The following is a 144,179-nucleotide window of genomic DNA, read 5'->3' on the forward strand; positions in this document are numbered from 1 at the left end:
ATGTGAGATAAGATGGGCAGAGTGCAAATAGGCTGAATTTCTGATTAGAACCAATTCGGCACAATAGGGCTGGGGGACTACAATAAGAACTTGCACAATCCAGATTCTGGAACACTATGCTTTATTGAGAAAACAGGAAAGCAGGGATAAAAACACTAACTCTCCCTACTGAGCATATCTCCACTAACTGCATAGTAACTACTTATCAGTTGTTGGGGGATAAGTGCACTATCTACATATTAACTACTTAAACACGAACTACTCCAAATATATACTAACCTCATCAGGTGTGAGCCCCCACAAGCTCAGCTCTGTGTGTTGGGACTCATCTCCAGGACTTTCTTCGTCACAGCATTGTTTCCTTCATCTTTTGCAGTCTCATCCACATTGTTGCTGGATGGATCTGGCCACTGCTCTCTGGCTCATGGCTCCTTTTTTGGAGAAAGCACAGAACCAAGAGCAGGACCAAGGCTGCAGCAGTGGCCCAGAGTGGCCATTGCTGCAAGGCAGCCCAGAGCATGACCCCCCAGGAGCTGCCACTCTGCTCCAGGTCCCACAGCAGCCGAATCCTCTGCCACTCCTGGTACTTGCACACACTTCCATGCAGATATGTCTCCCTCTCCAGCCTTTTCCCCACCACCTGTGTGTACTGGATAGGGCAGTGCACAAGCCAGACCAGGATGATGATGGCCGCCATGGCCTACAGGGCAAGGGACACAAGGGGTGAGGGATGAGGATGAGGCTCTGAGGGATATAGGTGGAGGGGAAGTGGCGATAGGAGCCTCAGGGAAGTGGGGGCAGCAAGGAGAGAGAGCCAGGCAGCTGGCAGGCACCAAAGCCTGGCCACTGCCACTGCCACAGCCACAGCAGCAGCCATCCTGAGCTGTGCCCAAGAAGCTCCTGCCAGGGACTGGGCTCTGGGTGCAAGAGGGGAAGCACTCTCTCGATGCCTGAGTTTGTGCTCTGGCTCCCATCCAGCACAGCCTCCAGCCTGGCACAAGGGACATCACAGACAGGCCAGCCCTACCGTTACTGCCACCCCAGCTCAGCCCCTCACAATGGCCTGGAGCACCACAGCCCTGACAGCCACAAATGCAGGCCCACCACTCCAGACTGGGCACCCAGGGCCTTCCTTTCAAAGCAGGATGAAGCCCCTATGTCAAAAAAAACCTTGTCAAAAATAAAACTGTACAATGTGACCCAGGGATGCTTTGCTCCTTGACATCTCCTGCCGTGAGACAGGATTGTTTCCCTTGGTGCTGATATCTGTGCTTGTGAGGGTGCTCTTGGACCTTTGATACAAGGGCCCTAAGTTTGATGCAAGGCCCCAAGTTTGATACAAGGGCCCCAAGTTTGATAGAGGGCCCCAAGGTTTGATAGAAAGGCCCCAAGTTTGATAGAAGGCCCCAAGTTTGCTACAGGGGCCCTAAGTTTGATAGAAGGCCCCAAGTTTGATAGAAGGCCCTAAGTTTGATAGAAGGCCCCAAGTTTGATAGAAGGCCCAAAGTTTGATACAAGGCCCCAGGTTTTGTACAAGCCTCAGGAGGCCACTGGCAGAGGCAGAGACATCTTTGCCACCTCTCTGGGACACTGCAGCACCAGAAGTGCTGCGATGCAAGAGGAATCCACTGACAGGGAGCTCACAGACACTGGTGGCACCTGGATATCTTTGAACAGGGAAAGGGTGGCACCACCAAGAGCTGATGTGATGGGGCACAATGCTGCAGGAGGGAATTGGAGCTGCAGAAGGGTGAGGCAGGCGTAAGGAGCCGCGGACACCACACAAGCCGTCGAGTGCCATCTGCTGCTGTCTGGAGATGATGTGAGCTCTGTGAAGGGCACGACACTTAGGGGTCTACCTAATATGGAAGAAAAAGCAGGAATGAGCTCAGTGGTGCTGCATCTGCTCTCCCAAGCTAAGGACGAGGAGGGAAGGGGTCTGGCAATTGTATAGATCCACCAGCTGGCTCAGCACAGTCTCAGCACAGACATCAGCCCTGCCCCAGCTCTGCACAAGAATATCTTTCCCAGTGATATTTTTCTTGCCACCAGAGCTTAATAATGTTTTGAGGTTTTTGGAGACAGGTGTCTGCTGCCCTTTCTCTCCTCACTGCAGAGCTGTGTGGTGACATTTCTTGCTGCTGCCTGGCTGGCTGGTTGTCTTGGCCCTCCCTGACACCTTGCAGGGCCTTTGGCAGTGCAGAGTGCAGAGCATGGCTGGCAAATGGCTTGCAGGAGCAAAAGGGGATCTAAAGCTCCCCACATAAGTGGATTATGCCATTTTGGTCCCCATGGACCAAACCCAGATCCATACAGAGTGATTCTGAAGCTGTTTCAACAGCATTACCTACTTGCACAATCCTTCTTTGCCTCCTCTGGATGGATGGAGCTGCTGCACCTGGATGTGACCTATGGGCCACCAAAGGAACCTCAATGGAAAAAGGATGTTCGACACACAGGTGCCTTCCCTCCTCCAGCAGCCCACAGCTCCCCAAATCATGCCTTGAATCATGGTAGGGTTTTGCCAGAAGACAGAGGGAGACCTTCAGTAGCAACCAAGCAGAGAAAATCCTCTCACCCATGCCTGACTCAAGGAAATGCAACTCTTTACCTTGGCTTCCTTCCTGCTTGACCTTCCCCTAAATGCAAAGTGAGGTCCAGCTCTGGTGTCCATGCCTTGACTAGAGGCATGGTGAGCTCTACCCACAGGGCTGAGGCTGCTGGATTACTTTACTCTCAGGCAATGCTTGAGCTGCAATTTTTGAACAAGTGCTGCAGCGATTTTTTCATTACAGCATTGTGTGAGTTGGCCCCTCCTGTCATTCCCTTAAGAAAGACTGACTCAGGAGGAGAGCAGGTTCATTTGTCAGTGGTGTAACAGCTGCAGTTAAACACAGTTCTCATTCCCACTGTGCAGCTGACCAGCTTGTTCACAGGCCTGACCTGACCACCCAGCCACGATGCCATTGCCTGAACTGTGCAGTGAAAACTGTGATTTCTGAAATGTGGATGCATCACAGAAATTATGAGACAGTTTCTGGATGGAAAAAAATTATGAGACAGTTTCTTTGATTTTTTTATGCCAGAACCCACCTTGTGCACTGCAAACGCTTTTCTTCCTCATTGAGAGAGAAAGCAAACAGGAAAATTGCTTTTTTTCCCCACCTAGATGGGTCTTTGGATGTTGTGAGCTACATCATGGTGTAATTTCCCTGACCCCACCAGCAGCAGGACAGGCCTGGGCAGAATCCCTCCCCAGTGCTGGGGATGGGGGATACCAGAGGAGCAGTGCTGGGGCTGGGTATGGGGGCAGGGGTGGAGGGACCAGCACCTGCTGCCTCTGCCAGCAGCACCTGCTCACGTGTGAGTCAACTGCACGGTGGGAGGCTCTTGAGAGAACATAAGAAGGAAAGCAGATATTTAAGAAATTAGTCACAAACATAATGGCTCAATCAAGAGCTTGTTGGAGGCGTTTGGGTTCCATTTCACCAGAGGCTGCTCCAGCCACCTGGGCCAAGATGTGGGGATGAGGGGTCTTGTTCAACAGCGTGGCTGGTTCTTGACATTCCTGCATCTCTCCACACCTCATCCTGTGCCAGCACTGGGGAAAATCCCTCCTGACACATACCTGCCTGTATAGCGTGTCTGTGAGCCAGCCTAGGAAACTGATCCAGCTGGAAAATAACACAGGGAAGGAGAAAAAAACCCCACATTTTCCCCACAACCAACTCTGATCTCTGACATTGTCCTCACCAGACCCCAGTATCCTTCCAGAAGCATGGCCAAGAGGATGGAGCAAGAGGGAGGGAGGGAGGGAGGGAGGGAGGGAGGAGTGAGAAGGGATTTTTTGGGTGAAACTCAGCATGGCCAGAGATAATGAGCTCAGAGAGGCAGGTTGTCACACAACCCTGTACCAAGCTGATACCTGGATCACCATGCTCATCCATGTGGGCATCACCTTGAGGCCACCAAAGGCTCCAAAAGGGACAACACAGGGGTGGCCTTCCCTCCCTTGTACTGCCTGATGCTCCTTTAGCTGTTGCTGTTTGTCATAACAGCAGGTTATATTTGTATTTATAATGACAACCTGGGTACCTTGGCAAACCCAGGGAGCAGAAGGATGAAATGCTGAAAAGCATTTGATGTTCATACTATTCATATTTGGCAACTTCAGTGCAAAATGAACATTAAAGGTAAACCAAGTGCATGTACTGAACAGGGAAGGAAGGATTATTGCATGAACAAAGAAAATTCAGAGGGAATCATGTGACCATAAGAATTCAGAAGCTGAAAGGAGTTGTATTAATAGCTGTCTACTTCATTTCAAGTTCTGTCTGGAATATATTCTAGTAATAGATAGGAACAGAGGCACACTGCTATTAGTTAATTTAGTCAAAACATTTCTGCCGAGACATTTTGGCTATAAGAAGCTGGAAATTTTACTATAAAAAGTGCTTCTATATTCTATAAGAGAAACTAGGTTTTCCTGAGGAAAGCCAAAATGCTTCACTGCAGTTAAAACTTCATTTTGTCAAAAAATATCTCAGTGGGAAAAGGGCAGGAAGAGATAAGGAGAGGATTTTCTTAGTCTGCTCTAGCCATTAACCACTTTGAGGCTTGATATCTTGATTTCATGACCTCTAATAAAAAGTTAAGCTACAGGACGAGTCCCTGCATGGTGAAATTATTTTTTTCTGAGTCTACAAAAGGCTTCAGAAGATGTCTGGCACGATGCAAGAAGTTCTGATAAGAGATACTGTCAATAAATTCCCAGCTGCATTAGGATGTAAACATAAAAGACAAGTATTACCAAAAAATAAAATAAAATAAGAGCATTTATGTTAAGAGCATTATGTTAAGAGCATTCAGAATAAAAAAAATGAAAAAGAAGTTGGTGTAAACAAAGCTAGAGGTTTGAATTAGGTCCCTAGTTTGGTTAGTCCAGCTACTTTGATCTGGCTCAGGCACTGAAAGCAGAATCTGGCTTTTTCAGTGTACACTTAACATTTGATTATCAGGTCTATGAAAATGTGCTATCAAACTTAAATTGTTACTTCTCATGTCTTGCCTGAATGCAAACCCTTTGCACAAAGAAGTAAGACTCTGTGGCTACATTTTCCTTACAGTAAAACAAACGGGAACAAGGAGGGGATAAAAGCCACCAGCAAAACCCACTCCTTCTGTTTAAAATTATAGATGTAAGCAAAGAGCCCAGGGAGCAGCCCATATTAGGCAAAGTGCACTCTTTTCTTGTAAAAAGTTTGAAGAATTGAATGTCTGCTCTCCCCACTTAGGACCGTCAGTGTGCGCTTGTGTACTGGGAATGAAAACAAGAGGAGATGTGAGGATACGGCAGCGAGAGCAGGGGCTGTCAGCTCCCAGCTGTGGGCACTGAGAGGAGGATGGGCTGATGAGACCTGCACAGAAGGAAATCATGAGGCCACCTGGGCTCCAGAATGATCCCCGTGGCCAAACTGGGGTCAGCATCACTGCTGCATTCGCTCTGCCACCAAGGGGGACCTTGTGGCCAGGGCAGCTGCAGGGAGAGCCCCATCCCCCAAGCGGCTTGTGCAGCTTGCCCAGCTCTGTGCTGCTGGTGTCAGCGATGGGCCATGCTCAGCCCCATGCCTGATGATGCTTTGCTTGGAAGCACCATCAGACAGACCCAAGACAGAGCACTCTGCCTGTGATGACCAAATCAAAGCTTGTTTTAGCTCTGAGAGCCTCACTGAACAGCACAGCGCTGGGTAACCTAGTGAGGACATGGTGAGTAATCCACCCTGTCTGGAACACCGTGTAATGCTACACCTGGCTCAGGATCCCAGGTAAGGCTTCTGCCAGCTCTGCAGCTGAAAATGTGCCTTCTGGTATCTGGTCTCTATCAAGCTTCAGGGATCAGATTGGTTTATGAACCTGCTTATATTAAGAGCAAACAATTTATCACTGCAGATTTTCCATGGAGTTGCCTCACTGTTCCTCTGGTTCCACAGCTACCTGCCCCCAAGAGCTCAAACCTCAACCCTTCTGGGAGCTGTGCAGCATGGGGTGACTCTGTGGGTGCCTCTCCCTCCTTCTGCCCTCAAGGCACAACTCAGATCTGGCATTTTAAACCTTACTTTTTAATTTTTCTGTCATGCAAGGTGCTTTTGATCACAAACATCACATAAAGAGTTCTGGTGTATAAATGAGTGAGAATGGTGCACTCTCTATGCTTTACACAATTTCTTTCTTTACCTGCCATGGCTTTTGGGTTGGTTACACCATGATCAATAAGGTGTGTTTTGTTCCAGATAGACTCCACATACCATACCATGTGTTTAAAATTGCTGCATCAACAAATCAAAGTAAACAACCTTCTCTCCCCTGTGAGATGATGAAAAACATAAATTATGTAGTCTTTAAACAAATGGTAAAGAGTTTCCTTATTAGGCTTCAGGGTCCTGTGTGTGTATATGCCCATTGTAAAATCCTTGTCATTCCTGGGTCTGTAGGTCTGTATAATGTTCCTCACAGGTTCAATTGAGTGGTCAGCATACCAGGCTTGGACTGGGGGATTTGACATTGACACACACATACACACATCCATGTACACACACACACACACACACACATATATATATATATATATATATAAATTACAATGCAAAAGTTAAAATCTCTGCTGTTTCTTTAACAAAAAATTTCTTGATGGTGAAAGCTTGTCTTGCTTTCAGGACAATTTTTTCTTCCATTTCTCTTCTGGAGCATTTTCTCAATTTTTTGGTTTGCATAAAACTATCTCTTACATTCAGCAGTTTGCTTTACCAGGTAAGAAGAACAGATCATCCCTGGCTGGTTACACAATGCTCTCCTCCCCATCCATGTGAGATCTAGTCCACCTCCATGTCCCATGACCCAGCCACATCCTCACCCACTGCCCTTCCCAGCCTGCCACCTTCTCCTGGCCACAGCCACCAAAGCACCTGGAAACCAGGAAGGACCTTGGCTGAAAAGTGAAAAAGGACACTGAAAACACTGACTAAAATTGAATCAGCAGCTTTGCTCAGTCTCATCATGGCCAGCTGGGCTCTGGCAGACATCTGGGTGAGGTTTCCAGGGACAGTGGATGGGAAGAGCCCTGAGGTGCTGTGCTCACTGCCCCAGGCTGGCCATGGCTGTGACCATCACCTACCTGAGAACACCTTCAGGTTACAGCACCAGCCATTCCCTTCATAAATAATTTTGCTTAAACAAATAGCACCAAGTTAATTTTACTTGTTACGGGAATTATCTTGAATAAGGCAAATACTGAGGTTATCACAGAGATATGTCTTATCTAAGGCAAATGGCAATTTTTAGGGGGGTCATCACTGTTGACTTATTAAACATGTTCCTGATGGGATGTCTGCCATGTACTTATCCTTAGAAATGGCTCACTTTTTCTGAGTAGCCTTTGAGAACTAGAGCATGTCCTGGTCTCTTGCCCAACTTCTATTTCCCATGCAATTACCTGTTATCTCAAAGCAAATGTGCAACAGAGGAGGAGAACCAACAAGAACTCTCCAAACTGAGGTGCTAGACCACAGCTGAGCCTCCAAGTGTTACAGCAACACAAATAAGAAGTCTGTGTAGCCAAATGGACTGGATATCTCACCATCCTGGCCATTCTCCATCTCCTTTCTACAGAAGCTTTCAGCCCACCATTCTGCCATCTCATTTGAGATGTACCTGACATTAGACATAGAAAATCTTTCAAGTTATTTTAACTGAGTCAATGAACAGCCATCCCAGGATCAAACCAATGAACTGCAATCTGAGGATAATCTTTTTCTTTCCCTCTTACTTCTCATGGACTGTTAAGGAACAGTTCATATCTTTGCAACTATAAATAGGACTGGAAAACCAAGTACTGCACAGGTAAATCAGCAGCTTTAAGGATGTCTTTAACTACATCAACACCTCAATTTTCATGAGTCATTCAGACTTTGCAGTAGCTGAGCAGGTTGCCAGCATTGAGGAGCCCACCTGCACCTCCCTGAGAGACTTGGTGATATTACCTCTTTTGGAAAGCTGAAAAAATGAGAAACTGGGACATTAAGGTCAAAATTGCTACTTTCCAGTTGCTAAGAGTGCTCAGCCTGAGATTTTTCTGAATGTTCTATGTTTCATAGCATCAAGCAGACTTTGTGGTTGAACATAAAGACTTTGCACTGCCTCTGAGCATTCAGACATCAGAATATCTGAAGTATTAATGCAGAGCTTGGGCCCTTACATCCCTGCTGAAGCACAGCCAGATCAGTGGATATCTCCCACCTCTCCTCTCCCTTTCCACCTGAGATGCACCTGTACATGCCTCTTCAGCAGACCCACAAAGGGACAGGAGAGACAAGAGGGCAAAAAGAAAATGATCATTTCCATCCAGGGACTTCACCTTGGCTCCTCATGTGGAAGGCACTCTGGTGGTATAAAGTGTGGTGGCAATGCATCACAGTAAAAGAAATGAGTGTCTCACACTGTGCACAGAAAAAATAGAGGAATACACCAAAAAAATGCATGTGAATAGTTTGCCACAGCTTGTGCAGCTTGCATGAGGGAGGTGCAGGGAAGAGATGATTTCTCCAGCCTGGTGTAGGAACACCCTCCTCAGACCATCTGTTCTCCCTCATCTAACCCACCACCTGCTTTCTTCAGCAGTCACTGAAAGAGCCCCCCAGAGCCCTGTGTGCTCTCAGTGAGCCCCCAGCCCCTCCTGGACTGCAAAGACTGAGAGCTGGAGGGAAATGGCACACAGAACATGAAGAGTGTTCCACCTCCTCTTACAGCTGGATCCACCCTTGTGTCCAGGAGAAAACCAGCAGGAAATCACCTCTGTCACTGCCAGAGCAGGGTTTGCCCCTTGCCAAGCCCCCAGTTTGGCTGCCATCCCCAGGCTGTGGGAGAAACCAGGGAGTGCTTGGTACATGGACACCAAGGTGATCACCATGCCATAGGAGCAATGGCCATGTGGGAGACATCCCAGCTGCTGAATACAGCCTTGGCCAGATGGAACAGGGCTTGATGAAAACAAGTCTTTGAGTTTAGTTAAGGAGATTGATTTCAATTAAAAGTGTGTTTTCTGAAGTGATGAGTAATTTGAAGGTGATTTTGGCTCTGATGTCTCAGCACATACTGCAGTTGACTTCTTTAACTCCCTGCTCTTTAAGCACATCAAGGTAAGACTATCTGTAATTTTTTCCCTGATTTTGGCACTATCAGTCTTTCCTGGTGCCACATTATTTTTATCTGATTACTCCTAATCAGATGTCCCTACCCATGGCAGGGGGGGTGGAATGGGATGAACTTTAAGGTCCCTTCCAACCCAAAGTGTTCCTTTATTCTATGATTCTAATTTTACCTGTCCCCCTGGAGTATCAGCCTTCACATCCTCGCCCTTGGCTTTGAAGCAGAAAGGTTAATTATCTGGAAAAGTAAGAAAAACTTATTTACTGTGTAAAAACAAAGAAACAAAGCAGCTCATGCAAGGAAAGCTGGAGATAAGCATATAAAAATCTTAAATACCTGACATTTTACCTGAGTTGAGATTTTTCTGCCTCAGCTAATTCAATGCAGTTTAACATAACATTAGGGACCTGACTCCTGTTCCATTTATCTCACTGAAATAAAAAAAAAAAAGAATAAATCCATTCTATTCCAAGGAACAAAACCATTTTAAAAGGGCTGGAGGTCACCAGTAGGCGTATCAAATCCAGGCAAATTTACATGGTGTAGGAGTCCCCAGCTTTTGAGCCACAGTGTAGCTATTAAGTGAAGGATCAGGGGTTCATTATATTCATCTGGCACTCGGTACAAGGCAGCAGGTGACTGGGGAGCACGTTTCAAGCAATCACTGTGAGTCAGATTTAACTCGGCTTTCTTCAAGGGCTGCTCACCATCATCTCCCACAGAGACCTTTTCAGGCATCAGGGTCAGGGGAACATGCACCAAAACACTCCCTCTCCATGGATAGAGGGATGGGGGGAGATGGAGCAGGAGGTTGATGCCTGCATGCCCATATCCAGCAGGAACAGGCTGGGCTCTGCAGGAGGCAGCCCCTCCATGGACCAGCAGGGCTTCAAAGCCCCATTTCAGCATCTCCTACCCAGGGTGGGAACTGCTGCCCATCCCTGTCCTCCCAGGACTGCTCTTGCTGGAACAGCACCAAGAAGTAGATGCTGTTTACATCTCCACTTCCTCACTCTCAATCTCAGGAGGGTTATGGGGTATATTTTGCTTTCATGTGCTGTGTTCCTGAGGTGCATCCTACATTTCCTGCTCTTGCTTTTGCCTATGGATGCACTGCCTGTGTGGATACTGCCTTAGCTTTATCCCAGCTAAGCTTTTTTATCTGGACTCTACTGTTTATTGCTTAATACATCCCCATATAGCCATTTGGATGATGAACACAAGGAAGAAAAGAAGTAGAAGGGCACTTAAAGTAGATTTAAAACTTATTACAGTAACCAGCAATTCATGCCAGATACTATATAGCCAATGCACTGAAAAGGATTTCAAACCCTACCATAACCCCGAGATTTCAGGCTGATTTTTCTGTTATTCCTCTATTTATCATTAATAGCTCAAAAAAGTGCTTTTCAGCATAGAGGCCTGTACTAGTGCTACTTTTGCATATGGGTTTAAAGAGAGACCCCAAGTACAAGTGCACAGTTCTCCCGTGGAGATGTGAATTTGCAGGTCTGTGCTTCCAAGCAGGTCCCTGGCAGTGCAGGAGGCTGGGGGAAATGCTGTCATGAATGCTCAGGGAGGAGGAGCAGCACCCATGACCCAGCAGTCTGCCACAGAGAAGAGCTGCTAATGGCATTTCTTATCTCTTGGCAAAAGCTGCTGCTGATTCTAATTTCCATTTCCACCCATTCCAACCTCCTATTAGGCCATTTTGTCTCCTGCAGCAAAGCAGAATAACATATTTGTGATGCTGAAACACAGTCACCTCAGTAGCCAGCAAGGAAGCCCTGCAGTGCAACTTATTTAGAAAGTTATTGCCATTATTTTGAGATGTTCTGGTATTTTCTTTGCTTCTTCCTCACTCGTCCTTCTTCAGCCCTCTGTTTTTTTGCCACAAGGACTGCTGTCATAATTTCTAATTTCCACCACAGGCAGAAGCACCTGGAGTGACCAGCTCTATCTTGTGTGTGGCTCAGCCTGAGCTGACACCTGCACCATCAGGTCACCGTGCTTCCTGCACAGTCATGGGAGGACTTGGAAATAGTGAAATATTGCTGTGTCCAGTGTTCAGATCTGGGAACAGGGCTGACAGTCCCAAATCAGGCACAGTACCTCTCCAAAGTGCTTTCTGAACCAGCCCAGCTTGCAGACCCTGCCTTCCCAGGAGGTCCCCAGAGGGAAGCCAAGGGTTTGCATTGCTTATGCTGCAGACCCATGTCAGTGTTGTTTGGTGGTAAAGTCACATGTGCCAGCTCAGTGGATGTATGGAATGGTGAGAGCTTTAGGAAGAAGCCTTTGGGGTGATGGTGACTCCTTATGGTCACACTCTTGTCACTTCTCCAGCACTGGGTGAGCCCCAGCTGTGAATCTCTCCATGTACCAGGTTTTCTTTATCTCCCACAAGGTGTGTGCAAAAGACAGCTGTCCTGGTGTAGCAGCACTGCTCCTTGCTCTCCTTTGCTGGGACAGAAGGCTGGCAGGTGGGCTTGGCTGCAGAGCCAGGCTGGCAGCCCCTCACAGGGCACTGGAGTTCAGATGTCTGTTCCTTCAGCCTGCAGTGAAGGCAGAGCCTGTTTGCAAATCTGGATTTCAGCAGGGCCCAAAAAGTCACAAGTAAAGACATCCTGTGGTTTAAATAGGGCATGTCTGACTTAAATGTTCTCTCAGAAAGGAGTTTAGCTTTTCATCCTTCCTCCACGAGCCAGAAGGCAAGGACCAGTCCCCTCCATCTTCCCTCTATTGTGCAGCCCCCTCTGAAAGATCATCAGACCCTCAGGAATGTTTATTTACACTGGTTACGGGCACATCTTGAACTCCTCACAAAAATAAATTTGCTGTGAGTATTATAAGTTAGTTGGGGATTTATTTTCTTTGCAGCCCAAAGCCCCACCTCTCTGGTGTCTGTGTTGGTTTGAACATGACTGGAAGGCCTCATGTCAAACCTGGGCTTTGAATAGGATCCCACAAAGCATTTGCTTCCTTCAGACCCCAAATGTGATGGCGAGTGCCCAACAAGTGAGTCAGTGAGGTTCTGTGAATCTGTTTATCAGACAGCAACAATCATTTGTGGAAATGTCTTTGGTAGCAACAGAAGAGTCTATTTGATGGTAGCACTGACTAATGTAAATGAGGATTAATTAATGTTTTCCTGCAGTGATGTTGGCACTGATAGTGCCTTATTCATGTAATTTAATTTCTATTGACAGGCTGCTAATGGAAATGGATAGCAATGGTTGTCTCTTCCATCAGGCATGCTCTGCCACAAAAATAATTCTCCAAACTGGCAGTTGGACTCATTCATTGCTGAAAACGTGAGGCAGTAAAAGAGGATGAGTCAGGAATGGGAAACAAAGCAACTTATTGTCTCATTCACAGCAGTTGACTCCCAGGTATTTGAACCCAGATAAATTTGGGGGTTTGGGTCTGGTTTGGGCTTAGCTGCCTGTGAAGCCCAGCTTCAATTTAGCTCCAAAACAGGGACATGCAGCTTCACAGTGGGAAGGAGCATATCCCAAGGGGGCAGGTGGATGTGCCCACAGTCCCACAGCTCAGGACACAGCAGGGGAGAGGCTCAGCTCCTGATGTCTGCCAGCCCAGCACAGGGGCAGGGAGGAAGGGTCTAGCAGAGTTAATGTGCACCAAGCTGGGTCATTCCCTCCCCCTGGAGAAATCCAAAGCAGTCTCTGCTGTGAACAGGGCCCCAGAAAGCCACCAGTGTTATTCTAAGACAATAACCAGAAACAACTGCTGGTGTTAGGAGATGGTTTGAACTCAGCAAAGACTCAGGTTGAGAGACCTCTATGGATTGAGAAAAACAGTCTTCTGGTTTCCTTCCAGCCTTCAATTCCACAATGTCCTCAATTGCTCCCCTCAATGTCTGGAAGCGCAGTTGAAGAATTGCTGCTCATTAGAAATCATAGATATTGGAAAGCAGAAAGAAATACTCCAGTGGAAAAATATCTTCCCTCCTAGCTATGTACAAAATCTAATTGTTCTGGGTTAAACCATGACACATTTTTTTTTCAGTTTAATTTAATAATTTTGCATATTGCTTATGTGTTGAGTAAAGATATAACTTTCAAGTCTCCTTTGCCCATGGGATGAATTTCTAAGGGACTGCAATTTTCCCCTGTATTGAGGAAGCTCCACACAAGGATGACTGAAAGGTCTCCTGGGAAACTGGGAAATTACCATTCCAGCAGAGCCTGACACATGCCATCATCCCTCTCCTTGCAGATCTGAATGGCAGGGAACCATCTTTCAACACCTCTGCATCTTCAAGCCCCACCAAATGTCTGACACTGAAGAAATTTTAGCTGTTGAAGGTCTTCCCATGATCACCCTGAAATATTCATGACCACATTTTGTCATACTCTTGCTTATATCACAGTCAGAAGAAAAATACTCTGAAATGTGCAACGTGCCTGTTCATAATAAGTGGTAGGGCTGGAACAAGAGCAGCACAGAGCAGCCTGCCATGAGTAGCCTGGAAACAGCAGCACCTCTGTGAGAGGCAGCAGCAGCAGCCCCAGGAAGAGCCCCCATGGCCAGCAGCTGCCCCACAATTCTGCCTGTCCCCACATGCAAGGGCCTGCAGCTCTCCCTCTGATCTGATCACCCATTCACCTGCTCCCCATTAGCATTTGCTTAATCCTCATGCCTTCCCTGCACTCCATCCTTGTCCCTTCAAAGCAGAGCCATAACCTCTCCCCTCCGGGCATGCTGCTGCTGCTCTCCCATTCTCTGTCCAAACTGGAGGCTTTAGTTTGATGCTTCTGCTGTGGTCTCATTGCAGAGGGAGTGAGGAGAGTCTGGCACCTTGGAAAATGAGGTCTGTGCCAGCTAAAGTCGAGCATCCAGGGAATACTGAAGCTGTGGGGGGCTGTGATGCCCAAGTGAATCACAATGGTACCCTCTACATCAAAGTCTGGGTGTGGGTGAGATCAGCAGGGCTCAGAGCTGTGGCCTGGCTGGTGGCAGCAAAGCTGCAGTGGCTCAGCCCGCACGAACCTTCCCAATGGCCTGGTAGCTGAACCCATTGCTGCAGTCTAATTTATTCCCCACTGCCTTCTGGGCTCTCTCCTTGCTGCTTTGGACAGGGAGGAGGCAGCTGTGGGGATCAGACTCCCTGGCTGCCACTGTGGCACACTCAGATGAGGAGCCAAACTCACTGAGGGTCCCCAGGAGGCCATCCACACCAGGCTGGGATGGTGTTCCCCATCCCTTCTCCCACTGATGCCAAAACAAAGATAACTGTGCCAGGAGGTGGGGAGAGGAAACAACTCCCCAGCCCCATGCTCAAGGCACCTTTAAGGAAAGCCCTCTGCATTTAGAATTGAACAGATGTGGCAAGATTTGGGGAAACAGAGACAAGAGCACAGGGCTTTCTGCCTGCCATTAAACAAGACCAGGGCTGTATGGAAGTATAGTGACCCTCATTAGACAAATTCACATGGTTAGGGAAAACAGGCAAGTTTAGAGCTCTAACATCTCTTCTTTGTGTTTGGAAAAGAAGGAGCAGTTCCAGTCTAGGTATATCTGAGCACAACTTATGGAGTTTAATTTTGTTAATTACCCAAGGTAAGTGAAAAAAAGGGTTAGCACCTGCACAGTAGTGAGGACTGTTTACAAGGTGATAAGGTTAGGGGGGAAAAAAAGGCAAAAATTACTGCCTAAGGAAGGGAGAAAGGTTAGTTCAAGGTATGACCTGAGGAAAAGTGTTAATAACAGCATGCAGAATCCTCAGCCTTTTGCAGCCAGCAGAGCTGTGGGGGCTGGCTCCCAGGCTCACCTTTGTCTCAGAGGTATTTCTCCCCTCTGCCCTCCCTTCCTACAAGCCCCTGCCTGCACAAAGTCCTGAGCGTGCCAGCTGTGACCGGACACCTCTTGTGCTCCCTAAGGGGCAGAGGGGATGGTGTTTGGACCTGTCCCTCTTCTGAAGTGCTCTAATTAGGTGACTGCAGAAAGTGACTTCAGTCCACCTCCTGCTCCCTCCCTGCCTGGGGCAGGGACCCAAGCAGCAGTCCTGGCCCCTTTTGGAGGGAATGCCAAATGAGGAGGGCACACTAGGACTTCTCTTTCCTCTTCCATCATCTTACAGCCATGCACTGCAGCTGCTGCCTGGACTGGGGTCCTCACTGCCAGCCACATCCCAGACCTCAGGGGTGCTCTGGCAGCAGGCAGGGGCAAGCAGCAATTCTATCCAGATTGGAGGCATGCAGGGGGTGTGGAAGAGTGGTCAATGCATTCATGTGCTGGATAGAAACTCCAGTTGTGTGCCATGGGATGCTGGGTGCTCAGTGTGCAATGCTCCCAGTCCATGCTCTGGCCATGCCTGCCAGAGCTTGTGCTCCTTCTCCACGGATTTGGTTGTGCTGAGAATTCATCAGTTGATTTTACAGGGCTGCCTGAAGGTTTTGTGACAGGGGGACACCACAGCTTGGAGACCTTGTGCTGAGGCTGAGCATCAGCCTGCTCCTGCCTGAGCAATGGTGGGTGCCTAGCAGCACCCCTGTGAAGGTGCTGAAAGCCATCACCCCAACAGAGACACTGCTATGGAGGCTGGACAGCTGTGGGGTGGGAGAAGAGGTTCAGCTGTGGTGCTTCCTTTTATTTGTACCCCTTGCTGAAGAGCTGACAGCAGCTCTGCAGCAGGTGATGCCCCACTGGAAGCACAGGGTTGCCCAGAGGCTGGCAGATGCCACACTGCTGGAACTGAAACAGCTGCACGGACAATGGGATATGTTTTCTAAAAGTCACTTTTGCACTCTTAGGTGGTTCTAACATTTTGGGTATTGACAACCATCTTAAAAACCACTCCCACACATTTGATCCCTGAGAGGCTGAGCACTGAGCCTCTATCTGCAAGCTTCAGGATTTTCTGCTGGGGTACCAATAATTTATTCCCCTGTGCATTTGCTGCTTGGTAAGCCCATGAGCTGACCCCTGTGAATGATCATTTAGCTCATCTGTCAAGGGCATGTGACTCAGGACTCTCTTTTTGCTGGATCCATGGAGAGCACGTAGCAGTGTCTGACAAGCCTGCTTGCTGATCTTCTGATAATAATACCGTGTCACCCTGCATCTTCAACACTCCCATCCCACACAAGCTTCCCGTATCTGTTTCACTTACAGAACACAGTAATTATGTGTGCCACACGTGAAGTTACGATGGCAGCCCAGCATTGTTCAGCTGGCAGTGTTTCAGCTCTGGTTGTAGTCGACTCTTGCTGCCCAAGAGGTAAACAAACAGCCTATTTAATGAGTACCAAATTCTGTCAATGCTGGTAGTTGCTATGGTGAGAATTCCGAGCGCGACGCTGCAGCCCTTGGTCACTCCAGGCAGAAAAACATGGGCGTTTCGGATCACAACACTCTGTTTACCAAGGTAGGTCTGACATGCACAGAAGGGCAGGGGCGGAGGCTGCTGGGACTGGGAGCCTGCTAAGGAAACTGCCAGAAACAAATACTCATGGATGGGAAGATTTAGGAATAATCAGAAAACCAGCTCAGGTCAGCAGCGCCGGATTCAGCGCTGGCTCAGAGCTGCTCAGTTGTCGTTGCATTGGTATTTTTCAGGGCAATCCGGAGCATGCAGGGATCCAGAGCACAAAATCCCTGGCCACAGCAGTCAGCAAAGGCACCAACCAGCAGCTGCAGATGGAGAAATATCTGTGCTTTCAGCCCTCGGGGAAGGCTGTGCAGAAGAGATGAGAAGGCTGATAGCACTTTGCTTGATCTGCCTGCTGCATCCTCGCTGCTCCAGGAAGATTGCAGGCTCTGGGGCTGTCAAGCCGTCAACTTTCACTTGGTTTGACAACAAACTCACTTCACATACATGGTTACACTTAAAGAAAATAAGAGGAAGAAAAAAAGAAAGCTGTTGGAGCAAGCAATGCCCACAGATGCTTCCTAGAAGTAGAACGTTATTTTGCGATCTGGCACCAACATTTTAGCAGCCTATAAAAGGTAAAGTTGGTACTACAGCCAGCCATTTGTACTGTACAAATAAGAGCTGTGAATATATTCTGGAAGTAATGTCAAAGAGGACCAGATGGGAAATGAGCAGCATTCATTCTAATTTAACAAAGACAGCTAACCCAGAATATGCATTAACATGTAGCATTTTTCATCTGCCTCCATTCAGAACAGATTCTCAGTAACATTTCCAAGGAAAGGAAATTGAAGGAATACTGACTCCTTGGTGAATTACTGCTCTCTCATAATTGGAGAAGTTTGGCATCCAAAGCTAGGTGTAATATGTTTTCCCTGGAAATGTATGCAAAGACACAATACACCCACAACCCCCTGCATTCGGGCGTGCAGCCAGCTCTGTGTTTTGGTCCATGCTGGATGGATCCAGGGTTTCAGAGGCCTTGGGCACATTGCTGGCCTGCAGAGAGAGGTTTCACAGGGCAGGGCAGTGAGGGGAGGCTGTGCCAGGTGTGCAGAGGGTCTGATACCACAGCTGGAGAGTCTCTCTCCAGCCCCAGGTCATTTTGCACATTTCAGTGACAGCAGGTCTGATTCCTCGTTTCTTTGCATAAGGCCAACATGGCTTGTGGGTGACATATGCTTTAGACACATGCTTTGAGGGCTGAACCCAAATTCGAAGGCTAACAAATCCTAGATGTAGATCTAAAAAATGCAAGCTCATTTTTGACTCTTCCAGGATGCACTGAGTAGGGTGAGCCTGTTTGAGGGAAGGGATCCCAGGATACAATATGTTGAAGCATTCCTTCATGTGTTTAGGAGAACCTCTGATCCTATTTTTAAACAAAGCACTATTTCCATTCCCTCTTTTTTTCTTCCTTAAATATTTAGAAGGGATTAACCACAGAAAACAAGCCACATCCTGAACTTCTTTTTTCCAGCATAAATTCAATCTTTTTATTCAAAATTCTTCAGTGCTGGAACCTCTCTCAAATTCCAAGTTCATTTGTGTAACATTTCTCTTTTTGAAGTCCAGAATTGCCACAGTTTCCTCAAGCCCCCCATCCTGACACATCACAATGCCAAAGTTTTATGCCATTCCACTCAGTGGAGCTCTGCATTTAAAACGTGCCATTAATTTACAATGAACAAACAGGTATCAGCTCTGTTCCACAGCACTCTTCCCTTGCCAGGGAGAAATGCATAGACACAACCCATGCTGGCTCCTGGAGCTTTCTGCTGCTCAGCAGTTTTTTCTCAATATTTTTGGCATCCCCTGGGCTACATTTTGCCCCGTGAGCAGCCTGTGCTGATCCAGTCCTGGGGAGCCCTGCTGCAGAGCCTCTCTTTTAATAAAAGCAAGCAGAATGGAAGCCTGAAAACCAGTTGAGGTCAGACCAGATCCTGACCACCAAGTTCCTGTCTGACCTTGAAAACCTGATAGAAATGCACAGCTCTGGCTGCAAGTTGACACTGTACACAAAATGCTTTTTGTATGGCTGCTGTGCCTGGTTTAATGCATCCCTTCAGTCCCTCAGCTTTCTGTATGCAGAATCCCATTTTAGAGAGACTACATGTAACTCCTGGCCAGTGATCTGCATCTGCACAAATCCTCTTCCTAGCTCTCTCAGCAATACTTACAGTTTGCCCATTTGGTATGCAAAGAAGCCACTTTCAGAAGCAGAATAGGATGTCCAGCTTCCCAGGCTAAGGTTTGGTCCTCAATCCCAGGGAGAGTTGTGCTGCTTTGCTTGCTAGCAGAGCCTGTGCACCACAGACAGACCAAACCCAGCAGCAGCAGTGCCTGGCTAAGGTGTGCAGCCAGCACCACATCATCCCCACAGAATCACCCCAATCTCTGCCCCTGCAGCCCCTGGAATGGGGTCACTGCACTGCCATGTGTGTGCTGTGCAGTTTGCTGGGAACAACACAGCGGAGGCTGCTGGAAGTGGTGGCAGCCTGTTTGACTCCCTGCTTCATCACTGTTTGTGTGCTGGGCAGGTGCAAACCTGGTTGTGGGTGAGGGAAGTGAGGCACAGGCTGTGAGGCTCACCTGTTCATGGCTCTGAGAGTTTTATAAAGCAGCTCTGAACACTATGAGACTGCTGCTGTGTGAGTATTCCAGGCATCATCACCACCAGGAGCCAATACTGCTGGAAACAAAATCTTAACCTGCAGTGCAGTGCACCAAATCCTCTACAGCTCACAAGCTTTCTTTCCTGTGCTTTCACCCTCTGCAAAGCTAAGGTGCAGGTTGTTCCCTGTTCATTAGGGCTGGAGTAATGACTTACAATGGCTCCTGAAATCCCTGGCTAGGGCAAGGGAAGCCACATGAATTTTATAAGCAAGAAAGACAAATAATCTTTCTCCCTTCCTCTAAAATCCTCCCTCCTCTCCCGGAACAAACACACCTTTTAAAAGGCTTTTAAATAATCTCGTGTTCCTTAACAAAATTACAGCAGCAGTTTCCTCCTTTAATAGCACTCTTCTTCTCAGTAATCTTGTTTTAGCTACAATTTTTGATGGTGAGTGCTAGTAGATGAATCATCTCTCACCCCTCTTGGTTATTTTGCCTGGCTTCAGGAAGAAGGAATTCTGTTTTGGAAGGAATTCTGTTTTGGAGCAAAGTTTCCTGTTCAGAAGAGGAAGCTCCATTTATGTGTGCTTTTAACTAGGAGTGATAAAAAATTTTATTTGAATGGTTAATTGGGGCATAAATAGATGAATTGTGAATGGCAATCTGAGCCATCCCAGTGGATTAATTGAGCTGTCTTCTGCAAGCTTGAGGTCTGCTCCGGCACATCACCTTCTTATGGAAAGTGCTGGAAGGCACTGGCTGAAGGGAACAGAGACTGACTGAGTTCCCAGTGTTAATGCAGACAGGGGCACAAAGTATTTTAGTTAAAGAGCTGTGATAAGGACAATCACTTCTCTGACAATCTGTCATAAGAGAAGTCCTAAAAAGAAAACTTTTATAAAGTTTATTTTGCAAAACATAAATGGCTGGAGGTGTCAGTGAGAGAAACAGAGGATTGCACAAACATGTAATCAGATCAAATTGCACATTGAAGAGCAATTCAAATAAATTCATTAATAACTGGAAAAAATGATAAGAATGTTGTAGTTATTGTCCTTTTTTTCCCTCTTTCTTTAAATCAGCGTCACTGTGTAAGTGCACTAACAGATCCTTGCACTGGATGAGCTTTTCTTGTGCCTCTCTGCTGCTGAGGCTGGACTGGCAGGATGCTCACACTGGGACATCCCCAGGTCATGTTCAGCAGTGCCAGGTACAGATCTGCATTTCCTTAGGTCTGACTGCTCTGGCACAAATTGTCTTACAGCTGTCTCTACATGACAGAGGATGCGAACAAAAAGTAATTCCTCCTCCTCCGATGCTGGGTAGGTTTTCCAGGTCACCAGAAATAATGAACATTATCAGCTTCTGGGAAAGAGCCTAATATCAGTGAGGAGTGCATGAACCTTGCTCTGCTGACAGTGAGTAGGATACTCTCAAAGAAAATGGAATCATAATTTTAACTACTTTTAATTCCCTCATCTACTGTACTCTCCATTTTACCCACATTTTGGTTTAACAAGGTGTGAGCTGGTCAAACCCAGCCATATGACTAATGTGGAGAAAGGACTACCTCTGTATGAAGAGAAAATTACCATTATATCTAGGTAAATACACCACAATACATTGCACCATAGCAATTTATTGCATAGACAGATGTCTGATTTCCTCCCTACTCACTGAATATGTTGTTTCCACAGACACAAACATTTTATTGCATTTTCCTGAATTCTGCCGCCTCTTAGCAGAAAAACAGCATCTTCTGGTCAGTGAGAGTTTCTGCTCTGACCAGTGGTCCAGACACAGGAGAGGGATGTCAGACCTCCCTGGTCCCACAGCAGGTCAAAGATGCCAGTGGCTTAGTCTAAATCTAGATTAGGTTTCAATTAGATGAACTGTTATCTGTATCTTGGGTAATTTCCTATGATTTTTCCACAGCAATCAGAGATCTGATGTGTTGGCAGTTGTCTAGACTCAGCATATCCAGAGTGGTTTTCTTAACACCAGTCAGGCTAATTCATGGATTAAAGGAGGAAGGGAAAATTCCTTCCATGAATAAAGCACTCGCTATTTTGGTCACGAGTGGCATCAGCTACTTATAACTCTATTCCTGGAAATGAATGCATGGCTGTGCAGGTGGTTTTGGCTTGCTTGAACCTGGATGGATGTTCCAAGAAAAAGAGCTGGTGATCAGAGCTAGCATGGAATGCAAGACAGGAAGAGCCTCTCTGTGCTCTGACCTGCTGGATTAATGAAACCAGGATCCACAAAGACTGATTGCAGAAGGGAGCAGGTAAATACAAGCATCAAGTACTTGGGCAGAGCGACTATAAATGAGGGGAAATACCATTACTCATTAGAATATCATTGGAGGGCTGCTGAAGAGGATAAGGGATCATCTGATGGAATCATACAAACAGCATAAGGCATAAATAAAAAGAGATTAAAATCTTGATACATAATCAAAATGAGAACTAAGTTTGACCGAAGAGAGGAACCACTTATATCATGCAAGAGGAATGCAGCTTGGGTGAAAATGACCATGAAACAACATAGTTCACAAGCCTTAGGAAAGGAAAAAAGGAAAACAGCAAAATAAATACAATGGACTTCCAGAAACCATATTTCAAAAACCTCACAGTACTGATAATAAGTCTCAGAGAAAAGAGAATTCAGGAAAGTTTGCAGAACCTTAAAGGAACAATGGTAAGGGCATCAATTCAAACAATCCCAGCAGAGCAGGGAAAACAGCTTTTGTAAGAAACAAACTATTTTCTTAAAACATGACCACTTCATTGACCTGTAAAGAAAGAAATGGTTTATTCAGAAAATGGAAGAGAGATTCACTGGCATGGGAATGTAAATGTATAAGCTGAAAATGTAGGGACCAAACAAGAAAAATCAAGATCTAAAAAGAAATACAACCGACAGGTTCGAGAGCACATCAAGAAAACATAAAATACATTATCAGGGACAAAAAGGCCTTCTATCAGAAGAAATATCCAACAGGAAAGTAAAGCACCTGCCTTCTTCACCACAGCTTTCAGTAAAAAAACCACTTGTACCCAAATGGTTTGCACAGATGGTGCCATGGATGACAGGAGAACATCTCAGTCTAGAAGAAAGAAAGAATAAGCAAAGAATACTTGCCTTGATTACATCTAATGTGCTTAGACTGCTTGTTAAAGCAATCTCACGGCTGTTAACAGCTCTCTGGGATCCCACAGAGCACCAACAAGGTGTCAGAATACTGCAGAAGTGAGACATAACTCCTTTTGGAAAAGGGAGGAGCTTAAGAATATGGCCCAAGCCAACCCCATGGGAATTTCCAGAGAAAACTGGAATAAAGAAATGCTGTTGAAACATCTGGAAAATAACAAGGAATTGAGTAATTGCTAACACAAGTTCATTAGACTACCTAGATATTTTTCCTAAAGCTCCAAGACTAAAAGATGCTCAATAGATGGCAAAACCAAACTGAAGTCAACAACACTGTGCTGTTGCAAGGAAAAAAAAAAAAAGAAAGAAAAATTTATTTAAGCAAGCATCATGTGGCATTTACAACCAGGAGTGATTTCTGCCTGGTGTGTGATGTGTTCCTCTCATCTCATCCAGTGCTGCAAAGGTCTCACTGGAATGCTGTGTCCAGTCTGGGGCACTGGATTTTAAGTTAATTGAGGAAACAGGACAGAGAGACTACAATGGGACCATACAAATGATGAAAGGACTAGAAAATATGGTCAACAATCATGTAAGACCCCGAAAAATTTTTATTTCAATTCTAGAAAAAAAACATCAGAGAGAGGCACAACATTACTCTTCAAATACATAAATGGTAGCAGCAGAGAGGAAGGGAATTTGCTGAGCTCCATATCCATTGCAAAAAGATCAAGAAGTGGGATCAAAAGGTAGTAATGAAGCAGCATGCATTTTCTGATGGTTAACCATTAGAACAGGCTATTACAGCTAAGAAATTTCTATCTGAGGATGTCTTTTAATCACTTATTATGCAAGAAGCAGGCACTGGGTTTTCCTTCCTTGGAAATGGCATAAACTAGACAGTCTCTGGATATCCCTTCTGACCTTCTTCTCTGTCATTCATGCACCAGGAAAGCCATGGGCAGGTGTTTCTTTGAGGGTGACTGCAGTGACCCTGAGGAGCAGAGGCTGGGTGTGGGCAGCAGACACAGCCCAGTTCAGCCAGTTTTGAAAAGGCTTCTCTGAGGGTCTGTTTTCTGAAAACCCACAATGAAGATAAAACCACTAGGAGAGCAAGAACTTCACTTTTAAGAGAGTGGATTGTTTCATAGAAGTCAGCTGAGCTGGTTTTCTAATTTTTTTTTTCCCCAAGTGACCAGTTCACACCTCCACCCTCACCCCAGGTGTTCCCACTTTAAGCAAGGCTCAGACACAGGTGGTGGTAAGTTGGAAGTAACTCTCAAAGGCTGTGTTCAGTGGTTCTCCTCCACTTTATCAATGCTGGTGGCCTTTAGTACCCAGAGTTGCACAAAATGTGTCCAACTGTCTTCTTGGGCCAGACCCAGCATATGCTTCTCTGGCAGAAAACCAGGCCCCAAAAGCAGAAACCTCACCAGGCTGCAAAGTTAAAACGATAGGAAACCACCTCTTTTCTGCTCTACAGCCCACAGAGACCAGTGCCAGATCAGAGCTGGGCAACCACTGAAATAGCAAAGGGTGCTGCCAAGATCTCAGCTCCTTTCCTGGCACAACTTCCATCAGGAATAACTTTACTTTCCTAGTCGTAGTCAGGAAGGAAGACAAATAAAAGCACTACCTTCTGCCTTCTCCACCTGGTCTTGTCTTGGGCTGTACAGGCAGCTCAATCCTAACTAAGAGAAGCCACTCCCAGGGTTTATACTGGATAATATTTTAAATCAACATCTTTGCAGTTTAGATCTGGTTTGCTTCCATGAAGAGCAAGCACATGCATGTACACCCTTATTAATGACATTACACAAGACATACAAACTCAACAGGAGTCTTCAGTCAAAGTCAAGGGACAAGACATGTCCTTGTCTGCCAAGCCCAGAGCAAAACTCAAAATACCTTGCTCCAGTCAAGTTACACAAAGAAGAGAAAAAGAAGATTCTTCTCTGCTAGTTACCATCTATCTCTGTTCCTCAGCAGTATTCTCCATCCATATCCTTAACCCTGACACACAAGGCTTCACATGGAAAAGGAAGGAGAGAAATTAATTCTTCACAGCTGGTTCTGTCCTGCAATGCCTTGCTCTCAAGGACAGGCAGCTGTAGCCTTTCTGGCCACAGAGGGAGGGTTAACTCCTACCCTGCCAATTTTCAAATGGATAGCATCCAAAGTGATCTTCTTGCCCTTAACTTTCCCAAGTGGAGACATTCTGGCCTGGGTAAGTGAGATGTATGTCCATGTCCATATGCATACAGATAAATGGCATTCCTGTACCTCTAGGGCACATGGATAAACCCTACCACTTCCTAGCTGCTGAGATCCTCCAGGGATATTGTATGCAAATTATTTAATGAGCATACTTCCAAAGGATTTGCATGCAGGCATAACTTTAGCACAAGTGCAGGTCTAGAGCACAAAAGCTAAAATCCTGGCCCAGAGGGCTGGGAAGGAGGAGGTGTGGGATGCTGGGACTCCACCCTGCTTGGGGCTGGCAGTGAGTGCATCCCTCCCCTGCCAGAGGGACCAATGTTCTCCAGTCCTGTCCCCTGTGCAGGATGAGTAACTGCTGGCTGTTAAAGTCAAACTTGAGTTTTCTCAGCCTTATTTTCACCCCTCTGTCATGCACAGCCCCTGGTTCCCACTTGCTACCATCATCAGGAGTTGCCAGAGAAAAGGAGCAAAGGAACAGCAATGGGAGGATATTTATTTTTTTTTTAATCTGGATCTTGGCAGCCCTTGTTTTGATGAGGAGGGAGCAAAAGAACAGCACCTCAAAGATCGTGCTCAACACAGGGAAATTTATATCAACTCCCCCTGAGCACTAGGCAGGTGCCTGCACGCATGGGACTGCATGGACAGCCCCGTGACCCAACACAAAGGCACAGGGACCCTTCTCTGGGGAAGGTGAGGGGACAAAGACCCCGCAGAGGGGAAGGAAAGGCCTTGGCCTCCCCCACTGGCAAAAGGATGGCTGCTGGCGCGGGGCGCAGCCAGATGCAGGATGGCCGAGGGAGGCGGCGGCTTGGGTGACAGCAGCCTGGGCTGCAGGTGTGTGTGTAAGAGGAGACACTTGCTTACACTTGGCAGCCCCGGGAGCATGCAGCTGATTGGGAATGAGTTATGGAGCCAGCCGCCTCCTGCAGGCTCGCTCTCAGTGGGGAAAGCCGGTCCTGGGAGCTGTCCTGCAGCAGGAGGAGCAGAGCAGCCCAGAGCCCGGGAAATGCTGGAGGAAAAGGGGCAAATCCTGCCACTGCACTCCTGCATGCACTCCTGGAGTTTGGTGGCCTGCTGGAAGCGACCAAGGCACCGAACTTCATCTCTCCAAAAGCCAGAAGGAGGCAGCCCTGGTGGGAAGGGAGGGACAGTTCCAGAGGCTGGAGTGCCCTCCTCCAGGGCTGGTCACACACTGGTCATTTGATGCACATTCTCCAAGGGATGTCTCCTCCTAACCATTCTCAGCATTCACCACCAGATCTGGCCACTAGGCTTTTTTAAAAGCTCGAAGTTCATTTGCTAAGAAATATTCTTGCTGCATTACCTGAAAACCATCACTATCTTTACATAACTGCAATGAAACCGCTTTCCATACCTGAAGGAGAATAGAGTGAAATTCCACAGCACTCAAAAAATAATAGCCACAGCAAGAGAACTAAGGAGTTCAGGCTGAAAACGGGGCTGCAGCACCAAGAAGAATAAAATGAAAATTTCCCCAAGCAGAGAGAATGGCCGGAAATAGCTGCACCTTCCCTCTCTGCTCCTGTGAAGTCAGGTTACAGTGAGAAAAGGAATTTTAAAATGGCACCAGAGTTTCTGAGTACTGTGGAATATTTACAAAGGCAAAACCAAAGCAAAAAAAAAGAGCACACAGTGTGCTCAAGGTAACAAAGAAATTCTGTGATACAGCAGGTAACCGAGCTTGGCTCTGTAGAGACTGAGCATATGCTGTAACTACTGGATCATCTTTCTTCTGTATTACATTTGCTTAGCTTGGTGATAAAAATATATGTCTTCCTCCACAGGCATATTGACCACATAGTGCTGAAGGTAGATTGTGAGGTTTTATGTTTGTTTATCATGATACATGCAAACAAAATACCTGTCTTGCAAAATATTTTGGCTGCCATCCACCACAAAATAATCTTTAGGCAGAAAGCTCATCTAAGAAACTCCTCCTTTTCAGCCACCAGAAAGAGTAATTAAAAAACTAAAAAGCATTTGCCCGTCCATTTGGAAGCCAGCGAGCAGCTCAGCTGGGCAAAGAACATGGCTTGGTGGAGTTTCTGATTAACAAAATGCAGCAACTTTAATAGGAGACTTCAACCCAGCATAACAATCCTCCCTCAGCTCTCCCCACTTTCCCCCGCCGCCTTCTAAAGGTGGTTATCCCAGAGGTTATCTTAACCAAAAAAATGCTTGAATGCAGTTATCTTGGGAGGCACAGTTTCAAAGAGAGGACACAAAATAATTAAAAGCAATATTCACCTCTCCACTTCAGAGAGCTCCTGTTTGAGCTCCAGAGGGATGAGGGGGAAAGTAAGGGATGCTTCCTAGAGAGCAAGTAAGGTGAACCAGGACAGCAGAGGGGTAGGCTCAGGTCAGTGGGGAAGATAGGAAACTGGAGCAGATTGTCGCCAAGTGGGAGACGTGGTGGGGAAGGAGAAGCAGGTCTGTAGGTGGGGAAGCAGGAAAGCAAGGGGAGTGGGGCAGACAAGAGGATTTTGGAGAGCGGCTAGCCAGCTGGCACACACATAGCAGCTGCTGCTGTGTCAGCCTAGGAGAGTAGCTGCAGCTGCACGCTGGCCATGAATAGCAGAGGAGCAGCGTGCCGGCTGGCTGCTGGAGGGATGGGGGCAGTGGGGCGCTGAAAAGGCAGGGGGAGGCTCTCTGAAAGCTTTTCTGCACGGGCAACTTGACAGCCCTTTGATTTCTGAGCTGTTTGTTCTCCAATTGTCCACTCCAGTGGATGATCAGAACGAAAGAGTTAAACGGGGAGAGGAACAGTAGGAAAACTTAGGTCCTAAATGCAGATCTGCAGGGCTTTGATACTGTATCCATAGCATGCAGTTGTTTGTATGTATAGCTTTCATAGTTGTCAGCGGGGATCAAAATCACAGGGTGCTTAAACTAAAGGAGAAATCTCCTCGCAGTTACCCTCATACTGCTTGAGCCACCACTGGAGGAGGACATGATCCAGCATTTGGCCATCTGTTCTGTGCGCCGCACATGTCACTCTGCAAGCCCTCCCGTGCGAGCTCCTGCGGGGCTGTGGGTTCACACACCCTTTGTGCCTCCCCACGAGGATGGGTGCGCACACCCCGTGCGCTGTGCCACAGCCATATGCGGTTCTACACAGCTGTGGGTGCGTGCACCCCACACGCTCCTCTGGGGCGGTGGGTGTCGCCAGCCCCAGTGTTCCTCTGGATCCACGGGTGGGTGTGTCCGCCGCACACACTCCTCCACAGCTGCGGCTGCACACACCGTGCGTGTTCTTTCACTGGCATGGATGATCCCATGCTCTGTTCTCCTCCATGGCTACATCTGCACATACCATGCACCTACATCCCTGGAGGCACAGCCAACCATTGCCGTCGTCCATGAGTGCACACTGCTCCTGCACAGCTGTAGGTGATCTCCCCTGAGCACCCCTGCACAGCTGTAGGTGATCTCCCCCGGGCACCCTTCTACAGCTGTAGGTGATCTCGACTTGAGCACTGCTTTAGAGCTGTCGGTGATCCCACCCTGAGCACTCCCGCACAGCTGTAGGCAATTCCCCCCCAGGCACTCCTGCACAGAAGTACCAATTACTGCGTTATTGGGGTACTCCCACCCCAAGCATTCCCTGACTGTATGTGCTCTTCCATGGCTTTCTACACACTCCCTGGGCAGTTCTACACGAACGTGGGCGCACACATCGCCTGCTCCCTCACAAGCAGAGGCATACCCACCCTACTCCTCCTCTACGCATCCCGTGGCTATTCCTCCAACACCGTGGGCTGCGTGTCCACCCCCCACCCGCGGGTGTCCCGCATCTCTCGTCCCCCTCCAGCACCTGGCGGACCCCGCTGCGGTCAGTGCAGGGCGGAGCGAGAGCCGCCCGCCGCCCTTTAAGAGCCGCGGCGGGAGCGGTGCTGGCCCCACCCGCCGGCCGCGGGGCCGGGCCGTCCCCCTCATTAATATGAAGGCGGCGGCCGCGGCGGCGAATGGGTAATGAAGCTGTCACTCCGGCACCTACTTGTTGGGTGTCCGCGGAGCCGAGGCGCACAGAGGGCGAGCGGAGCCCGCGGGAGGGGAGCGGCGGCGGAGCGCTCCGGGCGGCCCCGCCGGCAGCCCATGCCCTGCGCCCCCCGGCGCGCTGCGGGCGGCTCCCCCACCGCCCATGCCGCGAGCGGCCGCCGGTCCGTGGCCGGTGGGCTCGGCGGGCTCCTCTGAGGCGGCGGCGCGGAGCAGCAGCGGGAGCAGGAGGCATGCGGGGCGCCGGCTGGCCGAGCCGGGTCCCCCGCGCCGCCGCGCTCGGCCTGGCGCTGCTCCTCGCCTCCTGCGTGCAGGTAGGGACGGGGCGCGGGGGGCTGCGCTCCGGCCGCGGGGCGCCGCGGCTGCCTTCTCCCTGCTCCCTTTGCACCTTGCTCGTTTCTTATTTGTGTTTATGCCTATAGTGCTGTGTGCGTGTATGTATATATATGTACGCGTATGTATATTGCCGCGGCGGGGTTAAACCCGCAGCCGGCGAAAGTTGTCGTGGGGAGCCGGGGACCCGCAGCACCGCGCTGCTGGCGCTGCCCCCGGCCGCGGTAGTAACGAGGCTGTCTCCTCTTCGGTTTTTATTTTTAGGTGTCCCGGTCCACGGGCTATTTCGAGCTGCAGCTTAACTCGGTGCGGAATGTAAACGGCGAGTTGTTCAATGGGGAATGCTGCGATGGCATGAAAAGCCCCGAGAACCTGGACTGCTCTCGGGACGAGTGCGACACTTACGTGAAAGTCTGCCTCAAGGAATATCAGGCCAAGATCACCCCGGTCGGACCCTGCAACTATGGATTCGGATCTACCCCCGTTCTCGGTGGAAATATTTTCTATTTGAACAGCAACAAATACTCCCACCAAGGCAGAACTCCCGAGACGGGCAGGATTGTTATTCCCTTCCAGTTCGCGTGGCCGGTAGGTTTTTAATCGTGCTCTCGTTACCAGCCCTTTTTTGTGTGGCGTTCCCCCGCGTCCGCTCCCGTCGGTGCCGCTCCCGCTCCCCCGTTATTGAGCGGGGCCAGCTGCCGGGGCGCTGCCTTGGGCGCGGCCGCCGCTTCCCGGGGCTGCGGGGCACGGCCGGCGGCGCGGGGAGCGGGGGCGGCTGCGCGGCGGGAGCCACCGCGGGCGGTGGGCGCTGCGGGAGCTCCGGGCTGGCTGCGGGAAGAGCCGCGTCCTGTGGTGGCCGGGCCCAGAGAGGCTGGAGGCAGGAAAATCACAATAACGGGGAGAGCCCCCGCGTCCCCGCCCGCATCGGAGCCCGACGGCGCGGCCGCGGCGCGCTGGGCTCGGTGCGGGGCTGCGCCGGCAGGGGGCGCTGGCGGCGGGCGCAGCGCGCGGGGCGGGGGCGGGGCGCGCGCCGGGGGGTCCCAGCACCTGCGCGGGGCGGGGCCCCCGCACCTGGGCCGGGCCCGCGGCCCCGGCACCGCCCGGGCCGAGCCCGCCTCGAACCCCGACTCCGGCGCTGTGCCTGAGGGGCTCGGTGTGCCCGCCTGTGCGGGACCCCGCGGCCGCCCCCGCTCCGCCCTGCCTTCCGCTCCGCGGCCCGGGGCTTTCAGCGTGTCGCCCCCGCAGCAGCGCGCTGTCCCCTCAGGCCGCGCCGCCTCGTGCGCCGCACGCAGAACGATGCGGGCTGCAGGGGACCTGAGGCACCGAACAGTGTGGGCTGGAAGGGACCTTAGGGGGCCGGCCGGTGCGGGTCGGAAGGGACCTCCGGGACCGTCTCGTTCCAGCCCCGCTGCCGTGCGCAGGGACAGCTTCCGCTAGCCCGGGGTGCTCAAAGCCCCGTCCAGCCTGGCTTTGAACGCCTTTAGGGGATGGGGCATCAGGGGGCTGCAGGCAGTGCTGGTGTTGTCCTTGGAGCCTGCGTGCATCCTCCTGCTTTTGGGGGAGCTGGGTGCGGACAGCGCCCGGCGCTGGGAGCGGCCGCAGGGAGGGAGGCAGGGAAGGCTGGGCTCCCTGCCCGGCTGCAGGCAGGTAGGATCCTGCAGGGAGTTTCACAGCTGTTGCCCTCAGCCCGTCCAAGTGGGCCACGGGGTGGAAGCTGGCAAGTTGCGAGGCGCTGAGGAATGGGGATGGTGCAGTGCCCCGGCTCGGTGGGGAGATGCGTATCGGAAGCCTCGGTACCTGCGGGTTGCGTTTGGCACCCGGTGACTAACAGATGAAATGGCCCTTGCTGACCTCTCAGACTGTAGCTGGCGGGATCTCACTTACTTAAAGAATGCCTGCTAGGAATGGTTAGGGACAAAAACGCTTCATTTGCATTTCAAGCTAAAGGAAGCCAGTCTACATAAATCATTTCATTTTCTGTGCTACCAGGGACCCTCCAACCTCTGATGCTCATGCTCTGCAATTTTAGGACTGACTGAGTTTGCTGCAGTTAAATGTTCAAAAATAAAGAAGGTAGAACTGATAAATTTTTCCATGCAGAGGCATTTAAGTTCTGGTTGCCAGGTTGGGGTGTTTTGATGGCCTTTGTTGGTCCTGTGCCCTCTTGAACTTGGAAATGTTCCTGTTAATGGGTATAGTCTATACCATAAACCCAGGGCATTTAGAACTGTGTTCTTAAGTTATAAGATCAAAGAGAAAATTAGGATTCTTTCTCCTCTTTATTGGCCGTTTAATACAGACTTGATGAAATCGTAAACTCTTCAGCAGGCGATTTCAGTAACGTTAGCACCTCAAACTTTGTATGTTATCTGCACGAGGAAGTAAAGGTAATTTAACTCACGCTTTTATTTTGCCAGTTTCTAGTATTGCTACTTGAAACACAAGGAGAGTTTGATAATTCTTGCACTGCAGGTCCCTAAGCCCAGCCTTCTTTGAATTTTTCTCTGTTGGAATAAGCACATTCTTACCTTGCAGCTGCCGGATATTGTCCTGTGCTCACCCAGTCCCAAGTAAGGCCTGTTTGACCTGCCTCTTGCAGGTGAATTAACTCAGTGTCCCCAGCCCACACTGCCCTGTCTGCTGCTGTTTCTTGTACTGTTGGCTCCAGCATTTAGAGGGAATTGAAATACTCAGGGTATTTCTTTTTTCCACCATTTTTTTCCCCTGCAGCTGTTGCAGAGTGGGCTGTAATTTACTTAAACAGTGCCACTGCAGTCTAGTGGGTGGTTAGCTGATTTTTGGACGGTTTACTGAATACTCTCCCAGCCCACCCTGGGTTCTAAAAATAAGCTGTGGAGTAGTTTTACTTACAACAGTCTGTGGATACACCTATGGAAAGAAGTCCCTCCTGTATGTTGTAGTTAGATCTTGAGCTCTGTGTTCAGTCTCTTGATGGGGAATACAGCATCTTTGTCATAAGCTGTGTAGGCTTTGCAAGGAGAGGCTTAATTGTAGTGCTGGTTTATCACGAGGGGGTTTTGAAGTAGATTGAGTTCCTGGGTTAGGTTTCAACTCCCTGGGGTAATTTCTAAATTACTCTCAAATAATATTCTTTCTCTATTCAAGTTTGCAACTGAGAAACAACAATATGGGCATAGTCTTTTCCTATGAATTTTATTTTTGCTGTACAACAGTAATTAAGTTACTGTTTCTTTAATATGATGGGAAGGAGCAAGAGTAAAGAGCATTGGAAATTGTGTCCTTCACTTATGAAACAAATTTGCTTTGGTGTTGGCAGTGAGAAAGAGGATTTATTTCAGGAGCTCTAGCTTGAATTTTTAAACTCCATGGTAAGGAAAACCAACATGAGTATTTGCAGAGTTTTTGGTGAACCTCACCTGAATGGTAACTCCCTCACTTAGAGTTATAATACTGTAATGCAGTATTGTATAAATTGCTCAGGGTGGGAGGGATTTTCTTAAAGTATGTGTGATACTACAGTGTCCCAAGCTAGCAGTAGCTGTAAAGCAAGTAATTTCTTGAAGAGTGATTTGTTTTGTTTTACTGTTTTTCCTTTTTAATTTCATGAGGTAAAATCTTTCAGTTTGGACAACTGTCTCTTCTATAAAGTTGCAGTACCAGAGTTCAGCGACTTCCAGTGTTTGAAACAGTGTCAGTTATCCAGCTTATTCCTATTTCCTGTCCTTTTTTTTTTTTTAATATCATTAGTCTGATCTCTGATTTGCAAGAGGGAGCTTGGGATACTGCCAGAAAGTTCTTAAAATTGCTACCTTGGGATACATCATCCACAGAAATCTGGCAGTGGGAGAGGATGAGGAACAGCTAGAACAATACAGCTGTCTTCTTCACCCACCTACCTCACATTTTTTTCTTTGCCTCCTGCTGTAAAACTTGAAGCTTAATGCTTGTTTGTGATTGTTAACAAACAAATGATGCAATTAAAATTTATGTGTGACTTTAAAACAAAGAAGACAGAAGAATTCAAGTAGCTTTGAAGTTGATTCTGATCAGTTACAGTTTAGGCATGTTAGTCTTGAGTATTTTTTTTTTCCCCTAGTACAAAGCTGTTTGTTCAGACACTGAAGCTTCACAAATACCTGACACATTAATATTTATCAGTAGCCATTGGCAGAATTTTAGATTTGGGGTTAATTGAAGGTTGCTTCTGAAGATGATGTTTTAAAGTTGGTTGTTCTGTGGGATGGGTTATGTGGAACCATTTCTTGTACTCCTTTGCAAGATGCCATGAAATGGAGTTGTGTGTGGTTTCTCCCTCCACCCTTTTCTTTCCCTCAGGGAATTCAGAGTTTTTCCTGTACCGTAAATGTTGGTATGGCATCCATGACTTCAGTTAATTAGTCATATAGAGGAATTGTTCTGACTAGTTGAGGATGCTGAAATCATGTGTTGCAGTATGCATCATTGGCTCCTCTCAGCCCCTCTGTTTTTGAGATCCTGCTGTGACTGACAGCACACCCATGGGCACTGTATACTCTGAGCTCCCCAGGTCCACTTCAGTGTTCAGGGTCTTGGAGATAAGCAGAAACAAGCATTTTCACCTCTCCTTTTCCTTGGTGCTTAGCTAGGACTCTGTAACCAATCTGAAGGAGAGATGGTAGAGGTTCAGGCAGCAAATTGCTTGGATAAAGGGTGCCTTCCCTGCTAGGATTAGGCAACTAATTGATTTTTTTAATTTTTTAGGCACTTAGTGTTTCTTCCTATTTAGAGTGTGACAGTAGCACCACTCTGTAACCTTCTGAAGTAATGTTAACTCTCAGGTAGATAAAAAATTGTCAATTTTAAAGTCCAGGCTGTGAGTTTCATCTGTGTGCAGTCCATGTGTAGATCTTATCCAAATACCTGGAGGGATTCAGTCTTGATCTAAAACATACACAGGAGTGTGAACTATCAAATATGTAAAGCTGTTGAGAGGATAGCTTGGCTGCAGCAGTAAATGTTAAATTTCTTAGAAAGCAACCTGCCCCTTCCCCTGCCAAAACCTGAGCAGGAATACTTGACCTTGCAGCTTTTATTGCTTAATGGGTACAGCATTCTGCCTGGCACTTTCTCATGTTGTCTGGTTAACTGTAGGACTCTGCATCAAGCTCTCCCAGTGTTTTTAATTTGAGAGATGAAGGTGGTTAAGACATCTAGCCTTCAAGCTCATTATCTGGGATCCTTGGTGCCTCTAGGGAACCAGATAGCCTGGCTGTAGGAAATGCTATTGTCTATTTTTGTTTGGCTGGTAGACCCACAGTTGGTCTACCTCCTGTCTCAACACAGCCATCAGTGCTCTCTGATCAGGATCTTGAGGCTTTGTAATGAAAATATCCTGGATTAGATTACTCTCTGCTCCCTGATAGAGTAAACATGCATCCTGTCATCTTGGATGACAACCCATCGGGACAGATATGCTTAAATTAGGCAGGTTAAAGTTAGGCCATTTAGCACTGGAAAAACTTGTGCATAGCTGTACCAGAGGAACAGTAGGTATGTTTTTTCTTGTGAAAAAGATTACAATCAGGAGAGACACACTGCAAGCTTTACCTGTAATTAGTTGTTCTTTGCTCCATTAAGACTCCTTCTTTAGGAAACTGCTTGCAAAAGCACAGTTCCAAGCAAGACCTGAGGGCAGGGAGTAAGAAGTGAGAGCAAGTGTGAAATGTGAAAGCAAAGCAAGCAAATGTGAAATTCACCTGGTTGTGATGGGCTGTGATGTACATGCATCACACCTGGTTAGCTCAGGAAATCAGGATGGAAAAAATAATCTAGTTGGTAGCTGTATATTCATGAGCTATGTAAATGTTTAATGTCTTTTTTACCAGTAGCCTTTTTTCCCCAGGTGGAAGGCTTTGCTTTGACTTTCCCTCCCCAAACTTGGTGCATGCTTCCTACCTCTGCCTGGTGGGCTTGTCAGCAGACTCTGGGCCTCCTGTGGAACTGCCACACCAAAATATTTCATATTTTGCCAAAACACCTGCAGTCCTTGTGCTCATAAAGCCTTCCCTGGTTGTTGCAAATCATGAGCAAATACACTGTGAATCAGAAAACATGGATCCATGTTTCCTCACTTTTGGGGAGGTAGATCATGGAATTTATATGCTTTCACCTGCTCAGTACTGCATTTGCCTTGAAGCCTTTTTGATCAGAAACAAAAGGTTGAGGAAATGGTTTATTATAAAAATGATATCCCTGTGGTCTCAAGTGACACAAATGCAAAAGGTAGTTTTCAGGTTTTGTTTTGCTCTTTCTTAAAAGAAGATAATGAGATGATGTTTTAGAGAGTGACTTCAGCAATGCTGGGAAGTGACAACTCTGGTTGATTTCAATAGCAGCTGCAGGTGTCACCTCTAAAAAAGAACCAAGGCCTTAATGGTGACCACTTCAGAACCACTCTTTGAAAAAGGGATTTATTATTGGCATGCTGTGTGTGCCAGCAACTATTTGCAGCTTGCCCAGAATAGAAGGTCTAAAGACTTAAGTTTCATGTAACTATAGGAAATCTGTCTTCTAATTTTAAGCAGAAGTGCTCTTTGCACTCTTAATCTTTCATGCATTCATGTCACTAAATCTAGAATTTCTTATGTCTTTGAAATAAATATGCCTCAAAGGACAGTGTTCTGCTAACTATTTAAACTTTATACCTTGAAATTCTGGGGGTTTTTTGAATGTCACAGAGATGGTCAGATAGTAAAGAACACTTCTATTTATACTCCTTGAAAGTTTCCTTAAATAAACATGTGCTTATTTATTGGAAACACTGAGGCTGAAGTCAAAACTTGCAGACGGAGTCCCTCACCTCGCAGCCACTGACAGTGTGCTTGTACACCTCTTGTCAGCTTTCTAATCTTTATTCCAGAAGGTGCTTCAGGCAGCCTATCTGTGAAATGCTACACTCCTAGCCACACAGCTGGTGTGGGCATTAAATCTTTGACTGAAAATGGAATAGGTATTAAAGTAGTCAGGATTACTCTTACACGAGAGGATGTGAGGTAGAAGCAGAGCATGTTTGATTCACTGCAGTGCAGTACAGGCTTTGTGTCTGGGCTGTTTGAAGATGTTCCAAATGCTGTTTTCTCAATTTAAAAAAATCTGCATAGGAAAGGTTTGCTAGAGACATGACCAGTTGTAGCTTTATCCTTTAAACAGTTGGGTTTATCTTGAACGTAGTTGGGGTGAAATTATAATTGGTTTATGTTACATCAGACCTGTGATATTTGGCCTAATTAGACTGTGTTCCCCCTGTATTTTAGGTGTTTTGAGTGATCCTGTGAGGCTCAAGTGTGAGTGTAGATGTTGAGAGGCTCTGTGTGGCAGAAGCTGCCCTCAGTGTTTGAGGCCACTGCTTGTATTTCTTTTGCAAATGCAGCTTGCTTTGGGAACTATTGCAGGTTTGCTGTTTTTCAGTACAAAAGCTGCAAAAAATTAAGCTTTTGTCAAACAATTAATACTGTGGAACAACTATGTTTTCTGAATTTAGAAAATGCCAGAAATGGTCTCGTGAATTTTTAGTATATTTGTTAATATGTATTTCTGTCACAAAGCTTTATTTGTATGAAGGGGGATTTGAGACAGATGTGTAAGGTAAATAATTTTGTTTTTTAACTTTGAAAATTACTTTTGTCCCCTGTGGCCAGCTCTGTTGCGTAATGTCTTTGAGTCATTTCATGTAGGTGAGATGAGTGGAATTCATCTTTTTTTGTATAGTCTGACTCCTTTGCTTGTTTTTCCTCTAGGTGTTGCTTTGTGTTGGCTCTGAAATACATGCTATGGGTGTACTTTAAAAACTACCCTAAGTTCATAAAGCAGCTATGATCACATTGGATACTTAGTCATCTGCAGAAGCTTTAGGTTACTGTGTGCCAGAAAGCTTCCCTCCCTGCTCTTCTGAAAACAGGCCCAATGTTTTGTCAACTCTCTGTGGGCCCTGCTTGTTGCCTGCTCTCTATCGGAGCTGCTCAACCTGTAGAGGAGACATCATCAGAAAGTGACCCTGCCTTTTCTCCCAGCACACCCATTTGCTCTCCCTTGTTCCTCTGCAGTCCTAGCTCAGTAATTCTCTCATCTGGACGGAGCTTGAGAGCATGGGAAGGAGAGAGGCTGCTTCAAGGAGTTAGGAATAAGGATATACTGCCAGTGCTTCTCACTCCTTGATGCTTATTCATTTGCTTACCTGAAGGAGAGTTGCTGCTGTTCCTTGGCAGTAATTCCACCATTCCCTCCCTCTCCTGCACTGTGCTAAACCTCTGATGGGCTTTTTGCTAGAAATCTGCTCTGGCTCTGGTCAGTGGGTGTCTAAAACGGGTCAATCTCCGGTCAGAGGTGACTGCTGGAGGCATTGCTGTGCCCATTCAGTGCTTTGGAGCTGTTCACAGGAGCAGGAGGTGTAGCCTGACCTCCCCACCCTGGCCCTGCTCCCAGGGCTGGGGAATGAACCAGTGTGGGTTGGTGAGAGCATCTCTGCCTGTTCGTGTTAGACACCACTGACCTCCTGCCCCTGGTGGGGCCCCCTGGGAGCTGCTCCTTCCCCTCTGTGCACCTGAGCAGACCTGTTGGGAGGGACACAACTGGGGACAGTGCTGTGATGGCTCTGGTGTAGATCACCTCGAGTCAGGGAGGGGTGCCCATCCCTGATGTAACCAGTCTTTGGTGCCTTTGCTTGCTGTACAGGAAAAAATAGTCTGTATAAATGATTGAGTGCTGTCTTCAGCAGTCTGTCATGTGCCCATTGGTACTGCAGACAAGCAGCAATGCTAGACTAGGACTGAACAGATGAGTTTATTTTTTGATTACTCCAATGCTTTTGCTTTTTTTTTTAATTTTTTTCCTGGTCTGATGGCCAGACTCTGCTTGAAGGTTAATTTTAGAAGTCCAGTGTATATGCAACATAGTAGACACATTTCAGTATCACCAAAGACTTAAATACTGTTTAGCTCTGAGAGAAATGCTTGCTATTTACCTGAAATGTCACTACCACTGTTTTTAATATTAACCAGTTTTCCTGTTATTATATTTGGGGAATGATTTACAGTAATAAAGTGTTGTTTAAGAGTTGAACTATACCTTACGCTCATTTGTTAAACCATTCCTAAGGGTTTTCTTCATAGTTGTAGCTAGCATTTAATTTGTATATAAAGGAGAAAAATGAAATATTTATTATGACTGTTTCAGATGCTAAATAAAGTGTAAAAAACATATTTAACATGAGGATCTTCTGATAACAACAACTCTGAATCATGTAGTAAGCCTGGATTTTATCTGTGGTTGCAATGACTGTTAGCTTCTCAGTATAAAGCTACATTAGATGGAAGGGACAAGGCATTTCAAGGCTAAATGACAATCTTAGTCTTACTTGATTAGAGCTTGCAGAGGTTGCTAAGAAACAGCCTAATAGTCCTTGAGTCACCAATTATATGCCCCTAGGACAGATGCACAGGTGCTCATTCTCTGAAGTTGGTTTTTTTTTTTTTTTTTGGTTGGGTTTAAATTTTTAAATCTGAGATAAGGCTGGAGTATTAGTACACAAACTGCAATCTGTTTACATCCTGCTTTGGACTTGAAAGTCCTGATTATATATATCTTGCTCCCAGCAGGATGTGCTCTGGTGGGCTTTGTTTAGTATGTTACAATTTGATTATTATTGTTATAGTGCTTCTTCTAGTTCCACATAGTCCACTGTGTCTCTAGTCTCTCCAGTACTTTCTAGTACTGTGAACATATCATCTTAAATAACTTTAAGCATATAATGTTCAAACTGGATAAATTTTACATTTTCAGACTCTTAGTGAATCTTAATACTGGTGCAGTATCCTATGGTAGGTAGAAAAATATTCTTACCCCTTCATGCAACTTGGAGAGAATTATTGTATGAGCTAACAGTTAACTAAAGCATCAAATAGGGTTCTTTCCTTTTTTTCTTGCTTTTTTTTCTTTTTCCTGAATATGTATGATGCTGTTTATAGCATTGCAAAGTTCAACAGTCTACTTTGCAGAGACAGAATCTACACTTTTAATGTAATAGGTCCTGGATTCCAGCTGGAGAACTTAAGATCTAATTAGGGAACTTGTTCATACTTGGAAGACTTGATTGACATATGCTTTAAGCAGTAAGTTGAGAAATATTTAAATAGCTTAATTATTGATCTTCAGTTAATTTACTGGAGTAGAAGCTTTTTAGAGTGTGCAATTTTTGATACTATTTAGTGTTCTTCCTACTGACTGAGGACAATTTTAACAGCACTTGTCTGGTAACCTGTGCTACTGCTTAGTAGTTTTAGCTGCTGTTCCTTTCTTCTTTTTTTTTTTTTTTAATAGTGGTGATTTTGACAGTTCTGACTCTCTTATGGTACAATGTCATGATTTTCCTTGTATCACAGCATGGAATTTTTACTGTAACTGGGCACATGTAATCAGCAAAGTCTAAAAGTCAGACCATGCTTACTTAGACTGTTAAGGGCAGGTATATCCATGTGCTGCCCCTCAGTGTGACTGGTTTTTGTGCACCACAATGACCTGATAGCACCCCTGTGTTGGTTATAAACTGTTGTTGAAATCATATGTTTATATATAGGCCCAGAATATTTTAGTGTTGTGTTTGGCTGTTGGGTACCTTTGTAGAACAGTATTTTTCCATGATTCATCCACACATATTGGTGCTTTCTCCTGTCAGAAAGTGAGGAAGGGAAGGAAGTGGGGAAAATGAAGTGTTTGGACTTGCACAGACGTGTAAGGTGTTGGCTGTCAGATATTTAGTGCTCCTGCAGTGCCTTCTGATGTTTGCTGTTCAGCTGTGATAACTTCAGGGTTGTGGGGAAATGACCAAGCTATAAACCACAAATCTCTTGTTCTGGAAGAGGTGAAGGTAAAGTGGTTGCCCAAACCCAGCTGGTGGCAATTCTTCAGAGGTTAATTTCTAGAATTCAGATTCCCTTTATCTAAGACTGTGTGTCCTGGACTTGGACTGAGGGCTGTCAGAATGTTAATTGTCACAGGCTCAGGCAGAAGTACAAACTATTGTGTATCACCAGAGCTTCTCAAGCTGCTCGTATCTACTCCCAGATCACTGCAAATGTAAGGTAAACAAAATAAGCTTTGGCTGGAAAGATAGTCTTGGCTTGTGGCAGCTTGCTACCAGTGATAATTTGTTTGTCCCTAAGCCATTAGGATGGATTTTAAAGATTTGGTACTCAGTGAATCTTCAGCTTGCCAAGGAATGTGGAGAAAGTTGAAACAGCAGGGAGTCAGTGGCAAATGAAGTGCTGAAACTGTAAAGTAGTCACTGGGACATATTTTTGATTTATGGCTCCAGCTTTGGACTTAAAAAATTACTGTGACTTTTTTTAATGTTGGCCTACTTTCCATGGCTTTGTTGTGTTCTCTATTGATACTCATGCTTATGAGGAAAGCTATAACATTGTTACCCACCAGAGGAGCAACTGGGGGTCAGCAATGAAATAAATTTGAAGACTTGCTGACATAATCTCCCTTTCATAGCTTCTAGATCCATGTTAGTGGGAGAAGGGGAAAAAATAGACAAGTGTTCTGAATTTACATGCTTAGAGTAAATTTGTAGGGCCTGTGCTTATTTTCAAAGGCTGCTTCATGTACTTTTCTATCATTGTTACAAAGTTTTCCTTCCAAAGGTGTTCCCATTTGTGGTTTTTGTCTGATTTATAATAGCATAAAGCTATATCAGATCCCCTCCAGTTTACATGAATCTGGAAGAGATGATTGGATATTGAAGTTCTGATGCTGCTTTGTTGGGATTAATCATGTCTTGGTTGTTGTATATTCAAATAGCTTGGAATGATGGGCTACATATGCTATTTTATGCTGTGTTTCTTTGCTGCTGTAAGCAATTAATTTTTAATAATAATTAAATCCAGTATAGTGGTTGGTGCTGCAAATGTGATAAAGATTTACTGTAGCCACAAAGGACTGTTCAGAAGATTCAGTCCTGCTGCTGAGATATTATTGAAGCATTTGTTTCAGGGATGTGTTTATGAACTTAGTTTTTTTCACAGCTAACCTCTGGCTCTACCTTGTATATTTAACTGTGTGCATAATCCCTGTTTAATCCTTCATTCAAGTTCCTTGTGTGTGTTGATCTACATGAAAGAACTTGCACCCATTCTTGGAATGGTGACTCTTATTTTTCTGCTCAACTTATTCTTGTAAATTTACAGAGAACTAAAATAAGGTGTTTTATTTCTGATTGCTTCCCTGGCAGCCTCTTTAGCATGTGCAGAAGTTGAAAACGTCTGAGCTGGTGTTTTGCTGGGGGCTGAAATGAAGGACAGCTTGGGTGTGTTGTCCCTTTCTTTTGCATTAATGACAATTCTGTTCCTAGCCATGAGCAGTTCTACACTGTTTGGTAAGCCTCTTGTGGAAATGTGAAGTTCAAATTGACTGAAGCTGTTGTGTGACTCAATGTAGCAATAAAACAGAGACAAACAGAACCACAATATTTGTGTTTCTTATTGTTGAGAAGGTTTGTGGTGATACCTGTGCTCAGAACCAAAGCCATGGGAGGAAGAGAATGGATTTTGTTTAGAGTTGCATGAGGGTTTGAGCCACCAGCTCACAGCCATCACTGTGGCCGGTGGAGTCTTTGTTTCATGTCCCCTTTCAGCTGTGGCTGCTGCTGCCCAAGGAGCTCTGGAGGTGACTCAGTTGGGTAGGACTGATGAGGGAATTGAGGAGGACTTAGAAAAACAGTGCCACAATCTCTGCTCCCTTGGGAACAGCGGTTGAGTGTGGGCCTCTCCTCTTCCAAAGGCAAGGCATCCAGAGCTCATTAGCTGGAATTGGTTTTGTGGGCATTTGCTTTTTCAAAAACGAAGGGAAAGATTGCAGTGCTATTAGCAGCTGACATTATTTAAAAGGGTTAAGATTAAAACATTACTCTGTCTTCCTGGGGTCTTTGCATACATAGAACTTGGGGGCATATCTGGTTTTTTTATATATTTGCTTACCTTCTTAGTATGCATATTTCCAATACAAAAGAGTGCATGCAGGTGTTCTGTGTTTAGAACAATAATTAAAGTATGTTATTACATAGTTAGTTTAATTCCCTCTTGACTTCAAGTTGAAATTATAATGATGCATGGCTTCAAGTGCCCAGAGGACACTAATATCCATGCCACATGGAGTGCAGAGGGGAGGGGAAGAGCAGTATTAATTACTAGTTCATCTTTGAATTCTAAATATTAGCATAAAACAAGTCTTGCACTAACCATTAATGGGTCTTCATGGTTGTTACATACACTTCAAAAGAGACAATCTAGCTATGCTTTCATTAATGCAACAAGAAAGTGTGTGTATAATGGGCTTAATTTATCTTGGACTTCTTCCAAAACTTTAGGAAAAGAGTAGGACGTGGATACTTGGTTAATATCAAGTTTGTCTGAAACAGTTCAAAGGTGGTAGCAAGGCTGAAAGCTTCCTCTTAAATCTAATAGAGTGATGTTCAGATGGTCCCCAAGTGTCTGCCTGGTACTGTTCTTGTACGTGTCTCTTTATCTAAAAGTCTTTTTTTCTTTGTTCCCTAATTTCATCAATACTTTCTTCTGTTCTTTGCTATTGGATTAACTGGGTGGATTTCTGGAAACTCCCAGTGCCAGCTCCAGCTGTGGTGGAAAGGACTGAAGCATAGTAGCTGTGAAGTCATGAAAGTATCTTAAGATGTAGCTGGATTATTTTCTGTAACATAATGATTGGGCAAAATGTGTGTTGATACTTAACCCTGTGATCCTCTATCTAAACCAGTGGATTCTGATTTTTTTTTTTTTTGGTCCACTAAAACTGGATACTAGCAAACATCTACTGGAATTGCCACTCTGGTGCTGCATGTAATTTCTGATTTAATTTCATTTCTAATCTCAAAAATCAACACCTTCTGTTCTCCCTGAATAGAATGGAAGGCTGTTATTTAAGGTTCAAATATGTTTTCAGGATTGATGCACATGGAGTTAATTTCATTTTCCTTTCTGCTGCTTTTGCTTTAGAACTCTCAAAAAGAGAAATGCAACTGGGGGATGTTAACTAGGCTCTCCTGTTTGAGAGGAAGAATACAAACTGTGGTATTTGTTTGACAGTTATCAAGTAGGCTACTAGGATGTTGTCTCTTCCTTTTATATGGTTGTAGTGTTCCATACCTAATCCTATTGCTCTTAAAATAGTGTTGGTGATTGGCTGGCTTCTCTCTAATTTCTTCTAAGGTGTAGAAGAATATCTTGCTGATGCTATTTTATATTCCAATAAACTTTTAAGAAACCTCACTGGGACAGGCACAGTAACACCCATATCAAAGGATACCCAAATATTTGTGAATTTTTAATCAGACTACACAAAGGTTTAGTGAACATAGATATCTTGGGTAAATTAGCAGAGGAGTGCTGTGCCTTTAGGAAGAATGACTAATGATTCTTCTATAACTGTTTTGTATTATGTGCTCATCATTAGCTCTTATCAACTACTTGAAACAAAGCTAAGTGATGAGCAGGGTGGTTTAAGACTGTTTTTAGGTGGATTTTACCTTGTGTACATGTTATTCTTCTCTATGGTGTTGATTTTTCTTTCCCAGTGGCAATGTCTAAACAGAGCATTGCTGCTGGGCCTGGGACAAGCTCTCCTTTTTTGAGGCTGTTTTCCACATGCCTAAAGCTTTTTATGGGATGCTAGACTTCTGCCCAGCAGATCTGAGGATCAGCTCCAAGATGCTTTTGCCATGTTTTTTGTTGGAGGTTGGAACAGAATTGGTGAGTTGGGCTTCCTTTCTTTACCTGGGAGAAAAGCAGTTTCACAGAGCTTTCAAAGGCTATTGAGTTTCTGTAAGTTTTTTCCAGGACTTGTTGGAGACCTGCAGGAGAAGGCCTTATGTGCTTACTAACAAAAACTTAAAAGGCATTTTTTTTACTTACTGGGGAGTGTGAAAAAGTTCAAATGAAAAACATTACCAGCAGTTGGTTACCATATAGGTTTGGCTCCAGAAGACCTGTGATGTCTTAATTCCTGCTTCTCTACTCCGGTTTACTTTGGTCTAAAATGTGTTTCCTTAGGTCACTAAAGATTCTAATCTCTGCTCAAATTCCAAATTTGTGTTGTCTGAGGCCTGGGCTGAGCCTGTAGCATCTCCCAGGCATAAAGATATTGAGGCCCACCCAAATGGCTAAATGATGTTTCTACTGTTTCCATTTATCAGGAGTACTTCAGGGGTCCAAGCAGAGTCTCTAGAAACATCTTTTGGAAATCTAGCTAATTAATCTGGTTTGCTCTGAAGAGACTGGTTCTTCCAGGGGTTTGTCTGGGATCTTGTGTAATGACAAGGATTCCATGTGTGATTTTAAGTTGTGTTTTATGGAGAGTAGTGTTGCATTTGGGGTGGTTCAATCAAGTAAGGGAAGTCCTGTAGCAAGTCTGTGAGTGTTTTTTACTTTTTATGCCCTTTCATCTTTTAAGTCCTAACAATTTTAACTGTTATTTCCAGACTGTCACAGATGCTCTTGCCTTCACAGCTTCTGTGCCAGTCATGCTAAACTAATCTTTGCCTTTCCTATTCTATTCTATTCTTCCCTTAATTCCATGGAGAATAAAGATGATGTTTTGTTCCTTAGGCTGGTTCCTGAGTGGCTGAGAGGCCCAGCTTTTAATGGGGGAAGTATTTCTTGCTTACTCTTCAGCTGGTATGGAATAACATGTGTGGCTGGTGTGACACTTGGCTCAGTGACACACGTAGACAGTGCAGAATCACTTTCTCAGTGGAGGAAGGTTAATTAGGAATAGCACTAGCCTTCATCTGTGCCACATGGAAGCCAGTAGGGGGTTGGTTTTGGCTAGTGTAAATAGAATTGCTAAAGTTTGGAGAGGAATTGTGAAATTATTTCAGTTATTTTTCTGTGTAAACCTTGGTTTACCAGTCTTCTCCAAAACAAATGGTGTAGTTTTTTTCTTATAGTTAAACCAGGATTTTTGTCACAAATGCCCTGATGAATTTTTGTGTGAAAAATTGCTATGAAATCATTAAGCTTTGTATTTCACTTGACACTTGTCAATCTTCTTCTAGTGCAGTAAGTGCTTGCTGTATTTGAGCATTTCTGTTGTCTTGCCTTGAATGACAGTATGTTCTGCTTTGTGTCACCTGACTTAATCACTATTAAAAGGCTGTCTGGATTACCTTTTCCTCAGGGGAAGTTTCAGAAGTCTACAGTCTTCTAAACCTTTATTCTAAATAATAAGATCTCTCAGTTAGTAGATTTAGCTCAGCTTGTCTTTTTTATCTGAACAGCATTTGTTGCATTCACTGCAACAGGTACCTGACTGAATAGCATGCATGGGTTGGTGATTTCTGCATTTGTTCTATTTCATGTGACATTTCAGTGTTGCAGAAAAGAGAATCTTGATTAGATTTTTCAATTATGTCTTCTTCTGTCATGGTTTTCAATCCAAGATAAAATTATAAATTTGATTTAGAATTGTGCTTTGTTTCTCCTGACTTCCTTTTCTTCCCCAAACACTGCTTGGTCAAAATTTTGATTATCCTGGGATGGATGGTAATGGCTCAGGCAGGTGTGCAAGATTCCACAGTGTCATTGTTTTATTAATTTTAACACTGTCTTGTTTTAATGTCAGCCATCAGAAAAAGTGAAATGCTTGCTTCAAAACCACACCTGTACTGGAACTGGAGTTCAGGAAATTTTAAAAATGTTCATAGGAGGCTAAGAGCAAGAATGTAGAAAACTGCTTGTCATTGTGCCTAGCTTTGTTTTCAACCTGAGAGTCCTCTAGAAACAGTTGTGGTTGGTCTCTCCAAAGTATTTGTGCCAGTTTGCCCTTGGACCCACAAAACTCTTAAAACCACTTTTCCCTTGGGCCACCTTTGTAGCGTTCAAGTTCTGCCTAAAATGCCATCTTCTCTGACTTCATCTCTTCTGGCCATGACTCCTGTTAGCTTCCCTTCTTACCTTTTAGTTCTTGCCAAGACCATGGAAATAGATTATCTACTCCTGTCCCATCCCCAGGGCCTGCTGAAGCATTTAGCCTTCTGCCACATAGTCCTGTTGTGTCTTTTCCAGGCTGAGGACTTTTGGCCAATTCTTTTATTTTTCTCATGGAAATAACTTGATTCTTTGATCCTTCTTCCATTTCTCTGGACCTTTGATTTCTACAGTCCTCCTCCTGGAAGATTTTTGTTTTTCTCTAACTTCTTTTCCTATCCAGGGTGCTCTTTTCAACAGACTTCTAAATATTAAGTAGTCAGGACATGGAAAAGAGTGGGAGGCAGATCTCTTTCTGTGATCAAAGAACTTGTGCTGAGTTTGTGAAGGGAACTCGCTTAGCTGGGAGAAGCTGCATGGCTTTGGTGGATTGAAGGAGTAGCTGGTTGTGGTTATCAAAAGATCTGTTTAGTGAAACCTTGCTTATCAGTGCACATTTGCACAGAAGAACAAGGTCACAGGTGTCATTAACCCAGGGTTGTGATGGGCTTTATGAAAATTAGTTTACATTCAACAAGGTTGGAAGTTAAATGAGATTTGCAGTGCTGTACTCCTACTACAGCAGAATTCAACAAAGAATTCTGAATGCTACCAGGGAAAGAGATAAGAATAAGAAGTTGTTTAAAGACCACCTGGAATGTCATTGTTCTAGTAACTAGAATAAAGTTACTGGTCATTCATCTAAGATGAAATTGATTATTTTTTCATTAGCATTAAACTTGCTTAATCAGTTGGGAAAAAAAAAATCTTTCCTCCTTGATGGATTGATTAGTTTTATGAGCCAATACTTTTGTTGAGACTTGTGTCACAGAGGAGGTGCCTAGAAATGGCATGGGCAGAAGGCATTTGCAGTAAAACAGAAGTGTTTCAAGAAAACTGACAACTTATAGCATCAATTGCTATTAAACATTGATATTCTTGTTTCTTGCTGGAAAATATCAAGAAAGGCAAGTTATAATGAGAGTTCTGAGTAGCTGAATTTTAACTGATTGTTTTGTTTTGTTCTGAAAGTATATGGAAAACAGATGATTTCTAAGTCAATCCTATGGTGTTTGCTGAAATTTAAGTGGCCACAGTTGGCAGCTCGGACTTCATAGTTGGAACTTAATCTCCCTGAACACAGCAGAGATGTGTACATGCTGGAATCAGGGGAAGGGGGATGGATAGGGTGGGGATGAACAGCAGACAGCTATAAAAAGCAGAGGCAAGCATTGCTGCTGTTCCCTTGGACTAGCATTACTGCTATGTGTGTAATGGTGAAAGGCACTGCTTTAAAATAGGGAGGGGCTCTTCCAGGAGCTGAGAGAAGTCAGCAGATGAGCTCTTCTTCAGATGAAATCCTCCCATGACTGCTGCCTGGTCACATCTCCTGCAGGTTTTTTCAATGAGAAGCTGATTACTTGTTTCTGGTGCTGTGAAAACTGTTCCTGGGGTGCCTGTTTCCTTTTTCCTCAGGGATGCTGCTGCCCTGGCTGCAGCAGCTGTCTGACAGGTGCTATCAGAGGTCAGGGCCAGTGCTGAACCAAATGTGCCATCTCTGATTTGCCATTTGTCACAAGGTTGACTTGGTTGAGATCTGCTTTGAGTTTCTGTCTAGGGTGCTAAATTACAAGAAAATTGTGGAGTCTTTATTCCCATGGTTTAGCTTCCCATATGCAGATGGATCTCCTGAGGGCTCTCACTTTGCTTTTATGTGGTCTGAGGTGACTGTATTAATGACCTGCCTTGAGGAGCTCCAGTCTGTCATGGCATTTTGGGCTTTTGTGAAAATGGTTCTGTTTCCTACAGGCAATAGTCAAAGCTAGTATTTAACTTGTGATGATTTTAAGAGCTCCACAGCCAAAATGTTTGCTGTTCCTTGATATATAAAGACCCCTTCACACTGGGAAACTCCTGCTGCATTCTGCCACTGCAGAAGGATCAGAGTATCTTCTGAAGATCTTACTACAAATGTGTTCTCTGGTAAGATATGTCAGGATCCTGGTGGTTTGATCACCCTGGAGAGAAGCACACTGCTCCTGTTTTGTAAAACACTAGGGACTGCCAAATAGGTGTCGTAATAGCCCTTTGAGTCCCTCCTTCAAGTTGTTTTATCTTTCAGATGCATGCAGCTGGTTGTTGATAGGATTACCTCCACCTAGTTGCTGGGTAATTTTCTTTACCTGAAGTGAGTCTCTACCTGGGTGTTAAATTTGATCTATTAACTCCAGGACTGACTCTTATTCACCTGTTGTTTTTATTTGTGCTCTTTTTGCAATGAAATTATCTTAATAGTCTAGATTTCCCTCTGCCACCCCCACATGCACACACACATACACACTCCTCCAGCTTAGGTTTTGCTTAGTTTGGTGGAGGAGTGGAATGAGTGTTCAGACTCATGTAGGAGGAGATATCAGCCTGTTGTCTGTTAACCATGGCAAAAAATAGCCCCTCTCACCCCTCCCTGGTTTTGCAGACTTCCTAAAGATTGTCAGGTGGGGCTAATTCACAAAGAGCTCCCCTCACACAACAGTAGGGCTCCAGAGTTTGTAAACATAATCTTGCTTTTGTGACTGGGCCAAGAGGAGTATAACTGAAGTAATTGCTCTCAAATAGAAAACTTGAACTTGCTCAACTGCTTTCTGCTATCTGCTGCTGATGTTTGCAGGACTCTAACCCAGCTTTCCATTCCTAATAAGATGGGGTTGTTTGGCCCTGGTTTCCAACGGGAAGATTTAGGACTCACTATGCTTACTCCTTAAATGAAAAATGAAGATGTAAAGGATGGTCAGCTTTCAGATTTTGGATGGTGACTGGTCTCTGAATTCAGCAGAGAAGCTTCTTGCATGCAAGTGGCTGAAATATCCTTCAAGTTTCAGAAAAAGCCTTCTACCCTGTCCCTGCCCCCAATCCCCATGTTCCCCCCTGAATGGGGATGGTTTACTCCTTCAGTAAAGGTCCCTATTATGGCTTTATAATGTCTGTTTCTAAAAGATAAACCTGCAGCCCTTAAACTTGTATTCACTGTGAGTCCTAGATCTTCTCAGAATCTTTCTTCATTTTTTTCCTTATTCACTTTCCACCTCTGGGTTATTCATGAGGAAGTTGTATGAACTTGCTGCAGAGTTCCTGGGGAAGGAAATGGAATATGCTTGCCTTGAAGTCAGCTTTTTCCATGGCAAGCAGACTGCCTGGGGGAGGGGGAGAGGTGCTGAAACAAAAAAAGAGGGGGGCAAGCCCCCAGACCTGTGCTTGTCTCACTTGGCTCAAAGTTTCTTATGAAAGCAAGTGTGAGAATTGACTGTGCTGGTCAAGACTTGGTGGACTTGGCTGTGAGAAATATTGGTGGTGGCTTGTTTCAGAAGTTACAAAAATTAACCTGCAGTAAAACTAGTGATATGCTATACAGTGTTTGGACATTTGAAAGGTTTGAGTACACGTTTCCTGTGCTTGATTGAGGTTTGAAAAGAAACAGTATTTACTGGAGATGACACCCTGCATTTGCTGTGTGACTGTAGAACAGGAAGATAAGGTGGGCTTGGGATTTGCTTAGGAGCAACACTTTTTTCTGCTTCATAGCTGATTCTTAAAACATATTTCTGTGTAGACAATACAATCAGTCCTTTTATTCATGTGAAGTTAATAACTTTTTGCCTGTTAGCATAAAAGTCACAATAGAATGTTATTGATGCAGAAAACTTCAAGTATTGATTTCAGCTCACGCTTCACCTTTGGCATTTTTCAGGCTGTGGGTTGGAGACTCTTAAGTTCTATACCTGACTGAAAATGCTGTCATCAGATTGATCATCTCTCTTGGGATGAAAATTCTGACATGACTGGTTTGCCAGAAAAAAACCCCTACCTTTTGAATGTTGATTTGAGATACCAAGGCGATAGTAACAGTTCATGAAAAGACAGTGCCAAACCAATATTACAGGTCTTGTTTCCCCCCTCCCCAGAAAGGAGGTCTCTGGGATAGTATGGGGAGTGTTTTGTTTAGTGTAAACAGAGGAATAATGCTTTGAAGTTGCTTGTGTCAACACCAATCCTGAGGAAAAAAAAACACAACTGAGGCAGCATCACCAGGATCAACAGACTTAATTTGTATCTTTCCAAGCTACTTGGCATATCTGTTTAGTTAACTCCTACGAAGTGCCTCTTGCATAAGCTGTGCTCTTCTGCAGAAGTGCACTGATGTTTTTCTGCCTTGTAGCCTTTAACATCTTCTGAGTTTTGATGTGATGAGCACAAATGATGATGTTGTGTGTTTAATTCTTTCAAAAAATCACCAGAGTCAGTAGATTCAAGTCTTGTTTCCAGTGCTGTATGTTCCATACCCCATCCCCTCCCCCTCAAATCTGTGCCATGGTCACTTTAACAATTTTTTCTAAATATTTTGCTAATACTGGTTGAAATGAACAACAGATAATACTTCACAAAGCTTTTTGTAGAGATCAGAGCAGACTGGAATATACATGTCCTGCTGTTCTATTAGCCTAAAGCAAGAGTTGTGTGCAAGTTAAAGCAGAAGGTATGGTGGTGTGTGTGTGTGTATTATGTGTCAGGCTTATGATTTTGGGACATTTTTAGGATACTTGTGTAGTGGTTTTTTTTGTTAGATTTGTGCATGGACTTGAGCATACTTACATCAACAGTCTCTGTGGAGAACATGTTCTTAAATAACTTTCAAGCGAGTCTGTTCATATTAAAGATACATCAAAAAGCCAAGACACTGCTGGATGATGTGAGGGGTTAAATATTTGCTGTATAGGTACTCCTTGGGTTCTGGACCAGAGCTAAATTAATGCAAGTTCAGTTGCTGATTTCTATAAGCACAATTTAAGAAAGATGTCAGGTGTCAATGTCTCTGCTATAGAGGAGTTACTTGCAGCTGGTGTCAGTGGATGTGGTGGTTAGTTTGTGTTAAGACTTTCTGTAGAAGAGTGCAGATGTGACTAATGTCAGCTGATGGTAGAGTTTTCATAAAATGAGTATGGCCAGTGTGAAGCTGAAAATATGCTTTAAAATTTATATGAATTAGTGTTATTAAACTTCAGTTCTTACTCTGGTTATTAGGTAAGGTTACACTCAGGGTGAGTATATGGATGTTAAAATTTCCACTAATAAATCATTTTGGTAGTAAAATTGAGCCATAACTGGGAAGCTCTCAGTGCCACATATTACGAACATATTTAGTAACACAGATGCTTTTTTGCAAGTTTTCAGCTGTCATTTTACAGTGAAGTGCAAAATTCAAAGACGTGTAAGCAGATCTAGTGCAAGACTTGGTACATGTGGTAGTGGGAAGACTGGGTTTTTTGAACAAGTGGGTTAAGGACCAGTTTTCTCTTTTGAGGTGCAGTAGTTATGTGATGATCCATTGCACTACCACAGGGAGGAATTCCTCTTTCAAGTTATTGGCCAGCTGGAGATGAGGAAGGGTGACAGGTTGGGTTGGTAACCTTGACTATCTTCTCTAGAGGTAAAATAGCCATAAAAATCAGTTTTACAGCTGCATTCTTGCTGTGTCTGTTTGGGGCTTTTAATGGGTAACTGTGTAACTCATCAGAGCAGAAGTTGCACAACTGAGAACTGTCCCAGCTGAAACTGACAGTCCAGTAAATACACATTTGTCTATCAATACTGTGTAATGTCATTTGATTAACATCTCTAATCTCCTGCAAGTGTGACTGCAAGCCTTCCTGAAAGGTTACACTCCAAATGCTTGCTCATGTGTGAACAGCCAAGTGCCAGCCTGGTCACCCATAAAAGTAGACACAGGGAAGTGAAAGGATTTAAAAGGCTTTGTCTTGTCTTTGCTGTGTAGGTTCTTTGAACTCATTACAGGTGGGCTGTGGCTCTTGACCTGAGGGAGGATGGTCAAAGCAGATGCTGGGGACCAGGCCTGTGGGACCTGGGGCTTGCAAAGCCACGAGGAGGCAGCATGAGCTGTGTGGGCTCCTCCACATTTTGGAGGAGCAGCTCTGCACCAGAGCCATAGCTGCTCATAATGTGCTATTAAGTTTTTATAAGATCGTAAAGCAGTATTTTCTGCTCCAGAGACTATGCCAACTTAGACATGAGGTTTGCCACCAGAGCTGTGGGATTTCTTATCTTAAGCATCTTAAAATGCTTATTCATCCTGATTCACACTATCCAGCGTGATCATGCTGGAACAGTGCTTTGCATGGAACTCTTTACCCATCAAAATTCTTTAGCATCCTGAGCACAGATACAAATCTGCTTTCAAATGGTATGATGGGAAAGCATAGATGACTGGTCTGTTTCCTAAGACAGCAAGTCCATCTTGCATTTTTTGCTGCCTTTTGTGGGCAGTCAGATGTAACAGCCAATTTGCAGTAGGAAAGACCAGCCCTTATATAAGTAAATGGACATCTGAAAGCACTTGAGCACTGGTCTATACTTCTAATACAAATCAATGGAACACAGGAAAACTAAGGGATATGTTAGAAGGTAAGTAGTTAAAAGTGGAAGATGTGGATAACTTTGGACTTTGCATTGATTTGCAGAATTTTGGATTAGTTAATAATTTTGATACAAAATAAGGAGATGTGCTGTTGCCAGAAGATGATGTTTGGGCAGTACTATATAGAAATTATTTTTTCAACAATTCAATCTATGGGTGTTTTTTTCAGGTAGCAGATAGGATTCTACTGTACTCTGAAAACACTACCTGCAACCCCTCTTCCTATCTGCTTCCCTAAGTGTTGAGACTGGGGAGTGCAGGGATTTGGAGGGTGAAGCTACTAAAATGCTCTGCTAATGTTTGTCTTTAAAATTGGGTGGAGTTGAGCTGTGCTATCATAACTCAGCAGCAGAACCCTTTGCTTTCTCAACTCATCTCTCAGTTGTTCATTTGCAAGGGCAGTACAAGCTCAAGTATGTCTCTGTCCAGTGTGGTCACTGCTGAGCTCCCTTTCCCCTTCCTTTCTTTAGTCTAATCTAAATAGTCACCACTAAACCTGTTTGTTTCAGTGATGTAAAATCATCTTCCCTAGTATATGTCTGAAGCTGAAAACACAGTAGAAAAACTTCTTTTCAAAGGCTGACTTGTGGTTTGTATGTTAATGTAACTGAGCAGTGGAAAATAAGCACTCAAGTGCTTTAGTTCTGAGTAGAATGATCTTTGCTGTAGTCATGGAAGACCTCAAACAGAGAGCCCTTCTGCTTGGGGTGCTGCACTGATCCTATTGTTGCTGCTGCTCTAAAATGGGGAGGTTTCAGTGTTATGATCAACTCTCCTTGGTGTAGAGTTGAGGGTTGTGTAAAGTACATAGGGAGCTATCTCAAAATAAAAACACACTTCTCTTGATGTAAAAGTAAACTAATCCTAATGACCCTGTGCAAGATGGCTGAATTCTTACATAATCCTCTTCCAAAGAGGGTCCTTGCAGTTTCTTGGCTGAATGTCCCCATACCCATGTGGGTTTATAGATCATTAGGCTGTGAACTGTGCACACACACCAGGGCTTGGTCTGTATGAAGATGTGTATAGGAGGATTTTAGGATAGTGGTGCAATAACTCTTTTCTGTTCTTGATGGTTTTTCCATGATTTTGAATATATGTAAGGCTCTCAATCTTACTTGTAGCACTTGGAAACTATCAAAGCTTAATGGTTTGACAGCTATTCTTGTTCAACTCAAAGCACTTAAAAATTACCTGTATGCATTACTTTTTTCTAATTAAGTTTAGTATTTGAATATTAACATCTGCCCTACATTTTTGATCATAAACCAAGAAAAATGCCTGAAGCCTTAGTTTAGTGAAGTAAAGGCTTCTTGTTTTTTCTACATCATTTAGGAACTGTCTGAAATCATGGGTTTTTTCTTTCCTCAGGGAAAAAGTACAATGCCAGGTGTGCTTACTGTAATAATTGTTTTTGCTGTGTCTTTTGTAGTTCTGTTTTTATGCTACCCTTTCATGAGAAAGAAGTCTAAATTTCTCATGGATGCAGGGTGAATTGTGTATTTCTTCTTTAGATATGTTTTTCTGTAAAAACAGATCTGGTACAGACTTATCTTTCATGTGCTTTCTAAAGGATGGCTCTCATTCCGTTTTAGGGGAGGTGGTTCAGTTGTTTAAGTCTTAAATATCCCAGCTGTTTCCCAAGGTTCAGAACCTCATTTCATTTAAACCTTTTAGGGCTGCTACTGAAAAGGGTTTCTGTGGCTAAGCCACAGTGGGAGGAGAGTAATAATAATTCAGTCCTCGATATGTGTGTGTGTGCATGGAGTGTTTTTGTTTTGCTGGTAGCATGGATTGTCCCACAATTTCCAATGCAGCTATATTTCATGCTTTTGAGAAGATGCTTTCAAGGGCTTTCACATGACAACAGAGAAGTGAAATTTGCTACTGGTTTCAGCTAGCTTTCTTGTAGCAGTAATATCTGCTTATTTCAAATCCGTTTGTCTGGTTATAAGTTTTTTATTACTGTCTAATTGGTGTCTTGTTTTTTTTCAGAGGTCGTTCACATTAATATTAGAAGCATGGGATTGGGATAATGATACAAAAGCTGGTGAGTATTTATGTAAAGCTTGAATTTGTACTTATTCTGTGCTGTATTTGTGCAGACTGGGGAGGGAGGAAATTGTATCCTGCTGCAATCAGCCATCCCTCCAGATCAGCTCTAGGCAAAGCTGTTGTCTGAGAAAAGGGCATGTACAAATCCAAAGAGTGAGTATTGGGTTAGGAACTGTGAAAAGTTATTGCTGTATAGGAAAAAGAATGGACAGTGTAACAAAAGGGTGTAATTACAATGACTTTTGATAATTAGCTCAAAAAAAATGTTTATAAATCATGCTAGGCTTTATTTTTTTAGAAAAAGGAAGATAATTTGTAGAGTTGCACTTCAAATTCTCCTCAGTCTGCTTGTGATCACGCTATGCAATAATTTCCATGATCATGTGAGCAATTAAGCATTCTTACTCCCCATAAGGAAAGTGTACTTCGTGTTTTTGTTGAAATTGTTCTAAATAATAGGAGGATCCATTCTCTGTTTCTCCTCAAGTACTGGAGCTTACCTTGCATTTTCAGTCTGTAAATGCTAATACTCAGTGTCAAGGCAGGGTTATGGATCTGAAGTGAGAGCAAGATTATTTTGTAAATATTTCAAAATCATATCAAGGTGCTGATTGCCATAATGCTGCTAAAGCAGGACTCCACCTTGAACCTACTCTTTGTAAATGGTTTACAAATATGTCCTAAAATAACCAATGCTTCTGGCTACAAGAGAAAAATGAACCTCAGGCTTGCATTTTGGTTATTGATGGACTCTTTCATTTCAGTTGGAATCAATGTAGGGGAAGGTAAGTGTTTGACCATTAAGATAGTGAAAAGGTTGCATATGTCCCAAATCATCATCAAATTCTGTATCAGTAATGATGAGTTTTAGTTTAACTAGTTCCTGAACCCTTCTGCTATTAGAGTTAACCTTGTCTTGTTTAACAGCTCCTTTAGCCTTTTTTCTATTGGCTGTGTTTTCTTTCCATCTCTGTTAATGTTGCTGCAGCCCTTCAGCTGAGTTTGTCCACAGCCTTCTTGAATGGCACTTCCTAAAGTGGGGTGTGGTATTCAAAGTGAGATCTCGTGTGCTGAGCAGAGTAAGCCCCAATCTTGAATAAGTTTAGATATCCTACACAGTAACAGATTGGAGGAATCCTCTTGAATGCTTTGCTTAAAATATACTATGTGATGTTAATTAATTTAAATGGTTTTCAGCTTTGGAATAGTTTATCTAGGTACAGCTAGTACAGCAAATATTAGAATATTCATGCCCTAGTTACAGAGGGCAAATCAACTCATGAGATTTTGTAGAAAGGACTGAACATGAAGAGAAAGCCTATCCTGTAAATCATCTGTATGCATTCAAGTGCTGGATTTCATTTTTTAATGAGCTTTGTAATAAGTAATAGTATTGTAACCATTCTGTTAATTTCTTAGAATTTTCTGAATCCTCCTGCAGATCTGTAGCTTTAAACCCCAGATTTCTTTTGAATACACTTGATAAGAAGGCAGTCATCTCAGGCTTGTGTTAGGTCTTTGTTATGCTTTTTAGTTTAACAAGCTCTAACAAATCTCTTTACTTGCATTCTTTTTTTTTCCCCTGAACTTGAGGCCAACAGGATATAGAGTATTTTCTGGAGGCCCAGTGTGCCATCTCCTTAAATTAACAGTTTCTATGAACTGTGGGAGAGTATATAAGTGTCAGATTACAGTTTAGCTCTATGAGAAACTGCTGATGGAAAGTGAACTTCCCTTTAATTTAGGCTGCCAGAGAGAGGTACTGCAAAGTTGTATTGCAGCTGAAAGCTTGAAGGCTTGTCAGGTGAATTTAGGAAGGCTTTCTTGGCCTGTAATTTGGCAGAAGACTAGCAAAGTGCTTGTCTTGGTTTAATGTTTCTCTAGTCAGTTTTCTGGTTCTGTTATAGAGATGTGTTGCTTTGCTGTGCTTCAATTTAGATTTGCATATAAGATTCCTGGGAAGAATTCCTTAATGCTGAAGGTTTTCTGGGTTTTTTTTTGAGGGATCTTGGCAGTAGGTTTTGCCTTGTGAATCTGTCGAGACTCAAAAGATGCTTCAATTCAAAGATGTATTTTTTCAAGCACCACTCAACTGCCAAACAGACACAGATCAGTAAAAATTCAGATGTTAGAGAAGAGGAAAGGGAATACAGCAGCTCCTCCAGAGAAAAGACCATATCTGGTCCTGGAGGGGTGAAGCGAATGTCTGTGGAAAGCTTAACTCCCTGTCAATCCTGAGTGCTGTGCTGATCTGGGGATCAGGTTACATGTATCTTCTGTTGCTACTGTAAGATAGATTAATCAAAGTAATTGCCAGAGTCTGTTTATAAACTGATTAATTAGTTCTAGAGTCGGGTTTTGCTTTCCTTTAATGGGGATGAGTAAGGCTGAAAGTTAAAAGTAGGGTCTGTGTTCCAGCTTGGACTCTAAAGTGGGTATTAAAAACCAAAACAACAGCAACAACAAAAACAAACAACAAAACCCAAACAAGACAACAAGCAAACAAAAAACCTCCTCTAAAACCTAGAAAGAGAGGCTTCCAGTGAACAATTTGAAGGTTCTAGAGCATTTGTCATTGTTCCCTCCCTGTGTCCAAGCATCCTTCATTCTTCTTGCACTCAGTGAAGGCAGGGGGACTCAGAGCTGACCTGTGAAGTTCCATCTCAAGAGCAAGTCTGCCACAGCAAATGTTTCCCCTGTACAAATTCCTAGAGGGTCTTTCACCCCCAATTCCTGAACTGCTGGTGTGTTTTTCTCCTCCTGTATGCAGCAGGGTTGGCTTGGGGGTAAGCTTGTGGCAGTGTAGTGTTACCACTTGTTTGCTTTGGGAGGGTGGAAGAGGGGGAGAGGAAACTGGCTTAGATACAAAGTCACTGCAGAGGGCCTGCTCACTGTCATCTGTCAGCAGTTCCACTTTCCAGGTAAGTCACTTGACCTGGCAGGCTTCAGCAGAGCTCTTGGCAATGCCCAACCCAGCCCTGCCTTGACAAACAAGCTGGCATCTTCATGTGGGAAGTAACTTTTTCCATTTGATTCTGTGTCTGCTGCAGGCATGCAGTGGTTGCTTTGGTCCTTCCCATTAATCTGTAGGAGACTCATCTGTCCATAGTGCTCCAAAGATATTGCTGAAGAGAATGTGCTTCCTGAGATGGGCACCTCCTGCTCCTTTGGGTGTGAAGTTCATGTGATGTCACTGTCTTGTTCCCTTACAAACAGCTACCAGCATCCCCTTTTGTACAGCCCTGTGGGGAATGTCTGACCTCTGCAAAGGTTGGGATGCTGATGGGCAGTGTTCAAATTTGTTAAATACTCTTCACACAAGGCTTTCTCTTCCAAAAATCAGATGGTCTGGGAACATTAATTAAAGAACTACCTTTTAGGCATCATCTCCTTTTATGCAAGCATCTGTCTCACTATCTCCTATTCTAGAGAGGCTTGTAGAAAACTTGTTAATCAAGGAAATTGCTTGGGGACTGTTTTTGTGTATGTAAGTTTGAGTAATGAATGATGCTTTTTTGACCAGTAACCAGAGAAATTCAGTTGTGCCTTTACTGAAGGCTAAAAGTAGTAAGTGTGAACCCCTAAGGTGAACTTCTATGGCAAAGTGAGATGCAGGCAGCAAACTTGTCTCATCAAAACAGTTAGGTGAGAGAGGCTGAATATCTTCAGACACGCTTTGGTATTGTGGGGGAGGAAGGAGAAACCTTGACAAACACGTTCCTCCCTGTGTTTACAGATCTCTCTGGAAGATGCACCTTCCTATCTAGGATCAGTGTTAAATTTGAAGTTAAACAGAACTCTCATACTTAGTCTGGTATTTAAGAATTTAGTATTAGAAATGAAATGGCTTGGAGCTGCTTCCCTCATGCCTTTTGTGGCTCAGGGTAAATGATTTGGCTTGCTTATTTAGGCTGTTAAACCCTACTTACACTGATACAAGCTTGAGGAAAAACCCTTAAGACTCTGAATATATTCCTTTTCAGAGGAGCTTGTGAAGATAAAGTTGGAGTGTTCAAAAAGATAAAAAGAGCACTCTTGGGTTATTTCCCCTGTTCTTGACCCCTGGTATTAAGAGGTCTGTTCTGCATAGGTATATTTGCAGTAGCTGTAATGCTTGTTCCAGTTAACTGGGTCTGATGAATCTCCATTAGCCTGAAGATGCCTGATAAGAATTTTATTATATGAGCCACTCCTTTAATCTCAGGACCTGTTCTTCAGTCCATCTGATGCACTTAGAGGAAACACTTTCACAGCAGTGGCTGCAGCAGCTGTTTATTAGGAGCCTATGTTGCTTTTATAGCAGGAAAGCAGCTCTGTAATATATATTTGCTATTTGTTTAATTTTCCTTGACCATCCAGTGATTCAGCATGTTTTCCTTTATAGTTTCTCCATAGTCAATGGAGGAAAACAAGATTATTAAAGGATGCTGAGATCTGCTCGTGGAAGTGGTGGTGTCACCATCCCTGGGGGTATTTGAAAGATGTGTAGATGTGGCAATGGGGAACATGGTTTAGTGATGGCCTTAGCAGTGCTGGGTTAATGGTTGGGCTTTGATGACCTTAAAGGTCTTTTCCAACCTAAAAAATTCTGTGATTCTAACTAATCATTAAACTTTCAGTGGTGACTGGTGTGATAAATATCCTGTTGGTCAAAAATAAAATGCAGGCAGCCTTTTCTATCTTGCACATGCTGCTGGATGACAGAGCAGCTTATGCACAGGAATGAGAGTTACACTGAGGTCTATCCCTCTTCTTTATCTTGGCCAGCCATAAGATGTTTCGTGCACTCTAGTCCAAGCAAGCATGACTTACAGGTTATGCATGGCAATACCACTTTTAATAATAAAGCAGAGAGATACTGTAAGATCTTAAAAACTGGAGTACCTTTCAATGCTTAGTTAAAAGGGATTCTTTTTAAGTTCAGTATTGTTTTCATTTCAAGAGGAAACACTTTTATAGAAGCCAGCTTGGAAAAAGATGCCAAGAGAGCAAGATACTTTGGAGAGCCTGATACTTCTGTAATTATTCTTTTCTCTTAATATTGCAGCAGCTGAAAACCCTTTGCTAAGAAATGCACAGGATTCCTCTAAACTGTCAATAATGTTCTGGTTGAGAAACAGTCACTCCTTGGGTTTTGTTTTCTAAACATATGAGGTTAATGAGCTCTAGAAAGGAACTGGGTGGTAAAATGGATTTGCTAAAGGTGGTAGCTTAGTATTGCTTGCTACCAGCTTGGCTTGTTCTATATTATTAATAATTTGAACTTCAGGCTTTATCTCACTATCATCTCAGCCTCCTGCTGTGTGCAAATTTTTGGTTATTCATTTCTTTTAACATGTACTTTACAGAATCTTTATTTAAAGAAAATGGGGGCTGAAGCTCTGAGCTGGTAATATTATAGCTATTTCATAAATGTGTATGAAATTAATATGTTCAAGTGAAGCTTCTGTACCTTTTTCTCATCCTTGAATAGCGTTGTAGTCAACTTGCAGTCACCCAAAAAAGCTGTACAGCAGGGTGGTAACAGATTTGAATGGTGAACTCATTAGAAAACTCCTGCCACTGGGGTTGCTCACTGTCTGCCCTTACCCTCCCCCTACTGAGCTTTGCTTATTCTCAGTATTTGCTGAAGCAATTTTGTAATTTCATTGTACTGGCTATAATTGTCTCACCTCCTGGTCTTGAAGCTTCTATACAAAGAATTACATGGATAAAGATGAAAAATGAATATTTACGTAAATGAAAATGCTTCGTGTTGGCAGTTTCTGTAGTGTTACAGCCTGGAATCCTCTTTTCCCCTGGGATGTGCAATTCTTTGTGCAGGATTGGCCTCAGTGAGTGGAGCCTGGCAGTAGCAGAGCTTCTGCTTTCCATGGGGACTAGGCAGGATGCTCACAGAGTGTGCTGCAACAGGGATCATAGTTATCAGGAGTTTCCCTGGGGTTGATGATAAGGAGGATACAGAGCTGGGAATGGCCCTTGACACTCCTGGGTTCACTTGTTTATTTCTTCTCAAAATGTCAAACACTAGCTGTCTAGTGTTCTATGGGATGGTTGTTAAAGGTGTTTTGCCTTTATTGTAGAGTGAATAATGAAATGGAAACAAGCTAGTTTATGTATATAATGCAAGCCTACAGGAGCATTCACTATTGCTCAGTGATTTTGCAGCAAATTGAATATATTGTGTTTTGCTTTATTTTTTAAGTGAAACTCGCAGCAGAGAACTTTATCTCAGCTATGAAATTATGCAGATCTTGCAATTTTATAAGAACAAAAAGGAGGCAAGAAGAGCCTCAGATCAAGATAAAGCTGCTAGTTGTCAGCATGTGGGTGTGGTATGTTTGGCTGCCTTGAAAAATAAGCTATTTCCTATGGATTATGTTCCAGGGTTTTTTAATATTTCCTTTGGGACACTTTTTTAAATTGGCCTTCCTGTAATGAACTTTGCAAGGCAAAGGAAAATTCAGTTATACAGTAGATCTTTATCATCTTAACGTTTTCTTTGCTTGGTTTTCCCTTAACCAGTTGAGTACTTCTGATTGGATTCCACATGTCATTGTGTGCTATCAAACTTAACCCCCTGTTGAATTTACCTTTCTTTCCAAAAAGGTGAAAACTTGTTAATAGAGCGAGTGGCACATGCTGGCATGATCAACCCAGAAGATCGATGGAAGACCCTGCAGATCAATGGTCCTGTTGCCCACTTTGAAGTGCAAATAAGGGTGAAATGTGATGAAAATTACTACAGTGCTCTGTGCAACAAGTTCTGTGGCCCTCGAGATGACTTTGTTGGTCACTACACTTGTGATCAAAATGGAAACAAAGCCTGCATGGAAGGTTGGATGGGAGAAGAATGCAAACAAGGTAGTATGTTTCCTTTGTCATGGATTAGCCCTGGTGTATGTAGAATAGATGTAAACTGCAGTAGGTATTTCTGTTGTGTCAGTGCTGTAGCGTATCAATTTTAGGACTTAAATGCTTTGTCCTTTCAGTACAAATCTTTAAATAAAACATCCTCAGTGTAAAAGTGGAGCACAGGATACAGTGTTGCTTCTGGTGTGTGCTGTGAACATACCTAAACAGATCTAGTATTCAGGAAAACATCCTTTTACTAATTGATTTTATTCAATGGTGGTATTCTTTCAAAGCAAAATGATGCATTACATCTGTTAATGTAAGATTTTATTGAAGTGATATCATCACTTACAGAGTAGACTTCAATCCTGTAAAATGCGCCCATAACACTGTTTCTGCAAATGAAACAGTTTTAAGTGTAAAGTGTGCAAAGCTGAAAGCTTTTTGATGGTTCTTAATGGGAACAGAAATTCAAGTGTAGTTGTGTCTTTTAATGTACCACTCAATCAAATATCTCAGCATTTTACCTCCAGTAATTAGTGCTAAAATTATTTAACATACTCTTCTTTCTGCTGAGGGCATTTTGATTTTGTGTTCTGTTCCTTTTCAGTAAAAAGCTTGTTAATGATGGGAAGGACTGTTTTTACAGCTTACTCAAGGTCATGTATCACTTAAAGTTTGGGATTTCCAGCATAATACTGGTCTTATACCAGGTTTTAAAAACAACTGCATTTCATAAAGGCTTGAGTGCTGACACTCCTGCTGCAAAGCTTTTTGGCTGTAGTGGTGCTGTATTCTGTGAAATAATTCTCTGGAAGGAGCAACTGTTGGAACATGGCAGAAGGCAATCTGCTTTGCACACATAACAGACAGGCTAAATGACAGGAGCCCTGCCTGAGGAGCTCCAGATTGCTGCTGCACTAATGGGTACCTGGCTGCCCAGACTGATGCCCAAATCTTTTTGTGTCTACAGCTGTGTGTAAACAAGGATGTAATTTGCTCCATGGGGGCTGCAGTGTACCTGGGGAATGCAAGTAAGTCTGCATGCTTGAGTATATTTTTTTGGGGTGGGGGAAGCACTGATGTCTCAAGTATCCTCATTGTATATTGCTACTTTCCAATAAGTCTACTTTAAAATGGAAAAATTCTGTACAAGAACATGGATGGAAATGGGTTTGAAGTAGATGTCATGTGTCTAAGAACTGCATATACTCTGAACTGTTTTGTGATGCTATGCTATTTTTTGCCTATATAGGACTAAACAGATTTGCTTCATGTAGTTCAAAATTGTGCCTTTATTGAATGAGAAAATCAATATTTTTTAATTATTTTCAAAATCTTTAGGTGTTTTAATCTCTATATATTTATTGCTCTCAGATGGAAAGGGAAAGCTGGCTCTTTGGACTGTTAGATGAGCAAATGCTCACAGTCCTCAAGCACTCAATATACATTTTGATCACCAAAAAATAAATGTTGCTTTTCCAAGAACAAAAGGGTTTTAGTAATAATAGAGATACAGTAACAACCCCAGCCTAAACTTTCTACCCCAGGTAAACTTTTTTGGTCCCTAAATGTGAGAGAACAGAGTGGAATGTTCCCTTAACTTTGTGATGCAGCTGAAGTAGACTGTGATAGCAAGGGCAGTTGATTGTTTTCCTGTAGAGGTTCAGGCATTCAATGTAGTAGGTCAAGGGGAAGTGGGTGTTATTTTTACTCTGTTGAAGAAATGGGACAGGTCCACTTGCAAGTTTGGGATCCTGTGTAAGTTGTTGAATTTATTTGTGGTCAGAGTGGTATGCACCATTGTAAGGGTGGATTCACATGGTGGTTCCTTATTGAGTTGTGTTGAACCTGCTTGATTGGAATGATGTGAAACTGAGCTGTGGCTGCCAGAACCCCTGAGAGCTGACAAATACCACTTTGTGACAAGCTGTGACAGTTTAAGGCCATTTGGCTTCATCTTTCTGTCTACTGTAGCCTCCACAGAAGTGGCAGAAATGGGATGCAGATAGATAGGGTTGAGCTGGGCTTGAGATGCCAGTTCATGAACTGTGGTAGGTGACATGCAGACAAGTCCCATCCTGCTGCAGAGCCTCATGTTTTTAATACTGGGGGATGGCAGATAACAAAGCAAACCTTAAATCCTTGCAGCACAGAGTGGTTTCTTACTGCCCTGAAACTTCCATCAGATGCTGCTGACTTCTTAGAAGGTTTGTTGTGTTGTAGCACTCTGGTCTGACTGAGAACTGTAAATTTCAAGTGCAACGCTTCAGTTTGTGTGTGGTTTCACTTTTCAAGCTATAAAAATTCCTTTAATTTTTTTTCAAGGAAAATGTTTAAATGATGGCTTCCCTTTTGTGTAAGAGTATTTATATATAAAGTTATTTGTCATTTTTCCATATCACTAAGTATCTTCCTTGTGATTTCAAGTATTGGGGGCTCCTACTGCTGTTGGGTATTTTTTGTTACAAGTAGAGTTGTTGTTGAGAGCTGGGCCAGTATCGTTTCTGCCTGAAGAAGAAACACTCCTTCCCTTGAGCCTTCCAAGAATGCATTTGTTCCCCTTGAGAGCCTATTTTAATGAATTTTGATTCATGTAAGGGTCTCTGGTGTCCTGTAGGTGTCAAAGTAGCATCCTAGGAGCCTGTGAATATTTGCTTTTTGAATGCAAGAAGTCTTTGACTAAATACGTAAAAGAAACAGATTTAAACAAATACAAAGCAGTACCTTTGGTTGAGGTTTTTTTTTTTTTGAATGGGGGTTGGTGTAGTTTCCTTTTTAACTTCCTTTTCTCTGTGATACCAGCTGTATGTGAGAAGGCAGAAGCTGGAGAGGAGGAGGGAAGTTTCAAGAAGGGAATATAAAACCTTTCAAGCTGAGAGGCTGGGTGCTGTTACCTTTCCAAGGGGGCTGTCAATAGGTGATCTCACATGGCAAAGCCTTTTCTTGCAGCCTGGAGCTGATGGGAAGAAGCATTTGGGGTTGTAAATGCAGGTGTTCCCTTGCAACCCACCCAGCTAAACTGAGCCCACAAAAATAACCCTGAAGCTACTGAAGAACTCTGTCCAGGTATCTCACTATTGTGATGGGTGATTCTCTCACCTGAAAGAAAGTACTGAGGGAAGGAATAGTGGATTATTGTGTGCAGTTTACCTCATTTCTTGATGCCTGTCTGCTCAACTCAGAGCTGTGATCAGCAAACTGAAGGACAACAGTGGCTTTTCTCTGTGTGGCCACTCTTTATAATATTGCAGAGAGTTCTTAGCTGTATCTTTAATTGTGATTTGGTAGCTGGAGTGTGTTCACACACAAGCTTTAGATTGTGTTTTTAAGTATTACTTTTTCATAGTTATTAGACTATATTGGAAGTGTTGCTTGTAACCAAAATGGATAATACTTTCTGTAGAAAAATGATGCTGGCCTAAAAATAAACAAGGCTTACAAACATGACCTTTATCTTCAGCAGTACAAAGGAAGCTGTTATTTAAAAGAAACTGCTATGTTTGGTGCTATTGAATTTTAATCTAGATTCCTTCATCCTGGTTTCTGGACAGCTGCCACTGTAATTTAACAGGTGAAAACAATGTCCTTTTTTAATTCAGAAAGAAAATGAAAATGTGAGAAAAAATATGGGTGTGAGGTAGTTGGGAACCAGCTGGTGCCAAAAGCTACTTAATTGCCAAAACTTGCAGTGCTGTTAGTAAATAGAAAAGCTGGAAAATGGCTTCCATCTTCAACTTGCATAAATGTGGAGGTAACTTAGAGGTTCCAAGGCTTCAACCAAGGTCTCAAGATCTGTCCTCCATCTTTTATGTTCCAGTGTAATTTAGAGTAATTCTTGGATTAAAAGTTACACTACAATCAGAAGTAGCTGAATGACCTGAGACTGTTAATAGAGGCTGTCACTTGTTCTGGGTGTGCATCATCTGTTGGTCAAATTCATGCACCCATATGCTTTGAGAAAGTTACAGTGTTGAGATGTTTTTCCATTTCTTCTGAGTTTCCATCAAAGGGAAAATAACTAAGGATTACCAGAAATCTCAAAATGACCTGATGTAGGAAATGCTTTTGTGGTGTGGCTGGGTCTAGGTGTTGTGTTTTTGTCATTGTAGAGGCAATTCAGCAAAAATAAAAGTTTCCTGAATAAAGATGAAAAAATACATCCTTGAGGAAATCAAAGGCAACTTAGCTGAATCTTGCAAGGATGGAAGAATGCCACCATCCTAAAGAGGAAAGAAGCCAGTCTTTACCCACAGTGCATAAAGAAAGACAATAAACTTTGGTCTGTAGTGGCAGGTTAAATTGTCTTTTTTTTTTTTTAATTGATTTCACCAGGCCAAAGAAGTAGGAGGGATTATCAAAGACACAACATTGCAGAGCCTTGATGCTGGTACTCTTTGTATGTTTTTGCATCATTTAAAGTACTTTGTTAAATCCCATTAAGCTGTCTGGAGGAGAATGAAGTTTGATCTAATGGCTCATATCTGGCTTGGGTTCAATGACCTCATGAAATTAGCAGAGTTGAATGTAAAGAAACCACCAGTGACAGTCTCTTTCCTTGATTAAAACTGCTGAGCTGGGTATGTTTGGTACCACTCATAAGCTGTCACTAGGCTTAACAGCTCAATCTTTCACTTTCTTGTTATCCAGAGTGGTATGGCTTTGGTTGAGGTCCAGATAGGCCTCATATCTGGCTTACATTGTCATAGCCCTGCCAGGATGTGGTATTTTCAGAAGTCTTTCTACTTTTGTCATTGCCTTTGAATGTTGGTTTCTCATCTGAAAACAAAACAAGAAGAATTGAATCCCTAACACTGCTCAGCTGTGTTCTGCAGCCATGGTAAGAGCTAGGTTTTGTCCTGGGAAATGCCAGTCTTACTTTCCACAACTGATACAAAAATTTGTTTAGAGTGAAATGAATTAGAAATGGGATCATTAATAGTACTCTAATGTGAATTCTGTGCAAGGTGGACAAAGCAAGTGTACTATTTTTAAAGAAATTTCTAAAATAAATTAAGGTTTGTGTGGTTTGAACTGACTTGTTCTAGTACTATATGTGACAGTTTTAGTTTTACGGTTTTGGTGATTTTATGTTTGTTTGGTTTTGTTTAAACATGTACCTTATCTTTGCCCCATGGAAAAAGTTTTCTCAAGCTTTCTGTCCAGTGCCATGCCTTTTGTAGTCCTTGTGTTCCCTTTCAGCAGTCCTGCAGTGCCTGCAAGGGCTGTGGGCATCTCCCAAGTGATTTTGCTCCCTTCATCTGTCACTTTACAAGCCAGACCCTGCTCAGCTGTTATCCAGTACTTTCTTTAGAGATGCAGAAAAGCTGGAGCTGCAAAATGAGCTACAACTACCTGGAGTATTGGTGGTGTAAAAAGTGTTCTAGTGAGTCTTTGTTAAATCTTGGACTTCTCAGAGGCTATCCAATATCACTGATGTCTCACTTGTGGTTTGTGATGGTTGGGTGGATAACATGTTTAACATCAATGCTGGGGAACTCTGTCTAAACTTTTTATTTAAAAAAAACCCAACAGCTGGATTCTTGTAAATTCATTCTTGGATATAAAGTGATCTTGTGAGGCTTTTCAAAACAGGTTGTTATTGAAAGACTGTAGAGGACTAGCAAAAGGTCCTATGGAATTGAAAGAAAGAAAGGAATAAAATTCCAACTTCTAAAAATTGGGAGAAAGTAAGAGGTGGGGATCTCTCACAGGTGTTCCAGAATGGAATTATTAGAAATCTCATAAGCTGCTCTGAGCAGTAAACTAGAAAAAAATTTTGTTTGGACAGTGTGCTTAGCTGCTTTGGCATCTGACCAGCTCAATTCCAGCAATGCTGGGCTGCCTATGTTCCCTAAAAAGTGTGAGGCTGCTGTTTGGCTCTGCAGGAATGCACTTGGTACCATGACTGGAACATCTCCTGTCTCCTCTTTAGTGTAAGAGATCCTATCACAGCTTCAGGTCTCCAAGGTCTTGTAAAAGTCTTACCATTGCTGTGTCTTTCCTCATGTTGAGTTCTCCTGCCTGCTGTTACAACCAGTGTTGCTTTTATTTATTTTTTTAATGTCCTAGTGGTGAGCCCTTAGGGAATGTTGGCAAGCCTTTCACAAGTAGACACCTTAAGTTAGACAAAGAATCTCATGTTTTGCTTCTTTATTGGTCAAGGAACTGAGGCTTGCTCTGCATGAGTGGGTTGGAGGGTATAGAACATATCCTAAAGGTGGATCTGCATCCAGGAGCTGTGAGTGGGTGTGCAGGAAGTAAAAACATGTAGTGCTTGAACTTGTGTCTACAGCAGTGTGGGGAGTGCAGCTGAACTAGAACAGTAGATCAAAGCAGTGCACAGAACTCAATATCACACTCCAAACACTTCAGGACATTAAATTTTAGACTCTCTAGTCTGTTCTTGTGGCCTGAATGCCTGTTTGCAGCTGGAACACATTGGGTGTGCTCCTGGCATACATTGTCTGATGTTACCTTAGTTTAACCTAAGAGGAATCCAATTCCTTTGTTCCAAAACAGCTCTGTGATGTGAACTAACACACCAGCAACAGGAATGATCAGGCAGTTCACGTAAAAAGCATGTTCCTGGTGTGAACTAATGCAAATACAGGCACACCCTTAGAGCCACTTATGTAAGTTAACTGAGCAATGTTTTGGCTAAAAACTTTTGAACCATCCCCTCTTTTAACTTGTTCTCAAAACTCTACAAAGTACTGGAGTGAGACTGTTAGCTTTCAATAACTTCCTTTATTAAAAGAGAAAAATGTTTTTAGGGAAAGGTTTATATCTTTTGGTGTGATAAGAAGGCTGGGGCTGAGAGGAAAAGATAACAAGCTTTCAGGTAATTAAATTATTTGAGCTCATTAATGAGTATGTTTTCCTTTGCTATTCACAAAATTATCTTGCCTATTTTGAAGGTAGGAAAGTGGGCAAAGTGTTTCTGTGACAAGTTTTAGTGAATGAGTACTGTACTGCTTATTAACATTGAATCCAGATGCTCAGAATTGTAGGATCTAACAGCTGGGCAATATTGCTGCCTGCTGTGCAACAAGTAATCTCCTAAAAGTTTAAACAGACTTTCTTATGGTTATTTTAAGTAAATAATTAATATAAAGCTATTGTTCTGGCCTATGCAACACCATCCTGTTCACGTCACTAGAAAATTTAGTGGTTTTCTATTTAAGAGGGCTATTTTCCCCCCACCCCTGAATGATGCATTTTGCTTCTGCTCTTAATGTCACTGTTTTTGCTTTGTTTTCCTGTATTGAGTGTTTTGGCCCCAGCTTTCACTTGAAACATGATTGAGAGAGGCTCCTTCCAAAAAGTCTGCTTATCAAAAGGTGTAAGAATACCTCACAATGATGTTGTCTTCTCTCTTTGTGTGATGAGCAATATATCAGTGAGGTGTAACCTGTGATATTTAAAGGCTTGAACCACAACCTCCCTAGGATTTTTTAAAATTTATTTTTAGGCCCCATATTCTTGCATTGACTTCAGGAATAGATTTCAGTTTGGTGGTTCAGGTGTATTTATGCATGAAGTGCTGACAAAGCTCTGTAAGTAGGTGTAGAACAGTAATAATTTAGGTATCCTCTCATTCTCATGAATTACGGAGCTTTTTTTTTAAGGTTAACCAGCATAGATTAATCGTTGGATGAGGTGTGCAATATGAAGTTTCTCAGTTGATCTTCCTGCACAGAAGGATCAGGACTCTCAAATAACCAGAACTGGGTGAACCAGGAGAATAAAGCATGTATGAAGATAATGCAGAAGAGCTGAGTTTAAGCTGACCACTGAGGGCATCCTGACTTTCTGCTGTGGTGGCAGAGGCATCCTCCTTTTGGATAAGGAGAAGTTAATCATTCAAGGTGCTGAGGAGCCATGGTTCACAGACCTTCAGGATCTGAGTACCTCTCTTCACCTTTCCACATCACTTCTATAATTGCCACTGTAGGATTTGACATAAATTTATGGAGTTTGGGCAACATTTCCAGGGTCATGTAGTCCCCTCTTTGCCCAAGGAGGTCTAGTTAGACCCATCTGGTTACTTCCATCTGGTTTGGAAATGTTCAGTTTCAACCTAACTCTTACTAAATAATTATAACCAACTTCCTCAGAGGAAAGCGAAGGCTACTGTCAGCTTTTTCCTTAATTATATCTCTTTCAGAAGAACACGAGGAAAGTATCTTTCTGTAGAAAAATCCTCTATTTGACTTGATAAGTTTTGGTTTTGAATGACCCAGGAAAAATAAAAACCCCTAATGTTCTGTTTCATGCTTTTTTACCCACTTTCCCACTCTCTGAGTACACATGTGCCTGTGAACTCTGTGTGTTCAAAGTCCTGACTTTGAACTGTGTGTAGTGATGAGTGCTTTTGTAGGATTCCCTGATGTTAAATTTACCTCTTTAAATGCACTGAAATTTACTGTAGAAAGTCCTGTATCCTGAGATTTAGCTGTTTGAAGCCCCACTGAGCTGAATTATTGTGGCTTTTTCTGCTTGACAATGACAGTAGTATTTTTTCTGCACAGTTGCAGTTTTTCTAATCTGACGATTGAAGGGTTGTCTAGAACTTTTGCTAATGTTAACTCTTGCCACCCCCACCTCCAGCCTTTTGTTTGAATTCTCATTTTCCTGTTGCCCCCAGACTCTCATCTAAGGAAAATGGAAGCTGTGAAGTGTGCCTGTAGAATTACCAAATCTCTTCTCCAAGTTGTTGGTTTCAAGATAACCAACAATTGTTCTTCTCTCCCAATTACACTCTGTTTTAGTTGTGACCCAAGGGGATGCTTTAGTCTGGGAGCAGATGCCTGTGCTTCAGCCTTCCATCAGGAAGTTACTAAACTGTAACAATCTATTTATGGTAGTTTCTTTGTACTCCTAATAACCCAGCAAGGGCTAAGATTAAGCCAGGTCTGATTTTTGTTTTGCGTGTGCTGGATTGTGAAGACAACTTTGAGCTGATGAAGTCAGCATCGGGGAAGGACAAAGGAAGTAGAATCTTGATTCCAATAAGAATTTTCTTTGTCTGTTGAACAATGAGAATCCTTATAGATTCTCTATATTTGGCTTTCTTATTTTGTCAGATGTGAAAAATTTAGAATTGCTATTTAGTTGATTCTTGACTGGGATGGGAGGGCAGGGAAGAAGTAACTTTAGCCCACTATTAGCTGCACTGACTGTTTCCTTTTGGTTTTTGCACAAGTGATTGGTACTTGAAAAGGAATTCTGGTTTGAATTTTTTGGGGTTTTTTCCTAAATGATGTTGAATTTGTGTTTGTACCATTTGGGCTTCTCATAGTAAATCATTAATAATTTTCATCTTTGTTTTTTTTTCTTGATATTTTTATCAGAAATGACACATCCGTACCCATAAATGACAGAGAACATACCCATTTCTGAGTTGGTTTACCTTTATTGATCCCATCTTGCTCTTGGGGTGGGCTGAGATCCATATCAGCATTATCTTTTCAGAAGGAAGTGGAATTAATGCTGCTCTAGCACCTGTTAATGTAGGATGCGACCAGACTTCCTGTTCAAGAGGAAATCCTAATTTACTCTTCCTTGTAAACTGAAGGCTGATCAGCTTACCACATAGTAACCTTTTGACTTGTAAACATTGTGTTCTTTTGGACTGCTTTTAGCCTCTAGAAATTATTTCCCTCAGGCATGGTGGTAACTTTAACGTTAAACTTTGACTGTGTTGAATATCATGAAAAAGCAGCAATTTTTTTTCTGCTGAACTAATTTTGATGTCACCAAGCATACCTACAAACTCAAGTAGGTGCTTAAGATGCCTTCAAGTTCTAGAAGGTGGCTGTATTTTTCTTTACACTCTTAAGCACCACTGCAGTGTCAAACAAAGAAACTTGTTATCCATGGGCTATGGAGAATAAATTGAGTTACTGTGATTATTTGCTTTGTGATGCAGACTTTCAGCTCTTGAAAATGCTTGTTGTATGTGGGTGGGGAGTTGGCTCTGGCTGGGATAGTCATGGTGAATCACTGGCAGTAGTGCCAGGTTTGGCATGGATGAAGATTTGGGTTGGGGCCAGTAAAGTAAGTTGCAGTGCTTTTTTTATTATTACCATCCTCTGAAAAGATTTTTCTGTCCTTGAGGAGGAAGGAAGAGATCAAATTTAGCAAGAGCAGTATTTGTTTCCTCTTGCTGCTGCTGCAGCCAAAGAAAGAGGCTTCTAAAACATGAGTGTTCTCCAGGCTTCTGCCAGCCCTGCTCAGAGGAGCAGTTGAGGCCTCTGGACTGGGTTCTCAGCTGAGGCTCTTCTTGGAGATCTTGGAGCTTTTCAGGGCAGGAGCAGGTACTGGGACAAGAGCTCAAAGTAGCTCTAGAACTTGTATGAAAAGAATGGTCTTGCAGAGATTCTGCATCTAGATTCCTTACTTCAAATGTAAACAGTAAGGGATTTAAATACTGTGCTGCCATCACAGCTTGATCTGTTCCTCTGGGGATTGATCCAGGTTACTGAAACAGTGGAAGGGGATTGATTCACAAGGAACCAAGACTCCTCATTTATACTTCTCTTCCTTTTCTTCTCTCACTGCCCCCCCCAAAGACTTAATTTATTTTCTGCTCTTTTATACTATTTAAATCATGTGGACAATAGAATGGTAGTGGCAAATCTAAAAAATGTAGTTTAATTTCTAATGCTTTTTTTTCCTCTAGGTAATAGGGCTGGACTGTTGTGCATGTGCCCAACTCTCATTCAGTGTGATCTCTTTGTTGCTAGTATGTTTTTTGAATTCTGTATAAGAAATACACTCTTAACGGACACAACATTTCTTTTGTTGGCCCAAAGGAGCAAGCTTATTATTTCTTGGTACTTAAAATATGTGTGGAATATAAATATGTTTTAAAAAATCACACCCCCCCCCCTTTTATTAGTTCAGATTTTAATACTTCCCTGTATCATAAACAGTTGCTTCTTTTAGTGGAGTTCTGATACAGATTAACATAAAGATACTGGTCTCAGAAGAAATCTTGTGGGGAAATTTCAAGTCTAAACCAAATGAATTATTAATGGCCTTTGTTTCTATTCTCACTCCTCCTTTCTCCAAAGAATACTTTTTCCATAGTGCCAGTAGAGAACACTGAGAATATAATGGAATAAATCTGTGAAAAAAGGTTTTCTTGAGAAACCAGGCATTGAGAAAATTGTCAAGACTGCTGCCTTTCTGGCTGCCCTGGCCTTTTAAGGCTGTAGCACTCTAGAGCAAATTGGCTATTATCTTGAAATCTCTTTTCACAGAAAAACAGAGTGGTGCTCGATGCAGTAAGCCAGCAGTCTCCTGAAAATCAATTTCAGCTTTTTGTATCAATCACAAGTTTTGTCCTCGTGTGAGATGATTATGTGAAGATGGGACTTCTTGTGAAAGACCGACTAATTCATGTCCAGTTCTCATAACGTGTACTGCTTGGTGGTGTTTGTTGCCATTGTGTGTAACACATTTGAGCAGGATGAGTTCCCATAAAGGATGTTCAACAGGACTAGTTGTGTCCCTTCTAAACAGGATAAAGTTTTGTTATCTGTTGCACATTGAACAGTTGGCCTTGTTCTTGGGAATGGTAAGTGTAGTGTTGTAAATACATGTAATGCTGATGATGAAGCATCATGTTGCTAACTTTTAACATGTGAACTTACATCTTAGGTGTCATTATGGTTGGCAAGGACAGTTCTGTGATGAGTGTGTCCGCTACCCAGGCTGTGCTCATGGGAGCTGTAATGAACCATGGCAGTGTAATTGTGAAACCAACTGGGGTGGCCTGCTCTGTAACAAAGGTACTTAACATTAATGTACAGGAAAAATAAGTTAAGTTGCATGATTAACTGATAACTCATTAACCCCTTTTCTTTTCTGCTAGTGTGCAACTACCCGAGTGTTTCTGTGCCTTAATTCTCGTGTGGCAGATGGTGCCTAGGCATCAGAAGTATAGGAAGTTCAAGACAAAAGGCTTGGAATTGTCCTGACTCTTCTAACTCCTGCAGTTGTCTCTTGTTCATTCTTCCCTGTTTTGTGGATAGTTACCAGATCACAGGCTAGCCACTGGAATATGGGGATGATGTGGGTTGAAGGATGTTCGAGCCAGAAAGGCATCTGTGTGACTGAGTAGGGACTGAAATGGTGTGATCCGTGTTCCCTGCTGACTGGGTCTTTTCTCTGTGCAGATCTGAATTACTGTGGGAATCACCACCCGTGCCTGAACGGCGGCACCTGCATGAACACGGAGCCGGACGAGTATCGCTGCGCCTGCCCCGACGGCTACTCGGGCAAGAACTGCGAGATCGGTACGTGGGACGCCTCTCCTGGGACACTGCCTCAGCACTGCTGCCTTGCACTGGGCATGTGCTCCACCTCTCCTTTCTGGGGTCTGAGCCTGGCTGTTCAAAACATCACCAAAGACAACAGAAATGCCGCACTAGTTTCCCTTTAGATAAGGCTGAGACTATTTCTTCCCTTTAACTTGTCTCCCTTAATCCAAATGTGCAGTTGGGCTGTAGTCTCATGAAATAGGGAGAGCCATATGTCTAACCTGTTGCCTTACTCCCTGCTGCCCATTTTTCTTGTCTTCTGGCTTGCTGGCAAGCATGCATCTTTTCCAAGCTGGGGACCAAGGAAGGTGGAAGTGATGGACACTTCAGTTTCTGCTCTGATGTGGGGCTTTGGCCCCATTTTTAGTTGGCTGAATGTGTTGACTATGCTTTTTAATCAACTGAAACTTAATCTTTTAATGTGGGACTTCTGATACATTTGGATTAATAATGAAAAGTTAACTATTATGGAAATGTGCTCAGACCCTCTTACAGAGTCACCTTGATCAGTCTGAACAAAAAGTGTCCTCCTTGTGCCTGATGGCAAAATGGAGGAGAGCATTTAAACCACATTTGTGAGGAAGTATGGCTTTGCCTTTTAACAGATCTGTGTCTTGAAAAACTGCTTCCTATGTCAACCACAGTACAAAGATAGCATGTTGCTTTTTTCTATCTGTGTATGTGTTACACAAAGACCAAAATGTTCATGTTCTAGGGACAGTTTTTGTCTCTGGAGACTTTTCTTGGTTATTTTCACTTTGGAGGTAAATGGACAGTGTGCAGTTTCTAGTTCTTTCATATTTTGCTTCATATAGTGGTTAATTGAATGCTCTTTTTCTTTGTCATGATGCATTGTTTAATCCTTTTTTTGAAATTTGATATTCACAGCTTCTCACTATGAATTTTGCTGTTCCTTGATAGTTAAAATTTTAGATGGAAAGAACTTTTTTTTCATCTTCACTGCTTGGCCTTAATCTCACTAAACTATTATCAGCAGAAGGTTTTTGGAGTTAATCAGGATGTAGATCTTTGAACTTCCTAAAGCTCTCTGTGGTATTAAAGATACCATCAAAACTTAAATTTTGCTTCAGCTGGTAGAACATGATGTAAAGTTTAGGCTAAAATGGAGGAAATCTTGCCATAGCTTGCCCTGAAAGCTGTGGGGGAGTAGCTTGTCTTTTCAGTGAGGAGGCAGTGAAAAAGGGAGCCATATACTTGTTGACATCTACAGTGATTTTTAACAGTAGGTTGGTGTGTGAGCTGCTTTAGGTACTGGTACAAAAAGGCTTCCTTGGCTTCTGAGAGGGGAAGTTACCAAAAAGAAGTTACAAAAAGCTTGTCCCTCCTCAACCTGATGGTTTTGTGCAGCCTCTGCCACTGTTACAGCCCTACATGGAGTGACAAGGAGCATCACTGCCTGTGAGCATCTCTATTCCCTGCTGTTTGCAAGGAGCAGTGCTAGAATGAAGCTAAACAGACCTTAAACTGCTACAACTCAGACCTCTCCGTACAGTATATCAGTTTTTTCTCACTGAATTTAAAAGAATTGCTGGAGTGCTCTGGAGGTGGAACTGCATGGCTAGAAGCAGAGTGTCAGTGGGGAACTTAGCTGGAATTGAATAGAGTGAGCTGTCTGTACTTAGGCTTTCTAAGCATTAGGTGGGAAGGAGGATACATCTTCAGTGAAATCCTGCTTCATTTTCCCTCTGGGAATCTTGACTCTCTGCAGGTGGGAGAGGAAGGCTCAAAACTTCTGTACTGGTATCTCTCCACTGTTATTTCCCTTGGTTACTTTTAGCCAATGCAACTTTTAACTGCAAGTTCTCCTTAATTAGTACTGGAAGAGTATTTAGCAAGAATTTCTTTCCTTCTTTCTCCCCAGCTGAGCATGCTTGTGTATCTAATCCCTGTGCTAATGGTGGAATTTGTCACGAAATTTCGTCAGGCTTCAAGTGTCACTGCCCGTCGGGGTGGAGTGGACCAACATGTGCTATTGGTGGGTATGGGTTTGCTGGTGCCTGACCTGTTGGGTTGGAAGGGTTGATGCTTGGTGATAACATGCTCTGTGGGTTTGGAATTTGGTGGAAGTCTTTCACTTTCCCTGTCTTTTAACAGCTGAGCATTGGCAGAGTGAAAAGAGGAGGGTTCTGTGCAGCCCACAGTATTGACTTAATGCAGTTGATATCTGTTATCAGAAAGTTATCAGAAGCATAGCTGGACTGTATCCAAAGAAATGCCCTGTTGCCAAAGCTTGTTTGTCAATTCCTGACTCAGCCACTCTGGAGCAAAATACAGAATAGTTTCATTTTGAGAAATATAAATGTGAAGGTTAAAGGTTCTCCCTTTCTTTAATAGCAGAAAAGTAGATTTGCACACTTAAATGCTTAAGTGTCTGGTTCAGAGGACAGAGAAGTGGTTGAAATGTATTGTGGGACTGTATTGCAGTTTGCATGTTGCTTGTGATTTGGAACACAGGTGGCTTACCTGTTTTCAAACAGCAACTGTCCTCAAAAAAAAACCCCAAAAAAACAGCTCAAAAACCAAACCAAAAAACCCTGAAAATTACCAACCACAGAACCAAAACTGGCTAAATATGTCACAATCTAGGGACATGACTTTCAATGAACATGCAAATCATAGGTAGGTTATTAGGTTATCTGATTCTTGTTTGCTGATCTTCTCTGTCACAAAAATGTGAGAAATCCCAAGTAAAAAATTAGGTTAGCTGTGCCTAGGCTTGTTTGCACATTCTCCCCCTTCATCCCAAAGTAGCTTTGAAGCAGAACCTGTTAAGCCAAGCTTTAGGCTGTGTGATGGAGTCCCCCCTTGTCTTTGCAGATATTGACGAGTGTGCCTCGAACCCCTGTGCTCAGGGAGGGACCTGCATTGATGGTGTCAATGCATTCGAGTGTATTTGTCCACAGCAGTGGATTGGAGCAACTTGCCAGCTTGGTAAGTAATTCTACAGCTTTGGAGACCACTGGGGATTATTCCTAAGCAATTAATAACTCTGTGTGTTTCTGGCATGGTTTTTATTGAAGAAGATGTGGAATATGTGTGTTGTTATTGGTATCTTAGCTCCTCTTTAGCAGATCTCAAAGCCTGAAGTTTCAAGTGGATCTGTAACTATTTAAGCCCCAACTTAAGCTTACTTGTAATAGGTCTTTTAGAATGCCCCATAACTTTTCTGTTGCAAAATGCAGCACTGGTGATGGTACCTCCTTTTCCATGGTGGCAGAACAGTGACTAAGCTTGTGGAGGCCAGAGAGGAATTTTCCCCGACTAACAAATTGCCTTTTTGAGTTTTGGCCAAGGGAAGAGTAAGATAACATGCATGTGCTACTATAGGCAAGTGTGCATTAAAATCCTGTGGTGTGTAAATGGTTTTAGTGCCCTACCAATGTTTAACGTGAGCTTCTGATGCTGGGATTGCATGGACACTTTGCTTGGTGCTGTGGTAATCTGTTTCTGGGTTTGTTCTTTATTCTATTCTTTATTTTCTCTTCTTTCACAGATGCTAATGAGTGTGAGGGGAAACCCTGTGTTAATGCTTACTCTTGCAAAAATCTCATTGGTGGATATTACTGTGACTGCATTCCAGGATGGACAGGAGTAAATTGTCATATCAGTTAGTATTTCTTTAGTATGTATGTTGACAGTAGGATGCTTTGTTCTTTAAAAAAAAATATAAGTGATAGTATACATACTTTAACAAGAAACACCTGTTGTCAGGATTTTTCTAACTTCTAGCAATGTAAATTGAATATACTGTTCAAAAATGTATTTTGAACGGTAATTGGTATTAAAGTGATCTTAGAGACACACTTTAATAAATCTCTTGACTCTTACATATTTCTTAATGATATATACTGGTTCAATTTAAAATACTTTTAAGCTAAAATGTTAGATATGAAATTATATTGATATCTCATGTTTAGTACAATGTAGTAGAAATATAGAATGTCATTTTCTATTGGTTATTTTTTAAAAATAGGGATCTTTTAAGACATCAAGAATCCTTCCTTTCCATTGAAACATCTAGAAAAAAACCTTTTTGAAAATTACTTGTTCTCCATTTTTATGCTAAACTTATACTTTACAGCTTAGTCTTTCAGTCTGAATTCTAATGCTTTGCATGTTTTATCCATAGATATAAATGACTGTCATGGACAGTGCCAGCATGGAGGGACTTGTAAGGTAACTCTTGTTCACTACATTCTATGTTGAAAATTAATCTTTGTCTGACTGGTTAGGAGTTTTATAGTTTGCAATTACAGTTTGGTTAAATGAGTTCAGATGTTAAAAATGTAACATTGTACTTTCAAACTCTTGCACCCATTTCACAAAATAAAATTCTGTGGTGGTACTGCTGTCCACAAATCCAGAATAGAGAAATAACTTGAATTTTTGTGTGGAAATTTTGTCAATAAACAAATCCTTCTACTTTTGCTTCTTTTCCCTGCTCTGTGAAGGATGAAGTGAACGGTTACCACTGCTTGTGCCCTCGTGGTTTCACAGGAAAGAACTGTGAGATAGAAACCAACGAGTGTGAGAGCAATCCCTGCCAGAACGGGGGCCGCTGCAAAGACCTGGTGAATGGATTCACTTGCCTGTGTTCCCAGGGATTCTCAGGAGTCTTCTGCGAGGTGAGGGCAGTGCAGGCATTACTGCAATGCTTGTCATGGACTGAATTCCTGAAAGAAATATATCTCTGGGTTTAAATGGGAGTAACCCAAGGCTGGAGCGTCACTGCCTGTCGTAGCTGTTACCTGATACTCTGAATAAGCAAATTTGTTGTGCAGTGCTGTCATAGTAGCTGGAACACTTGAATTTGCAGCCTGATAAACTGCAAGTTGTTGTATACAGGTGTTGGCCTTCCTAAGGATTTTAAGGCTGCAGGTATTCTTTAAACTTGAAATGTTTTCTTTTGCAATTTTCAGGACCTTTGTCCTTTTGTTTCACTGGAGTGCTTTAGGTTCTCATCCTAATAATGCTGAGGCACCATAATTGAATTACCCTTCAACTAATCCTACTGCTATTGGTAGGAGTAGAATAATTGATATGTAATTATTTGTATTATATATAATGGTGATGATTAACATAATTACTAAAGGCAGGCAGATAGACAAGTATTAGTTCTCAGAATTCTGTCTGAGATCATTTTAGGAACATGGAGTTCTAGTGCTTAAGGACTCAGATCTGAAATACTGAAGTCTTAGTGGTAATTCCTGAAGTAATTAATGGTAAAGAAGATATTCCTCTTTTCTAGGGAGAACATTAGGCTTTTCAGGGTAAAATTATTTTGCATTAAGTATTCACTTTCTGGCTTTTGCTGATAGTCAAATTCATCTGGATGTTATGCTTAGTATCAAGTGGAGGCACTAGGCTAGGATTTTGTTGGATTTGCTCCAGAAATTTTTGTAGAGGATATTGGAGTGATCTCTCTTAAACACTGAACTAATTTTATTCTACATTATTTGCATCATTAAAGAAGTAGTATTTTTATTCAAAATTTAAAAGGACTGCAGATACCAACCAGTTTAATCAAACTGGTGTAGCACCTAATAGCTCATGAACTGTTTCTGCATAAGGATCATAACTTCAGTGCTCTACTCTGGGCTGATTCATACAATACTGTGTAATTAAAGTTTTAGCAAATGTGCTTGAATAATAGGGGGGAGTTGGCTGCTTGCCTTGTGTGCTGCAGGAAATATCTACCATTGATTCCAGATGCTAAAGTACCAGCTACTGAACTTGCATTGGGAAGGGGAAATTTACACTAATGGAAGGAAACAAATGGAGACATCTGATAGAGGAGATCTGAGAATCTTTCTCAGACCATAGCTATTTTTTTATAGCTTGCTTTGAATGTTCTGTGTAAGAGCACGAAATGGTTTGCTAAAAATTTTCTGTTGTGACTGGAATTGTATGTGCTCCTCTGAATTAAATACTTAACACCATTTGTGTTCCTTCTCCTTTGGCTAGTTCGGCATTTTTCTCCTATTTAGCTACTGAACTGCTAAAAATAGGGATTAAAACCTCTACTGGACTTAGCTTTTCAACTTTACAGACATGAAATTATCTTTCTCCCAAGAGAGGTGTGAAGAAGGAAAAACTGACTGGAGGGGAGAAAAGCTACTGAACTGCTAAAAATAGGGATTAAAACCTCTACTGGACTTAGCTTTTCAACTTTACAGACATGAAATTATCTTTCTCCCAAGAGAGGTGTGAAGAAGGAAAAACTGACTGGAGGGGAGAAAAGCCATCCTTAAGAAAAATAATTTGGAGGAAAGACACTGTGATGTAAAAATATCCCTTTTGAGGCTGCTTTGTGGATTTTGAGACCAATTTAGGGCATCACAAATCAGTGATCTTGTGTGTCAGTCTAAAGCAGAAAGCAGCAGAATTGTTTTGCCACAGCAATGTCTATGTTAAACATTGCACTATGAAGGCAAGGTTTAAATTTTGATCTCAGGATCAGATGGTCAGATTTCAAAGTGCATTTCATGTAACTATGTATAAAGTGGTGTAGTGATGGTATTTTTTAAAATAAGGTCCTGAGAAGCCAGGTCTAACTAGACCTACTTTGAGCAGGAGGTGGGAAGTAGCTGACCTCTAGAGGTCCCTTCCAAGCTGTGTGGTTTTATAATAAATTCTATGTGTTAATTGAGATGGGAAGAGAATTTGCTCTAGGGGATGGGATTTTGTTCAGGTTCTGTGCATTTTAAGTCCCTTGCAGACAGAAAGCTGGCAAGTGCACTGGTGTTTAGCTTGCCTTGTGGCACTTGGTATGTGGGTGTGAAGGACAGACAAGTGACTTATAATGATCCAGAGAAGTTGCAGTAAGGTGTCTCCTAATGGCTTAAGTAATTATTCACTGAGTTACTGCAAATGTGCTTATTCAGCCTCCTCCAAAGGAGTATTTTTTTAGCAGTGTCAGAAATGCTTTGTATTAGGATAGACTAGAGTAAGCTGAAGTTTCTCTGTCTTGCAGGGTGGAATGCAATATTTATGATTCATAAACCTTAAAACTTGAGGTTCCTTGTACATTAGCTTCATCTGTGTCTCTGGCAAAGCAGATAATGCTGCTTACTCCTGGGAAATGAAGCAGCTGCTGCTAACTGTGGTCTCTGTCTTACAGATGGATATTGATTTCTGTGAACCTAACCCTTGCCAGAATGGGGCTAAATGTTATGATCTGGGAGGAGATTATTACTGTGCCTGCCCTGATGACTATGATGGAAAAAATTGTTCTCATCTCAAGGACCACTGCAAGAACAATTCTTGTAAAGGTATCTGCTGTTGTCCATAAATCTGTCTTGATGGTGGTACATTAAAAAAAAAGGCATTTTGGGGAATAGTATAATGCAGAAATGTTTTTATTGTACTCACTTTGACTTCATAAAACAGTGAGGCAATGAGAGGAAGTTATGAAGAGCTGGATGGTCACTTACAGCAAACATAAAATCATGTTTAGTTTTAATTCTTGTAAAGCTTCTTTTAAAACTAAAATCTGGTTGGTGGTACAGATCATTAGTCTAAAGACCTCACTTCTTTTTCAGTAATAGACAGCTGTACAATAGAAGTCTTCACTAATGCTACCCAAGAAGGAATTCGTTTCATTTCATCCAATGTTTGTGGGCCTCATGGACGGTGCATTAGTCAGCCAGGAGGGAATTTCACTTGTGCCTGTGACAGAGGTTTTACTGGAACATACTGTCATGAAAGTAAGTAGGAGCTTGTAAAAGATTATTCTTTTTGCTATAAATTTATTTGAAAGGTAATGTTCTGAAGCTCTGCAACAGAAAATAAAAAACATGTAGATTTCAGTAAAGTTGCGTAAGGTGTTGTTTCAGATGTACTGCTTGAAATTGTTTCTTCTGGTAGCAGTCTCTGTAGTGGTTTACACTTCCTCCACTGGTTTTAGTCCAGCTTCAGTGTAAATGTGTCTGTAGCCACTACCTTTATGCACAATCTTACAAGCCACAGATTTCTCCAAAATGAGAACACAAAGAGGGGACCAGGACTTGTATTGTTGGTCTGGGTGTTTTTAAACCCCTGGATATTCTTGCCAGGTAAGTGTAATGCTCTGGTTGGACTTAACTTGCTCCATGAGAGACAATATAGCCAGAAACCCTACCAGGCTTGAAAGCAGATGTTTAAGCTTTTCTTTTGCATGTACAAATGCAGTAACAACTTTGTGCTGCTTTTCCTAGAGGCACAAGTGTAGATCACTCCTCTGAGTAGGTGAAAACAGCCTTGAGCAATAATTGTTGACTTTTTGTTGCAGATATCAATGACTGTCTTGGGAAACCTTGCAAGAATGGTGGGACATGTATTGATGAAGTTGATTCATTTAGATGTTTCTGCTCAAGTGGCTGGGAAGGAGAGCTGTGTGACACAAGTGAGTACTGCTCAGTGTTGCAGGGCCAAATGATGCAGCCTTGTTGTAACAGAGATGGTTGGTATGTGCTTAATAATGGGGTAGTTTCTCTGTTCCCTAATTGTCTTATTTGCAGAAATATTTTCAGAAATACCTTCAGGTAGCTGCACTAAAAGCCTCAGCTCCTTTAATAGGAGCAGAATCTGATTCTTTGGTATAGTTCAGCATTTATTTCAGGAGGAGAAATTTTTTTGTCCTGGGGATAGGCAAGAGTGTTGGCCAGGAAGTGAACTGGGCCAGTTCATGGTTAAGACACCTCAGAGGAAACTGCAGTTGTTTATTTTTCTGCTCTGAATGAAGCCTGTTCTAAAACATGATGGCAAGGACTTGCTGAGACTTATTGCAGGACATGCATCAATTAAGATGTGAAATACATTCTGAGCAGCTTTTGGCAGCTATTGCTGTCAGAAGAGCCTTTTGTGTGGTCTAGATGAAATCTGTTCTGGAATAGTTATGTTCCCCCTATTAAAATGTTTGTCTCAAGTGAAAGGAGCTTTCTCTAAAATCCATAATTTTTTAATGTGTGCACATATGTATGTATGTGGCTAACCCACCTCTAATGGCTGTAAATCTGTGTTTTAAAACAGAACAGAACAAGGGAGCCTTAATTTTCTCTTTGATCTCCCAGCATGTCCTGTGCTGGTGCTCCTTTACAGGACATGGTGGTCCCTACTAGAAAGCTCTTTCTGAAGTTCAGAATACAATTTGCTGTTTGTAAAAGCAAAGCTACTTTGGTGCTTTACTGGGAAGCCATACTGAATGGTCCTTCTAGGCAGTCAGAAAGTTATAATTCATGTTGTTCTGTATTAAATCACAGTATTTTCCTTGCTTGTATAAAGATAACCTCGTAATAATACCTCTTCCTAGGTAGTACAAAATGTATTTTCTTTATAAAGAGATTTTTTGTTTTGTTTTGTTTTCTCATGGCCTTGGCTGGGATAGATCATCTAATTTGAATAACTTTTTTTTAGATTTCAATGACTGTTCTCCTAACCCATGTCACAACGGTGGCCGATGCATTGATTTGGTAAATGACTTCTATTGTGAGTGCAAGAATGACTGGAAAGGCAAAACTTGTCACTCACGTAAGTGTTCCTTGCTTTGATCTTTAAAGTACCCAAAGATTTATTTTCTTCTCGTGGGACTGGAGTTCCTGAAATTTAAAATAAAACAATCACAGTGGGAAAAAATAGGTGCACTTTCCTTACCCCTTCCAGTTTCCCAGTCACAAAATGGAACATTTAAAAAATGTATTCCTTCGTGTAGTGAAAGGGTTTCGTGAGAGATGTCCTTAGCTTCCATTCTTTGGGTTGTTTATTGTAATACAGCAGCAGAACAATGTGTTTCTGGTACTGGTGCATTTAAATACGAAGTCTTTTTAATTTTGTGATTTAAAAGTACCTTCAACAAGACCAATGGAAATTAAAACTGCTTTGTTGTGGCTTGTAGGTGAATACCAGTGTGATGCAAACACTTGCAGTAATGGTGGGACGTGCTATGATGATGGGGACACATTCCGCTGCTCCTGTCCTCCAGAGTGGATAGGAAGTACTTGCAACACTGGTAAGCTTCTAAAATTTTCTACAGATGAAGCACAGAAATGTTTAAATAAACAACTGTTTAGTAAACAGACACACTGTTTTGGCTGACCAATTCAAAGCTGTTCCAGTTGGGTGGTGACTGAAATTTCAGTAATTTCTTCCACTTATCTAACATGATACTGATTTTTAGGAACCAATTCTTCTCTGGCTTCTTACATGGTCTTTTCTATAGCTTCTCTCCTAAGCAGTTTTAGAAAACTTGGGCTTGTGTCTTGACTTTTCTTTTGGTCTTTAGAGGCCCTGTGTAAAGATTTTCCTGGGAATTTATTCCCCTGCTTGGCTTGCAGAGTCCCAAGGTTTGTAATCATGAGGTGTATGAGCAGGCATACCCAGGAAAAATGAAATTAGGAGGTTCTTCCTGAGGGATTTGCAGGGTTAATGCCTGCTGTAGGGAACTACTTGATTTTGGTTTTTTTCCCTTTGGAGACTGAATGTAGTATCTGTGTTGCATCTTTCTGAAAATGAAACTTCCATTATGATCAGGAAGTAAAATGAAGATAATTTAGTAGAGTTTTTCTACTTTTTAGATACAATTGCAGCTTTTAACCAAAACCTGAGCTTTAAATACTTGTATTTTATTGCAAAGAACACCTCACAGCCTGGGTAACTCACTGCCAAAGTAATAATTTAGCAGTACTTGAAGAATGCTTACACAAATGGGGCAGAAAGGAGGTAATTCCTTTTTATTAAAATTTCATGGTTCAGTTAAACAATTGAATGGGACCATGGTGAAGGTGGGTGAGCCACTGTTGTGTGATTGAGTATTTCTGGATTTTTTTTTTTGATATTTTGTAAGTTTTTAACTGTTGACTTAAATGCTGTTTAGGATTGTGACACTGACATACCCAGATGATAGGTACCCTTTGTTTTCTGGGCTAACAGACACTTTTTCTGTTTCCAAAGCTAAAAACAGCAGCTGTATTCTGAACCCTTGCATGAATGGCGGAACGTGTGTTGGCAGCGGGGATTCCTTCTCGTGCATCTGCAAGGAAGGATGGGAAGGACGCACATGCACACAGAGTAAGGCTTTTCTCTTTCTTCCCCTGCATCCCCCTGGGATATTGGGAGTGTCTGGCAGAGAGCTGTTAACTGAAACAAAGCAAGTTTATGGGGTTCATGTGCCAAAATATCTGAATCATGCAGAGTGGGAGGTAGGTAAAGAAGACGATGCTCGAGTAATGAATGAAGAGTTTGTCGTGCTGCTTTTTGCATCCAGTCTCTGCCAAAATAAGACTCTCAGCATTCTATAAAAATACAATTTTGGAAATGTATGCAGAGCAGGAAAAAATAATAATTCTAATAATGAAGAGTATCTGGAAGGCAGGCAGTAGTGTATAAGCCATTTTCTCTGAGAATAGCTGTTAACTACTTTGACATACCAAGACAATGAATTGGTTAGGTGGAGTAAAGCCTGCAACCTTGATTTTTATTTTTTCCCCCAGGGTGTAACTTTGGGAGTGGGAGGGAAATTCTAAATTTGAGTTCTGTTTTTATGCTGCCTACTGTTGATATATATGAAAATTGAACTTTTTTATTTGAGTGTGGAAGAAAACATTCATTTCTGTATATTTCTTTACTTATCAAATATAGTGGCTTCTGAACTATAGTGTTTATATTTTAGAAAATAAATTGTGCCACTATTTACACTAGCCAATATTCTTTTTTCTAGACACCAATGACTGCAACCCTCATCCATGGTAAGTACATGAACTCCAGTTCTGTACCTATTGTGAAAATACAAATGAGCACAGTAATATGGATTTACATTACAGATTGGAACTAATTTAACTCTAAAATAATTGAAGCCAGCCTCTGTAAAATATCTTATAACCATTTTTTTTTGCTGTGCCATATTCCTTGACAGCACCAAAGACCACAAAACCATCTTGAGTTGATTCATGTATGAACAAAGAAAAGTATTTTAGTGTAGTCTCCATGGTGGAACTGACCAGTAAATTACAATGATAGGAAGTGAATCACATATGATAACATTTGAAGCATTTGTAATTGGATAGAGTAAAAAATGAGAAATCAAAACCTGTTAGTTTACAGTTAATAATTTTAAATAATATAAAAATGTCCTGTTGGACCAATTACTATGTATAAACATGTTTAAAAACAAAACTGAATTTTTGGGAGATAAAGTGGGAATATTTTAAATACAGAGGCTGATATTTATGGTTGAAGGGGGAAAAAACTGATGTGGATGAAACAATCTGCCTTATCTTTCTCAGTTGTCCACTCTGATGCCATCATCTGTGCTTCATGTATTAAAAGAACAATCAAATTTGGAAAACCTAGGGCTTTCTTTGTATTCACTTGAAAGTGCTGTTCTGCCTCCTTGGATGTGCTTCCTCATGCATCTGTAGGATGTTGCTGTTTAGCTGCTGACTTGCTAAGCAATATTGTTTATCTAGCTTTATGCTTTTGCTCTTGATAGAAATAAATTGTCCCCCTGAAGAGCAGCAGAAGCTTTGATTAACAAAGCTTTAATTGACCAATGAAGCAATGTGGATGGCTTGTTGAGCACCCTTTTTTATTCACAGTTACAATGGAGGGATCTGTGTTGATGGAGTGAACTGGTTCCGATGTGAATGCGCCCCTGGCTTTGCTGGTCCTGACTGCAGAATCAGTAAGTACCTGCATGGTTGTACCACTCTGCACAAATTGGAAAGAACACCTGGTGACCCTTTTTACATTAGCTCAGCTGAATTCCAAATAATGAAGCAGAAGCCACCTGTTAGCCAGGTATTGATACCTTGTAAATAATAGCAGGTTATGTTCTGTTACTCATTTCATTGCATGGCACTGAAATAAGTTAGCTTAAATCATGCTTCAAGACTTGATTGCTGGATTTTCTTGGATAATTCTGATGTTTCTGGGGTGCTGGCTTCATAGAAGCTTAAATTTTAAATAGTTCTCTGTTGATAAATATCTTGTTGGTAAAGATGACATATATCTGAATGTGTTCCACTTAATGTAAGAAACCAGAATGCACTGAGACATTCCAAATGGAAACAAAAACATTGAGTGTAGTGCTGGCAGATGAATAACAGAAGTGTGATAAAGGTCTTTCAAAGCTAGAAAACAAACCTGTTACACTGCAATTATTCTGAAGGGCAGAGGCCAAAAAGAAGGAGAAAAACAGACCCTAAAAGTATTTTGAAGTGTTGTGGAACAAGCTGATGGGGGGGGGTTTGTTGTTTGGTTGGGTTTTGGGGGTTGTTGTGGTTTTGACTTTTTAAAGGAATTTTACCATTTTGACTTGAATGGATATATACCTTTTTTTTTACTTTCTGCTTTGGAAGTTCAGACTTTGAATATTCTGTAGCCTCAAGGCTTCTGGGCTTGGTCCTTCCACTCCACCAGTACGGTGATGTGCTTTCAAGTTGAGACTTCATCCTCATTCTGGCAGAGAGCAAACAAGCCAGCACTTCTGGTTGGAGGGCAGCACTTGTGGAAGCATCAGCTTAGTGGTATCTCAGTACAGAAGGAGGCATAGCAATCATTGTGTGTCTAGATCCAGATACCCAGAAAGGGATATTGAATTCTCCTTGCCTGCTTCTTTTCCCCTTAAGGCTAGGATGTCACAAATACAAATACTGTGCCTTTATAATGGAGCTGCAGACATTTTTTTACTTGTTTAGACTGGAATAGATGGAAGGAGTAGCTCTGAAAAAATGCCTTTTGTGGCTGATTCAGAAACAGAGTTAAATCACCTTTTTCAGCATATGGAGACTGGAGAATCTTAAACCTATATAGTGTGAAGACAGGAAAGAGTTGAAGTTTAGATCTTACTGCACTTTTGAAGGAAGTTAAAATAGAACCCAAAGCCCTTCTATATCTGTTGGATTGTTTTGCATTGCCTACAAGTGTAACAGTCTCACTGCTGCCATTTTTTGTGTTCACTTTCAAAGTTCTGTACTTTAAAATGAGCTGATACTATGTATCAGACAAGAACTGGTGTTTAGACAGTTTTCTCTGGGGTTGGAAAGGGCATTCATACTCAATGGAAGAAAACTTTCAAAAGATGCTTTGGAAGAGAGATGTTTCTGGTTGAAAATGAAGCAGTTGGTGCCTGTGGCTCACAGCTTGATGAGCTGGTTTCTGTTGCACAAATCAGTATTGGTCACTTCCCTAGGATAACAAATGACACATTGCTGTCCATCTGAATGGACCATGCTTCCCTGCCTTTTCCCATGGTTTTCTGTGGCTAACCCCTTTGAAGGTTTTTCTAAAGAGGCTTTCATGCTAAGTATCTATGTATTAAATTAATCTACTCACTATTTCAAGGTTATTAATGTTCATCAAATGTGTGTTACAAACTAAACTGTTACTCTTCTGCCTTTTGGTCAGTTGTATTGCAGCAAGTCACTTCTTTGAGCATTGTTGAGCAAGATCATTGTTCAAGTCTTGCACTCTGATAACTTCATGCAAACACATGCTTTTGTGTGAAGCCTAAATGTCTGAGATTAGTGCCAGAACAGGATGTGGGACTTGTTCTGTAGCTGAATGTGGACAAGGCATTAACACCTTCAGCTGTCCAACACCTCTGCTCTGTGAGATGAGTCAGCATATGACTGCTGTTTTGATTACCAGAACTTCAATTAGGGTGCAATTATGAGAAATCTGTTATGGGGTATTGCTGAAATGGCAGAACTGTTTAATTACAAGATTAATTCTGTAGCCACACTGTCCTTTGCTTTTACAGAAAGAAGGTACTGTTAGATTACACCTCAGTAAATTATTAATTACAATGTCCTGTGTCCTTGTCACTGAGTTTTACCTATTTTCTGTCCAGATATTGATGAATGCCAGTCTTCTCCTTGTGGGTATGGTGCCACCTGTATAGATGAAATAAACGGATACCGATGCACTTGTCCCCCTGGAAGAGTTGGTCCTAGATGCCAAGAAGGTATTCTGATATCTGCTGTCAACCTTTACCCAAAACACAATAGGGCACAATGTAGCCAGTATAAAGTTTATATACAGTAGTCTGATATGTAAGGAATAGTAGCCAATATTTTTAATTTAAATTTGTATAGTATTTATTATATAACTTGAAGAGGTGAAGTGTCTGAATGTGCTTTTTGTTTGGTTTTTTTTTTTTTCTTCTTTAGTGATTGGAATTGGAAAGCCTTGCTGGCTTAAAGGAATGACCTTTCCCCATGGCAGCCGGTGGGAACAGGAGTGCAACAGCTGCCACTGTTTGGATGGACGTATTGACTGCACCAAGGTAGGCATTTTGGCCTATTTTCTTAAATTCCTGTGGCTGAAACAAACTCATTGTTCTTCATACACCAGTTAGTCTTTGTCTCCTCTAAATTTTCTTTGTTTTTTTTTTTTTTAAACAAGAAAAGTGTCTTCCTGTAAAAGTAGTTAGGGATTTTCTTTAATGCATAAGTTACTGTCCTGCTGTCAACCTGCTAGAACAGGCTCTCTAGACCACTTGTTGTAGAAAATAAAATATGAGCTGGAATAAAGGATAAATGAATCACACTGCTGAAGCTTTGCAAACACAGTTTTAGAACTCCTAATTTACTGAAATATGAGTTCCAAGGTGGAGGACATGTAGGAAGAAATTTTTCACTGAGTAATAACTGCCTTTTTGTATTGTTCAGTATTTTTGTGTTGTTCTTCAGTAGCTTTATGAACTGACAGCTTTCAACCTTCGTATATTTATAGTGGACTAGATCCTGGTGGTTTTCTGACTGAGCAAAAGACCTAAATGCAGATTGAACATGTGCCTTCAATTCAACTCATCCACGTGTGGATTTCTTCCATGTGTAATGGAACACTTGCACTTTCTTGCAGACAATTGTGCTTTAAGAAATCCCTAAGTTCCTAATAGCTGTGCAGTACTATGTAGGATCTTAAGGGCTATGTGGAATTGTAGAATATCTTGAGTTGGATCATCCAAGTCCAGTTCCTGGAATGGAGCTGTGTTTGGAAATTTCTGCACCCCAGTAATTTGTGGGTACCAGCAAACTGTTACCTTTTGGGAGCATGGTTGGAGTGGTTGTGCTTATCACCAATGTGCATCAGGTCTTCACATATTCTGCATTCTCTGGCAGGGGTCTCAGTTATGAATTTTGAAGAAATTCTTCATGGCAATGTTGCTCTTGCTATATCTTAGAAGCCTAGAGGACCAGATTAAAATAAATGCTAAGTTTCTATATAACTCAGTTAAGTGGGACAGATCCATAAGCTTCTAAGAGATATGCCCAGTCAGTGGTTCCTCAGATTATCTTTGCACAGATTTTTACTCTTGTGACTGTAATAATGTCGTCATTTTGTGGAAGAGCAGCTCCATCTGCTAATGGAACTACAGCAGTATCAAAAGACAGTTATTTTTCTGTGTGAATTGCTTATTTGGATTTGATGCATGAGAGCAACTACCTGTAACAGATCTTCATTCTTTTTATTTCCTAGGTGTGGTGTGGAAAAAAGCCTTGTCTGTTACACAAATACTGGGATAATTCCAATAACCAGTGTCCCATGGGTCAAGAATGCCAGGAGAAATATATGAAATGCTTTCAGCCACCATGCACAGACTGGGGAGAATGCAGTGCCTCTGAACCTCTGCCTATCAATATCAAGTGTCTGCCTAATTCTGGGTACTTGGACAATGACTGTGCTAGAATTACTTTAATTTTTAATGGAGACAAAGTCCCCCAGGTGAGAATGGAATTCTTACTGAAGTGTGGCAATATAGGTAGGGATCTATTCTATGTCACAGCATGCAAGATTAAGGTTTCTAGTATGACTCCTTGCTATTATAAGCTTGGAAATTTTATTACTAGACTCCTGTTGCTTTTAATGGAGCTTTGTCTAAAGGGTGTGGCAAAATTTGGATTGGTATTGAATATTCTGTCTTCTTGAGTCTTGAAGAACTATTTACATTTCAAGTTCAGACTGTACTAACATAATCATGCAAGCTCAGTTTTTTGCCCTTCATTCAAAATGCTGTGCTTCACTTTTCTGCCCTTTCTTGCTCCCATCTTTTCTGCCTTGATCAGTTCTTAGCAACTGCAAGAACTCTGAAGATCCTTATTTTTATGTGCTTTTTCTTACTTCAACTAAAACAACACAATCTCCCTTGCTTCTAACAGGGCACTACAACAGAAAATATCTGTTCTGAAATCCGGTATTTACCAGCTACTAGGACTGTTTCTAGGGACAGAACTCTGATAATATTGTGTGATCCATCTTACTCTACAGAGAACGCAGTGGAAGTTGCTATTGTAAGTATGAGATGTGTGTGTATATGTATACAAATATGTTTTCTTGTTACTTTTTGCTGGGGAAGAAGTTTTCAAGCTTGTTTTACTTGAATTCAGGTGGACCAATCTGTGACCTAGTCCTGTCTGCAAAGCAATTTTGTGATCTCACAATTTCCTACACTGCCAGAGAGCTAAAACTGCTGGTTTTGTTAATGACAGATGGCTACAACAAGCTCATGATAAATTACTTCAAAGACCAGTTCAGCCCAAATTTAGTGAACAGGTGCCTACTTGTTCTGTCAGAAATCTTGGGCTCTTGACCTTCTCAGTAAGGAGCTATGGTTACAGGTGGCTGGATTGTTCGTGTGAAGAGGTTTCTGCTGTGCATTTAGTGCATGGCTGCTTCAGTGATGTTCTTTAAACATGAGGTACTAAGTGAGAAATGGAACAAGGTGCAAGTCGAGTAGATGAAAATAACTGTTGCCCTAATGAACTAAAGACTTATTTTAGATGCATTTAGAGCTCAATCCCTCCATTACTGTGTATAGCTTAGTTTTCAAGAAAGAGTTAATGTTCATGGTAAATGTTTATCCAGGCAGAAGCTGGACTGTATGTCTCTGCTAGTACTGTAAAGAACATGCTGAGCCATGATGCAGGGACCAAAGTGTATGGTATAAATAGAGCAGACTGTTATTAGTCCAAGCTTCTATCTAGATAATCCACATGTCTTGAACTGCTCCAAACTATGACTAAGTTTAGCTCATCAGTTTAAGTAACATGGAAGTCACTGCCTATGCTTTGAGGTATGTTAAATTAACAAGTAGGTGTGCTGCCCACCAAGTCTGACACTGCATCTGCAGTTTGGGTAGAGCCAGCCATGCTGTTGCTGTGGTAAGCTTTTAGAGAACTGTTTGTAGCTACTGTCAGGCAAATTCAACTGAGTGAACTCAATTAAAGTGTTGCTAGATTTAAAAAGTACATTTCCATGGTTAGGTGACTGCAATAACTTCTTGCTTTCCCCCTTCACTCCCTTTAGTCCTTTGTCCCACACCGAGATGAACAAGATAACAGCCTCATTCAGAATGCTGCTAACACAATAGTCAATGCCATCACCAAGCGACAGAACAGCACGGTCATGCTGGCAGTAACTGAAGTCAAAGTGGAGACCATCGTTGTTGGGAATTCATCATCAGGTAAGGTTCCAATGCATACCTCCTCTGTGGTGTGTTTTTTGTTCCCCTGCTGTCAGACTTATCTTTCTGTACACATTGGAGAAAATGATCCACTGGGTTGTGTTTTTAGTTGCTGTTACTCACTGAAGAGAAAGCGGCTTTGAGATCAAGGTTCTGTCCTTGTGTGCTAGTTTAAACTTAACCTCATCCCTAAGTGATATGCCCAGATACTCTTGCCATGGTTGTGGCTCTGACTGCCAGCCCAGCTCTCCAGCCCAAGCACACCTTTCATAAGATCAGCGGTTGTTGTGTGCAGTTCCAAGCCTGTCCAGTTCTCCTATGTTAACCTTAAACCAACCTCAGCCCTTGATGCTGCTGTACTGAGGCTGTGAGGAAATGAAAATTCAGGAGAGAGAAGGTGTGGTGTGATACCAATCTCTTCTGAAGTGCTTATGTGCTATTTATTTACCTTACCAGGAGTTAAAGATGTCTAGTTTCTTCCAATACTTGGCCATGATGTAAAACTTCGCTCTCCTTTTCAACATGTGTTTCTCACTAGTGCACAGCTGGCTTGAAATGCAGGATTCATTCCTCTTTAAGAGGATATGGTGTGATTGGAGACCTTTATCTCAAGAGCTGTGCCAAACTGAGCGAGTGGAGGTTTTGCATGCCTGTGTTCCTGCCTGGGGGAGGCAGGAGATGGGCTTGTGGAAGACCGCTGGTAGGCTTAAGTTCAACCAAGCCCCAGAGTGAAAATCTTACAATGGTAGGAGGCTCTCCCAACTTTTTCCTAGACCTCCCCAACATAATCTTCTGGAAGATCTTCTATCCATAGTCTAAACAATTAGGAGATTGCCTGGTTCCACTTCCCTTGCATTTTCCTTCTAGGAAATGCCTTTCATCTGTTATAGTCTTGGCAAATGCTCTGTTTCCTCAGCTTTCCTGAAGGAGTGTGCCTGCCTTAAACAGCAGTTGTGTAGGAGATAAGGATTTGAGCTGGGATTTGGGCATGCCTCAGCCCTCTGGCTTTTCTGATTGCTTATTAAATTCTAGGGCTAAAGGGCTGCAGATTACTTTGCCTCCCACCTCAATAAGATTTAAAGAGTCTCCTAAAATAGTGAATTAATTTGGATCCTCTTGCAAAATGGTTTCCAGACTCCTCATTTGAATATGGGGGCTCAGTATTGACCACTGGCCCTTAGTTCTTAAGTGGAGTTGTTATGAAGCAAACTGTAACCTGGTTTTGGATTGTATTTGTTTTACTGCTGCCCCTTAATTGGTTGAGGTGGGTGAAAACCTATCAGAAAATGTGCTTGAGAACCCTGCGTGTTGAGAATCTCATTTGCGTGGGATGTTTGAGTGTAGGTGAAGTTGATAATTTAGATGCTTCATTGATTTCCTCTAGCTTTAAGAAAAAGTAGTCTGAATTTGGAATCTGTATGCCAAAAATTCTGTATAAAGAACCTGTTACTAAGTGAACTTGGATCCATGGTCATATGATGAAATAATAGATGTGATAGCAGTGAGAATGCAAGCTTTGTATTCTAATCTCGGAGAAGCTGTTATGAAGAGCTCCTTTTTCTTTGAAGTATTTCTCCCATTCATGATTTAATGTTAGGTTGCTTATGAAAAATCAGGAGAGAATAGCAGTTATTCATGTGAGTGCAACCCTTCCCATAACTGTTAAAATATAATTTTGAGATCCCTTGAGGCCAGCCATGTTGGCAGTGTACTCACCTTCCTGTACCAAAAGGAAACGTTTGAGAATGTGTCACATTCCACATAAGAATGTGCTCAGAAGGCACTTGAACATTGGAGGGAAGGACTGTGGTGTTGAAACATTGGTTGTTTTTGTGTAGTCATTTCCAGGTTATTCTGTAAGCAGATGTCTTAAAACTGCTGAGGGTATTTATGTTTGGATCAGGCATTAGAGTGGTGGGTTGACAGCATTTGTCTGCAGAGCTGTTGAACAATCCCATTGCTCTCTATAAAAACAAAGCACCTCATCTATTGTTGCCCCTTACCATGTGTGAGTTTTTGCTTATCAAGAACAGAAAAAAGCTGTTATTCTCTCCTAGCTGTACAGCTCTTGAGGAAGGGGGGCAGAAGAAATCCAAATATAGGTAAAATTTCCAGAAATGTTTTCCTAGAGAAATAATCTGTGTCTATGTGGGAGGACACTATAGTGAGATTTGGATTGAGAAATTGGAGAAAAGCAATTGCCTCAAAAACTTTTGTTTGCTCATTGAGCAGTGAAGACTCTTCTCCCTAGGGCAAATATTCTCATATTTCATCCTGAGGTAGAAAAGGAGCTTGCTGAAGAATTCATGACCCATTTGGTTACGTAGCCCTAACCTGGATGTTTTTGGAGATCATTGATACATAAATGTCTGTAGACACTGATGGTAAAGGACTGTTCTTTCTGATGATAAATGCAGGTGCAAGTGCCAGTACTCTAGAGCAACTTAGGTGCACAGTACTCCATTGTCTGCCTCCTGCTAGGATAAGGGTTTTCTTAGAATGAAAACCTTGTCGTAGCAGGTTTACTTATGTTTTCTTGGCCAACTTTGCATAGATGCTAGAGAAAGATGCTACTTATCAAAACCATTTTGTCTGTTGGAGGGGACAAAAGATCTCAAATGGAGCTTTCCTCCCTCATCATTAATCATGTAAAACTAAACTAGTAAAGAGTACTTTCAAATGGACCTGGTGCATTCAGGCGGTTGTTATTGTTATTACGTCCTTTCTCCTAAAAATTGTTGAGGGGATCACCTGTAGTCAAGTATGGATCCTTCTCTTGCAAATGTCCAGTGCTATATATTTTGTTCTGTTAACACAAGACTTTATTTCTTTCCGTTTGCCCTCCAGATTATTTGGTTCCAATTCTTTGTGCGGTGTTTAGCATTGTGTGGCTGACTTGTATCATCATCTGCGTGTGGTGGACTCGGAAGAGGAGAAAAGAGAGAGAGAGAAGCCGTCCTCCCAGAGAAGAGGGTGCCAATAACCAGTGGGCACCTTTAAATCCCATAAGAAATCCTATAGACAGATCTTACAGTAACAAAGACATTCGTTATGAATGCAAAAACTTCATATCTCCTCAAAAGAGAACTTGTGATGCAGTGGAGGAGTATGTAGAGTATGAGGAAGAGGAGGATGAAGAGGAGGAAAGAGATGAGGAAATGGACAAATTCCTCTCTCACAAACTGGCAAAGCCTTTGCCGACAAAGGTGTCTGACACATCAGAGAGCAGTCCAGTAAAGAAATCCCACCAAATAGGCAAAATGGACAACAGATCTGTAAAAAATGTGAATGCATCAAACTTTGAAGGCAGTAGAGACTAACCTGTATTTGGGATGTAGGCAGACTGCGCCTGCTGGGGAGGGGAAAAATTGACATCTCCACTTTGCATCAAGGACTAAAGATATCTGGAGTCAAATGTTCATAGTTTCTTTATTTTGCGTAAAAAAAATAAATAAAAATAATAAATAAAATTTATTTTGTTTCTTTAGCCTTGTATAAATTATTCAATGACTGTCAGATGAAAAAAAATGAGTAATCTTTGATAGTTGCTATTTTTGTAAAGTTTACTTATAATACACTCGCTGTGTGGCAGAGGAGAGGTTGTATTTTCAATATGTGTAAAGTTTATTACAAAAGACTGTACACTGTTTACAGAATGTATTTCTTTTTATTACTTGCTCTAATTTAATGGTGGCTTTAAAACCTCCTGGTTGAGGAAATTGTGTGAACTTTAAACTGCTTTCTTGACTTTGAATCTCTATTAATGGCAGCTCACTGCACTTGTTACGTTAGTAGCTTCTGTAAGATTTTTTCCAAATTTGCCTTACACACTTTGTAATAGGAACAAAAAAAAAATTATAGAGATCTTTCAACTGTGGTTTAAAAGTGGCCTTTTTATTTCTGTTGAATTACTTTAGAATTGCAGTATTGAAGCATGTGACAAGTGCCTTGAGATTAAACTTTTTCTATAGCAACTGTCAAAGACTGCCATATCAATATAGTAAAATTGTGAGAACTCTAGGTTCCCCAACTGACACAGTTTATTTTCTAATAGTGAAAGTGCTTTTTTGTAAATATGTACATATTAAATGAATCACTCTGTATATTTGATTTAATAAGTTAAATATTTTGGTCTTTTTTTTTTTTACATGTCATTCCTTTTAATTTATGTTGCAGAAAAGGAGGTTCTATGGCAGTTTATAAGACTTTTTTTTGGTATTATGTCCAGATTAGAAAATGATGTTAATACAATCAATGTTAGGAATCTGTTGGTCATTTGTATTTACATAGGAGCATAACCACTTACGTGTAAATAGATCCAGAAATGTTTGTTTATCCCCATGTTCAGCCCATCTCAAGAACACTAACGGGTGCATCTACTGTACAGTACCAACATAGAGAGGCATTGTTTTTTCTTTTGTGAATATGTTAATTACATGTGGTATTACTTTTTTTGCGTTTAAATACAGGCCTAATGAAGGGAACAATATTTTCCTCAGTGTTGTTTCTGTTGTGCTTTATTCATCTTTCGCTCTAAAGGAAAAAGGCTGGCAAGCTCAGAGGATGGGAGTACCTCAGTAGAAATGGTTAAATGTTTTGGAAGGCTTATGCTTTTTTTTTTTTTTTTAAGGCTTTTATTATTGCTGTTAACTGGGCAGACTATAAGTTTATTTTAATTACTGAAGAAGCATAACACTACATATACCTAGTTACCCTACCACTGAGAAGAACGGATGTCTGAGAGTGTAAACTCTGGCCCACGAACAATGTAAACATGAATGTTTTGAAACCAGTTATTTTATACAGGAATGCAGGATTTGCTTTGCAGGATCATCTGTTTTAGTACATTTCTTTGACATGTTCTTAAAAAAAAAACCTTTCAGAAAAGAAACTATTTATTAAAGCATTTTATAATGATGTTTGTTGTAACTTTTTTACTTGTGCTAAATATTCAAAACTTATTTTGATAACCTGGTTAGGAGTTAGTTTAGAAAAGGGTACTATCCTTCTCATGTTCCCCAGTATAATCCTGAGTATTTAAACCAAAAACACTTTTTTTCTGCTACTCTTGTAACTTTTTGTACTGTAATGCTGCTGTCTTCCATAATCTAATAAAATGATTCCCTCATTGTGTGTAAGATACTTCACATTGTTGTTTGCTTTCTAAGTGCTTGGAGCTCAGGTGTGACCAGGCTAAAGAGAGGAGGAGTGAAAGTCCAGGTTTAATTCCCGGTACTTCCCGTAACCCCAGCGTGCAGCACTGAGCTCCAGCACTTCCTGAGCCATGGGCAGCCTGCAGAGGAGGTGCTGTCCCCTGGGCCTTAGGGACCCCTCCAGCTCTCCCTGCAGAGCACAGGGGCTGTGTTTAGCTGCCAGCAGTTGGACTGGGTGATACCTGTGGGCACCATCCAGCTCGGGATGTTCTGTGTGCTCCACGTGCCCGTTCTGCAGTGGTTCTCCTCCTGGCTGCTCAGTGAAGCCTTCTCTGAGCAGAGCTTGGCTTCCTGGGGTGAGAAGAGGGCTGGCTGAGCATGCAGGGGCCTGAGGAGGTGTCAATTCCCAACTGAGTTGGATTTTGAAGGAATACCTTTCTCTACTGTGCAGCCATTCTGAGCTTTTATATGTCATGCTCCAATCTTAGTTGAGGTCTATTCCTGTTTCTCATTTGTATATGATATTTTACATAGTAAAAGATGAATTCCTGTAAGATAATATGGAGTATAAAAGTTTAATTTTTCCTAGTAGCTATCAGCATCTGAGGCAGAATTCTAGATTCTAGCAGAGGTTTTGCTCCAGTCATCATACAGCTACTTTTTATTGCCTTTTTTTTTTTTTTTTTGGAGTATTTGCTTGTCTTCATCGTGACAGAAATAACTCTCAGCTGAGTCAGTCCTTATAATCTAATTCTGTTATCTTTCTCAAAAGAAGATATAATAGGTTTATATATGTTTGGAATAAGGTCACTGCTGTTCTGTCATCTGGTCATGAGCTGGCTGACTGCTCCCAAAGGTGCCAATTCTGCTTCTTCCCAGTACTGAAGTAGCAAGGGGCACACCAGTGGTCATCAACCACTGTTCTGAACAATGGGACTTGTCCTACATCCAGGAGTTGTTCCTCTGCAGATTCACCAAAAAAACACAGGCAAATGTTCAATTTTGTAGTGCTCTTTCCCTGCCAAAACCAAGAATGATTTGATGCCTCCTTCATGTAATGAGTGACTTATGTACACTGAGATACGTGAAACAAGATTAATAAATTTAGGAGGATAAACAAACAAAAAGTAAACTTTCTGACTTCCACAAATTAACCTTGATCAATTTTATGCAGATCCTATTTCTGTGTTGCTCTTAAATTAGTTGTATGTCTCCACATGCCTCATCTCACCTTATTCAGTAGTTTTGTTTCATCTTGATTTATTTTTACAGATGTTGCTCTTGCATCTCAACTTCTTGCTAATGCACATGTGCAAAGCATTATGGTGCTGCCAGAATCCTCTCTGTTACAAGAACTGCATTATGAGGCACACTAATAAATGGACTCTTGTGATTTTTCTAAGCCATGAGTAGTTCTGGGTTAATTTTTCTTCCCTGATGCTCTTTCCAAGACCTGATGTTAACCTGAAACACCTGCTGAGCTCAATTTTTCTTTTGGCCATTTGCTGTTGTCTGGTTTGTTCTCCAGCAGGCCACGTAATTATTACTCTTCAGATCAGACTGTGCTTGCATGGCAAGTTAATGTATCCAGCAAAACAACTCACTCTGCCCATACCTTTCCAAGAACAAGCTAAGGGTTGAAAGGCATTTCAGTCACTGCCTTGAAAGCTGCAGAGGACATCAGCTGCAGTTCTAGATGTGGGGAATCTTAAACAAAAGGGATGGGGTTAGCATGTAACAAATTTGCAGAGGAATTTATGGTAGAGATATGATATGTGTGAGTGAATTGAAGTCTCTCATTGCCATTGAGTGCTGGTGGGCTGTCCTAGTGCTTTGGATGCACTGGAGAAAGGATGAGCCTGAAGAACAGTTCACAGTAGCTTGTGAGCTGTCCTGGGCAGTCTAGTAGTGACCTTTAGGAGGTTTCTTGTGCATGAGGGGAGTAGAGGTTGTCTTTGCTCTTTCTCTATTCTCAGCACCAAGGCTGGTGCTTGTATCAAGCTTAGAATATTGCTCTTGCTGTGAAAAAAATATGTGTGACTCTGACTTGCTCTGTTCAGTGCACCAAAGCAGTCCCTGACTAGCCCTGTGTTCTTATTTCATTACAGGTGGTGAGGTAAAGAATGGGCTTATAAAACAGCAAAGGAACAAAAGGTGCCCTTAAGAGATGACTAAATCCTTCCCAAGTTCATCCTTGTTTCTCTATGAATATGTGGAACTCTTTGCTTTTGCTCTGTATACATGAAGCTCTGTATATTTTTTCAGTGTGACAGGGACTTAGTGCAAAAATGTCTCTTCTTCAACCACTCAATTGTAAACATGTGCTTGCAATCAAAAGTGTACAAATGAATGCCATAGGTAATATTCCAAAATCGGAAGTTTTGGGTTTTTTATAGGAATCGTTAAGTTTCATAGTTCATTGGGTCACCTTTTCCCTTGGAAAAGCTAGATTGCATCCATCTAGGAAATCTGGATGGTTTATACAAATCTCCTTTTTATATTGTATTTACTATTTCTAGAGCAAGAAGAAACAGACAATGCACAGGGCAGTGTACATTACAAATGAGCTGAACAGAGACCCACCTGTCCTGCTTCAAAGTTAATAACCTGGGGTTTTCTGCAGACATCCAGCATGATTTTCTAGAAATCCTTCTCAAAGGATACTTTGCACTGTCTTTATGAAAGGAGTGCATAAATCAACTACCTTAAGGGACCAATGAGGCAGTCTTTAGAAGCTCAGAAGAAAAGCTCTATTTATTTTTTTTCCCTGGCTACAAAGCTGCTCCATTTTTTTTCTAGATGGGGAAAAACCATGGAGAAGTTATGCAATATTGAGGAGATGTCATGTTTTTGCTCATATTAATGTACTCCATTCATATTACTCTTTAAAACCGCTGAGACACAAGGAATAAATGTGCTTTGCTGAAGTCAAACTAAGATTTCTTGGCTTCCAGTGGTGGATAAAGCAGAAGGATCACTTTTGAGGTGTAAATGTGACATTCTGTAAGGATACAAGACCATGATTAGAGAGGCATGATGTTTTCTGACCTTTGGGTTCCCAATAGAGGCTTTCACATATTCTGGCAAAAAGAAGAACCAGCCAGCCAGCCAAATGCAAATCCTTCAGCCCTGTTGGGTAGGGAGAGACTTGTTAACCTGTGAGTCTCTCAGCTGCTATCCTATCTTTTCTCCCACCCATCTGAAGGAGGCTTGGGTTGGAGGGGACTTCTCCCTGTGGCAGATGTGCCGTGCTGATAGGCTGTGAAAGGAGGCTGGGCAGGGAGCAGTGGAGCAGGTTTGGAAAGTGCTGTGGCAGCGGCCTACAGAAGGCCCTTTGAAGGCTTGGCCATCTGCCTGCAGGCATAGCTCTGGGCATAACCCCACCTGCTCATTAGTGAAACCCCACCTGTGGGTGGAAGGTGCTCAGCCAACAGCTGTACTGGTGCAGATCAAAGGTCCATCTACTGTAGCATCCTCTGTCCTGCAGTGGCCCGTGGAAGATGCTTACAGAAAGTGCAAGGCAGCAGCAAATTGCAGCATGAGCCCTTCTCACACCCATTCAGCTCTTTCAGTCAGCATCTCTTCTCTGTAGCATCATATCATGCTTTTTATGCTTTTTTATTGTGTGCCAATGAGTTCCACAACTGCACCATGAATTGGGTGGAAAAGCACTTCATTCTCTTTATTGTGAACCTGCTCCTCAATAAGGTGATGTGAAAACAGCAAGCAGTTGTTCCCTCTCCAGCTCCACAACATTTGGGGTTTACAGTGCAGACACCACTTTCTCCCTAAGTTTTGGAGTTCAAACTCGCAGTCAGTTCTCTTTCCACTTGCAGGCCTGTCCCAGGTCTCCAGCTGGTTTTCCTATATGATCTCTGTGCCCTTCCAAATTATTCCCTGTCCCTTTGGAGTCAGGTTGACCAAAATGACCAGTATCTGATGTGTGGGCACCCCACAAAGGCCAGCACTGTTTTATACTCAGCTCAGATCCTTTCTTGACCATGTCTGGTGCACAGTTTTCTTTTTGACCCATGTTGGCTTCAAGACTGATGGTGAAGAAGAGGTGCTTGTCTCATGCCTTGGCTCTGCATGCTCCTGGTTCTTGTTAGAGCAAAGCTGTCTGAATCCCACTGTTCTGAGTGCTGGGATCCCTCCAGAAGCTCACTCTACCATGTCTGTCTGCAAGGAGCAGCACTGGGGTGTGGGGGTCCACAGTGGGCCTGGGAATTGTGATCCTGTTTATTTGGGGCAGGGCTGGAGTGGGTGGATATGCCAATGGCAAGGATTTGTGCACACCAGGCAGTACAGGAACAAGCCCTGCAGCCTTCCCAGCAGCCAGGAAGCTGAAAAGGATGTGGGCATCAGTGAGTGTGGAAGAAGGCTGTGTTTTGGGGAATGCTACATCACTAAGATCTAGAGGTGAGGGTTACATAGGTACCACATTGCACTGGTTCATCCCTCTTCAATTGCTCTGCTGCTGAGGAGCTGTGCCACAAGTCACAGCTGGCACAGCCTGTCCCAAAGTGGTGAACCCCCAGCCCTGCACCCTTCAAGGTGAGGTTGAAAGGGCCACATTCATACTGCACCACCACCACGTGTGGTTTGCTGCTGGAGAGGCAGCAGGGAGAAGGAGGAAGGGGTGGGTGGCTGGTGGCCACTGCCCTGTGCCCTGCCCTGGGTAGACCTGTGGCTGCTCAAGCTGTGAGGAGAGCAGCCCAGGAGGCTTCTCCCCCCATTATCTATCAGCTCTGGTTCATCACTGGGCAGCCTCTTGTGAAAAGCTTACCCATGTGCGACAACTGCTTCAGACAGCTCATTGTTTAGGAGCAGGAGAAATCCTTTGGCAGGGCTTTTCTAGGTTCTGATACCTGCAAGTGCTGCAAAAAGCAGTTGAAAATTAGTTTTGTGTATCTCTTTTCAAAACCATGTAGGTGTAGCATCATTTCAAAATAGTGTATGATAGCTGTTGGGAAGAAGGGGATTATCCCTCTTTTGTACCTTTTTTAGCTGTGGGCCCAGGGCCTGACCTCTCTGTGAGTTAGAAATTATGGGACAGTTTGTATCTGCTTCCCCTTTTGCCATGTGGCTTCTCTGAGTGCTTCCCTCTTTGGTGGTCCCCTCACTGATGTGTGTCTGCATCACTGGGCTCCACTCCAAGATCCTCCATGTGTTTCTTACAAGGAGGTGCAAAGGGCTGGGAGAAAGGGCTGCTCATGCTGAACTCACAGTCAGCCTGGGCAGGGAATGTGCCAACAGCCCTTTTTCTGGCTGAGCTGATGTCCCTGACCTGCTCTGCCTTCTGTGAGGCTGAAAATCCCCAGGCAGGGCTGTCCCTCCACAGGGCCCTGCAGGCTCAATGGCTGCTGCATTTTCTCATCCCCACCTCCCAAAAGAAAACAGAAGTGGTGAGTGCAGCAGCTTCTCAATGGGAGGTAAAACTGCTGGAGTTGAACACTTGGGCAAGTTAACAGGTGAGTGTGGATGTGCAAGCTCTCCTCTCCATTTCTCTTTCCTTTTTTTTTAAATTAAATTATAGCCAAAAAAAGAAAGAAGAGAAAAAAATCAACAGTGAAGAGCTCTGCTCTCTTAAGACACACACTGGGAAGTGCAAGGGTGCTGCCTGGGCTCCCTGGCCCACTGGGATGTGCCTGGATGCCACCCTCAGCCTGGTGAGGCTCCCTGGCATGCTGGCACAGAGACATCCCTCATGCACGGCCCCAGGACAGGGCAGGTCCCCAGGGAGGTTCTGACAGTCTGCTGACATGGCTTTCAGTGCAGATAAAGCAGTGAGGTTATCTCAAGTGCAGCAATATCCTCTGAAAAAGCGAGGAGGAGAAGCCTCTTTGCACCGTGTCACCCGGGATAAAAGCCTGTTAGTGGGCAGGGGTGGTGGGAGCAGAGCCAGCACCTTCTAGGGGCATCCTGAGGAGCAGCCTGGGTGTGTGGGACCCCCAGCACAGGGCAGTGCAGGGAGCACATGGCAGACATTTTCCAGCCTGGCTGTTTGAATTTTGCTCTATATTTAGTGCCCCAAAGGAGTGCTTTGATTCGCAGTGTTCCCAAGCACCTGCTGCTCCCATGGACTCGGGTGGTCTATATGGGTCCCAGCGAGGCTCGGGGTTCAGCTGCTCCCTCTGCATGCCTAAATTTGGGTACTAAAGGTTGGTGCTGCGGGTGCTATATTCTGCTGGGGTTTGTGTTTCTCCTGCTGTGGGGCACGGTGCTAATCTGGGGTTTGTGGGCAATGTGTTTTCAAAACAAGGGTGGCTTTGATTTGCCAGTTTCTGGTTCAGCTCGTCTGCGCGATTAATGGTTTTTCAGAGCAGAGAGAGATTAAAACTTACAGAAATAAAACCTGAATATAGTCTAACTGCTTCTTCCCAGCAGCAGATGCCTGGCACACACAGCGTGTCTGGTGCAGGACATCCCTCTTGCAGTGGGAGCACTTTCCAAGGCCTGTTCCCTGCACACCCAGTGGAAAGGCTGAGCTCTAATGCTGAGTGTGGCCACCCTGCTGTCAAAACCTCCAGCTGGCTGTGACAGCTCAGTGGGACACTGCTACAAGTGGCCTTTTAAGGAGCCCTGGTCTGGGACTGGGCATAAACACTTTTCCCCTTCATGCTCATTTCCAGGGCAGGTAATTTATGTATCTTGGTAAGAACTGGCAACCATGTCCATGCTTCTGTCCCTTTGTAATATCCTGTTGTTGCTTTCCAGAGAAAAAATACCAGCAGACATTCAAGGTTACTTCCTTGGCATGCTCTGTGTGTTTTCAGCCTGATTGTATCTGCACTGTGTGGATGTTTCCTGACGTGCTGCATCTCCCCCACTCTTGCATCACAGGCTGAACATTAACTGTGCATGCTTTGCTGCAGCAGACCTTTCCTTTCTGACCACAGCCCCAGCTGCCTCTCAAAGGCTTGCTCCCAGCCACATCCCCTCCTTTGTCCAGCTCCCAGATTGCCCCTCAGACTCTTCATGGTGCTGGATAGACCTTGGAGCAGAGCAGGAGATGATGAGTGACTGTGGCACAGATCAGATGCCCACACAGCTGCTGGAAAGGGGCTTTCTCTTATTGCTAGAAAAATGAGGTGTCTCAAAGGTGGCTTTAAAAAGTGGCCCTCGTGGCAGGCTGACTGGTCCCAGCTGTTGTTCTGGGTCCCTGCAGCAGCTGGATGAGGAGCAGTGCCAGGATCCTGGTGCACGCCGGGTTCCCTGAGCTGGCACTGCTCCTTTTGCCCATCCAGGCCTTGAGCAGTGTGAGCCCAGGTTTGTTGTTCCTCACTGCTCCAGGATGCCTTGGCATTCCTTAAGGAGATCAGAGCTCGTTCCCCTCTCCACTGCCAGGCCTGGGCAGCACGGTCCAGCCCCAGCACAGGGCCTGCATGTGATGCTGCAGATGAAAGCTGCTGTTTGTTTACAAGCTCTCCTCAATTAGAACTCATTTGCTGCTCACACACTATATTTACAAGCTCATGTTTAAATCAGCACTGGTGATTTAGGAGTGCCTGTTTTGTTTTCTTTCCTAGATACATACGATAATTCCTCCACCTGTTAAGAAACTGTTGCTAATATTTGCTGTCAGGTTTTTTTTTTTTGTTTGTTTTTATTTTTTTTTAGTCCCCTGCCAGGATAGCCAGAGGCCTGCAAGTGTTTATTTAACTCTAGCTGTTTACTTCTCATAAATTTCTCTGCCTGAAAATCCATTTGGGATCAGGCAGGAAAAAGCTTTGCAATCATGCTGGATTAGATTAAAACAGACAGAAAGTTTCAGTTTGGGCCTTTTGGCAGCTCTGGATCTCTTCAGAGCTACTCTCAGGGAGGCTTTCCAACACACAGCCCCAGTGGTATGGAGGGGATAAGCTCATGTTCTGGTGCCATTTTGTACCCCAGTGTCCTGGCCAGTGCAAGTGTCCCAGGAACTGGGGCAGGGCAGGAGCTCTGCCCATGGGATGCTTCCATGAGCACCCTCCATCCTCAGGGAACTGCTCCAATCAGAGCCACTGCACCATCCCACTGGGGTGTATGTGACCTTTTAGCCTTAATTTCTGCAGGTCAGCTAAGCAGGGAAAAATATTATTTTAATTTTTTTCCTCAAAGTTATTGTTTTTAAAATTTTCCTGTAATTTTTTTTGTTCATTTTTCATTAATTTTGTTAATTCATTGCACACTTGTCATATAACTGATGTCTATGTATACCTCTTTTCAGAATATCAAATCAATCAGATCAGATTCATCCATGGGATGACAACTTTAATCTTTCAAGGAAATTTTTGTCCAGATTGCAAAACCCTTGCTATGAAAATTGTATTGGGTGTGTGCAGTTGTTTAAACTGCACCTTTACATGAATGAAACGTGTGAGAGCTCCTGAGCCAAATTCTGGTGTAAAGTTAGGAAACTCAGGGTAAGCCCAGGACGAGAAGACAAACATCCTCACTGTGCAGATGAGCTGATCCAGCAAGCTTCCAAGGAACAGGAGCATACCCAAGGTTTGAAACCTGTGGCTTTGTGTTCCATCAGTCATCTCTTTCCACAAAACCCTGTCCTGTCATGGAACTATCTGTAGAATTATCCCTTTCTATAACTTTTTGTCCACCTACTGAATTTTCATTGAATGGAATGTTTGCAGAGACCAAGATGGATTTTCCAAAGGGCTATGGATTGGGACGCTGAAAAAAATGTTCCCATGTATGTATCTGATTGGGACACACATTTGTTTCTTCCAGGCCCCTGGGCCTTCCCTATATTTCATGCTTCAGCCAAGGGCCAACTCCCCAATTTCCCCAGCTTCTACGCTTTGGAAATCAGCAGAATCATTCTGGATTCTCTGCAATGTGCATGAAAAAATTTCTTTTGTTCCTTTCATAATTTTTAGAACAACTCGAATGTCTTCAGGGATTCAGTCAGGAAGCATAATCTTGAATAAGATAGAAACAAGAAAGTCAAGTCCTTGTTGTATCTTCCATGCTATTTCCATCTCCAATGCATTTCCTCTCTCAAATTGCTTCTCTCCAGAGTCACACTCTGCCAGAGATAACTAGGTGGCAGTGAGTGAAGAAAGGAACAGCATTGTCTACAGCTTTGAACCATGAATAGCCCTTGGAAAAACAGCAGCAGAGAGAGATACAAGTTCAGGTTGATAAAGCAGGTTGCCAAGTGACTGAAGGCTTGATCCTGTTTCGCTGAAGCTGGCGGTGAACTCCATGGATGTCACTCTTATCGCTGCTCCCAGCCCATCTTGGGTGCCATCCCCACCAGCCTGGGCAGAGTGTGGCTGCCAGGAGCTCTCTGGGGATGGGGCTGGGTTTGCTGGTGGAGCCTCCTCCTGCTGCAGCTGCTGGGGCCAGGCTACCAAGAACCCTCATGAAGCAAGGTGGGTCAGCTGAGGTTCAGCATCACGCTGGTTCTGTGCAGTGCCCTCTGCCTTTGTGCTGTTGGCAGAGTGAGCACAGATGCACACATGTATTTACATCATATTTATGTATATCAGGGCCTCAAAGTTGTAAGGAGAAGTCTCAGAAACAGCTGCCATTTAGCAGTCCCCAGTGATGAAGATTGAGGCTCTGAGCTCTCTGTTGATATTGCAGCTCATCCTCAGCTCTGGCTCCATCAGCCAAAGCCAGCTGGCTGTATGGATCCAAGCCCTGGTACACTCCTCAGACAGCACCACAGGCTGATCCCGTGCAGAGGGGTCACCTTCTCAGCCCTGAACCCACAACTGTGCCTTCAGCAGGTGATGGAAGAAAATGAAGCCATTTAAGGCCATTTTGACAGCTGCCCTCTTCCCTACCACCCTCTTCTGCCTGCTTGGTGCGCATGACATGAAACATTGGGCAGCCCAGCAGCACAGCCACTCACTGCTGTCACTGAGACCAGCTCACAAAACCCTGCCCCAAAGAAAAACCACTTTATTTCAGTGCCTCCGGGGGGGCTGGATGAATAGCTGAACTGCAGCAGCCTAATGGCCTTTGGAGGGGGGTGGGAAGCAGGATGGGACATGCAGCAATTTGCAGGGAGGCGTGTGGGGAAATGTTGTTGCAGCGATGAGGAGCGGGAGATGGAGTAACAATGGCTCCAGTTTACATTGTGCTGCGCCGGCGCTGTGATCTGCTGCCAAGATCAACCCTGCAGAGAGGAACTTGAAAATAACACGAATAGTGTGGCAAGAGAGATACCCTACAGCATATCCTGCTCCCTCGGACTGTGCCTTTGAGTCAGGAGTGAAATATTGGAGCTATTGTGGTGAAGTGAGACTTAAAAATAGAAGGAAAAATTGCCGCTTTTTCTCTTTTTTTTTTTTTCCCCTCCAAGGGGACATTGTTTTTAAGTTGTGGTACTTCTAGTTTGAGTCAAGGAGGAAAACACTTGAAGGCATTGAAAGGGCTAGAAATCATGTCACTCATCAGCTGTGGTGTGAGAGCTGCCCCTTATCTCCATGGCCATGGCGATGCTGCTGCTCTGGTTACTCTCCCCGATGGGTTTCACACTGCTCCTGCATTACCCTCCACACTCAAGATCCTTTCAGAGGAGGCCTGGTTAATACCAAGAGTCTCACAAAAAAATAGTGCTGAAAGTCAGGTGAGTTAGCAGTGTTTTCTGGCTGCACATGTGTGTTACCTGCAGGGAACAGAGAGAGGGCTGGTGCCCAGCATTCCTGCAGAGGAGGTGAACCTGAATTCCAGACAAAACCTGGAAATTCTCTTCTGTCTTGCAAGAGCAACAGTCTGGAATCAAAGTGGGTTTAGGGAGTTACAAAGTTTATATTTCTTGCAGGGTTTTACCTCATTTGGATTTTTTTGTTATTCCAAGGATCAGTGGGCTGGTAAAGCTTAGGTCTCTCTGGGTTTTCTAAGAACTGCATTTATATCAATGTGAGATGAAGCAGAGCAACATCAGATCTGGTCACAGCCATGTGAATGCTGTTTATCTACTGCCTTCAGAAACAGCACTGCCCTCTGTGTTAGGCTCCTGGCTGGGTGCTCCAGGATGCTGCCAACACTGGACCTCTTGCAAGTGCCTTTCTGAGAGCACAAAACCCTCCCTCTCTGCCTCTGAGCTTCCTTGGGAGCAGAGAGGCCAGGCTGGGATGGCAGCACACCACTACAACCAGACAGCTGTGGACAGCTTCCAGCCACGCTCCCAGGGATTGTCCCCCCATCCCAGACTTGCTGCTGGCCTTTGATGAGTGACTGCTGCCACATGGGGACAGGGCTGCTCCCGTACAAGGAGAGAGCTGCACTGCTTTGTATAAATATAGCACGTGACATGTATGTCTGAGTTTACCAAATTCGGCCCTTTCCCACTGGTAAACTGTGAGAACCAGCAGAGTCGTAGTGTTTATGGCCAGAAGGAATTGCTAAATCTGGATTTACACAGATCTCTGAGCTCAGTCACTCAAACCCAGCAGCTTGTTTCACTGAAGCTCGTGTTGCTCTGAAGCCAGTGGGAGATGGAGCACCTCTTTCTCTTTGTCCCACAAACTGGTCATCATCATTGTTCACTCATGAGCTTTCCTTCTGGTTCAAAAATCCTTCTCCTTCTCTGCCTTGGTAATGTTGCAGACCCCAGAAGAGCTGAATATATTCACCTCTTCAAAGCATATGTATCAGGCTGTCTCTCAATCCTCTTTGCTAAAATTAAGGAGGCTCTGGGCCTCTAAGGTCTGCCTTTCTCCCCTGCCTCTCACATCCATGATGGATAGCATATATCCCTGCCAACCAGCCTCAGAAACCTGGTCTCCCACAAATGATTTCCAAAACTCAGGATGGTTCATCCTTTCCTCAGACCTGTCACCAAACTTTGGGATAAGGCCCTCCTGTGGCTGAGATGCTATGGGCAGCAGGTGCTGGGCAAGCATCTCCAGGGTCGGTGGCCACCCTGGACAAGGAGCTGATGGTTTCTGTGGGATGGTGCCCAAGTGCAGGGTTCCTCCAGGAGCTCAGAGGAGCCACCATGCAACGGCTCATTTCTGCAGCAGATTAAATCAGCAAAAGGAAATGAATAAAGAACAAACAACGGGTTTCAAAAGATGGAAAGAAAAGATAGTTTTTTTTATCTATGTGGAGCCTGACAAAATACCCTTGTGCTGTTGGGAGATGGCATGACTTGATAAATGTGATGAAAATACAACATGAGGGCAGAGAAACAACTCAGGGCCCAGCACTGCTCTGGATATGGGTGTTGGCATCTCAGACGTTATCCCTGACCAGCCAGGACAGGTTTGAAGACAGTGCAGTGCTGTGGGGAGCAGTCTGTGGTGGTGTTTTGAGTCCATGCTGGAAGGACAGGTATTGACTCAACACTGAAGGTGGAGCAGGCTCTAAGCATTACTGTAAGGGCTTTTCTAATGCCATTGAAAAGGAAAAGGATAAAAACACCAACAGCACCTGAATGCTGGAGGAACAATGTCTCCCCATCTAGAATCTGACTATTTGTGCACAGTTATAGCACTGCTTTTAGGGCCTAAACCTCTGAGAGAAGACTGGGGTGAGAAAGTTCAAGATGTAGGACTTGACAGCCAGCACTGTTCACTGGAGAAAGAGGTCTCCTTTCCTTGTGTTTCTTAGCTCAACACCAAAAGGAACCCCTCATGCAGCCTTCATTCTGTGCTCAATTTGGTGTGCAGAGTGGGCAGACAGACACCTTCCAGCTCCCCTCCACCCCAAGCAAAACCCAAGTGCTGCACTCACCTCACTGTGCCTTTGGTGGTGTGCACCAGGGACAGGGACAAAAGCCCCCTCTGCTCCCTGGCCAGCTACTGGTATCTACTAGGACAGAACAATTAGCAGCTCAGTTCATCTCCCATTTCTATTCCCTGGACACAATTATTGATCCTCACTGAATTGTCCTTCCTGCTACAGAAAGTCCTGTGTCAGTGCAGGTCCTTTGTGAAGTTTTATTCAGTTCAAACTTAAGCCACATACTGCATTTCTCATCAGAATGCACAGAATGTCAGAATTCTGACAATAAACAAACAAACAAAGAAAAAAAAAGGTAAAAAATGCTCTCCACCCACAACTTGCCAAGAAAAACCCAAGGCCATAGTCAATAACTCCAAGGAATTCTGAGAGACCTTGCTCACATTCACCAAACTAATTCCTTCCTGGGAATTATTGGCTTGTTTTCCTCTGTGCAGTGTTGGGTCTCAGGTGACAATTTAAGAATCCTCTGCCCACAGCTGGCTGACTCCAGTGAAGAACATTTCACATTTCATCCACCAATCCACAAAATAGTGTTGCTGAAAGGGGGCATTGTGTGGGGTCGGTCGGGTTGTCAGATCATTCCTCCTTTAAAATATAAAGTCTTTGCACAGGAATACTCACACTTACCTTGCTGTGAATCCTTTTGTCTTCAGAAGAAGAAACATTTCATATTTGTTGCTTTCAATCTGGACAGGAGACCAAGAAGCCTTCTGCAAATCTATTTGGATGCCACAGAGCAGCCCATGGCTTAGAAACAGGACAAAATTGTCTTCCTTATGAGTAATAAATAATAAAAAAATACCTCTCTTGGGTAAAGGATGGAGGTGATTCAGCAAGCACTTCAGCAATGGCCTGGGTGGCATTAATCAGCTCTCATGTCAGAGATGTTGTGTGGAGTCATCTCACAAGCCAAGCTCGTGGCAGCAGCTCCTGCACCTCTGAGTCAGACACAGTTTTGAAACCTCTGAGTGTGAAGTTTCCCAAGTGACCTCAGAGTGGTTTCCCAAATGGGGAGTCAAGTGCAGAGGGTTTGGAGCCCACACATCTGCAGTGGCACTGGGACACCATCCAGCTGGTGAGTCAGGGCTAAGGGGCTCTCTGTGCAGGACAGAAAGGCACAGGAGAGGAGTGTGTGTTAAAAGCTTACTGCATAAGGCCAGCTCTTAGTGCAGCTCCTTTCTCCACCTTCCCCATTCTGTCCAGAAGCTGAGTTCTTGATGGAGAGTTACTGAGAACTTCTGAGAGCACCTGCTTGGTGTCTGCCCATACACAGAAACATTCCCAGGCTTGCTCCCCAGGCCTGGGCTGGGGTTTGGGTGTGGGACAACTGTGAGGGAGGGATGGCCAGCCTGCCTTTCACCTCAGAGCATGCCCAGCACCCAGCTCTGTGCTGCTGTGTGGGCCAGCCCTGGGCATGGGCAGCACTTTCCACAAACATTGTGGTGTGCAGATGATGTATTCATGGAAAGCCCTCAAATTTTGGAGGTGCAAATGAGAGAACCTGTCTGGCAAGTGTCCCATGGCCCAGGAATTTGGATCCTCTCTAATCAGATCTCCCCTGTGTGCCTGCACTGGCCTTTCAGCTGTTATCCTCTCTGCAGTCTCCTTCCTTCCTTCCTTCCAATTTGTGACTATGCTGATCAGCCTGCAGTGAGTCCTCCCAGTGCCAGTCTGACATTTCTGGGAGTGGAGCCACTCCAGGAGCAGCTGAAGAAAAGCACCTCTGAATATTCTGCTTTTCAGGAGTACTTTTCTCCCTATTGTGTTGTGCTATGAAAATTGATACCCCCTGGCTCACTCCCAGCCACCCTCTGCTTTTCCATTTCTGCCTGCAGCTCCCCAGAGATGGCAGCCAGGTTGTCTCCTCTCAGAGGTCACCAACAGCAGGGTTAATACAGCCACAGATCTGCAGCAGAGCCCTCCTGGGCCAGAGCCCAGACCACAAAGAGCCTGTTTGGGGCACTGTTTGGAGAGAAGGCACCAAGGGATGCACACAGGGTCTCTGCACCCTGCTGCCTTCTACTTTTCTCACACATGTTCCCCTAGGAGTTCTCCCTGCAATCATATTGATGATAACTCAAGTGGATGCACATATTTGCAGCCCTGTGTCCTCAGTTTGGATACCTGTGGCTTTTCAGTTTAGGAATGTCCATGAAGGGGGTGGGTGGTGCTTGTTTTCTCCTTGCAGGCTTTCCCATTCCTCCCAGCCCATAAGTGGCTTCTCCCAGCTCTGCCACTCCTTGTCCCTGTGCCTGGCAGCAGAGCTGGTGATGACACATTTCACAGGTCTGTGGGAGAAGTGAGTGACATTACAAGGGACGAGAATTTCCTTTGCTGATGATGTAGAGGGATACAAATTTACTTGGTTTTCAAACCTGAGTTTGAAATATTGTTTCCAAAACAAAGCATAATTAAAAAGAAAGTTTGAAATCTCCTTGGGAAGGTACAAGTGGGACTTCAGTTGTCAGAAGAACATTTTCCATTAGTACAATCAATGCTCCTTATTCCAGGCTTAGTGTTTTCTGAAGTACACTGCTGTCTGTAATAGAATCTGCATTAAAAATTAATGAAAAGTTGTTTCAAAAAAAAAAAAAAAAAGAAGGCTCTTCTTGATAATCAAGATAATATCTTGACCTTGGCAAGAAAATGCCAGTGCAACTCTCTGCGAAGTCACTTTTGGTTGAAAGCTACATGTTCCCACAGAAAGTTTGAGTTTATTTAAGGAATGGCATTTTCTTTTCCTTTCCTTTCCTTTTTTTTTTTTTTTTTTTTTTTTGTTACTGACAGATTAGGACTCAACCTGATTATTTGCAGGCAGCTGTCTAAATAAGCTATGACAAAAATGTCTTCTTGTGACACTGAAGAATGAGCAAAAGTATTTTTAGTTACTGAAGTGGATGTACTTAATATCACACATTTTCCCTCTACACTTCCCAGTGTATTTCCCAAAGCTGCTGGCCAGCACATGTCTCTGCTCAGGAATTTCATCACAGGGTTTTTTCTTTCCCACCTGAGCATCCTGCTGCCATATTGTCCTATTCTCATTCCCTCTTTTCTGCCCCAATGTGAGTTGATTGCTTCTTCCCCCACTTTTGTCAGCCTGATAACCTTTTCAGGATCCCAGCCATTTGTTCACTAAGTATGTATTGGCGCCCACAGGCAAATTTTAAGTCCCTAAATCCCCTCTTAGATGCCTCAGTGGTGCATTGAATCTGGTTCAATAGCCTCTTAAGAAACAGACCCTCCATAAAGAGCCAGGGGACAGGCACATCCCTTTCTTTCCGCTGCAGTTTGCCCTCCAGGATGAATGGGAGCATCCCAGCTTGCAGCTGATTATTTTTTTAACACTTGGAGACATCTGCCTGGGAAAGTGACTGCCTCCCTGGGCTCTGCACGTGTTTGTGCATCAGATGTAAGTCAATGGAGGGCAATTCTCCAGAAAAGATCCTGGGCATGTGTGTGAGAGAAAGAAATTGCAGGGAGGCCCTGATGAAGCAAGGAGAGAGGCCCATGAATGACCTTTTCCAGAGAAGGAGGAGGGGGAGGGCAGTGAAGAAGAGGAGTGGAAGCCAGTTCAACCACAGTGCCCTTCCTCCTTCTGCAGAAAGGAAAGGCAAACAAAGATGTGAGTGTGGGCAAACCCTGCATTCATTCCCAAAGACAGGGCAGACCCAGTGCCTGAGCAACCCAAGCCCTGCAATTTTCTCCCCATCTTTGTGCAAGCAGCTTGTCCCTTGCTCACCATGTCCCCCTGTGGCTCAGCCAGCATGGCAGGGCTTGGCAGTGCCTTTCCCTGCCCACATGGCTTGTGCTCACACACAATGCCTCAAAGGAATCTTATAAAAGCTGCAGCAGGGATGGTGTTTGGCCCTGCAACCCCTGACCCTCCGACAACTCGGTTAATGATTGTGGTTATGAGATACACTGGCTCAGCAGTGCATCCATCACTGGGCTGACAGGGATTCAATCCCACAAGGGGAGGCACTGTGCAAACACATTCAACCTCAGCCTGGCCAGCCCCCAGCGTGCCTCTGCCCCTAAATCCAAGAACAAACAGAGAGTTTCCAGGGGAAGAGCTGCTGTGATTTATTGTAAAATAAGAGACAAGATGGACCTGTGGATGCTGGCAATGCCTCAGAGGCAGGACCAGCCCATGAGATGCAGCTTAGCTGTTGATGCTCCTTGCAGCACACCCAGAGGAGGGCAAACAAGCAGTGGTGCTTTCCTTTCCATGACACTTTTGCCTGCTCCTCTGCAATATTTTACTTGCTTTACTGGATTCAACCTGAAGCCAGCAGCTTGCTTTGCAGAACCTGAGGCTTGTTCCTTGCATCTGTACTGTTCCAATGTCCCAGCTCTGCACTAAAATCCCCTGCCCCATTTGTTTTCAGTCCCTGTCCAGGACACTGTGACCCCCTCTCCCCATCCTGACAGTTCTTCCACCCCTTTTCAATAGATTATTCTGCAATAAATCACAGCAGTCCTCACTGATGATGGAAAACTGTTTGTTCTTGCATTTGGGGGAGGTCCATAAAGATGCTGTCAGCCACAGCAGCCCCAGGCATACCAAAGGGAGGAAGATGAAATTCATGCTGTGACAGCAACAGTCCTGGGTCAGTTCATCCATACTCCATCCATCCAGCACAAAGCTTGCAACTGCTGGCTTGTCCCTGTGTTTTTGAATATCACAGTATTTTCATGGTGAGAAAGGTCTGAGACAAAACACTGAAATACATTTGCTGAGCTCAACAGCTTTTTTTCTGAGAGGCTTGGGAAAATTTGGAAGCATTCCCTCTGCAGTCAGAAACAAGCCTGAACCCAGAGTTTCTGAAGACCAACCTCTCCTTCTGCTCAAATGCCATCAGAAATTCCCACTCCTGTTTCATTTTCTTGCCTCGTCATGTCACACGTGCATGGAGCTGACAGCAGGGAAGCACTGGGCATATCTCAGAGTGGGAGTTTCCACCTTCACAACCCCTCCAGATGGAAAAGGAGAGCTACAGATGAAGCACCACCAAACCCTGGCTGACCAGGAGCACCAGGGGACAACTGACAAAGTGGGGTAGGCATTAACCAGCTTGGTGTGCCTCTGTTTTAACTAGCAATTATTCCAAATATGGCCAGGGTTAATTAGCTGCTCCTGGTTGCCACTGCCTGGAACAGGCCAGCTCCCTGTGACAAGGGCTGAGTACAGAGCAGACCTGGCACTTGCCTCCACTCCTGATCAAAAACTGGGCAGGCAGCACCAGGCAGGATTTGGAGGGGTAGAAAACACTGTGGTGATGTTTGTATCTTATCTTGGATCCTTCAAGCAGTCCAAAACTTTGGCTCAGCTTTCTCCAAGCTCACTGCTGAGCAGATGACACGAGCACAGGAAGGCTGGCTGTAGGATAAGGCAACACAGGCAGATCCTGGCTGATGGGTGCTTTATAAAGTGCCTCATGTCAGGGTGTTTTGATGCTCCCTGGACAGGCTCATGGGTAGCCAAAACCTCCTTCCCTGGGGTTCACAACAGGACCAGGTCCAGTTTTTGTATGCTGTGCTGCTTGAAGGGAGCAGCTGGCCTCAGATTTGGAACTCCAATGAATGCACAGGATTTCCCCTGCACTTCTCCCTTCTCTCCATGCTTTTATGGGATCCTCAGAGAAGCAGAACACGGCTGTCAGCACAGGGAGGAGAGCCTGATCCATTTCTGGGTAGTGATGCTGGAGTCCCTGGTCCCACGCTGGCAGGGTCCCCGAGGATCCGCTGTGCTGGGGAAGCTGCACGGCAGCGCTGCGTGATAAGAGCAGATAAGAGAGTTCCTGCTCTGATTACAGCATGACCAAACAAGTTTCCTGATCCCATACCTACAGCAGCCACTCCTTGAGACAATACTGTTATCCCAGCAGGGAATGTGCAGGCAAGCAGGAGCAAACCAGAGCTGCAAGCCCTGATGCCCCGTGGCAAATAAATGTCATGGTGTGCCCTCATCCCGGGCAGGGTGCAGGCTCAGGGACTCAGGCAGGGAGATGGAGATTTCCAGGGGAAATAGCCTGGCAGGGCATCAGGCTTGGAAGACACAGGGAGAGGAGAGCTACAGTGAAAAGAGAACAGGATGTGAACCAATGTGGAAAATATGACAAAAAGCAGCTAAGATTACACAGCAGCAGTTTGCAGTTGGGTGCTGCAGGGGAGCTGAGGCTCACAGCAATGCAGATGTTCTTCACTCCATCAGCTCTCCCCAGCTCCTCCAGGGATGCCATGACTGCACCATTGGGGTGGTCCAGCACACCCCAAATAGCTCCAAACCACTATGGCCTGACCACCTCGTCCAGAAAAGCTCTCTGCAGCTTTGCATGTGTGCTGTGGGCTTTGTTGGCTTGGCTGCCAGGGGAAAAAGCCTGTCTGGCAAACTGGACCAAGCTCTGACACTGCAGTCCCTGCTGTCTCAGGACAAGCAAGGCTGGGGATTCTCAGAGGTGGACTGTCCATTTTCATGGGCACTGAGCTGGGAAAATGTTCTTACTCAACATTAAACACATCATTACCAGGCTGATATTGGAATTTTAGGGTAGAACATATGCTGACCTGTGGGGAAGGACTTTGATGAATTAGGACCTCACTCACAGGGTTTCACCTGCCTGATTTTCCTTGAGTCATTGAGGGAAATCATCACTCTCCTTTTAAGTGATCACAGGGGTTTCTGGTAATTCATAGCATGCCTAGCTGCTGTCCCAGCAGCAGGCTGAAGCAGAGAGCCCCAGACCTGCTCAGGACTGTGCCTCTCTGGTTTTTTCTGTACAGTTACTTGAAGGAAACAGATCTGATTTTAGGAGCAGACCTCTTGTGCCACTGTTGTATATTCAAGTAATCACACAGACACCATGGGATCCTTATCATGTTTATATGGCAGTGAAGCCATTGGGGCTAAGCCACTTGGGAACTTGGAGCACAGGTGTGATGAGGGGCAGCTGTGGAATCTGGGGTTGTTAAACCTGAAGAAAAGAAAGCTGAAGGGGGAGATTATTGCTCCCTACAACTACCTGAAAGGTTGTAGATGGGAAGAGAGTCTCCTCTCCCATTTAACAAGTGATAGGGTGAGAGAACATGGCCTCAAAGTTCCATAGGGAAGGTTTAGATTGGATATTAGGGAAAATTTCTTCATTTAAAGGGCAGTTAAGCATTGGAACAGGCTGCCCAGGGAAGTGGTGGAGTCACCATCCCAGAAGGAATTTAGAACACATGTAGATTTGGCAGCTGGGGACATTTTGGTGGTGGCCTTAGCAGTGCTGGATTAATGGTTGGACTTGATGATCTTAAAAGTTTTTCCCAACTCTAATGATTTTACGACTTTATGAAACCAGTGCAAATGCAGCCCAAACAAGACCCATGCCCGTGTGACTCGGTGTACAGCTGAAGGTGGTTTATGAACCTCTTGTTCTCACAGGCCCAGTGAGTCTGTGCTGATTTAATTTGGGTGCCCAAGTTGCAGCCTGGACAAACAGCACCACATCATGCCAGGGTGTGCATCCAGCACGTGCAGCCAGGACAAAGGAGCACACAGGGGCCTGTTAGACCATGGTATTTAGCAGAGCCCACAAGAAAGAGCTTTCCAGCTATCTCAGAGGGTTCATTTGCATGGGAGAGCTGGTTTCCTCCTCTGAGCTCTTCCTGGCCTGCCTGAACAGTGCCACCCCAACGGCTCCCCAGGAATGTTTTAATAGGGACCACTGGGTAACACTTGGCAAGTCAGAAAGGTGACCAGAAAAAAACACCCTGAATTGGTTTTTTCTCCCATTAAGAGCTAATTTGCATAAAGAGGGACCACCAGGGGTTTCTGCTGTTCCTCAAGCTGACTTCTGCAAGGGACTCATGAGGCAGAGACAATCTCTTCCCCTCAGCAGCAGTGAAAGTTCTCTGGTAAATACCTCTGCAGCTGTCCTGAGGTGAAATGGTTGAATGCAGGCTTTGTCATGAACCCCCATGGGTTGCTTAGTCCTGTGAACACCTGCTGGGTGAGGTACCTCCTTTCATCCTGAGAGCTGGGTCAGCAATTGTGGTAGACCTTCTCCTGGTGTTTTGTCTCTTGGGAATTGCACCTTGGCAAGGGGCTGGGAGGTCAGAAGAGAAGAAAATTGTGTGTGTCATTTGGCCAGCTCAGACCCAGGAGATGAGGAGGTGTGTGAAGTAAAACACATTAAGGAAAGGCTCAGATGGTGGCAATGATTTCTACTTTACTGAGGAACCACCTACTGAGTTTCCTGATCTCTACCACTGCTCAGCAGATAAGCAACTCTAGCGTCAGAAGCTTAGCAATGGTAATTTATCATGTTTGAAGGTGCAATAGGTCTCTCTAGATGTAATTAAGTGCTCCCTCAAAGGAAGGGACTATTGCTAAGCCTTCTAGGCATGTTTACTTGACCACAGAAGGCCCTCATCAGAACATCCAGTACTAATATATTATCACTAATGATGACAACCAACAATTTCTTCTCCACATGAATTACAATTACACATTCTTACTTGGCTGAAGAGTTCAATTATCCAAAAGGAAAATTTTTCTCTCATACAGGACAAGAAATATTAGCAATACCTACAGGTTGGTCTTTCCTATCTTCATTTTTTTTTTAATTTGACTCTTTGTTTTCCACCTCTAATTTGTTTCAAATTATTTCCAGCATTATTAGATTGGTATGACTGATCATCCACCACTTTTCTCTTTTGTCAGCCCCATGTGCCTTTAGATTCTCCACATTTTTACAGTTAGCCTGAAGGCAATACTCGATCTCTCAAACCAGCCACCACAACAGAGTTTACCAATCCTTATTTCATCACCAAACACTTCTTCAGCACAGCATTTGACATCTGAGCTACGTGCTCCTCTCACCTCAAGTTCACCTTCTCAAAGTGTTCCTTCTCCAACAAGCACATTTTAAGGACCACTGCCCTGGTGGCCCATGGTACGTCCTACACTTGACATAACAAATTGCTCCATAAAGATCATAGGAGGCTGGAGCAGTTTGGAAGAAGGCTGCTTATCTCAAAGCTGCCCAGTGAGCTGGAGGAGGCTATTCCCCATGTGTAGCAGTGATTCTGTGACAGAGCCTCCAAAAGCAGTGCCCTAGGAGGCCTGTGACCCAAAGGAACAGCAGCAGCTCTTACCTCTGTTGGAGGTGAAATGTGTTAAGAGGCACTAGTGTGAAGGAGTTTAGACTAGACCAAAAAATGGGTGAGCTGGCACAAGAAGGAAGCCTGAAACTGCAGGAGAAAGTCATGGCAATCTCAGCAGCCCCTGACAGGCAGCACTGATTCCCTGAGCTGATGGGGGGGGATGGGGAAGTGTTGTGTTATCTGGGCTTAAACCACTTCCCCAGCTCCTCTGTGAATCATTTTCTGAAGGGCACAGCCCAGAGCTCAGCACAGCCACATCCCTCTGGACTGCTCCTGAGGGAGGACAGAGGGCTGGTACCACCCAGGGAAAGCACATCCACACCCAGCATGGCAGCCAGCACCTGGTCCAACCTTGGTGTCCCTAGCAATGAAATTCCTTCTGAACCAGATTTGCCTCCCTATATTTGCAAGACAATCCCCAGGCTAGCCAGGCTTGCTCTGGTACACTGCTCCATCACTCATCTGTTTCCATCTGAGGGATGGAAACACAAGTGTGTCTCCCTGTGATCAAGCTGCCTTCTGCTGTGATGCAGAGCCCACACCTCAGGTGTGCTCTGAGATGTAAACCCGCTCTTAGGTTGTGTGGGTGCTCATTCTAGGCCTCTCCTAGTAAAACTCCTCTTTTATTTCTATCTTCCCCACCACCCCCAAATTGTTACATGACCAAGTAAGTGCTTAATCAAGGAAACTGGAGCAGAGCCAGCACCGGGCCTGTTGTTTGTTTTACCCCACTTAACTGTTTTGATGTAGTGAGGAGAGCTCATCTCTGAGGACAGGCTGAGGTTTATGAGCCCCCAGCACCCCCCAGCCACAGCCAATATTCCAGCCAGTGTTACCCTCTCTATTCTGATGATTTTGCTGCATCCTGTTAATCAGACCTGCCTATCTAACACTTCCCTGATTAACAAAACTCTGCAGCCTCTTCCCGCCATCATTCCCATTTCAGTGCACTGAAACCTGCTGGCAACCCGTCCTGATTTCAGCCAGGCAGATGGCTCTGACCCTCAGAAACGAGGGCATTGCAATCAGGAGGGGTTGTTGCCTACAGAACAGACCTGAATGTCTCCCACATTCCTCTTGGAGCCTTCCTTTGGCTGGCAGGCCCTGCTCCAGGCCGGCCCGGGGCCTGTCCTGCCCAGCAGTGTTATGAGTAGAAAAGTTGCCCATCTTTTTTAAAGGTTGCAGAGTTCACAGGTTGGGCCAGTTGCTGCCACAGTGGAGTTCTAACTGGTTGTTGTTGTAATCACCTGTTGTTAATAGTTTTTTGTTAACTACCTGTTGTTGATGATTGGGAATTTCCCTTTTTTGTTGAGTGGCACCCTGCTGCTTCCTGGAGGATGGCACCCGGGACGGTGAAGAGGAGGGGACATTGGGGTTGACATGCAAATGCCATCGGGGCTGGCATGCAAATGAAGAAACCCCTCACCAAACCTAGCAAAAAACCCTAAAGACAATGAGCCAATATGGAATTGAGGGATTGAAGTGATGTCTAGACATGAGGAACAGAATCCAGTATCCTCTAAGACCCTTTTTACCCCTCATCTTAACCTAGGAAAGAGGACCTCGAATGTCAAACTGAAACACTGGGAATCTCCTGATGCTCTCTTGAGGACGGAACCCCCAGCTCTGCCTGCAGACCAGCGGACACAGCTGCACTCTTCTTCCTCCTCTGTGCCACTCCTGAAAGCAGCGGAGGCATGGGCACAGCCTGTCAATTCTGCCCACCTGAGCTGATTCTTAATAAAGGCATTAAAAGGAGAAAGATCTCCTGCCCTATTTATTTCAAGCAGTGCCCTCCTTCCCTCCGGGCCGGGGCTGGGAGCGCTGGAATCTCATTCATGCATCTGCTGTGGCACCACTGCTGCCAATCCAGGCAGGGCTTTAGGAGAGAAGAACATGATCACTTCATGGGAGCCGCTGGAGTCCCTGCACAAGCAGAGGAGACCATCTAATCCTTGCATTCCTGCAGGAAAGAAAGCCCCCAGTGAGCTAAACATAAATGGCCAACGGTGTGTGTGTTATTTTTAAGTCCAAAAGCCTGAAGGCAAGGTTTAAAGGAGAGTCTCATGGCATATTTTTCATGAGCTGTCTTAAGTCCCCTTGTCTCTTGCCTGGATTGCGTCAGCCAGCAGTGACATATTTTGGTGCAGGACCTGTCTCCGTCCCTGCTCACAAGGCACTTTAAGCCTGGCTGGAGCAGGCAAACTGAGACACGGAGCAAATGCTGGCTTCCATCTACATATCTTGTCATCCAGGATTGACAGAGACCACAAAGTGGCCTCATAAAGGGATAAAGTCAAACGATATGGCTGCCTGGTGTTCCCTGTTACACCCTGCCTCTCGTCCCCCGAGCTGAGGGGAGGGTCACTGTGCCCGTGGTGATGTCCCTGCCAGCAGCCAGCTGTCCCTCTCCTGCCAGAGGCACTGAAGCACCTCTGCTGTGCCACACCACATCCTCCCTGCCACCCTGAGTACTGACTGGGACCTGAGGATGCAAAAGTTCAGCACATATCCTCCTTCCCTCCCAGCTTTTCTGGCCGTGGAGCACCAGAGCTATGCCATGTCCTCAGCATCACTGCTCCTACTCCTGCCTGCTCAGCTCCCACAGCTGCCAGAGCATTGTGCGTGTTCTGGCCAAGACAAAAATTAATGAATTCACACTATGGATGTGTCTAAGTTCCATGTTCAGCAGCTTTGTTGCTGTGTGGGGCAGAATTAGTGGTAAAATGTGAGCTGCAGCTGCAGAAGGCTGAGGGAATGCACCCAACCTAGGCAGCAGCCTGCTGTCCTTGTGTGCACTCAGCCATAACTGGGCATCCCAGGTAGGCACTGGCAATGAGTGGCATTGAGTAATGGGTTCCTGTTCAACCCTTTCTCCACTGAAAGCAGCTGCAGAAGCAGTGGAATGGTCCCCAAAACTCCACTCTCTGACCCACTGGTGTTTCTATATGCCAGCAATCATTTCTGACAGCAACGCTATTTTGGTGAGGCTGCTTCAGCCAGCTGACATAACAATAAAGTATAACCAGCTTTGGCTTTTGCAATGTTTCCTGCTCTAAAATGAATATTTTTGTTACTGTGCAGACAACTCTTGCTGAAACAAGCAGCTATTCAATCTGGGATGAAATCTGGAAGGTAGCTGGGATTTTGATTTTTTGGAAGGAAAGATGACTTCTGGGAACAAGGAAGCCCAGGTCTCTTCACATATAGAAAGGATTGGGGCTGAAGTCAGAAACCATCATGCCCCAATGTCAATGAATGTGAGAGGTGATGGGAGGCAGCCTCAGGGCTGAAGGATGAGTGTGGTTTCAACCCATGTTTCAGGATGGACTCACCTGTGCATACTCGAGCATGTGCTGACACTTTATCCTTAAATCCCAATATCCCTGCTCTGTGCATGCTGTTGCTCCCACCCATACTTCTCAGTGTAAAGAAACAAAGACATATGACACAGAAAATTATCATTAGTGCTTTGTTTTTGTATGACAAGCCTGTTCAAATGAGCTGTCTTTTTGATCTTTTGTAGCTTTGGCTGTGACATCCTCCCAGTTGCTCCTCTTCTCAGTGACCTCATGTTCATTTTTGCTTTTCCTAATCCACCTTTTTCTGTCCTGTCTTTGTCCACCTGAAGACCCCAGCTCTCACAGTCTACACAGATTACAGGTTGGGAAATAATTATGCATTGCTCCACCACCAGACCAGCTTCTGACATTCCCTTTTCTCTTCTACTGCATCAGGCTGGCACCTGTGGGGCAACTGGCACAAAAAGGGCTGATGTGGAAGCAGCATCCCCTGCATAGACAGGGGAAGAACCTGATCATATGGACCTGCATCTCCAGAAGTGGATATATAAAATCAGCAGTGACTCAAGGGTGGCAGCACAGTGTTCTGCAGAAGCACTAGATCTTCTAATATTGGCCTCATCCCTGCTGGGTGAGGTATTGGACATCATCCTCACACTCCCTTGGAACAGAGGACTGCTTCTGATGTGATGAAGGAAAAACAAAGGAAACACCAGCATCATTTTGGGGATGGAGGTGACAGGGCCTTGTGTCTGAGTTTTTAAATTAGTTGAGTCATGAGAGTGAAAGAAAATCAGTTTAAGGAAGCCAAACTGATTTAATTAGCAATATGATTATGAGTGCACTGCCTTCCCAGGCATAGGAAAGGTTCTCATCCTCATCAGTTTCATTAAAATAATGACTCATACCCCCTCTTCCTCCCCACCACCCTCACCACAGGTCCTCCCTCTCCCATGCCTGTGACTGTGCTGGGATATGCCCTCGATAATCTTCTGCTATCCTGGGGGCCTGGAAGGCAGGAGGGCCATGGAAAGAATCCCAGCGTTTCCATCTGTCGAATTCCCGAGCGGCAGAAACCCAACCCCGCACGGAGCGGGACGCGCTGCATTATTGCTGCTGCGGCAGAGAGAGCCCTTGTCATGCATTATTAAGTGAGCTCAGAGGGGGAGAGACACCGACGACGAGAGGGTGAGCGAACCTGAAAAGCGGAAAAGTCAAAACTATCCCCGTAATAAAAAATAAATTTCAAAATAAATCCAGCCCCGAGCAGCCTCAGCAGCCGATGCGGCAGCTGCTCCCACGGGCAGGGCAGAGCAGGCACAGAGACATGACAGCCATGCTGATGGTTTGCTGCAGTAGCCTGGGGTTTTTCCATGGTTTTAGCCAATTTGTAGCCTGTGTGAAAAATGAGGCAGTAAATGTTAAAGTCTGCCATACACTTGTTTCTGTCCTAATTTGCTGAGTGCTGCAGGAGTGGGAATATTTTGCTATTGGATGAGCTGCCCTGGAGCCAAACCCCACAGATATGGGGTGGCACTGCTGTCACCCAAGGCTGCTGGACACCTTGGATGGTCAGCACATCCCCTTGGTCCCAAAGCACACATGGGAATGTTGGAAGGGCCCCTGTCCCTGGCAGAGCCCTACCATGGCCACAGCACTCCTAAACCATCTGCTGAAACATATTCAGCTGTGCAGCCCTGCTCCCAGCCAAGCTGCTGCCCTGTGAAACTGCATAGTGTGAAGTACAGAGGAAGGGTGTGGATGCAGGGTTTGCCCTCTGGGACTCCATCACCCATAGAGGTGGATGGGATCTGATGTGGGGTGAAAGGGACACCCCAAAAGTGATCTGCTTCTGCACCACTGATCAGTGTCACAGCACTGGGGGCTTCACGAGGGCTTCAAGCAGCAACCACCACTGAGCCCACCTGAGGGGAAAGGCCTGGACCAGCCATGCACTTTTGGGCAGGTATGCAATCTCATCCCAGTCTTTCTCTGAGCCTGTTTAGTGATGTTTTTATGGCTGCTTTTGCCAGTTTTCCAGCCCACTGGCAACTATTCCTTTTATGGAAAAACAAGAGCATAGAGAAACTTAATGTATTTCTAGCTGCTTTTAATGAAATTAAATAACTTCAGCAAGGAAGCAGAATCAGCCCAACTAATTTTTTTGTGAACCCAGAGCCTGTAACTGGAAGGCCTGTCTGAAGCAGACCAAAAATGGCCTCTCTTGTTATTTGCAGAAGAGGCAAAATTGCAGAGGGCCAAGTATTGCAAAACCCCAGGTTCTGCAGAAGGTGATTTATAGTTACCTGCAAAGACGTGACTAAGGAGCTCAGGAATCCCAAGCTGAACAACAGCCCATTGATAAGCCCCAAGACACTGCAGGCCAAACTCTTGGCTACCCCCCAGCTGACCCCTGGCAGTGTCCTGCACTTGCCTGAAAGGCAAATGTGTGCAGGGGAGAGAGAGTGAGGAGCACAGGGCGCTGCTGCAGGCCAGGGGCTCCACACGCCAGGCACTCCACATGACAGGGCTGGTTTGTTTTTGACAGCAGAGGATGGACCAAACCCATTGCTGGAGGCAACATCTCTGTCAAGGGGCTGAGGGTCAGACCTCTGCTAATAGTGTTGTGAGTTTTTTCAGGGATGTTTTCTTTCCACTTGTGCTCCTGGAATTGCAGAGGCACATAAATAGAAAAGGACAAATCAATAAGCCTTTATGAGCCATGAGAAAGCTTTCTTCTCGCTCAGGTAAAATCTTAGTTGTGCTCTTTATGTGGCTGGGATGATTCATTGAGCTTCCCTCTCCCCCACAGGCAAGCAGAAATAAACAGGAATGCTTTCCAAATTCAGGAAGGGCATCCTCCCTCCTTCCCTTCCTCCTTCCCTCCCTCCCTCATTTCCCCAGTATAAGTAGATTTTTCTGCAGACAACTCAAATGGTTATCTCTGAAAACTTCTAAATTCCTGCTTGCTTCACTGCAGCACAGCCTGGAATACAGCTGGATGGTCATCCTGGCCATGGATATGTCCCTTCATCACACATTTCTCTGCATGCCAAAACACCTCTCCAGCCCAATCCAGTCCAGTCCAGTCCAATCCCCTGAGCTCCACTTTTGCTGTCGCTGTGGTCAGAGGCAAAACTTCCCTGGCTGCAGCGGGAGCAGGAGCAGGTTTCACCCAGCACACCCACCCCTATCACCATATGTTGCTTTCTCTGCTGTTGTGTTTTCCTTTCAGCCCTATCTGCTCCATCAGACGGGAGCTGGTGGCGGTGGCGAGCACTGTTTGCACAAAGGCGGTAATTCAAGCCCTGGCGGGAGCTGTTTTGGCAGCGTAGCCAAGGCACTGCTCCTTGCTCCAGCTGACCTCTCCTCTGCAGCCCTGCCTGCCCTCCTGGCTGGGTGCTGGTGGCTCTCACCCCAGCCTTTCCCCCTGCTGTGCTTCCTAAAACCATTTTCCTGTGACTCACCTGCGGATGGAGCAGCTCCTGCCCTGCTTAGCAGGACACCTGAAAACTGTCATGGGACAGTTCACACCCTCGATTATTTTTAAGACCCTGTGGGGCCAATTGTGCAAAGGCAGCAAACTGAGCCATTAACATAACACACTTATAGCAGCGCTAAGAGCAGGTGCTGACGGGGATTTGACTGGTGTAGGTCTTGGCTTGGGCAGGAGAGTCAAATACTGCTCTCCACACATCATGACCTGCTATGGGTGCCTCCACCACCTCATGCTGCCAACAGGGATTGCAATTCAAAGGAAATCATGGCTTTTTGTCATGTGACTGCCCCATTTGTTGGTGAATCCTCACATGGATGGTATCCAAGCCCTTTTGCTCATCCTTTGCAATGGCCTGGAGCAGTCCTTTCTGGCCTTTCCTTTGCAGAGACTTTATTTTGAACCTCTTGCCACACTCCAAGGTCTCTCAAGTGGATTTGCTGCTCCTGACGAGCTTGGAGAAAGTACAGAGTGAAATTCCCTGTAGCTGCACAGCTCAGTTCAGTTTATCCCTGCTGCAAGAATTTCCAGGATGGAGAACAGTCAGATCAAAGAGAGACAATCCCAGCTGAAACATGCACGATTTGCATATTCCATTAAAAAAAAAAAAAAATCAAAGGGGAGGGTGTGTAAAATATTTGCGCCCTGGAGCATATACATTGTATGCCCCAACAAGATGCTCCATGTAGGGCTTATACTTATTTACTCTGATGCTTAATAACAAAAAAAAAAAAAAAAAAAAACCAAAAAAAAAAAAGCTGTTGTAATTTGGACATCCCAAAAAATTTTGGCTCATCTGATATGCAGACCATCTCCTTGAAAGCACAGATACCCCTAAAAAACTCGGGCAAACTTTTGACAAGATGCTTACTTTTGAAGGTCAAACTAAATACATTCCTTGTGCAGTGGGAGGTCCCCATTGATAGAAATCTTTATTGCTCTGGTTTTGCTGTTTCATTTAGCATTTTATAGGCTCCAAACACAGGGGAGGTGAGTGGAGGATACATGGACCTTTCTCTGCCAAATTTTAGAATGGCACTGTGAAAAGTCAAATTGGCAAAGCTGAGTTGATTTTAGGCTGAAGAAAGCATGGGCTAAGAGTTTAATTCTGCTTCTGGCTCTGTGGCAGCCAGCTGGATAACAGTGACAAGGTCACTGCTCTGTGCCACTGTTTCTCCATCTATTAAAAAAAAGTTATTGATCCCTTTTTGTAGTATTTTGAGACCAACTGCTGGAAGATCTGTGTGAACCAGACACCATTACTGTTAGCATTAATATTCTTGTTGCCTTTTATTACCCCAGTGGTGGCTTCTAAGGCTGTGAGCCCTAGAAGTTGCTCTACCCAGGAGTCTGAGTACAAGGTGGGTGATATTCCTGAGTCCAGTGACTGTGTCCTTCTTTCCACCTCTCAATTCCAGCTTCTCAGTCTGCACTGAGTGGCACTGCCTTCCAGCAGGAGACAACAAATAAAAGAGCAGGTTAATTGCAGAGGTGGGTCACAGGGCTGCTCTGCTGACCCCCATCTCCAAAGCCTTTCTTCCAGCAGTGGTTTGCCCATCAGCATGCCCTGGGGGATGCAGGGTGGCACACAGAGAGGAGGGGCAGGGGAAGATGATGAGTGCACGCCCAAGTGGAAAACACCACTGTATACAGAGCATCTCCTCCCCCTTGGGACTGCCCCAGCCCATCCCCAGGCAGGAGCACAGCCCTTGGCTGTCCCATGCAGAGCTTTGGGCTGAAGGAAACACACTTCCCCTTTTCCCTGTGGGGGTTTTCTCCGGGTAAAGCCCTCCTGTGCCAACACCCCACACTGAAACACCCACCCTGCCATGCACTCATCCTGCAGTCCCATGGCCCTCCTCCTTCCCTTTGAAGGGACCAGGCACTGCAGCCATGCATGGACATGCCCTGAGGAAGATGCTGGCTGCCTCCCACCGAGTGTTCCTGCTCTTGGCACTCCACAGCAGCCCTGCATTGATTTGCTTGAAGGCGACGGTCGAGTCCCTCATAATTTATTGAGAAGCAGCCGGGTGCTTTTTGCTGACTCCCTCTCCTTATGTGGCTCACATCAACCCAGTGCCAGCAACAAGTCATTGTTGAGAATACAATTCCTCTCACAGAGCATCTTCCAAGAAAAAAATAATACTCAGGAAGAATGTACTTTGAGACATCAAGCGTTTTAGCGCTGGTTTGTTTGCCTTTTCCCAACAGCCTGCCTTTAAGGTACATCATTTCTGGCATCAGGTTTCCTCACGTAGAGACCATTTAAGTACTTAAGGTGCTCTCTATGTACTCAGCCAAATGTTTTGCCAAGAAACCTAGAATTTCTTTGCTTTAGAGGCATAAAGTCTTCCATCTGAGTCCTAATTACAGGGTTGAATACACAATGAAACGGCAGCTAAGCCCCTACATGTATGGAATGTAACACCACTTCACTGCGCCTCACCTGAAAGACGACTTGTAAAAAAGCCACAGATGAGTAATAAACTGGAAGGACACTAATAAGAAAAGAGAAAAGATTTAAACAAAAAATCTCCCTCCAGTAAATAATTAGCTTTTTTTCTGATTTCGCTCCTCCTGATAAAAGACAAAGAGCCCTGTCAGGAAGTGACTCCATCTGAGAATCTACTTCCAGAAAATGTGGTTTTAGTGGTCTAGACCATCTTGTCATGGCCAGGGGAAGTGAGTCTGAAGCTATCTGCATTTGAAGCACTCTGATGTGGCGGGTGACGAAGCTCTCTTGAATCATGCTCCTGGACTGGGTGTCCCAGATCTCTCTGAGGAGGAAGAAGCCCAAAAGCCACTGCTGCTGGGATATGTCCTTGGTGCTATCAATGATCTGCAGTTCTGGAAGTCAACAGGAAATTTTCCTGGGTTTCTGTGGGCAGGAGGTCAAACCAATCTGCAAGGCTCATTCTGCACCTGGGCACGGGCTGAGATATCCTTGAGGATGTGGCAAACACAGATGCTCCTTCAAGGCTGTCCTGGGGCTCTCCAGGGCACAGGAAAGCTGTGGGCAGTGGTGTCATGGCCAATCTTAGGCCAGCCCTGACCATGGTGGCTTTGTGCCCACCTGCCTCCAACTCTCCCCCACACCATTTCTGTCACAGGAGCTGTGCCACAGCGTTTTGGGGTGATAAAACACTGTGGGTAAAAGGGATTGCCCAGCTCCAGGGAAAGGGAAGGGGAGCAGGGAGTCTCCTTCCCCTGGGAAGGCGAGGGGACAGGCTGAGCTGAGGCAGTGCATGGGATGGGAAGCTCTGGAGAGGCAGCTGCACTCCTTTTGCCACAGCAGCCAGCTTTGCCTTTCCCCTCCTTGTGGGTGCTGTGCCACAAAGAACCCAGTGCCAGAGTGAAGCCCCCTGGATAAACACCTGGCATGGCTGGGCCATCTGCTCAGAGTGAGGCAGGAAGACAACAAACAGCAAGATAAAGTTACTGCTTTACAGAAACGTGTGCTGCCTTTCTTAGCTGGAGAAGCCTCATCAAAGCATACCTTCAAGCAGGGAGCATGCTTCACCCAGAGCACACAGTCTTCATATTTAACCTGTAATTTAGTTGGGTTGTTTTTTTTTTCCCATAGAAAGATCAAATTAGCTGCTTTAGCTCCATCCCTAATTAAATGTCTTTCCTTTTTCCTTTTTCCAAATGGCAAATTCCTGCGAATTCAAACAAGTTATATCACCTGGCAGAATTAATTTTTAGTCAGGACATGCCTGTCATTCCAAACAAATTAGATATCTGAAGGGGAGGGTTTAGCTGCATTTCTGTGCACTAACCAAACCAAGCAGTTATGATCCACATGGGGCCAAAGCCGATATTCTTCAGGTGACAGTAACCCCTATGCATACCAGCACCTCGCTCAGTCAGAGAGTAAACACCCATTGTACCCAGCACATGCTGCTGTGGGTCTCTGAACCCATGTTTAATGACCTTGTCAGGGAATGTGTGTGCTGTACTCTTACATTTTTAAGAAAGCATAATGGTGCTTTTGTCTTCTGTTTTTTCCTGTGTGGCAAGTTGCAGCTAGTCTTCAAACCTAGCTTAAAAACTTCACTTATTACTTCTGGACAGTTCTCTAGCCACTTCTGTGCTTACTTTTTTTTTTTTTTTTCTTTTCTCCTTTTTTTTTTTCCTTTTCTTTTATTTTTTTTTTCTTCTTCAGCTGGGTGTCTTAGCAGATATCAAACTTTCTTTTTTGGTGCTGTAATTGATAGTTTGGGTCTGTGCACATGTGCATCTGCAGACTCACAGTCTCTAGTGCATTGGACAGCCATATAGCAAAAGCATAACCTGAAGACCTAAAATAAACACTAATGCTCCATTCAAAGTGCCCTGTGTTTAGTGTCTCATTCAGGAGGGAGGTTCACTAAGTGGCTGACTTTTAACATGTGCCAAAGTCCCACTAAGTTAAAGACTCTACAAGGTTTTATAGACACTGAGAAGACTGAAAATGCAAGATTCATGACTGAAGAGAAGTTTTCTCTCCTCCCCACCTGGAGGCTTTCAGGAGAAACTTGGATATGGAATGGTAGGAAAAGGGGGACAAGGGAGAATGGCCTTAAGCTGACAGAGGGCAGGTTTAGATTAGATATTAGAAAGAAATTCTTCCCTGTGAGGGTGCTGAGGCCCTGGCACAGGTTGCCCAGAGCAGCTGTGGCTGCCCCATCCATGGAAGTGCTCAAGGCCAGGCTGGATGGGGTTTTGAGCAATCTGGTCTGGTGAAAGGTGTCCCTGCCCATGGCAGGGGGTTGGAGCTGGATGAACTTTAAGGTTCCTTTCAACCCAAAGCATTCTGAGGTTCTTTGATGCCCTTTTTACCTGTGTTTGTCCTGGTGTGGATATGGGTGTGCAAAGCACAGGTACAGCTCATCAGTCTGCCCTGAATTCATGGCTACAGACCTCAACAGCTGCTGTTTCAGGCATGCAAACCTGCAGTTCTGCTAGAGAAAGGAACACTTCATTACAGGCAAGATAACAATCTGTGTGCATAGCCCCAGAAAATGGATACAGAAACTCCATAACTTTCTTGGGGCTGCCAGTGGAACTGGGAGGTTCAAGAAGATGTTTGGAATTAGGAGGAAATAGGAACTCTTCAGTCAGAGCAATGAGAAAGAAGACAGGTCCTTTGATGACTTTTCTTAATGCAGCTGGGGATTATCCATAATTCCTTATGGTCTTTTTAAGCAGTTTTAACTAGCAGAGAACATGAGAGTGTTTGTGATTGTGACATGAGAATAGGATTCACCTCACAGCATTTCAGATGTTCACACCACTGCTGTCTCATCAGAGCTCCCTCCACAGCCCTGTATAACAGACTAAAGGATGGCTGTAATTATTTGGGCACCTATTTCAGCATGAGATAGATCCTTCTTGAAGCCATTGATTCTAAGAAGACAACAGCAGGTTAGATGGTAACCAGATAGATGGAGGCACCTGGAGCTAGGGACATGAATTTCACCCTAGGTACAATTAAAGTGTTGAACAAGTCTACCAGCCAACTGCTTTGGCTGCAAAATTTGTAGGGAAATTAGTCAGGGAGCTGGAGGAATCTGGCTCTAGGCAAGGAACATTTCCATGTCCTGGCAGGAAGAAAAGGCACTGGGAAGCAAACAATTAGGAAAGTGGATGAATATTAAAATCCTAATGGCTCCTGAAGGTGCCTGTCAACTTTGCTAAACCTGAATGCAAGGGAAGACACACAATGGGCCTTTATAAAGAGGATGAGGATGAAGATGAAGGGAACTTTTTTGTCAGCTGATTTTGCTTCATGCCCTCTGATGCCTCTTGGGAGCCAGCATCCCACTGGAGGGGAGCTGAAGCAGAGGGACCCAGAGCTGAGTCTCAGCCATGGAGGGCTGCTCACCAAAACCACCTGAGAGCATCCTCAAGCATGCTGAAGTGAGGGAGGGGAAATCCTGGGAAATCTTCTTCTAGGATATGAGATTTGCAGTGATGTAGTCCCAGATCAGCTGATTTGCCTGGAGACTTTTGCTCCCATTGCCTGCAGGACAGCTGTGCAGGAGGCAGGGAGGAACCAGAAAGGTGGGCTGAGGAACCCATTTCTGTGCTCACTGCTCCACCACAGAGTCTCCTTGAGTTGAAAAGGACCTGCAAGGATCCAGTCCAACTCCACCACGTGCCATAAACAGGGGTGTGAAACACATACAGCTCTGCAGAACACAGACTGGATGGAGGTGAGGTGGAGGATGGCAGGACAAACGTGAGTGTGGCAGCAAGGCCCTGAGAGGGTGATTTACCCCATGGAATGCTGAGGAGAGGACAGAATTCCATCACTCACACTTCAGCTGAGTTCTTCACTCCCAAAAACCCCACTCTGCCCTGTGGATCAGGAGGTGCTGCCTCCATACACCACAGCCCCTTGCTGCCCCACACCATGGACCCTGCCCAGGAGCACCACACCAAGTCCCAGGGATGGACACACAGCTGAGCCCTGGGCACTGTGGACAGGATGTGTCCCTTCCCCCAGCTGGCATGCAGGTGGCTCAGCAGCCCCAACATCCAGCTCCCTGCCTGGTGGTCACACCCCAAGGCTTCCCAACTTCCAGAGGTCACAAAGTGCCACACTAGGCAGTCTGCACCTGTGTGTGAGCACAGGGCTTCCTACATACCTACAGACAGAGCTTTTCAGATTTATCAACCCAGAAAGCTCCTAAATCTTCCCATGGTGCTATAGGAGACCATTACATATAAGGTCAGTGCTTTAAGACCCTGCACAAGTGCCCCACATGAAGATAACCCTTCCCATCCCAAAGCACTTACAATCGAAACATAAGAGCAGAGGCAACAGGTGGGCACAGACAGCCAGGCTGGAGGGAAGCACAGGGCAAAAAAGGAAATCCAAAAGTTCAGGAGGTGCTTATGAAGTTGCACATCCCTCTATTGCTTCTGCCCATTTCATTGCATCAAAAAATTCACACGCTGCATTCTGGGTTGTACAGATAATGCTGGAGACAAAAATGGATCAGCCATCACCATATGCTCAAATATGGTCAAACACTGGCCACTCATAAGGATTCTGTACAGGAGATCCCAAATTAGCTATTTTTGTTTAAATGACACTTCTGCCCTTCCAGCTTTTCTCAGCAGCTGTCCTTTGCAGGACTGTGTTCTATATCCGTTTGTTTACCTACTCTGCTGTAGGAACCGTTCCTATGACAGCTCCTGTCAGAGAGAACACCTGCAAGTCTCAAACCCTGTGCCCCTTGGCTTGGAAATTAATTGTTCATCTCCGTGGGCTGAAGCCTGAATCATTTAAAAAAGGGAGAAATGAGAATTTCCAAAGAGTGGTCAGAACTGCATATGGGGAGCTGCATCTAAAAGATGGCAGCTTCAGATAATGATATCCAAAATTACCCTCTGCCAGTATATTAGGGGATGGATTTGAGATGGACTTCTGCAGTTCCTTCCTTTGTTAACTGTCTGATGATAAAGTTTTCAGGATCCCTGAGCTTGCTCTAGCAGGCACTCTACAAACATACAGAAAGGACATAGCCCAGAGTTTACATTTTCATTCTATTCTGCTCTTTTTTCTTTCTTTTTTTTTTTTTTTAATTATGCTCTTTAATAAGAGCTGTGAAAAGGTGACTTGCAGCTTCACACAGCTCTGATTCTGTGATTCTGTGACAAGGCAAAACAAATCTCCCACTGAGATGTTCCTGAGGCCAAAGACATTTCAATAATTTCCTAGAGAGCAAAACCAGGAAAACACTGTTTAGATTTTTTTTTCCTTGTTTGTGGCATTTTCCACATGTTAGAACACTGCCAGCACATCTCTAGAAGGATGTCATGACATGAGCATTATCAAGCACACCTAATAGGAGAACTCTGGGATTGTTGAGGGACCTGAGTAAGTCAGGTGCAAGCAGGGTCAGGATGCTTTTGCATTTTCCCATTGCTCCTGTGAGGTGGATGAAGGCAGATTGGGCATTTTGCAGTGACCCCCTTGCTCTGCAGCCTCCCCCAGTGCTTCACCTCTTGGCTAGAAACTCCTCCTCACTGGGGCTTTCTGTGCTCCCAGACTGGAAGGCTCCCTGCACCACCTTTCTTGTCACTCCTGAGCCCCATGGAGGGAGTAAGCAACAGAGAAAAATACCATGCAGTTAAAATTCTGATTTCTGCTCTCACCTGGTAGGGTTCATGACACAGCTCCTTAGGGCTGTGTCTGCAGCTGAGCAGCCCAGAGCTGACACTTCTTGCTGGGGGATGACAGCAGCCTGGAGAGCAAATGAAGCTTCTGCAAGCAAACTATTCTGTCTTAGAAGCACAAACCTAGGCATATTATTTAACATTTTGGCTGTTAAAGTGATACTTCTGAGTCTCAGAAGCATGAAACACCTTGACCAGGACTTGTCCCAGAACCCAGATTTCACAAATGACCCAAGAGGTCCCTTCAACTCTACTCCCTCCTACAAAAGCCAGCTTGGGAAAATGAGACCCAGGTATCAGAGTCAGAACCACGTGTTTGGATGCATCTGGTGGCCCAGCAAGCTGCTAAAGCAAACACAGGCAGCACTACCCCTTGGCTTGTCCTGTAACACAATACAGAGAGTTCCCAGCACTGATGTTTGGCAGTCAACCGAGGAACCACTGGACTCTGCTGGAAAAGTAATCCTTGTGGTGGGGCCAGGGGGCAAAGGGGAGAGGGGCTCATTGAGGAGGATAATCCCCACCTCCTTTAAAAATTAAACACTGTGTTTCACCACTGGGTAGCACTTTGCTCTGTGAAAACACTCACAAGAGCCAGGAAACTTTAGGTGTGCAAGCTGTGTGGGTGCTACATGAAGAGCCTTCCTGGGTCCTATGCAGGCACCATGGAGGACTCCATGGGAGGAAAAACCCCTCCCAGAGAGGCCAAAACATGGAGAGACATCCTAAATCATCCCTCCCACCCATGGAGAGCAAGAGCCTGCTTTGGTCAGAGAGCTCTGTATTTCTAATTTCCAGTATCTTATTGGCACCAGTGCCTTGAGTGACACTTCCCCATCAGGTCTGTGGCTTCAAAGCCTATTCCACAAGCAGTGCTGGAGATCTTGCAGTGCAGGGATGGCAGCCAGGCTCAGATGAGACCAGACCTGTGCCATGTCCTGGGTAGCTGCCCCTCTCCAGCCTTTCACAGGCTGCCACATCACCCAGGTTATATTTAGCGAGGCATCTGCAGTGACAGTCATTTTTCCAGTATTTAGGAAATGCTAGTGCTGTCTTCTGGTTGGCTGCCAGGTGCTGGGAAACATGTGTTGGGATTATTTTCAGTGCTCTCACCAGCACAGTGCCCATCAATCACCCCCGTGGGGCTGCTCCGAGTCTGTCTGGACCAGGGCAGCCTCACAAAGTCCTCCTGCCTCCCCAGGGCGGGGGGAGCACAAGCATGAGGAGGCTCAAAGGGAGCATGCAGATCATTCTTTAAGGAATTCCTGTCATGCCAGGCTTGGCTGAGCCAACCCAAGCCTGCTGCAAAGCCTGGGGTGACGTTTAAAAGGAGTGGGCCAGAGCTGGGGGCATGCTCGGGCTTCATGGTGAAGGCTTCCTCCAAAATGTTTCCCAGGAAGAAAAGCTGAGTGAAATGTTCTTTTTCCTTGATGTGCTGGCTTACAGCAGGGGTTTCAGCAACTGGGATGTTGCTTCACTTCAAAGAAGCTTCTCCCAAGAAGTACCTCTGAGTTTCGTTTCTGCAGGGAACTTCTTGCTCTTTAGAAAGTAGAATGCACCAAGCAATTGCTCATGACTAAGTGAGGATCCAGAGACCAGCAGATGGTTTTATAAGCATTGTCATTATATAATTTATACGCTCTGTTAAGCTCTTTATTTTCTTTTAAACAGGGTTTTTCTTTTCAATGTACTTTGGCCACAGCAGCATCAAAGAAGTACAGCTTGAACAAACACTTCTGCCAGGTCTTGATTACTCTTTCTCCTGGATTGCAAAAGCTTTCCTCCAGCCTCTGGAGGATTCAGTCCTGTCCCATTAGCCACTGCTTAGCCCTGGAGCTTTTCCTTCAGGCTTTTGATGATCATGGATATTCCATCCCAGCCTCTCCCCTTCCTCACATCTATGCTTCCCTTCCCTGCCTGCTCTCCCACACACATTTCCTTGCTATGGGCCAACTTCATGCTGATGTCAGCCCAGGAATGAACTTCAGGAAGGGCTTTTGCTGCACTCAGCCCTTGGCAAGGTCTGGTTGTCCTGTGGGTTCAGCACTGCTGGGAAGCCCCTGCAGGCTGGGATGGGGGTAAGTGCTCCATCCCAGACCAGGGCACCCCATCACTGGGGAAGGGGGGCAGCAACAGCAGCTGCCTCCCCTGCACTGCTCCATGGGTTCCTGCCTTCTGTGCAAAACCCTGGGAAAACACATTGCAGTCACAATGTTTAAGGAAAGTCTTCACCCAGGGAAAAGGAAAGGGAAGCTGGCAGAAAACAGCAGAAATCACAGTCATGGCTCAGGTCTTAGCTCCAAAATGTCAACTGAGATTTCTCTCTTTCTCCCACCAAAACTTTCTTCCATTCCTGTTGTGCCTCAATAGTCCTAAAACAACATTTTAATTTTTGTGCTTTGCTTGGCTGATCAACTATTTCTTTCACTGGAATATATACATATATCAAGCTGCTGGTAACTAAAATATCTTGTGAATAGTGTCATTAACAGTGAATTTAAAATTATTTACAAAGGAAATCTGGACACTGTTTAGAACAACTGATAAGGTACAGAGTTTTGCAATAGGTGAGACAGAAAAAGACAAAAAAATTCCCAAATACATTGCTGGCAATGGATGGATGGATTCATGACTGTGTTGTCTCTCTTATTCCAGATTCTGCTTTATGTGGGCACAGAGAATCACCTCTTTATGAAAGTGCTTATAAAAGTGTTCAGGTTTCCCTGATGGGAATGCTGATCTGCATTACATATCATGGCAAAAGCTGATAGGGGATGGATTATTTGGATGTTGGGGGTGGGGAGGTCCTGTTTGTGCCAAGAAAGACATTAGATGCAAATCCCCTGCAGCTGATGTGTTTATGATTCAAGTGGGTATGCAGAGGTCCCTTTAGCTATGTGTGGTGTGTGCCAGTGTCACAAACCAAACACACTGGGCTACTCCCAGCAGACATCACTGAAACACACAGTTTGCTCTATTTAAAGCATCCATGCAATCATTGAAGCAGTGTCCACATCACCTTTCCACACCTAACACTGATTCCCATATCTCCCTTCTGCTTTGTTCTTGACAACAAATCCCACCAGTTACCAGCTCTACATGAAAGGCTCCTTCTCTGACCAGGCAGGCAGAGGCACAAACAGGGACAGAAAGTTCAGTAAAAGGGTGAATTTTCTACCTGTTTCCCACATCAGAGCAGCACAAATTATCATTCTTCAGCTTGTGGGTCAAAGCAGTTGTTCAAAGCAGAAGATACCACCCAAAGCAGGGAAGACCTTTGGGGCCATCCCGTCCAGCCCCATCAGTCCTGTGAGCATCACTCAGCTCTCCAGTGTTGCCTCTGCATGTCACCACCATGCAGTGCAGGATCAGGGCTGTGCTCAGCACCTAAAAAATTTCCAGTGAAAAGCCAGAAACCCCAGTGTGCCAGAGGCAGAAAGCAAGAGGAAAGAAGTTGTCACCTCTGTCCTGGGCCCACACAGTAGGAGGGCTTTATAGGTTAGGTTGAAAGTCAAACCAATGGGTTTTGGGTTTGACCCAAAACTCATTGCCAAACCTCAGACAGAACAATCCCCTCCCTGGTTATCATTCCCCCTGGGATTTTTGCTGAACTCTCAAAAAAAGAGTTTCTTATCAGCCTCTTGCCGCCCCTCCCCGAAATGCAGAATTTTGGCAATAGCCAAGTTTCTTCACAGCTTCCAGGAGCGCATGGGAAGGTCTCTGCAGTTCACATGTACTCTCTCACAGGAACCTTCAGAGTGCTGACAGCACCCCCAAATCACACAGGCCAGCCTTGGTCACCTTCAGGCTGTATGTGCAGCACGAGGTGAATGCATTGAGTGCAGCACGAGGTGAATGCATTGAATGCACCCTTCATGCCTCAGACCTGCTGTGCACAAGAGGTGCAGGAGGTTTGTGAGTGGTGAGGAAGCTCCACGTGTTCTGAACCCACCAGATTTCCTGTACAGTGCCTTTTCCAGGGGCTGACTGCCTCCAGCCCCACTGCTGGACCTCCCTGCGCTGTGCAATTTCTCAGTCCATACCCACTGCACCTTGCCCAGACAATTGCATGTTCTCAGCTGGGACAAGCCCACTGCCCTGCCTGAGCTGCAGATCACCAGCTGCAGGCACTTTGAAGCCAGTCTTTAAAAACCCAAGAGATTTATCCTGTTCTTGCAATAGGAGCATTTACTAACCCAGCCTCAATGCAGCTGCATCCATGCCTGCCCCCAGCACCAGTTGCAGCAGACATCCAGAGAAAATCAGCTTCAGGCAAAATAAGCTGCATCTTGAGGGTTTTTAAAGGCTGGCAGCCTATTCTCCTGGGGCAGGAGCTCCCAAGGATGCCTAGCTCACCTAGAGAGGGCTGTGAGCAGTCAGCGTGCGCTGCTGGTGTGTTGCTTGTTCACCAGCAAATTCAGTTCTTGGAAACACTCATGGTGGGTTAAATCTAAGAGTGGTGGTGTTCCTGCTCAGAATGGGAAGTATTTTATTTTTTTTTTTAAATTTTATTTAACTTTCAGGTTTTGGGTGCTTTTCAGAAAAACATTTAAAACTGATATATCACCTCGAAAATGAGCATGAATGACTTTTTACTGGAGTAATAGAAACTGAAACATGAACATTCAACAAAATATTTTGTCCACAGGAAATGCAAAGCTGCATTTAAAGCAAAGTGTTCAGTGTGTCTTCAGGTGTCCTTTCTCAGCCAGGCACTCAGCTTGCTCATGCTGTCCTGGGGGAGGAAGGAGGGACAGAGGGACATGGCAGCCTCCAAACCCCCTTTGCCATGGGGAAAGCATCACCCTTTTCATCATCCTTGTACAATATGTACAGAGGGCTTGTTTGCTCTCATCTTGCGGCTGAGAAACTGCACCACAAATTTTCCCCTGAGCGGGTTTTCACATGTCATTAACAAATCCCACAACATAAAATCAATCATAGAAAATATTCAGCAAAAAATATGTGGAGGAATTTCTCTGCTTCCCTGTGTGTGATTTCTTCTGAATCATGGCTACCCAGTGCAGGCAAAACTTGTGGAGTTGCACAAGTTTCCCTGCTCAGGGAAATCTCTCCACAGACTTCAGAGGGATTTTTGCATGGGTAAAAGTCCAGAATACATCCATCATGGTGAAAGAAGGGATCCTTCTGTTTACTTGTCCAGGTTTCATATGAAAAAGGGGAAACCAAAACCTGGTTGGAAACCACAACCTGTTTTTTTCACATTAAATGGTTATTATGTGACATCTAATGAGCTAATTGCAGGGCAAACTCTGTGTGTGTGTGTGTGTGTGTTGTGTGTAACCCTGGTGAGTGACTGCCCTGGAGCCCTTACATGCGAAGACTTCAATCAAGATTAGTTAAAATGTAATAAATCTAAGTAGGCAGAGTGGTCTGCCCCGACTATTAATAGCAGGAGTGGGGAACTCAACAACTGCTGGTTGCTCAAAGGGCTTAAATGGATAAAATGAAACAGAAGGTATATGTTTTATTATAGGGTGTCACAGCGTTATCAGATGCGTGGAAATCATCCTTGCAATGCTACTGCACCACTAAATCTTGCATGCAGGCTGAATGAAGAGGATTATTTCCAATATCCTTTTGCTCATGCTGCTGTCACAGCTTTTCCATATTTGACTTTGGGAAAAGAAGAAAAGAGTTTGCAAGAGGAAGAGTCATGGCAACGCTGCGTGTTAGCACCAAATCAGATTGGTCATGGCTGATCTCAGCGGGACATCAGAAGTTACAAAGCCAGCAGAAATGGCCAAAGAGCCTTTGCAGGGATCCACTGGTATTTGGGTTTATATCCATTTCAAAGGGAAGAAGATATGGGCAAAGCTCTTTATGGCTGACTGACGTAAGGCATTTATGAATGTAAGAGAGTAGGCAACTTGGCCCAGTATGCCAGAGGAGAAGTGCATTTAGAACTGGATTTTATCTTCAACTCTAAGGAGTTTGACTCCAGTTTGGGCACTGCTTCTTAATCCTTGCCCACCTTTGCTCTCTCCTGAGCACTGGCTCTGCCAGTGGTGTGGCACAAACACCATTTCTCAGCATATGTTTGTTCAAGGACTACCCCAATGTGCCCAATCCTAGCATCTGTAGGAGGTATCATAATGCTAATATAACCTGTGGGCTGGCTGGAAATATTTTAAGACATGCTTCTAATATGAGTCTCCCTGTGGGTGTGTAGCTGGGATTAGCAGGTTTTCTGCAGATATTACTAGAACTGCTAGAAATGAATAATGGAAAATGAAACCTAATTTCCATTATATTCTCTCGCCTCTTCCAGAGAAATGACAAAATACATTAGAATGTTGGAAGTGGGACACATTTATTTGAATACAGCTATACCACTTCCCGTAATAGCTACTAGAGAACTTCCAAAGTTCCCTATTTTTCTTTCAGCTTCCAAATTCATAGTACTATGAAGGATGGCAAGTCATAATGCTGATAGGGATTGGATTTTTTGTTGCAGCCAGAAATCGTGTATATCCTGCTCACATTTCCCTTACAGGTCTAGGAGTCTGCTTTGCACTTAGTCTTCCAGATTTGAATATGCATTTACAAGTTGAACCTTTCATCCAGTGACCCTTTCAGATAATGCAACTTCTTGAAAATCTACTACAGCCTTAGGAAAACCAAGAATGGGAACCAGTGAAGCAGTGGTTGCAATGACAGCAGCCTTACAGTGCCTAAAGGGAGCTACAAGAAGGCCGGAGACAGACTTTTTACAGGGTGTGTTGTGATAGGACAAGGGATAATAGCTTGAAACTGACAGAGGGCAGGTTTAGAATAGACATTGGGAAGAAATTCTTGGCTCTGAGTGTGATGAGACATGGGCACCAAATGACAAAAATTGACTGTGTCCATGCTCCCTAGTATTTGGGAGGAGGTCTTCACTGGGCCCCATGAGATGACCCTCCAACATGAATATTTTTTACCTATTATTGCAGCTGAAAAGAACACTGAGGCTATCCTGTCACCAGCCAGAATGGTTGAAATGGTGGGCTTGCATTGTGTGCCCTGGAGAGAAGGTCTGGGAAGATGGAAGAACACAGTCCACACTGCCTGCTGCAGGACAGGCTTATCCTTATAATCACTTATATAAGGGCCAGTCTATCAGCTACACCACGTCCTGCATAGTCAGGAAACACACAACAGGATGATCCCAGAAAGGGAAAAATGGATTGTCTCTTCTCCAGGCTGCTGGGGCTGCTCCATAGTGCCTGCACTCTGGTATCTGTCTGTCTTCTCTCTGGCCATCTGGAACCAGGGGGAGCAGCACAAAGCGTGTGTGAAGGCAGATGACAACAGCTGAAGCTGGAAAGGAGAAGCAGAGAAAGACAGAGGAAGCTGTTAGTAATGCCAGAATCTATTTTGGTAGATGCAGGGGTTTCATTTATTTTGCAACATAGAAATTGGGAAAAACTAGAAACAAATCCTATCATGACGAAGGTAGACTTGTGAGAAATCATGAATTTTTTACCAAAAAACATCAATAATTTAAGCTATTGATATTGATCTATTAAAGCACTTGAAACTGCAATTCTCTTGCTTATCTTTCCCTTTTTACTCTTCATTCCAATTCCCTTTGTTCCTCACTTGTCACTCAACATCACATAGATTTTGTGATAATCTGCATTTTCTTTTCAGCTTTCTTGAAATCATCTGCTTGCCCGTGTCTCGTTTCTCTCAGGCACTCTGGGTGCAAATCATCTGACACAATTTCAGCCATTTGAGAGCCAGGTACTCACCCAGGCTGCTCTTCTGGGCTCCATTTACAGAGGGCAGAGGGAGACCCAGCTGGCAGTTTATCCCACGCTCTCTAGGAAGGGGCAAAAGGCTGAGCTTAGCTTTCACTGGACATCTAAATCTGAGAGAGAGAAAGAGGGTGACAAGCCCTGTCATCTGTGACTTTCCAATAACTGCATATTACTGGGCTCACAAGGACAAAAGGAGGAATAAAACAAAGACGTGACGTCATTTGAAAGGGAAAAAAGTAGAAAATCTAAATGCTTCACTTGTCAGAAAAGATTTTTTTTTTTAAGGAATGTTATGTTTAGGAAAATCCAAAACTTTTCACATATATTCCAAATTTATGGCTAAAAGAGCATTTTAAGCAGAAAAGTATAAAGCAGATTTAGTAAAATTGTAGACATTATTTTTCTAAACCTCCCCAGCATGTAGTTGAATACTTCATGAAAGGGTGAGAGAATGTTTTAAGCAAGAACAATCTTCTAGCAGCTATGAGCAGATTTGTCATTGACCAGGGAGCAGATGTGATCTGTGATCTGACAGATGTTCCACTGACAACAGGGGAACCCAACACATGGACCAGAATTATATTTTATCTGGAGCCCTGGTGCATTGTCTGCAAAAAAACATAAAACCAAACCAGGTATTAAATTTATCGGAAAATTACCTAAAACTTGAAGAAAGTTTCAGTATTTTCTTCTTTTTCAAAGTAAAACAAATCTGTAGAACTTCATGTGACATTTAAGTGCCTCTATCTCCACTTCCCTGTCAGCCCCATATCATCCCTTGACACCTCTTCATTTCTCCCTATTTGCCTCAATTAAAAGATCAAAAGTAATTTTCCATCTGATTTTCCTTCCTGAAATTTTTAATTCCATTTTTCCAACATCCTATTAAATGTCAATCTCTCCGCACATGCATAAATTACTTTATAAACTTGGGGGTTGGGGGGAAGGGAGGAACAGGGGCATAGACAAAACCCCAAATAATTCACAAATTATGGCTAAGTAATTAATGCCATGTGGATTTTAATGCCATGGGGGTGCCCTGCTGCCTACAACCTGTCCAGTCACTCTGCCCCTTCCAAGGAGCTCTGTGCACAGCTCTTTCCATGTGCCATTGCAGGGAGGTGTGGACTGGAGGTGGTTTGATGAGATGCTCAGTCTGGGCTTTCAGGCCATATACCTTTCTGCTGTGTCCTGAGAGGAGCTGACCTGCAATAATGCTCAAAATCTGGAGAAGTATAACTGGAGTATAACTGGAGATCTGCTCTGTTTAGCAGCATCTCACAGATTCTGGCTGGCCAGCTGAGCCCCAGCACTCCTGTGTGATTGCAGTGAGTGGGAGAAACCTTCTTTCTTCTCACTTTAGTAGTAATTCATTAAACTGGAAATTACCCCAGCTGGAAAATCGATATGGCCCTGGCTTATAGGGGCATATGAATGCACAGCCCCTTCTGCAAACAGAGGTTTAATTTACCTCCCAATTGCCATGAGCTGAGGTGATATCAACTGCAGCAGTGTCCCATGTAATCGTGGCTGAGGTCAGGCTTTAAAGTTTGCAATTCCTGTGCAACAAACAGCTCTTTTGGCAGTGAATTTGTTGGTATGGCTGCCAGAAAAAAAGCACTTCTTCTAAAAGCACTATCCCTGTGATGTAGATGGGCCACTGCTATTGCAGGCTTGTTCTCCTTATGAGAATTCCCCGAGATGCTCAGACAGACCTGTGAAAAGAGGGATTCTGCACATGGGGACACAGAGGCACGAGGTGGCAGCATGGCCAGTGGGGCTTTTCCCCTTCATTGTGTTGTCCTGACATCAGTGTTTGGCAGAACTGGCAGCCAAGCAGTAATTGCAGCTCCCAGGCCATGCTTCCATGGTCCTCTCTTCCCCAAGGAATTTCCCCTGTGCTGATGTCCGAGTTCAGGGTCACGTGCTGGTGACCAGCAGATCCAGGTGGCAGTTTTGTCAAGCATGTTGGATTCCCCTTGGCATTCTCAGCTGCCTCCAGCCACTTTCTGCTTCCCTGCTATTTGCCCCCAGGTCTTTTTCCTCACCTTTAAGCTGGTGAAACGTTGTCTGTGTCCAAGTGCCTCTGTGCTAAATTCATTTGTGTTCATAAACATGTGAAGGCAACTATAAAAGTGCAAAAAAATGAATATATGTTAATGTATTCTGCGATCATAAAACCAGAAAAGGGAGAAAAGAAAGCAGTGATTTTATCTCTGTAGAAAGAATAATTTAAGAAACATTACCAAACATAGCTATAGAACAAGGCTAATGACTCCATTTCAGGTCTTAACCTCCATAGTGACCTGCCCATAA

The 144,179-nt window shown here is 44.1% G+C and overlaps 1 protein-coding gene across 1 annotated transcript; it reads left to right on the forward strand.

Annotated features, from left to right (window-relative positions):
• The first annotated feature begins 28,523 nt into the window (after positions 1 to 28,523).
• Positions 28,524 to 97,260, forward strand: JAG2 (jagged canonical Notch ligand 2). The gene is made up of 26 exons (XM_071426285.1): positions 28,524 to 28,920; positions 29,204 to 29,527; positions 54,416 to 54,470; positions 61,085 to 61,339; positions 62,304 to 62,364; positions 73,001 to 73,131; positions 73,519 to 73,638; positions 75,545 to 75,658; positions 76,501 to 76,614; positions 77,177 to 77,290; positions 77,813 to 77,859; positions 78,135 to 78,308; positions 80,804 to 80,954; positions 81,225 to 81,389; positions 81,953 to 82,066; positions 83,077 to 83,190; positions 83,555 to 83,668; positions 84,610 to 84,726; positions 85,376 to 85,403; positions 86,253 to 86,338; positions 88,508 to 88,621; positions 88,827 to 88,942; positions 90,139 to 90,384; positions 90,819 to 90,950; positions 91,966 to 92,122; positions 94,970 to 97,260. The coding sequence occupies exons 1-26, from the start codon at positions 28,576 to 28,578 to the stop codon at positions 95,440 to 95,442; spliced, it is 3,981 nt and encodes a 1,326-aa protein (XP_071282386.1). The 5' UTR covers positions 28,524 to 28,575; the 3' UTR covers positions 95,443 to 97,260.
• The last annotated feature ends 46,919 nt before the right edge of the window (positions 97,261 to 144,179 follow it).

Source organism: Agelaius tricolor, unplaced genomic scaffold (assembly GCF_023055355.1).
Source record: "Agelaius tricolor isolate 1412-34295 unplaced genomic scaffold, bAgeTri1.0.p SCAF_5, whole genome shotgun sequence".
In the NCBI taxonomy this organism is placed as follows: Eukaryota; Metazoa; Chordata; class Aves; order Passeriformes; family Icteridae; genus Agelaius; species Agelaius tricolor.

Bases quoted from the DNA above. Each gene is read 5' to 3' on its own strand.
- JAG2 (XM_071426285.1), top strand. From the start codon at position 28,576: ATGGGTAATGAAGCTGTCACTCCGGCACCTACTTGTTGGGTGTCCGCG. The intron at 77,860-78,134 runs GTAACTCTTGTT...TGCTCTGTGAAG, and splicing joins AGCATGGAGGGACTTGTAAG to GATGAAGTGAACGGTTACCA. The intron at 85,404-86,252 runs GTAAGTACATGA...TTTTATTCACAG, and splicing joins GACTGCAACCCTCATCCATG to TTACAATGGAGGGATCTGTG.